This window comes from Danio rerio, chromosome 14, assembly GCF_052040795.2.
Source record: "Danio rerio strain M-AB ecotype USA chromosome 14, GRCz13ab, whole genome shotgun sequence".
Classification (NCBI taxonomy): Eukaryota; Metazoa; Chordata; class Actinopteri; order Cypriniformes; family Danionidae; genus Danio; species Danio rerio.
The window spans coordinates 49,707,203-49,851,381 of NC_141034.1; the positions used below are offsets into that span (position 1 = coordinate 49,707,203).

At 35.5% G+C, this 144,179-nt stretch overlaps 5 protein-coding genes across 16 annotated transcripts in view; 2 read left to right on the plus strand and 3 right to left on the minus strand.

Moving 5' to 3' along the window:
• The first annotated feature begins 1,525 nt into the window (after positions 1–1,525).
• Positions 1,526–34,233, plus strand: map1lc3cl (microtubule-associated protein 1 light chain 3 gamma, like). 2 transcript variants are annotated; one of them, XM_087282106.1, is made up of 5 exons: positions 1,526–1,658; positions 11,184–11,239; positions 11,332–11,438; positions 15,044–15,199; positions 33,670–34,233. In XM_087282106.1, the coding sequence occupies exons 1-5, from the start codon at positions 1,601–1,603 to the stop codon at positions 33,728–33,730; spliced, it is 438 nt and encodes a 145-aa protein (XP_087138232.1). In that variant the 5' UTR covers positions 1,526–1,600; the 3' UTR covers positions 33,731–34,233. The 2 variants fall into 2 exon arrangements, with proteins under 2 accessions (XP_087138232.1, XP_087138233.1); XM_087282107.1 differs by lacking the exon at positions 33,670–34,233 and having other exon boundaries at positions 15,044–17,961.
• ehd1a (EH-domain containing 1a) lies at positions 29,217–64,520 on the minus strand. The gene is given in 6 exon segments (NM_212874.4): positions 29,217–30,649; positions 30,678–31,264; positions 34,260–34,424; positions 39,747–40,159; positions 52,225–52,322; positions 63,820–64,520. Coding segments are annotated over 5 exon segments (1,602 nt in total). The 5' UTR covers positions 64,218–64,520; the 3' UTR covers positions 29,217–30,649; positions 30,678–30,736.
• A 7,433-nt stretch (positions 64,521–71,953) lies between these two features.
• ubxn1 (UBX domain protein 1) lies at positions 71,954–83,264 on the plus strand. 3 transcript variants are annotated; one of them, XM_087280127.1, is made up of 10 exons: positions 71,954–72,148; positions 72,520–72,582; positions 72,656–72,709; positions 75,975–76,087; positions 76,208–76,280; positions 76,367–76,558; positions 80,512–80,563; positions 80,676–80,798; positions 82,626–82,803; positions 82,922–83,264. In XM_087280127.1, the coding sequence occupies exons 2-10, from the start codon at positions 72,524–72,526 to the stop codon at positions 82,960–82,962; spliced, it is 885 nt and encodes a 294-aa protein (XP_087136253.1). In that variant the 5' UTR covers positions 71,954–72,148; positions 72,520–72,523; the 3' UTR covers positions 82,963–83,264.
• Positions 83,265–85,138: 1,874 nt separating this feature from the next.
• si:ch211-114c17.1 lies at positions 85,139–113,234 on the minus strand. 4 transcript variants are annotated; one of them, XR_015507867.1, is made up of 15 exons: positions 113,162–113,234; positions 112,012–112,238; positions 111,594–111,719; positions 109,849–109,967; positions 106,583–106,750; positions 106,053–106,239; positions 103,063–103,167; positions 100,031–100,267; positions 99,835–99,961; positions 96,899–97,170; positions 94,206–94,390; positions 92,035–92,106; positions 91,417–91,585; positions 88,812–88,965; positions 85,139–85,608 (listed from the first exon to the last, which is right to left on the minus strand). XR_015507867.1 is itself a non-coding variant. In XM_087282036.1 (14 exons), exons 1-14 carry the CDS (start codon positions 113,217–113,219, stop codon positions 88,894–88,896), a joined length of 2,124 nt encoding a protein of 707 aa, XP_087138162.1. In that variant the 5' UTR covers positions 113,220–113,234; the 3' UTR covers positions 85,139–88,893. The 4 variants fall into 4 exon arrangements, 2 of the variants coding, with proteins under 2 accessions (XP_087138162.1, XP_087138163.1); XR_015507866.1 differs by having other exon boundaries at positions 85,139–86,676; positions 86,981–88,965; XM_087282036.1 differs by having other exon boundaries at positions 85,139–88,965.
• A 1,770-nt stretch (positions 113,235–115,004) lies between these two features.
• Positions 115,005–144,179, minus strand: part of ganabb (glucosidase II alpha subunit b) — a 37,112-nt gene continuing 7,937 nt past the window's right edge. For 2 of the 6 annotated variants that reach the window (XR_015507854.1, XR_015507855.1), the window contains exons 5-25: positions 143,926–144,105; positions 142,802–142,874; positions 142,503–142,584; positions 140,654–140,750; positions 140,389–140,569; positions 137,552–137,705; positions 134,511–134,746; positions 131,059–131,185; positions 130,221–130,300; positions 128,111–128,251; positions 125,672–125,768; positions 125,499–125,600; positions 121,400–121,643; positions 121,148–121,212; positions 120,872–120,948; positions 120,087–120,161; positions 119,890–120,003; positions 119,155–119,267; positions 118,952–119,052; positions 115,757–116,267; positions 115,005–115,424 (exon numbers count right to left, since the gene is read on the minus strand). Coding sequence is in view for 2 of the 6 variants with exons in the window: in XM_087282011.1 (XP_087138137.1) it covers positions 116,143–116,267; positions 118,952–119,052; positions 119,155–119,267; positions 119,890–120,003; positions 120,087–120,161; positions 120,872–120,948; positions 121,148–121,212; positions 121,400–121,643; positions 125,499–125,600; positions 125,672–125,768; positions 128,111–128,251; positions 130,221–130,300; positions 131,059–131,185; positions 134,511–134,746; positions 137,552–137,705; positions 140,389–140,569; positions 140,654–140,750; positions 142,503–142,584; positions 142,802–142,874; positions 143,926–144,105 (2,464 nt within the window). In the remaining 4 variants the exon portion in view is untranslated. Of the gene's footprint in view, positions 116,268–118,951; positions 119,053–119,154; positions 119,268–119,889; positions 120,004–120,086; positions 120,162–120,871; positions 120,949–121,147; positions 121,213–121,399; positions 121,644–121,746; positions 122,262–124,989; positions 125,601–125,671; positions 125,769–128,110; positions 128,252–128,295; positions 130,301–131,058; positions 131,186–134,510; positions 134,747–137,551; positions 137,706–140,388; positions 140,570–140,653; positions 140,751–142,502; positions 142,585–142,801; positions 142,875–143,925; positions 144,106–144,179 lie in introns of those variants that run through there. The other 4 variants (XM_087282011.1, XM_087282012.1, XR_015507856.1 and 1 more) reach the window with 3 other exon arrangements.

Genomic DNA, 144,179 nt, shown 5'->3' on the forward strand with positions numbered 1-144,179 from the left:
TCTAGGTTTCAACTGTATATCAATAATGGCAGGGAAAGAGTTTTATAGAGGGGATTATTCTACCCCAAAATGAAAATTCTGTTATTAATCACTCGTCCTCATGTCATAGGATATTTTAGATGAAATCCAGGAGCTCTCTGACCCTCAACAAAGTCCAGAGACATTCATTCATTTTTCTTTGACTTTGTCCTTTATTTATTGGCAGTTCCCACAGCGGAATGAACCGCCAACAATTCCAGCATATGTTTTACACAGCAAATGCCCTTCCAGCCACAACCCAGTACTGGGAAAACACCCATACACATTCATACACTCAATTTCATTCATTCATTTTCGGCTTAGTCACTATATTAATCTGGTGTCACCACAGCGGAATGAACCGCCAACTTATCCAGCATATGTTTTATGCAGCGAATGCCCTTCCAGCCACAACCTATCACAGGGAAACATACACACTCATTTACACACAAACAAGTTTAGCTTGACAAATTCACTTATACCACATCTTTGGACTTGTGTGGAAAAACGGAGCACCCAGTGGAAACCCACGCAAACACATGCAAGAACTTGCAAACTCCACCAGAAATGCCTGACTCAGCCAGGACTCGAACCAGCGACCTTCTTGCAGTGAGGCTACCCACTGCGCCACCATGAAGCCCAGTCAAAGGATCAGTCAAACCCCCCCAAGTCAACCCCCCCCCCCTCCCCCCCCCAAAAAAAACCCCACTCATTTCTGCTCTCTGACCCTCAACAAAGTCTTGAGACATTCAAAGTTCTGAAATAAGCCAACAACATTATAAAACAGTTCATGTGTCTTGTGTTTCAACTGTAACCACATGAAGCTCCATGAACTATTTTGTGCACAACATAAACTAAATATTTGTTTGCCAATGTCTTCCATATCATATCGTATCATATCATATCATATCATATCATATCATATCATATCATATCATATCATTCATTCATTCATTCATTCATTCATTCATTTATTCATTTTCCTTCAGCTAAGTCCCTTTATTCATCAGGGGTCGCCACAGTGGAATGAACCGCCAACTTATCCAGCATATGTTGTACACAACTGAATCTAAAATGGTTTATTTTAATTTAATGGCACCTTAAAACTATTTAAAAAAAACTTTTGATAATCAGTGCATCACTCACTCTGTGACATAAATACGCAGCACATATGCTTGTGTTTGTCCCATTAGCCTACTTGAGTTCAGTGAACTCCCAAACCGTTTCACACGTCTGTCACGTCGGTGGCTTTTACACAAACTGAAGCAGCGACTCCTAATTAAGCTGCTGTCAGTGACACTCCCGTTAGAAAATAACGCTTAATGTTATGTTCCTGTACGACAACAGCTTCATTAATGATCACCGAGAGGCTCTGAAGAGCTTATATAACGCCTAACATCCTAATATCGTCGCAAGGTCTTTAATTAAGCGAGAACTTCTCATCTTTTCACACCTCCGCCTTCACACACGCAGGCGGTATAAAGGCCGGGTTTCGCGAGCTGAAGGCAGGCATTTGAGACAACCTTCACCCGCCGGGCTCAGCCTCTTCAGAATCAGGACTCAAGACACACTCACGAAAAAAATGCCTCCCTACGAGAAATCCATGGAAGTAATGCCTTTCAAGCAAAGGAAGTGCCTGGGTAGGTCATGACTTTAAATCTTTTAGTAAGCGATCATTGTTTATTTTATCACATTAATTAAAACGCCACATGGTCGTTATATAATGTAAATGTGATATTCGACTTCCTCCTTGGTGTTTTTATTTGTACACTATTAGGCTTATTATTACTAATTAACATCTTTTTGTTGTCATTGCATTGTGTTGCTTTAATATGTATGAAATTATTATAATTAGTAAAAAAAATATTTCTTTCAACAAACAATATTAGATTTTATTTTAAAAAAATATTTATTAAATTTCAAAAATCTCAAAAATAATATATAAAAGTTTTAATGAATAGCTATTCTTGTTTTTGTGTATTTATTTTATTTATTTTTGAATAAAATATTTGGCTGAAGATATTATTGTTACTGCGGTATGGGGGCTTAGCGGTTTGCACTGTCGCCTCACAGCAAGAAGGTCACTGGTTCAAGACCCAGCTGGCTCAGTTGGCGTTTCTGTTTGGGGTTTGCATGTTCTTGCTGTGTTCGTGTAGGTTTCCTCCACAGTCTAAAGACATGCACTATAGGTGAATTGAATAAACTAAATTGTCTGTAGTGTACTTTATGTGTGTGAATGCCGGAGTGTATGAGTGTTTCACAGTACTGGGTTGCAGCTGTAAGGTCCAGCCAGTTGGTCCAATGACGGTATCCAATGGTGGATGAAGGTTCACTGCATGTTCGGTCTTTCCAGTGCACAATGTTGATTTATATTAAACTTAACTCATATCTGACTCCAATTTTAGTATGAGATGGTTTAGAATATTAATATGTTTATCCTCGTTTTATCTGACTCCAATTATAAAACATTGAGAAGATTATTTTGTTTCCTTTCACATTATTTTAGATTATGATTGAATATTCTTTTGATTTGTTATTATACCTTATTTTCATTTACTCAGATTCCGATAGCATCTCGAGTCTTGCACCGGCCGGGTATACAATCTCTTAATACAAGCTTGTCAGTCTTGGTCATTAAACAGAGGCGATTAACCACTCTCCTAAAAAGGCAGAACCCTACTTACTCAATTTAGGAGATTTTTATGTGGTCCCCATGGATCTGTTATCTACTTAATCAAGACAAAGTATTTTAATAATAATCGCGCAGGATTATACTATTGTAGATGAAGGCCTAAATATCCACATTTAAAGTAGTTTCAACAATATTTTGTTGTTCTAAATAGTTGGCCTTTTACAGTCCAAGTATACATGAAATAATGCCAATTTGCTAGTCGGATCTCTAACAACATTGTTTAGCGTGCCACGCTGCTCCGTCTAACATGTTTTAGTCCGTTACTAACCTGTACAGTGGCTTGTAGTGCTATGGACAACAACATTTATCAGTGATAATAACACGAGGTTTGAATAGTTCAAAACATAACAATTTATTAGTCAGGTAAATGTATTATGCCAATTCAATCAGTCAATTCATAAACGATCAATACAAAACATCAAATTATCAAAGATAAATCCAAGATTAAAAGATGCATTCCTGACTTTTTACATAACGTGTAAATTTTACATAACGTGGAGCCTAAGCTCCACGTTATGGGCTGATCTGGGTAGGCAGAATCGCCTTGAGCTTTTCTTAGCCCTTACCTTAAATAATCCAAGAATTCCCTCAAGGAAGGGGGTGTGAATGTATAACAAAAGGCATTCACACTTAGTGTCACGCCCCTCACAGTGGTTCAAAAGATGCCTGAAGTTATATATTTATTGTTCTGATTATGTCTATTTCTGAGAGAATGAGACCATTGTACCAATCGCACTGAGACATTTCAAATGATATCAAACATGATAGTTAAAGTCAGTTTGGTTAATTCTAGAACATTCAAACATTGAAATGACCATATGTGTGAGTTGGGGGGATGAAGCAGACTCAGATGCAAATGCAGCAGGAACTGGTTTTTCCCGCATTCCCCTTGCTGAGTTGTGAAGTCACCAGTCTCTGTTTTCAGCTCATGTTTTGAATTGTCAAAGATATCAGAATATTTGCAATATTTCAATTCTTACAGATAACCCCCATTTGATCCCGTGGGTCAGATATAAATGTGTCCATGGGGTCACTATGTATCCTTGTTGAGGTCGTTCAGGGGCAATTCAAGACAGTCTCTGCAGCATTATCAGTTGTAAGTCGTGTTCAGCAGGTAGCTAAACAGGTCCAGGCTCGTTTTCACCTCTTTTGATGAGCCTGACCCGAATGCACTGCTCATTCAGTCCATATAGGCCTTCATAGCCTCCACTGTGTCCTTCCCCTGACAAAAGTGTCCACGTCGTGTGGGCTTCTCATAGTCTGCTTCTTCTGATGAATCTGGTCACCTCCAGATATGCAGACATCGGCATGTGGGGGTTTACAGTGTGTATACACTGCCTTCTCCCGGACACCTAAACAGCAACTTGATGGCTCAGCGATTGAACAGTTATGAACTTGTGTCATTCTGCATTGGAGAAAGTCATGAGGTTAAGCATAAAATATATGATCAAAACATAAAAGTCAGCAAGTGCGAGTCGTACAACTGGTCTCAGGTCTCTTTCAATCTGTTTAAATGGTCCAATCAAAAACAGATAAGTCTTTGTCACCACTGAGATGGGGTATAATGATAGGGAGAATATTAAATATTCTTGGTTTGGATTACTCAAGGTAAAGCTATCAAAAGGTCAGTGCAACTTATTAAAACAGTATAACAGGCAGTATGCATCATAAAACATATCATCATGACAATACATTCAAATAAATGACATTCATTTTCAAAATGAAAAACCGTGAAGATATTTGTCATACATGATAGTAATCACATTATTTAACCATAATTATGAAGGTATATCTATAATAATGTGTGTGTTTGTGTGTGTATGTTGTGTGGTGTGTGTGTGTGTGTGTGTTTGTGTGTGTTTATGTGTGTGTGTGTGTGTGTGTGTGTTTGTGTGTGTGTGTGTGTGTGTGTGTGTGTTTATGTGTGTGTGGGGGGGCTTGAACACAATTGATGGTATTTGTCAAATTTAAATGTCCTAGTGATTATTAGAAGTGTCCTCACTTCGGTTTAATTTTAATCACTTTAGCACTTATACCTGTTATTGGTGATAGATTGGAAAACCAGGGGCCCTCTGGTTTGTCAACCATCCCCACACCAGTCAGTGTAACTATTCTTGAATTTATTGGCAAGTTCGCCTCTATTGAAGTTTTATACCATCAATTTGTTGTCAAAGCCATGCAAATGTGTAATTTCTTTTCAGCTGACAGAGGGTGTCAGAGGGTGTTTGTTGTCTCGTCTGTCATCAGATTAATTATTCTGTTCTATGTGTGTGAGGCTAATGTGTTTTGTTCGTATAAACATGGACAAAAGATCTTAACTAAAGAGATTTGACTCCTGGGTCTTTGAAGACTAAGGTGTTATCTATGTGCCTGGGTTTACCTGTGGCTATGTGTCAGTGTAATGCTCCGAACAATGGTAATCAACTTTTATAATTGTGTTGCAAAATTTTAGTCCTGTTTAACAGGGAGCCAGCATAAGAATGTGAACATGAGGTGTGTTCCGGCTCAAATTGATTCCATATAATATCTTTTACGGAGCATTTTAAGGTGCAATGTTCAAAGCTGGATCCTGTAAAAATGCATTTTCATGGTTAATTTAATTATCACACTCTATACTCCTGTTTGTAGTTCAAACTGCAGCTATACAGGGGATAGCAGAGTTTTCTACTTTTGGAGATCAAAGCATGAATTTCAACATAGTTAATTCCATTTTCATACAGGACATGTGGTTTAACATGTGTATAGTATAAAAACAAATTTAAAAATGCCACCAGGATTCGTGACAATAGAGTCTGTTGCTATTGGTCTTTGCAGGAACAATGCAGTAAAGTTCTTTATCGCCTCTAGGTAACCAAGGTTTTAGTCCCATTGCTATTAAGCAATTTGGGAAGATTTTAACTATGAGATCTTTCATGTCTCTGTTTAATTTAACATATAATAATTTACATCTTAGTTGAAGTAAGATGTTTTGTGAAATCACATAGCCTCCTAGAATGCTGAATCCATTGATAAGATCAGCTGTGGATAATTGTTATTCTGATGACTGATCAAAGACTTTTTTCAGAGGACTCACTGCAGGTGAGGTGTTAGCACCACAGGGGTTCTTGCTTTGAGATGCAAGATGGGAGACTTTTGGCCTCGGGTCATGGCCTAACCTTTTGTTGCCCTCATTTGTATTTGTTTGATGTGGACCGGATCTGGAGTGTTCTTTGTTATTGGTCCGCCTAAGATGAGAACAAAAGCAGAGAGAACCATTTTTAGAATTTTCATCAGTTTCAAATTCAATCATGTGGAATTAATGTTAATGCATCATCTTGCAATATTAATTCTGGAAGCCACATGATGTTGCTGGTCAGATCTGAACTGCTGTTGTTGATTTCAGCATATTGTGAGTGTGTAACACCTGTTTATACAGTCTGCTGTATTCTGAGCATTATCTTCCAGTTCCGCTGGGGACATTTTTCTGAATCAATCAATGATTTTTCATTAATTTCAGTTCACAATCTAATGGGCCGATACCCATAGTTCATTTTTTGCTCTCATTAACAGTCAGATCTGTTGGCAGAAATCATTTCACCCTTTTGGTGTTCTCTGCTTAACGGTTGTCATTTTATGGTGTGACTCACAGGTTCTTAGATCTTTTGACCCATAAAAACTTTGGTAACTCTGAATGTTATCATATCCATCCCCCTTTCATTATGTTTTTTCTGGTGAGCTTAACTCTCTGATCAAATTTTAATTGTAGGTGGTGTTTTTCAGCGAGGATTTTATTGGTTTACAATCAGTTATGCTATAGTAGTTCTGTCAGTGTTTTCATTAAGCATAAAGAAAGCAAACCTCCTCAAGGTGAATGTTTCACCCTTGGTCTTTAGTGCCATGATTGGCGATTATAACATAATGTTCATTATTGTTTATTCCTAATGTAATTATATTATATTAAAATAGTAAATATTAAAATTTAATTATATCTGGTCTCTGGAGAGTGTTTTTAGAACAACAGTGCATTTTAGCTTAATGCTTTTATCTTGTGATCAGGGTTGTGTTTGCTTGTAAGTTGCATGGAGAACAAAAGGGTCAGCAAAGGCTTGTGGCCAAATGGAATAATGTTATTGTTTTATGCAAATACAGCAAACACATTCTGAGCATCTTATTATCACTGAGGTGAGATTTCTCTGCTCTCTGTCAGGACATTTGAATATGAAAAGGTTTGAGCCATCAGGAGGTCTAAGGGCTGATTTAAAGTTAAAATCTTAGAATTTCTTTTATATTTAGTCTGTTTTGAGATTAAATTAAAGTATAGTGGATATTTTACACTGTAAACCCTAATGCTGTAACTAATTAATTGAATTGAGCTCTATTAACTTAAATCCTTAAAATTTGTTTATCTTAATTAACCTTAATGAGTATTCAGAACTTTTTCTTATTTTTGAGTTTGAAAAAATGTAATCTTTAAAAAATGCTATCAGCTGGGTGATTTAAGTATTTAAAGTTGAAAGAAATTAAAGCAATTAAGTTAATTGGTATTAAAATGTATGAGCTGGGTGACTAAGTATTTAAAGTTTGGAAAAATTAAAATAATTAAGTTAATTGCAATTAAAATGTATAAGTTGAGTAACTTGGGTATTTTAAGTTAGTTGAAGTGTCTTGCATGAGCATAACAAGCTCAAAACTTAATGTTTCTGTTAACTTAAAATAGATAATTTCATAACTAAAAAAAAATTGACATAACTGATTGCCTCAAATTTTTTTGAGTTTTGTCAACTTATTCGGGATTACAGTGTAGTTGATCAGCATCATATTTGAATTTATCACCATTATATTTAAATGACAAATTTCTGATTTGTAAAAGCAGAGTTTTCATTAGAGCTTATTTGTCTTTTTTGCAATCAAATCATTCTGTTCTGCTCACCTTTATTTTTCACATGCAAATGCCTTTAAACAGACTGTTGTTATTAATCCAATTTAAAAGTTTACAATTGTTTTTAAATCTTAAACCATTTTTTCCTGTTTTCCTTTTTTCCATTTTTCTCTTTTTTATAAAACAGTAGATTTAAAAACAATGGATATTTTTGATTCAAACTTTTAGGATCTAATTTGTGACTCTCCACTGAGTTCCAGAATATAATTTGGATGATGTTATTCCAATTTAAGCTTCAACTCTTGCTGCCTAGCAGACAAAGAGATTTCAGAGCAAGGGATGGCGTTTTTCTATACTGCTGTTATCATGTCCCTGATAATCAAAGTGGTTTTGTCTAATTCTCAACCCCACCGGATAACGCATTCCGGTCTAACATTTTTGAGCATTTCCGACTCATTCTATCAATGTGTTTATATAGGGTGCGTCCAGCTTTCCCTCAACATTTCTAATAGGCCAAGAAGAATTGACTTACCACAGCAGCTGAAGATAGAATAGAAGATCCAAACCTCTTGGTTGATATAAATCCATTTTGTGCTGGAAAGACGTAACTCGCCTGAGTTGGGAGATCACGGAGATGGGTCACCATTTTGTAAGGTCCAGCCAGTTGGTCCAATGACGGTATCCAATGGTGGATGAAGGTTCACTGCATGTTCGGTCTTTCCAGTGCACAATGTTGATTTATATTAAACTTAACTCATATCTGACTCCAATTTTAGTATGAGATGGTTTAGAATATTAATATGTTTATCCTCGTTTTATCTGACTCCAATTATAAAACATTGAGAAGATTATTTTGTTTCCTTTCACATTATTTTAGATTATGATTGAATATTCTTTTGATTTGTTATTATACCTTATTTTCATTTACTCAGATTCCGATAGCATCTCGAGTCTTGCACCGGCCGGGTATACAATCTCTTAATACAAGCTTGTCAGTCTTGGTCATTAAACAGAGGCGATTAACCACTCTCCTAAAAAGGCAGAACCCTACTTACTCAATTTAGGAGATTTTTATGTGGTCCCCATGGATCTGTTATCTACTTAATCAAGACAAAGTATTTTAATAATAATCGCGCAGGATTATACTATTGTAGATGAAGGCCTAAATATCCACATTTAAAGTAGTTTCAACAATATTTTGTTGTTCTAAATAGTTGGCCTTTTACAGTCCAAGTATACATGAAATAATGCCAATTTGCTAGTCGGATCTCTAACAACATTGTTTAGCGTGCCACGCTGCTCCGTCTAACATGTTTTAGTCCGTTACTAACCTGTACAGTGGCTTGTAGTGCTATGGACAACAACATTTATCAGTGATAATAACACGAGGTTTGAATAGTTCAAAACATAACAATTTATTAGTCAGGTAAATGTATTATGCCAATTCAATCAGTCAATTCATAAACGATCAATACAAAACATCAAATTATCAAAGATAAATCCAAGATTAAAAGATGCATTCCTGACTTTTTACATAACGTGTAAATTTTACATAACGTGGAGCCTAAGCTCCACGTTATGGGCTGATCTGGGTAGGCAGAATCGCCTTGAGCTTTTCTTAGCCCTTACCTTAAATAATCCAAGAATTCCCTCAAGGAAGGGGGTGTGAATGTATAACAAAAGGCATTCACACTTAGTGTCACGCCCCTCACAGTGGTTCAAAAGATGCCTGAAGTTATATATTTATTGTTCTGATTATGTCTATTTCTGAGAGAATGAGACCATTGTACCAATCGCACTGAGACATTTCAAATGATATCAAACATGATAGTTAAAGTCAGTTTGGTTAATTCTAGAACATTCAAACATTGAAATGACCATATGTGTGAGTTGGGGGGATGAAGCAGACTCAGATGCAAATGCAGCAGGAACTGGTTTTTCCCGCATTCCCCTTGCTGAGTTGTGAAGTCACCAGTCTCTGTTTTCAGCTCATGTTTTGAATTGTCAAAGATATCAGAATATTTGCAATATTTCAATTCTTACACAGCTGGAAGGGCATCCGCTGTGTAAAACATATGCTGGAGAAATTGGCGGTTCATTCCGCTGTGGCAACTTCTGATAAATAAAGGGACTATGAAGGTAATTGAATAAATATTTATTGTTACTTTTCGGCTTCTTAGCTAACTACTTACCTTCTTATACGCTTTTTATTGTTGTACATTAATTAAGGATTTTTTTTTGCACAGTCTTTGAGTTTTACTTGCCACAGTCAAAATAACTGCAGCAACAAGAATGGATGGAGTCTTCACTCTTCCATAATATATATATATTTTTAAATGTATGTTTGTTTTTTAAATGCAGAAAAGAAAAATAAGACTGCAGTATTTGAGATTAATCTCAAAGAATAGTTGTTGTAATCTCAGAAAAAAAATTCTTCAATGCACCAAAAAGAAAAGTTAAAGTCTGCACTGTTTTATATTATTCTACAAAAAAAAAAGAGTTAACAAAAGGGCTGAACGGTGGCTCAGTGGTTAGCACTGTCTCCTCACAGCAAGAAGGTTGCTGCTTCGAGTCCTGGCTGGGCCAACTGATATTTCTGTGGGGAGTTTGCATGTTCTTCCTGTGTTGGCGTGGGTTTCCTCTGCTCCGATTTCCCCCACAGTCCAAACACATGCGCTATAGGTGAATTGAATGAACTAAATTGGCTGTAATGTATGTGAATGGAAGATTGTTTGGGTGATTCCCAGTAATTGGTTGCTGCCGGAAGGGCATCCACTGTGTAAAACATATGCTGGATAAATTAGTGGTTCATTCCGCTGTGGTGACCCCTGATAAATAAAGGGACTGAGCCGAAAATAAAATGAAAGAATGATAAGTAACAGTAATAATTAATATTAGAGTGATTTCTGAAGCATTATTTGACTCTAAAGACTGGTGTAATGAAGCTGAAAATTCATCTTTAAAATTACTAGAATAAATTATTCAATTAAAAAATAAACAGTTTATGAGCAGTTATTTAATAGTGCAATAGAATTTCACTATTGTACAATTATTACTGTATTTTTTATGAAATAAATGCAGCCTTGGTGAGCGGGAGAAGCTTATTTTAAATCATTTAAAAATCCTACTGACCCCAAACTTTTGTTAAACTGACTTAAAACAGATTATGTAACTTATAAAATTATGTTTTTCCCAGAGATGTGTTGCGGCCGTCAGGACTAATTGATTATTTCTATATTTTTTACAGTGAGGCTGCAGTATTTAAGATTAATCTCAAAGAATAGCTGTTGTAATCTTAGAAAAATAAATTAAAAATAGTTTTTTTTTCTCAGTGCACCAAAAAGGAAAGGTCTGCATTGTTTTATATTATTTAAAAAAAGAAGAGACATGTTATATTGTCAGAAAAACACTAATAAAGGTCTTCCAGGGGAGCTGTTCCTTTTGCTTTCAATGAAAAAGATTTTACTTTTCTTAGAACAACAACAACAAAATAAGGAGGAAGTTTGAATTTATTAATTAATATTTAATTTACTGTAGTTAATTTATGTTAATTTCAACAACAACAACAACAAAAAAATGCATTCTGAGTAAAATGTATTTGTTCTTCCGATGCAGCAACAAGAAAGGATGAAGTGTGCACTATTCGCTCTAAGTTCCCCAACAAATTACCGGTAAGATGCCTTTTTTAATATATCAAAACTATTTTTACAAAGATTTTACCATTATTTTTTAAGTGCATAAATCATATGTTTTTGTGTTGCAGGTAATAGTGGAGCGATACCTTCGAGAGAAGAAGCTTCCCCTATTGGACAAATCCAAATTTCTAGTCCCAAATGAGCTGACATTAGGACAGTTCGTCAGTCTGCTCAGGTGTGTAAACTCTCCTTCTCTCTCCATTATAAAAGACCACAGTTTTTTTGTCTTGTCATTACGCAGCAGGGAATTAGCCTCGTTTCCATCCACCTATTATTATAGGCAACTGCAAATAATTGAGTATATAAGATAATAGGCCACCAGTGGCGTCTCCTAATGCACAAAAATTCCATTTTGACAGTGCAGTTCCAGTCTCACAGTTCTGTATTGACCTTGTTTACTCAGTATGATTATTATAGTCACTTTTGAATGCATTACCTTTAACTAAAAAAGGAAAATTTAATTTTTTTATGTTTTGTTTGGTTTTTATACTACATATCCTTTTATTTTGAATAATTTGTAAATACAGCAAAGTTGTTGTTGTTAAAAAAAATGTATGTAAAGTGTTGTATTTCAATGTGTACGAACTAAAAAGGAAAATAAAAAAATATTATGGCAAAAAAGAAATAAATTTTTTCAGTAGCGCTTTAGATTCGGTCACAATTCTATTAATCACTGCCTATTATTAAGATATTAGCAGCTTTCACACATACAGACCTTTCTGGCAATTTACCAGCACTTTTCTGGAAAGGTCTGTCTGTGTGAACAGGCCCTTTTTGAAAATACCGGTAAATTCGTTCCGAATAAGAGAACTTGTAACATTACCGGTAATTTGCCGGAATGCTGCGCTGTGTGAACGCAGAAGGAAGATTGCCGGAAAGAGCGCGTTCACGATTAGAAAGCACTGACGTGAGACGTCTAATTTAGCCAATCAGAACACTCAGATGCATTCACATCCGCATGCTTTATGAAAATAAAAGCCTGTGAATATTTTCCACATTTAGCTGCTAGATTTTAGTCAGATAACATTTCTATGCTCCTTCCTAATGCCAACTGTGTATATAATTATCGCTAAAATGCTTATAATAAGCTGCTGTTTGTTTACCTTCAAGCTCTGACGCATATGCACATAAAGCAGCGGGCGAGCGCCAGCACACACACATATTATGAACATCTCGACATGTGAAAGTGTTCCTCCATATGTTTTCATCAAAGTTGTTCACAATACTGATCCATCCACTGAGTTTGTAATGTAGTCAAATGTTTACAAATACAAGCACAGCCGTTTAGAGCTCATTTCTGGTTGATGATGTCAAAATTTACCAGTACTCTAAAATGGATGTGTGAACGCTCTTTTCCTTAAAAATTCCGCAACGTCCTCTTCTGTGTGAACAAGGCTTTTTTAAATTTACCGGTAAAGTCTTTTCAGAAATTTTTCGGATATTTACTCGTATCACTGTGTGAAAGGGTCTATTAACTGCACTGTAAAAAAAACAAGTTGACTCAACTTAAAATTGTAAGTCAACTTGCTGCAGAGCTTTCTTGAGTTTCAATCCAAGTACAACACTTGACTCGATTTGAGTCAACTCAAAAAAGGTCTGCGGAAGTTGCCTTACAATTTTGAGTTAAGTCAACTTTTTTAGCATGTTCATTAGTAGTTATTAGGGATGTAAAGGTGTCAGAATTTCACGGTACGGTAATACTTCGGTATGATTGGCACGGTACGGTATTTATTGAATCATTTACAGGAAAAACAAAACTAATGAAAATACTCCAAAAAAGTGCCAAAAGTGTCAATGACATACAAATTAGTCATCTATCTGTAAGCTTTGAAACAAGAACTTCAATTTTTCAATTTTAATAACAAAAAATTATTAAATCATGTAAAAAAATAAAGTTTCAATGTAGTATTGTTGAAAACTCATCACATTCAACATTTAATCACTCACTCACTCACTTAGATAGAGATGGGTTTTAAAGAAAATTATCATATAACTATAATCTGGTAAAAGCTGGTATCTCTGGGTATTTACAATGTCCCCTGCAACAGAAAAAAACCCTCTCATTTGGGACTGAGGATTCTGGGACAGAGATATGACTTGGCCAAGGTTGACAGCAGTGGGTAACGTTGTGCATTGTCTTTCCCCCACTTGAGAGGACAAGCCATGAGTGACATAGAGGTCTCTTTGCGGTACAAGTCAATGTCTGCATCAATCTGAACAGTGTGCTGTGTTTCTGCAGTCCCCATGACTGTTATTAGTCATGTTCCCCAACTTGCAGGCACGCGCACACATAGGGCTCAACCTGTGCAGTGCACATGCCCTTTTTAGTCTTGGATAGAAAGTGCCCATCCAAAATGATCAAAAGTGCCCCCGCGACGCGACACACCCTCAGTCCCGCCCTTCAGTAGGCGCGTGACAACACCGCTCTTGAGTATGCACGCTCAACCCCCCGAAAACCGAAATGCCTCCACACATCCGATTTAAAACCCGCTTTAGGTTTGGATCATTTCCAGCTCTTTTTCATCCCCGCTACTAGAAGCACACTTCATTTCCGCATTACTGGATCTGTAGCGACAACAGACCGCAAAGGATGATGGCCACGCCTGGGCTGATGGGAATTGTAGTTTCCGCTACCTCCCGTTAGCTGCATTCGCCTGAGCAAATTTTCTCAGAAGACCTATAGTTTTACCGAGTCATGCGACTACGGTAATATTGAAAAAAATCGGTATTGTGGTATGACGGTATTTATAATACCGTTACATCCCTAGTAGTTATATTTTATAGCTACTAATGAACATGCTAAAAAATTATATTTAATAATCTTGTTGTACATCCCTAATCCCTCCCAAATCCTAAACCCAACTTCTACTTTACTAACTATTAATAAATGGTTAGTTAAAGGTTTGTTAAAACCGTAAACTGTGACCTAAACTAAAATGTAAACTTTTTTTGCTTTGTTGCCATTTTATCAGAAAGTGACAATTTTGTTAGCACCAATAGTGTAGTGGTCAGTGAGTCGACACATGCACTCTGGTGCTTACGGCGACCCGAGTTCGATTCCTGCCTCGAGGTCCTACGCCGATCCTTCCCCTCTCTCTGCTCCCTATGCTTTCCAGTCAATACTCTCTATTGTCCTGTCCATTAAAGGTGAAAACCCCCAAAAAAATTATAAAAAAAAGAAAGTAATGTAATGTAATATAGTGTAGTGTGTATTTATATAGCGCATTTACCATGTATGGCTATACACCCAAAGCGGGGGACTCTCCACACCACCACCAGTGTGCAGCATCCACTTGGATGATGCGACGCCAGCCACAGGATAATGGCGCCAGTGCGCTCACTACACATCAGCTATTGGTGGAGTAGAGAGACAGTGATAGAGCCAATTTGGTGGAAGGGGATGATTGGGAGGCCATGATTGTATGGGCCGATAGAGGGACTTTGGCCAGGACACCAGGGTTACACCCCTGCTCTTTACGAGAAGTGCTATGGGATTTTTAATTACCAAAGAGAGTCAGGACCTTGGTTTACCGTCTCATCCGAAAGACGACAAATTTTGTTCTCACTTGATGGAAACGGTGCTTTATTCACAAATATTTTATATTTAGTTTTGTACATAAATCCAATTAGCATCTTTGTATTGAAACATAGCTAATGATTCAATGCTTGTTGAATACGTAAACATCGAATCACACATTTCAGAGCTCAGTGGACGTTTGAGTGAACTTTCAGCCACTTTCCAAATGTTATTTTCACCAGTTTCCCCTGTTTCTCTTTCAGAAGTAAGATCGCGCTCGAAGCATCTCAAGCTCTCTACCTGCTTGTCTCAGGAAAGAACATGTCGTGTTTGTCCGCCAGCATGGGAGAAGTTTATTCGCAATTCAGAGACCCCGACGGATTCCTCTACATGACCTACGCGTCCCAGGACATGTTCGGGTGAATTGAGCACACAGACTGACGCCTCTTCGAGATCATAACTCACTATTGCTGCTAAATGAAGATGAAAACAGGTTCTCTTCTGACCTCATTTCTCAACAGCTGAGGTTAATGTCGAGGGAAAATCAGTAGATTTGAGAGAGGTTGAGGAGTGCGGTATGAACTGGCAGTAAAGCTGTTCATACGGCTCCTGATTCAGTTTTCACAAGACGTCACTTCTTTACAGAAACGCCCACCTGGAGGAGGGCAAAATGAGGACTTCCTCCATTGGCTGCCTTATAGTCCTACTAGGCTTGTATTTAGTAGTACGGCGGCGATATTAGAGGTGTGTTCACACACTTCAAATAAGAAATGACCTATTTAGTCCCAAAAATTTCGATTTCTTAATCTGATTTCTGATTTTTTAATATATATATATTTTTTTCTTTTATTGTACACAAAACTATTGTGAAGAATTTTTGCACCCATTGACATTCATAGTATTAACAAAAACAATACAACAGAAGTCAATGGTTGTTTTTTCCCCCAACACTCTCCAGTATATCTTCCTTTGAGTTTGGAACAAATGGAAGACAACTATTATGACTTAATTTTGATTTTGGGTGAACTCTCCCTTTACATTCATTCATTTTCCTTCGGCTTAGTCTCTATTTCAGAGGTTGCAACAACGGAATGAACCAGCAACTATTCGTTTTACACAGCGGAAGCCCTTCCAGCCACAACCAAGTACTAGGACACATCCATACACACTCATTCATACGCACTCATACACTTCAGGCAATTTAGGTTACCCAATTCGCCTGTAGCGCATGTATTTGGACTGTAGGGGAAACCGGAGCACCCGGAGGAAACCCATGCCAATACGGGGAGAACATGCAAATTCCACACAGAAACCTCAACTGGTCCAACAGGGACTCGAACTAGCAACCTTCTTGCCGTGAGGCAACAGTGCTAACCACTGAGCCGCTGTGCTGCCCCCTTTATCATTCCCACTGTAAATTGTTAGACCAAACTTAATGATACCACACAAAGAAAAGCTTGTATGTTGTATATTTTGCAACAGAACTTAATGAAGAAAACAATGCTCAGCGTGTTTGTTTTGTTGTACACACGATTCAACTTTGATCAGTCGAGATGTTGTGAAAAGCATGCATAGAGTTAGAACACCAGCAATTCCTCTGTCAAACACACTAATGAAGATCTGCTGATAGGAGGTCAGTTTCTGACCCCTGTATTGAGCAACATTACAGACATTTTCAGGTTCAGACATATTCAGTTATTTTATGTTGCATCTTATGACTTCCTATCCTGTTTTCGGTTCATTTATCTCTTATTTCAACTGAGCTGTTTAAAACAGTGTGATTAGGTATGGGTCAACCTGATCAGGCTTGCGTACTTGGTATGCGTGGTGTACGACAGAAAGTTGTGTCATTGTTTTATTACAGTGTGCTGTTTTGGCTGTCTTTAGAAAACGTTGTTTTTTGTGTTGTTCTTCTGTCTACGACTGTAAACCAATGGCATTCAGCATTGAGTCTGGCTCCACCCTTTTGTACCGTACTGTTGAGCTAGGTACACTTACAGGCCACTTTATTAGGTACACCAGTCCAACTGCTCGTTACTGTAAATGGGTAAAGAAACTGCTGATCTACTGCGATTTTCACGCATAATCATCTCTAGGGTTTACAGAGAATGTACTGAAAAAGAGAAAATATCCAGCAAGCGGCAGTTCTGTGAGCGCAAATGCCATGTTGATGGCAGAGGAAAATAGCCAGATTGGTTCCAGCTGAAAGAAAGGCAACAGTAACTTAAATAACTACTCGTTACAAACGATGTATCAAGCCAATTTAATTGAGCATCGTATCAATGCCACAACCTACCTGAGTATTGTTGCTGACCATGTCCATCCCTTTATGACCACAGTGTACCCATCTTCTAATGGCTACTTGCAGTAAGATAACGCACCATGTCATAAAGCGCGAATCATCTCAGACTGGTTTCTTGAACATGACAGTGAGTTCACTGTACTCGTATGGCCTCCACAGTCACCAGATCTCAATACGATAGAGCACCTTGGGGATGTGGTGAAACGGGAGATTCACATCACATCATAGCCGACTGCAACTGCGTGATGCTGTCATGTCAATATAGACTGAAATCTCTGAGGAATATTTCCAGTACCTTGTTGAATCTATGTCATGAAGGATTTAGGCAGTTCTGAAGGCAAAAGGGGGTCCAGCCCTGTGCTAGTAAGGTGTACCTAATAAAGTGGCCGATGAGTGTATATGATGCTGGGTTTTTAACACAATTGTTTTGTTTAGAATGGACAAACTCAACAGTTAAAAAAGTGATTCTAAACTGAATTAGAAAAAAAATAACCATCCACATTTGACCCAATGTTGGGTTAAAACAACCAAGCATTTTTTTTACTATATATTTAAACAACCACATTTAAGATCAGATCTAAACATTTGCGGCTTAAAACAAAACAGAAACTTCACAGAACTGCATCCTGTTTACCCTCCAGATCTATTTAAGTCACATGACTGAAAACCACATTCAACTTCGGGACACAAAAAAGCAGCCGGGAGGTTTTCTCTCTGTGAATGTGCATCTGTGATCCTAAAACAAACACAGAGGAGAGCAACAAACAGAAAAGGCTATTTGAGCACCTACTCTGGAATGACAGCACACACAAACAGCACAAAGTCATTATGTACTCAACATCAACTGTGGTTTATCCTCAATAAATCAATTCATTCTTATTTGAATGTGTGATTTTATGGCGAGTGAGTGGTTTGGTTACTGACGAGTACTGAGTGTCCATTTAAATAAACACGCACACAGGGAGAGCTTGCTAGAAATCGCATTGCTTTTTAGTCTCGCACCTCTTCTAGAGATGCATCACTCTTTTACACATGGCTGTTATTAATCTCTAGAGGGGTTTAGGTTACTGTGTCAGTATGAGTCACATGATGAGGCGCTCATCTGCTCTGCTTTGAATGATCACATATTATTTAATACTATGAGTTACACATGGTACAATATATCACACAATTACTGTTATTGTGATAATATTCATTCATTTACCTTCGGTTTTGTCTCTAGTTCAGTGCTCGCCACAGTGGAATGAACCGCCAACTATTCCAGCATATGTTTTACGCAGCGGATGCCCTTTCACACGCACTCATACACTACAGCCTATATAGTTTATTCAATTCACCTACAGCGCATGTGTTTGGACTGTGGGAGAAACCGGAGCTCCTAGAGGAAACCCATGCGAAAATGGGGAGAACATGCAAACTCCACACAAAAAGGCTAACTGACCTAGCAGGGACTCAAACCATCGACCTTCTAGCTGTGAGGCGACAGTGCTTACCACTGAGCTATCGTGCTGCATCATGATAGTACATGCAATCTAAATATCGCAGACTTGCATGATAAATTACAGTTATTTTATGCATTATCTAAATTTGGCCAATTTGATGGGGCCTTCTTTAGTTGCTGTTCTCCTATTGGCTGAAGCAGCCCAAAGGTGAACCCAGAGCTGAAAAATAACATTAATGGTGGAAGTCAATACAAAAAGAGGAAAATGACGACAGCCAATCAGAGTCAGAATATCTGCTGAGGTTTTTAATCATACATAGTGTTGTAAAAACTAAACATTTGCACCTTTACACTGTTTTTGAATTAGAGTTAATTAAAATTGTATTTGACTTGTTTATTTTAATATAATTAAATACATAATTCATAAACATAGCTAATAAAAATCAAATATCATAACAAATAGCGTTATCGTAATACTCGTCAATAATGGCGTAATTTTTTTCTGTTTTATGCAGCTCTATGTATGTTGAATGCTTGATTCTGATTGGCTGAACATTCTTAGCGCAATCTCATGGCAAATGGTAACTTTTTGATTAAGTGGCTAATTCGTAGGAATTCGTACGATTTAATTCGTACAATTTAGTCTGATTTGCTCATCACCCAATGACGGTTGGGGTTAGGGGTGGGGTTGGGTGCCACGCCTCCTTTTTAAAATTGTACATTATCTCGTACGAAGTTGCCGCTAAACTGACGAAACGTAAAATACTTACGTTTCCTCGTGAGATCAGGCTGACATTCTTAGATCTGCAGTTATTTTCATATAAACAAACAGCTAAAGTAGTTCCGGCAAGTTCTGACTGAGTTTCATATCCATATGTTGAATAATTTCATTTATATAACCTACACTGAAAAAAATGGTTCATTGCAAATTGTTTTTGTTTGAGTTTAAACAAAAAAATTAAGTAGAACATTACTAAATTTGTTAGTTTCAATTCAGCCAATATTGCAACCACTTACCTTAAAAGTTTCAGTCTACAATAGCTAAAAATCACATCCAAACAAACAGAAGAATTATGCATAATATAATTATTACTACAGGAGTAGTTTGAGAACAAAATCCTGTCAATTGTCTTGAAACAGCATCTAAACAATGTCTTTAGGCTTGATAACCACACTCACCGGCCACTTTATTAGGTACACCTTACTAGTACCTGGTTGGACCCTCTTTTGCCTTCAGAACTGCCTTAATCCTTCGTGGCATAGATTCAACAAGGTACTGGAAAATTCCTCAGAGATATTGGTCCATATTGACATGATAACATCACGCAGTGGCCGCAGATTTGTCGGCTGCACATCTATGAAGCAAATCTTCCATTTCACCACATCCCAAAGGTGCTCTATTGGATTGAGATCTGGTGACTGTGGAGGCCATTTGAGTACAGTGAACTCCCTGTCATGTACAAGAAATCAGTCTGAGATGATTTGTGCTTTACTGAGTGGTTATTTGAGTTACTGTTGTCCTATCAGCTAGAACCAGTCTGGCCATTCTCCTCTGGCATCAACAAGACATTTGTGCCCACAGAACTGCCGCTCACTGGATATTATATTCTTTTCAGACCATTCTCTGTAAACCCTAAAGATGGTTTTGCATGTAAATCCCAGTAGATCAACAGTTTTTAAAATACTCAGACCAGCTCGTCTGGCACCAACAACCATGCCAGGTTCAAAGCCACTTAAATCACCTTTCTTCTCCATTCTGATGCTCAGTTTGAACTGCAGCAGATCGTCTTGACCATGTCTACATGACTAAATGTATTGAGTTGCTGCCATGTGATTGGCTGATTAGAAATTTGGGTTAACAAGCAGTTGAACAGTTGTACCAAAAAAAGTGGCCGGTGAGTGTATAGTAGTAGCAGAATAATGCACCATAGTCCATTGAATTATTTAAAAACAATGCACCCCAATATTTACTATCGTAAATTTTTAAAAAGGCTGTGAATTGCTTGTTATTGTCCCTCAAAATGCAACATTGTCCTCATATTTTATGTTGGAAAATTGTGCTGTTGTGCTGAATTGTAATAGTTATTAGATATGGACAAGTGGACATCCCAGTTGGTGGAATGAACTCCCTAACTGCATCAGAACAGCAGAGTCACTCGCTATTTTCAAGAAACGACTAAAAACTCAACTATTTAGTCTCCACTTCACTTCCTAATCTGCAATTGCCTCTCAGAATATCACATTAACTGTACCCAAAAAAAAAATACTAATACTACTAATACTTTCCTTCTTAGAGTTTACAGACCTGAAACTTCCCTATAGCACTTATTCATTGTTGCTCTTAGTTGTGTAAATTGCTTCCTTGTCCTCATTTGTAAGTCGCTTTGGATAAAAGCGTCTGCTAAATGACTAAATGTAAATGTAAAGTGTTTACTTGTTGTTTTTGAAACTAAGGTGTGCAGTATGAATGTAATTTTATTATTATTGTTTTATATATATGTAACTTATTTGATCTATTTTTAGTATGGAAAGCTCTGCTGTGACATGTGAATTTCCCTTTGGGATTAACAAAGTCAAACAAACAAACAAAAAGCAAAGCAAAGCAGGGAAGTGCAGCTAATAGGGCAAGTTGTGGGTGGTGATTTCTGCATTCTCTCAGTCATTTAGGACTTTACTGGGAACTTTTGCACCTTCTTGTAAAGTGTGTTGTGAAAGCAAAATGCATTAACTGAGAAACTGCAATGCAAAAGTTCAGACTGAGGTCTTCATGTGTGCTGATATGATGCTAAGGTGATAATGAACTGCATGTCACTGCCAGAAGATGGTAGTTAATTAAAAAGCGACATCATCGAACGCACCTTTAATGTTTTTGAAAGCTGACTGTGTTTAAAAATGTAATAAAAACTTTGGTATGACTTTATTTTGATGGTCACCTTTTCTCGTTTTGTTGACTAAAAATTGCATTGCAACTACATGCCAATTAATTTTCATTTGAGTATTAGTAGACTGTCTGCTTAATATCTGCTGATACTGCTCCTTCAACAGACATTTAACTGACTATAAGAACAACTTACACTAACCCTAACCTCCACCTAAGAGTCTACTTATAAACTAATAAAGAATCAGTTGGCATGTAGATGCAATGTAACTCAAACTCATAAAATGTGTTAAAGGTTCACAAAACCCTGGAGTACTTTTTTGAGATTTTAACAGATTTGTGTGTGTTGAGCATCAGTTAAGACAGTGTTAGCACCCGTCAACTTTAATTGTGGGAAAAACTGGATAATTTTGAGCTTTTGTCAGCTAATTTTAGCTTCCAGGTTTAAAATTATTTTGGGGGCGAATCAGAATCAGTGACGTAGCGCAAAACTGCAAGTGGAGTGATGATGCGTCAGTTTCTTATTATTATTCATAGCGGCCCTGCTGAAAAAAACAGCTTAAACCAGCCTAGGCTGGTTGGCTGGTTTTAGCTGGTCGACCAGGCTGGTTTTAGAGGGGTTTTGGCCATTTCCAGGCTGGTTTCCAACCATTTCCAGCCTGGTCTTAGCTGGTCAGGCTGGGAGATGACCAGCTAAAACCAGCTTGACCAGCTTAGCCAGGCTGGGAGCCCAGCCAAAGCCAGCTATGTCCAGCTTAAACCAGGCTGGTCAAGCTGGTTTTAGCTGGATTTAGCTGGTCATTTTCCAGCCTGACCAGCTAAGACCAGGCTGGAAATGGCTGGAAACCAGCCTGGAAATGGCCAAAACCCCTCTAAAACCAGCCTGGTCAACCAGCCAACCAGCCTAGGCTGGTTTAAGCTGGATTTTTTTGCAGGGGGAGTTTTCTTATCCTTAGAGAAGAGCCGGCTTCTTAATTATTCATGACTGCGCGTGCTTTCCGAAAGCAAGACAGACCTGCCAGTGTCAAGCTGTGAGGTAGAGATCTGCGCGGGATTAAATTTTGAATCCCGCTCCCGCCCGCACTCGCCAGGTTTTAGCTGGAACCCGACCGCTCCCGCTTATATTAAGCACTTGATGTCCTGCTGCCCGACCCGCCCCGTTTTCTATCCGCCGCGCCCAATCCCGCTAAAGAGCAGGGGGAGAACAAAACCGAAAATCACCCAGTTATACAGTCCAGACAGCCTATAACAAGCTGTCTGTATAAACACACACACGCACAGCACCAAGCACACACACACAGACAAAGCTTTCTCTCTCATTCGCGCGCCCTCTAACACACACTCATAAGCACCAAGCACAAACACAGGCAAAGCTCTATCGCACCCACACACCCACACACCCACACACCCACACACACACACACACACACACACACACACACACACACACACACACACACACACACACACACACACACACACACACACACATATATATCTCTCATTCGCGCGTGCGCATACACACACACACTGCAACAAACAAGCTAAACACAGCATTGCGCTATTTCATTTACACACATACATACGCGTGCTCACTCGGGAGTCGGGAGCGATATTGCTAGACAGCCCGCTCTCGTCCCAAATTGAACCCGTTACCGACCGCTCCCGTGATTTATTCGGAAATTTATACCCGCGCCGTAGAAATCTGGTCGGGTCCCATGGCGCCCGCGGGACAGCCGCGGGAATGCAGACCTCTACTGTGAGACACGTTGATGACTGGGTTAGACCGCGTCCACAGACCCACGACACACAGTATTTAGTTGTTTATGAAGGGTTGTGTGTGTTTGTTTTCATGATCCACGGGGTTTGTTGCTTGTTTTTCCCCGCGATCCTGTCAGGGCCGATACAGCAAAGCTGTTTGTGTGCAGCAAGCATTTTTGTCAGGAAAGCAGTAAGAGAATTAGAGAATGGCGAACTTTGTCTTTTATCAGGAGTTCGTTCACATTTAGACATATCGCCGTGCTGCTGTGTTCCTAAATCCTCTAGATTACAAACAGAGCTAATGGTTAAAATAGACAGGGCAGGAGACCTGCTGCATTGAGTCTGCATTCAGACCCGGGGATTGAGGGAGAAGTCCTCATTTATAGTGTTTGAAATTTATAAATATGAACACGATTATCTTTACAATTGTATAAATTGTGGTTGGATGTAAGAAATTACGAATAACAAATGTAGCAGGGCATTAAATGACTGTTTATTTCTTTGCATTTTAACTTTATAAACTATGAAATCATGCATCTTCTCATGGTTTGTCTCATTTCTTGAGCTAACTGACTGACAACAGTCGTTGCTCCCCTCCCTCTCCCCTGCCGGCCACGCCCACTCCTGCCTCTGCTCGCAGAGCTCCACGCTCATTATGATGCATCTTTTGAAAAAATTCTGAGGTAGACCTGAACCGAAAGTGGGGGTGTCATGACCCTTTAAAGGGACCATCAAAATAAAGTTATACCAAAACTTTAATACTGTATTATTTCTTTGAATGCGAAGCAAAGTCTTCAGTGTCCTACTTATATGCTAATATTATATTGAACATTTTTTAAAAGATGTCATTTAGAACCTTTGTTGGACATTTAGTGAATGCAAAAATGTGACTTGATTTAAAGGCAGCCTATTATGCAACAATCACTTTAGTATTTGGTTTAAACTATAGGTGGGCATAGATACATTTTTTAATCTAGATTAATCATACTGTAATCTCGGAATTAATCTAGACTAAAATAGCTCATTTGAATTCTGCCGAAGGAATTCAGAATATATGTGCTACCCAAATAATGATCAAAAGTAAGTCTTTAAGAACGGGTTTCTCAAGCCAGGTGGCGCATTAGACCAGGGCTCATCTCCTGTTTCCAAAGTGCATCACAAACTGCTTGAGAAACTGTTCTACTATGATAATGAAAATTAATTATGTTGAATAAGATGTACTTGTGTTTACAACCTTTTATTTAGTTAAACATGAATTTTATAGGCTTACATAAGCTCCAACAGCAAGATTTTGATCACTTTAATCCGACTAAAGTCATAACTGAACTAAACAGAAATGGAATTAAGACATGTGGAGTATGCAGATATTAGTGGCATTATTGAAGTAAACACTGCGATCAAACTATTACCGTCATATAGGACTTTTCACCATATTTTCCCAAAGGATCCACAAACGTGGCTCTCAGTAAAGGCAAACACACACAAACTTCCCCACAGAGTTTTTTTTTTCCCTTTGGTGTGCGTTATTAAATTCCATAACACACTCACCAGTCCTTACTCCCCATTTGAGTCTATTAAACCCTGCAGGCGCCTGATAGTTAGATGTGGAGCTACCATAATCAGATTCACTCTAGTGAACTGCATCCATGTTAGCATGTCACGTTTGATGTGGTAATTTCACAGCAGGAATATGCACAGGTTCAAAGACTCGTTCTGGCCACCAACAGTGCAATTCGGTCAGGTATACATCCGTGCTAAAATATCAAGATGAAAGTCACCATAGCTTGCGTAGAATTGATTCAGCTCCCAACCTAACTTTGAGAATAGATTAACGGCGATATTTTTTTAAAAATGCCTGATAAAAGTCTCACGTTAACGTCGATAACGGCCCATCACTATTTTAGACACAGTCGTGTGGCACCAGTGTGTAAATATAACCAGCTTCTAATGGTAAAATTGTGTTTATTGTGTTTTATAATCATGCTTCATAAAAACAGTCTGCAGAAACACTGATTGACGTTCTCCCTTTGTACGTGTCATCAGAGGGGGTAAGTCCCGCCCATTAGTGACTGTTGTGGAAAAAAGATTCTGGTCTGCAAAATATTTTAAGTCACCAAGTCAAACTTTGCAAAACATGACAAAGTCTGAGATCTCCAAAGTCTTTTGGCAAAGCAGTTTATTGTTACAGCATCAGTAACAACAGAGACAGGTCGTTCGAGTGTCTGCTGAACATAGGCTTGCACAAAGTTTAAATACATTTCTGTGTCTTAATACTCCAACCAAATTGACACATTACACACCTCCATCAGCTTCTCCGCTAATGGGATCTTAAATCTCTCAGGTGCCCGCCACCAATAGAATCTCAGGGTCTTTCAGGGGTCTTACCCATGTCCAGTTAAGGTCTATCCTTCCTGTTTCAAAAGCGATGACTCAACCAAAAAACAATGCTCAACAATATATCTTGTTCACTGTCCACTGAGCTGTCAACTATAAGTTCAGCTGAAGTTCATAAGTACTCATATTTTTTTAGATGTCAGTACAAATGAGTGTGGGCGCACGTGCAGGTGTGCCTTACCATGAGTTACAGAACAGAACGCAGGTGTCCTTATGGCCTTGCTTCCATAAATCTACCCTCATTGTGACATTAATGCTGCTCTGCTCTTCTCATCTCTGACTGCATTTGACCAGATTGACTTTTTTATTTACCAAAGCACACATACCTAATAATAATGCCACAGGTATGGGTAATAATACAATAGATAATACAATAGATAATAATAATAATAATAATATTACTGAAATCACTCAAATAAGCATATAAATGAGAGTAATACATTCATCAGAAAATCATCAAGACACAATCAATTACCCAACTTGACCATCTCTCACTCATCAGCATAGAACGTTAGTCTTGTTTTTGAATCTGCCACCATGCTTATTATTATTATCATGCTGACACATACACATTTGTAGCTCCACCCTCTTTAAAAAAAGCACAATCTTATTTGCATTTAGCACGACAGCCACCAAAACGGCACAATTAGGATAGAAGTCTTAAAAGGGCAGTTTCAAAGAGTTATAAAACATTATCTGTGAGGGATTTTGAGCTGAAACTTCACACTCTAGGGACATCGGAGACTTATTACATCTTGTAAAAGGGGCATAATAGGTCGCCTTTAAGACCAAAACAAATGTTTAAACTTCAGAAGAGTTAAGAAATATTTATTTTGATTATTTTTAATGCATGTCGAATGAAAGAAATAATACAAAACAATACAGAGAGTAACTCAATGCCAACTAACATGCATTCGTGTCATCTAGAGAGACGGAATCTAAAATAATTCTTGAATAGTAATATTACAAATTAAACATTTGAACACTAATCAGATGAGAGATCATTAAAAAAATATACATGTACTACTGTTGTTATTAATTATTTGTACTATTGTGTTGGAAGATGGTTCACATTACATCAAACTAGTAATATTCAGCTGCATAACAGGGGGAAAAAAAATCAATAATAATTAAGTCTTCCAAAGAAAACACAAGACTCTGCATGAAGCAACTCGACATGCCTCAACAACATCTTGATAAGAGAGAAATATATGAAGCTGTCGCTGCATTACTGCCATTCCAGCACATCTTCAGGGATTCCACTCAGATTGACCGTCTTCTGTCAGCACTCATCAACTCAGATGACAGATTTATATGTGCACAACGTTCAAATCCATCAGTGCTGGCGTTTGGCATCCAAAGACTTTACTGTCTTGGAAAATTTGTTCTAAAAACTGCACAAGTTTAATAGAGGAACAAAAAAACACTCAAAATGCAAATCAGATTTGTTTATTAGTGCTTAATCGCATCCACAATAAAAGTTTGTTCCGCCATATGTGTGTGTATTAAATGTTTATTATGCACATGTGATCCACACATACATAGAAACAAAAATATGCCATAAAATTCTGTCACGTAGATATTTAAATTTGCATATCATTTGTATAATTTATATTTACACTGACTGTCCACTTTATTAGGTACACCTGTCCAACTGCTCGTTACTGAAAATTTCTAATCAGCCAATTACATGGCAGCAACTCAATGCATTTAGGCATGTAGACATGGCCAATACAATCTGCTGCAGTTCAAACCGAGCATCAGAATGGAGAAGGAAGCTGATTTAAGTGACTTTAAACATGGCATGGTTGTTGGTGCCAGACGGGCTGGTCTGAGTATTTCAGAAACTGCTGATCTACTGGGACTTTCAAGCAGAACCATGGTGACAGAGAACAGTCTGAAAAAGAGAAAATATTCAGTAAGCGGGAGTTCTGTGGGCACAAATGCCTTGTTGATGCCAGAGGAGAATGGCCAGACTGATTCCAGCCTATAGAAAGGCAACAGTAACTCAAATAAGCACTCGTTACAACTGAGGTGTGCAGAAGAGCATCTCTGAACGCACAGCACGTCTAACCTTGAGGCAGATGGGCCACAGCAGCAAAAAACCACACCGGTGCCACTCCTGTCAGCTAAGAACAGGAAACTGAGGCTACAATTCACACAGGCTCGCCAAAATTGGACAATAGAAGATCGAAAAACGTTGCCTGATCTGATGAGCCTTGATTTCTGCTGTGACATTCGGATGACATCAACAACATGAAAGCATGTATTGATTCTGCCTTGTATCAACAGTTCAGGCTGGTGGTGGTGGTGTAATGGTGTGGGGGATATTTTCTTGGCACACTTTGGGCCCATTAGCACCAATTGAGCATTGTGTCAATGTCACAGCATACCCGAGTATTGTTGCTGACCATGTCCATCCCTTTATGACCAGTGTACCCATCTACTGATGGCTACTTCCAGCAGGATAACACACCATGTCATAAAATCTGAAAAATGAGTTGTGTGTAATAACAATGGAATAACACAAGTGTTGAAATACTGAAATGTAACTTATTTAAAACTTCATACAAAAGGCTTTTTAATGACGGCAGCTTAAATACATCTCTAATATGGAGAAGGAAGTCACATGCATTGCTCAGGTGTGAGTTTCTCACAGACTTCAACAGAGTGTAAAAATCTTGATGGTTCTGTGGGTCAAGTCTATCAAATCTGATCTTTATTCTGTATTTTCTATTGGATTTAAGTCAGGTGATTGGCTGGGCCATTCTACAGCTTGATTTTATTTCTCTGAACGCAGTTTCCTCGGCTGTCTTTGGATCATTGTCTTGATGAAATGTTCACCCGGGTTTCATCTTCATTATCCTGATAATATAGATGTTAGCCTGAAGCAGCTGATGTTAATATACAGGGCAGAGGGTTGCGGAAAGATTTCAGCTGCTGTCTGGGCTTTCAGTGCCTTTCTACATCTCCCTTTCTTCATGTGTTCAATACATTTTCCCTGTGTCGTTTTATTACACGTAACTTAATTTGTAAACTAATTGGATTTGTTTTCTAGGCATATAGAGATTTCTTTGGTTGTTACCAACATCTGGTGAAAATTTCAAGTAAACGGCACCTTTAGAAATATGTTTTCTGAGAAAAAAAGGTGACGTGTTCAATACTTATTTCCCTGCTGTATATGCAGAAATTATACAATTTAATTAACTCATTACAGTCTTTAATAAGACGTTTATATAATCTGATACAATATAGTTTGAATTATGATTAGGCCCATACGGAATCTGCGCGTGCAGAATTCCGCAGATTTTCCACAGATTTTCCGCAGATTTCCGCAGATTTTTAGCCCATTATTAATTCTGTTTATTTACTTGAGTAAATGTGTAAATCTGATTTTATTCCATTTTTATTCAGAAATGTATTACTTTTATTTAATATATTAAGGTTTTAATTATGATACTCTGCTGGATACTCCCAAAATAATTCCGCAGAAATCTGCAGATTTTTACCAAGATTCTCTGCAGAAATAGCAAAAAACGTCTGCAGATTCCATCTGGATCTGGTTATGACTGTTTTACAATGATAGGAAAGTAATAGAGGTTTCGAATAATAGCGAAATTACAAAAATAAAAAAAGAAATAAAAGTCTTTGAAGCACAGATTACAAATAAACTCTTTTATTGGTGAATGTAATCGCTGCATTCAAGATGAGGATTTAAATCACAAGCTCCCAAAAGAAAGTACAGATACACCCTTAAGAAATTAAATCAAGAGAATACATTCAACATTACATTTTCAAAATTGAAAATACACAACAGATACAATTGTTCTCAAGGAAAAGAATAAGTTAAGGAAGTATTGCCCAAAAAAAGCAATCATTTTTGGAGTCATAGAGCATTTATAGGTCTCAAACTCAATTCCTGGAGGGCCGCAGCTCTGCAGTTTTCCTCCAACCCTAATCAAACACAGCTGATCTAACAAATTAGACTACTAAACACGACAAGATCAGCTGTGTTTGATTAGAGTTGGTGCAAAACTGTGCAGAGCTGCGGCCCTCAAGGAATTGAGTTTGAAACCTAAATGGAATATTTATTTTCACATTATCTTTACTTGTAAATTAAACACCCCCCCCCAACATCCTCAATTTCTCCCCGCTCTCAATGCCTAATAAACAGTACCACAAGTAAGTTCTGCAATCAATCAAATTCATTCAGCGCTCGTATAGTGGTTTCTCCATTTCTAAAACTAAACAAGAGAAGGAAGAAAAGAAGTCTCTCACTGGCACGTTAGTTCATGGTCTCAGTTCAATCATTCGCAGCCAAAGAATATTTCCGTTGCCTACAAATCTACTCGTTTAAGACAGAAAATCCCACTCCTGTTCACCTGTTAGTCAAAAGCAAAGGTCTCAAATTGATTTCTGGAGAGCTGCAGCTCTGCACAGTTTTGCTCCAGCCCTAATCAAACACAGCTGATCCAACTAATCAACGTGTTCAAGATTACTATGGAATATTAAGCAGGTTTGAGTTGGAGGTGGTTGGAGCTAAACTGAGCAGAGCTGCCGCCCTCCAGGAATTGAGTTTGAGACCATTGGTCAAAAGTATGGTCAAAACTAGCTAGTGAGGGAACCCATTTTATCATATTTTTAAAATCTGGAGGAATTGCGCAGCTGTTAAATAATCTCTTTGTATCCGCTTCATGACGTTTTGACTTTAATGTAGTTTGTAGTCCAGTATGTAGTCCTGCAAATTTGATTTTAATATTTTTTTCTTCTTCTTCCCTCTGCTATTTGTTATTATTTTCCATTACATTTATAATATTTGACCCTAATTATTGTATTGAGCCAGTGTTTCCCAACCATGTTACTGAAGGCACGCAAACAGCACATATTTTGGATGTCTCCCTTATCTAACCCATTAACTTCAGTTCAGGTGTGTTTGATTAGGGAAGAGTGGGAAATGTGTAATGTTGGTGTGCCTTCTAGAACATGGTTGGGAAACACTGTATTAAGCTGTCTTGGGTTGTTTAAGTCTTGGGGGTGGCGCTTGGGTTAAAACAGAAGGAAACTTTAATGATTCATGTTGTATCATTTTTAAATTTTCTTTTCCTTCAAAAAAAAAAAAAAAACTAGCTAGCAGATGCGGTTTGGGCACTTTTGGAATGAAGCTAAAGCCACTGAGATCCTCAATTGTGCTCTTGCCGTTTGGACGGAGGCACAAGATGATTGGGAAGTTTAGCCGGGAGCTCGAAGCCCTCAAGCTTTACCTTGATCAGGTGATTGGCCAGAGCAAACTCTTCGTCATCCAGGTATCCATCTTTATCCACATCTGCCAGAGTCCAGATTTTCCCCAGCACTGTGTTCGGCAGCTTGGACTTCGTCATCTCCTTCTTAGCTGTGGCTCCGGAGATCTTCCCGTTGATCGGAGAGAGGGTGTAGAAAATTTCATCGTAGGATGGTTTGTCACGGCCCACGATCCACTCCAGCTCGTCGATGCCTTCGCCGGCGCCTTCTCCGTACCCATGACCGAACGGGCCGTTTGAGATTCCCTCAAAAGCACCGCCCTTCACTGATTGGCTGGGCATGGTGGCCTCCTCTTTACGCACCAGTGCCATTAGCTTAGCGATGTCGTTACCTAGCATGTCTTCCACCGACTCTAGAAGTTTGGGCTTCATGGCAGGGAATTTGGTGAAGTCCTGAACAGATAGCAACTCCTGGGGGAAAAAATTGTGTTTTTATTTTTAAAGAAAAACACAAGATGCAATTTCAACCATTTGAGCAGTATAGACCCACAGGTGAGCTTTATTTAAGTCCAGAACGCGAATTACACATTGCACTCAAAGGGCTCTATTTTAACAATCTGGGCACATAATCTAAAGCACATGGCGCAAAAGCATTAGGGGAATGTCCAAATGCACTTTTGCTTTTTAAGGACGGAAAATAGTGCATGGTCTAACAGGGTTGTGCTTATTCTCTTAAAGAGTTCTGGGTGTGTTTGGAGCATACATTACACCAATCAAAGTCTCGTCTCCCAATACCTTTAAGAGTCAGTTTTGTCACACCATGGTGCATTTGCCATTCACATGGTGACTTTGTAAGTGGAAAAACTGAACACTTCACTAGAGAGAAAACAATTAAACAGAGTATCTGCAGCGCGAGAACAAAGAACGAGCCTCCTCCAATCGGCCTCTCTCTTTACTTTTACTCTTTACTCCTTTACTTTCGTAGATAAGGAAACAGTGTTGTACACACTGTGCTGAAGAAATCCATTAGCCTACATATTTGATTTTGTTTGTTAAGCACAACGATTTGTTTTAAAACTATTACTAAAATCAGTTCTAATTTCCAGCAAACAATCATAAACAATAATAACGAGTTATATCCAAACACACGTCCTATTCTTATGCCCCATATGGTGATGCAGACGTCTCTAAAACCCGACAGGTGAACAAATCTAAACTTGTTTTTATTAAAACAAATATAAATATGCATATAATAAATAATAATACGACTAATAACAATAACCTTATACAAATGCAAATTGTCATGAATAAACTGAAAAAGCCCCCCAAGATGAAGAAGGCACATAGGAATTGGTTTTTATATTTGTGTAGAAAATAATATATTTTGTAACATTTTAATCCTTTGATTGTTTTTATTTGTACAGATATTTGTGTATTGCTTTACATCCTGTGTGTATTAAGCAATGTGTAAGCGTACCTGGACCCGCACTAATGCGATAACTAATGCGCTCTGTGCTTGACTTTACACCAGATATTAGGTGGTCAATGCCGCAGTCTATTTCAGTTCCCCAAAATAGCCACGTGCCAACAATGCTCCTAACAAACCTCCTTTTCAGACCAGCACACACATTAGTCCACAAAGTGGCGCAAATGGATTTGCTATTTTAACAATGTGGTGGGAAATGACAAAATTACTGTTGCACTGGTCTGAAAATAGCAACAAATCCTGCCATACACGTCTTGTGACTTATTGCGCTGGGTGTATGATAGGGCCCAAGAAATGGCGTTTGCTGTTTGTTCAAACAACTTATTTAAAATGAGTTGAAACAACAAAATTCATTAATTTTTGGGTGGACAACTTGTTTTATGTTTGATCCACTTAAATTTGTAAAAACGATTAAGTTAACTTAATTGGTTTTGAGTCAACATTAGGGCTGGGCGATTTGGCCTAAAATCTAAATCTCGATTAATTGAACATTTTAATTTACGTTTTAATTACAATTAATGAACGATTATTTTATTTGTTTATTATATGTTTTTGCTCTCATAGTTCACTGACAGGTTTTGTACAGTGAACATGCTCACATATTACAAGAAGTATAATATCAGAATAATATAATAAGTAAAAATTAGCCGTAACAGAGCCGGGTCACAAGACTCCACACACAGTAGGGAAAGTAATTGAGAAAATTGACCATGACAAATTTGATCGATTAAAGGTTCTTGTTACAGTCATATGTAAATGCCTGTTTGTTTTGCTTGTGTGTGCTCTCTCTCTCTCTCTCTCTCTCTCTCTCTCTCTCTCTCTCTCTCTCTCTCTCTCTCTCTCTCTCTCTCTCTCTCTCTCTCTCTCTCTCTCTCTCTCTCTCTCTCTCTCTCTCTCTCTCTCTCTCTCTCTCTCTCTCTCTCTCTCTCTCTCTCTCTCTCTCTCTCTCTCTCTCTCTCTCTCGTTCAAGTTGCCTTATTGGCATGACATTAAGTACAGTATTGCCAAAGCACTTCAAATATGAAACATATTAAAACCATTGAAAATTAATAGTAATACAGATAAGATTTAATGACACACACACACACAAAAAACAATACATTTGATAAATATAATAATAATAATAATAGTAAAAAGTTTAAATTATTTAAATAAGATACACAAATTTATATTAACCATTTCTTATGGTGTGTAGGGTGTATACATATTTTGCAGCTAGTCTAAATGTCAATTCGTCCTCTCTGAGTATATGGTAAAGTTTTCTGAGTCATTTAAATTAAAAAATGAACTGATCAATGTTTCAAATTGGGGGAAAAACATTCCTCTAGCCATGGTGTATTTAGGGCAAAAATTTAATTCTCTCTCTCTCTCTTTCTCTGTCAATTCTCAGGATCGCCCATTCCAGTATCCCATTCGTCCGTGAAGACGTCAATCTCAATTCCACCCTGTGACGTCATCACATTCGCTACCAATCAGGATAGGAGATCAAAGTTTAAAGGGGGTCAGACCCACGATCATGACACCAGCCTTCTATATAGCTGTTTCTGGAGGACACGAACAGACGTCATCCTGTCATTTGAACTTTTTAACAACGATAAGAACCAATAACGTACTGATTACACAATATCATCCTCTGAATAATGCTGTGTCCAATCATGTAGGACTTCTGAAGTCATTTCCAAAGTAATTCTTGACGGCAAATCTTCTATTTGTTTATTATACATTATTCAGAAGGAGATTTTATAGTAGAGTACATCTGAATAGAGTATATAGGTTCATATATGTTGCAAATATGGCCAACGAGTGAAGGGACGTTTCCTTTCCTTATTCCATGAAAGGGACTTTAATTCTGCGTTAAACTGAAATCTAATAATTTTTTTTCACTTAATCGATATTAAAAACATTACTAAGCATCATATTGACTCTTTACATTTACTCAGTGCTTTTAATAGTCAAAAAAAAAATGAAAATACGTCATACCTGCATTTTCTTAAGGTTTGGAAAGTCTCCTGGTGAAATGTTGTGCTCTTTCTGGATCTTTTCATATATAGCGCCCAAGTTGTTAATAAGCTCTTTCTTCTTTGAGTCTTTGCCAAACACGCTCGGCATCTCTTTCTTCAGAGCACTGATAATGTAAGCATGTACCTGGAAAAAAGAAAGAGCTCAAATTATATACAAATAACATCTGTGCAGTACAGCGTGTTAAAATGAAGCCTCTCACAAGCATTGGGTTACTTCATATAATGAAAATAAGATGTGAAACTTTATCTGAGAGATCAAATCCTGTAAACAGCCTCAGCGGGGAATAAAGTTCATGAAAGAAAAAGACACTTTCATAAACACTGAACACTGAATCCATAAGCAACAGAGGAAAATTAAGTAAATAAATCAAAATTTATATTGTATAAATATAAATTAATAATTTTTATAATAAAAAATTATTATAAATTAATTATAAAGTTTTATTTTATTTTGATATAAAATAGAAAATAGAAAATGAGTAAATCCGATGAATCAGTATAAATTCATACATTTATTTTCTTTTCGGCTTAGTCCCTTTATTAATCTGGGGTTGCAACAGCGGAATAAACCATCAGCTTATCCAACATGTTTTACGCAGCAGATGCCCTCCCAGCAACCCATCACAGGGAAACACCCATACACTCCCATTCACACACATACACTACGGACAATTTAGCCAGGCCAATTCACCTATAGAGCATGTCTTTGGACTGTGGGGAAAATCAGAGCACCCGGAAGAAACGCACGCGAACACAGGGAGAACAGGCAAACTCCACACAGAAATACAAACTGACCCAGCCGAGGCTCGAACCAGCGACCTTCTTGAATTTACTGAACATTAATAATACAAATACATGCTTTATTATGTAAATTAATAAGATCATTATATATACTGTATATACAGTATTTTTATTTTATAAATATTTTTAAAAATAGGGTGAAATTTTACAATTAAATATTTTGAGGATTTTTATTATTTATTTATTTTACAGTAAAAAAAAACATTTTTTATCGACTAAAGCTGAAATTTCAACTTCATTTTCAACATTTATTTTTTTTAATCAATGATGAAACTAATATTAATAATACACGATTAATGTGGAGTGGAGAAGTGGTAGAAATAAACAAGCTTGTGCTGTTTCTTACAAATACAGTAAAAATTTATACTGATGTGACGCAGTGGCTCAGTAGGTAGTGCTGTCGCCTCACAGCAAGAAGGTCGCTGGTCCGAGCCTCAGCTGGGTCAGTTGGCGTTTCTGTTAAGAGTTTGCATGTTCTCCCTGCATTCGCATGGGTTTCCTCCGGGTGCTCTGGTTTCCCCCACAAGTTCAAACACATGCGGTACAGGTGAATTGGGTAGGCAAAATTGGCCGTAGTGTATGAGTGTGAATGAGTGTGTGTGGATGTTTCCCAGAGATGGGTTGCAGCTGGAAGGGCATCCGCTGCGTACAACATGTGCTGGAAAAGTTGGCGGTTTATTCCATTGTGGCGACCCCAGATTAATAAAGGGACAAAGTCGAAAAGAAAATAAATGTATGAATTTATACTGATTCATCGGATTTACTCATTATTTTAATTTTCTATTTAATATCAACAATATTTTACAATTTATGTCAACAATTTATACTGATTCATCGGATTTACTCATTTTCTATTTTTTATTTTGTATCAACAATTTTTTATGTCAACAATTTATATAAATTAATTTGATTTACTCATTTTTCTATTTAATATCAACAATATTTTATATTTTATGTCAACAATTTAGACTGATTAATTAATTCTAATTGAGAAAATTTCAGTCTTTGTTGATTCTTTTTTAAAACCTCGTGTTCAAAGTCTTCCCTCTTTTGTACAGGACTCACAGGATATGATTAAAATATTACAGTCTGTCTCACTTCCACAAAATCCAACATTATTGGTGACCTTAGATGTGGAATCGTTATATACCAACATTCCACATGATGGCGGTATACAAGCTATTGATTTTTTTTCTACGCGAGTTTTTAAGTGATAAGAAACCTACTATCGAATGTCTTAAAGAATGAACTAAATTAGTGCTTACAAAAAACTATTTCATGTACAAAGATGACTATTTTCTACAAATTAAAGGTACTGCAATGGGAAGCACTATGGCTCCTAATTATGCGAATTTGTATATGGGCTTTTTTGAACATGAATATGTGTTTAATCCAACGGTTAATTCATATTTGTCTAATATTCTTCTGTGGCGGCGATATATTGATGATATTTTCATGATTTGGTGTGGCTCAGAAAATGATTTGCTTGTTTTTCAGCAATTTTTAAACCACACTAGTGAACATCTTAAATTTACTATTGAGTTCAACCCCTCACAAGTGAGTTTTTTAGACTTGCTGATAATAAAAGATGGGAGTAAATTGGTGACAGATTTATATAGAAAGCCTACTGATAAAAATACATTTTTACATGGTCTGAGTTTCCATCCCACTAAATTAAAGAAAAGCTTGCCAATTAGTCAGTTTAAAAGAATTCGACGCATCTGTACCAATACGGAAACGTTTGAAAAACAACGTAAGGAATTATGTCAACGTTTTTATGATAGAGGTTATTCTACAAAATGGATTAAGGAAGCTGCGGCCCGTTTCGAAAATATGGATCAAAAAGAAGCCTTGGTTCGAAAAACACTAAAACCTACTAACACACGGATTTCTTGTATTATTCAATATTCGGCTTTAAGTAATGAGTTTGCAAATATAGTACGAAGACATTGGCATATATTAAATTCAGACCCTGTTATGAGACACTGTTGTAAAGATCCTCCACGAATTGTTTTTAAACGAGCTCCTAATGTGCGACAAATGATAGTGAGAGCAGATCAAGGTTCCGATCAGTCGGATAATCCTTTCTCAGTCCCTGAAGGTAACTATAGATGTGGTCAATGCGCACAGTGTAATTTTACAACCAAATGTCAGTTTTTTAGTCATCCACATTCAGGTAAGCAATTAAAGATTAAAGGTGTGATTTCATGCAACACAAAAAATGTGATCTATATGATTAAATGTCCTTGTGGTTTAGCCTATATAGGTAAAACAAGACGGTGTTTAAAAACACGAATTGCTGAACACAGAAGTAATATACGATTAAACGATCAACGAAATCCTATCGCCGTTCATTTTAATGCATTGAAACATAACCTTGCGACTTTGCGATATATTGGCATTGAACAAGTGAAGGTGCCGAGAAGGGGAGGCGATGTTGACAGACTTTTATTACAGAGGGAAGCGTTTTACATTTACACACTAAACACTTTATCCCCGAGAGGTTTGAATTTAGATTTTGATTTAAAATCTTTTTTGTAAGTGTTTTTGCATTTTATACTGTTGTATACTTTTCCCAGAGATGGGTTGCGGCTGGAAGGGCATCCGCTGCGTAGAGACTTGCTGGATTAGTTGGCGGTTCATTCTGTTGTGGCGACCCCGGATTGGTAAAGGGACTAAGCTGACAATAAAATGAATGAATGAATTGTTGTATACTAAATATGTACATAATGTTTTTTGCCCCTTGGTCTACTGGCCTTGTGTTTGAGTGATGTGATTTTGTGCAGGTGTGATGCGCTATATCTATTTAGCCTATAGGATACTGTCTCCGAGGAATTCTATAGTGAGAATTTGTATTTGTATTTTAAATGTCTGTTTGTAATTGTATTCATGTTTTTCACATTGTTGAGATGTATATTATTGTATGCAAATGTTCCTGTTTACCGGCTTGTTAGCTGATTGTGATAATTGACTGCAGGTGCTGTGTAGAGCTGTTTGACTATTTCTGGAGGACTTCCATTTGCAACGCTTTACCTGATGAAGACCATGTCGGTCGAAACGTAGTGTTTTTGTAATTTTGACAAAATAAAATTTTTTTGAGAGCTAAAGTGGCAGTGTGCCGATTTACTTTGAATCTTTTGCTACTTATGTTTGTTTTTTGATCGTGCACCTGCCTTCAAGATTTTTCTAGATGTGCGCACATTTCTGTTTTTTGTGTGTGGATGTTTCCCAGAGATGGGTTGCAGCTGGAAGGGCATCCGCTGCGTACAACATGTGCTGGAAAAGTTGGCGGTTTATTCCATTGTGGCGACCCCAGATTAATAAAGGGACAAAGTCGAAAAGAAAATAAATGTATGAATTTATACTGATTCATCGGATTTACTCATTATTTTAATTTTCTATTTAATATCAACAATATTTTACAATTTATGTCAACAATTTATACTAATTCATCGGATTTACTCATTTTCTATTTTCTATTTTGTATCAACAATTTTTTGTCAACAATTTATATAAATTAATTTGATTTACTCATTTTTCTATTTAATCTCAACAATATTTTATATTTTATGTCAACAATTTAGACTGATTCATTTGATTTACTCATTATTTTATATTTTTATATGAACAGTATTTTATATTTTATGTCAACAATTTATATTGATTCATCGGATTTACTCATTATTTTCTATTTTTCTATCAACAGTATTTTATATTTAATATCAACAACTTATATTGATTTATTGAATTTACTCATGATTTTTTATTTTCTATTTTTCTATTAACAACATTTTATAATTTATGTCAACAATTTAAACTGATTCATCGGATTTACTCAAAAATTTAATTTAATATCAACTATATTTTTTAATTGCATGTCAACAATTTATACTGATTCATTTAATTTCCTAATTATTTTCAATTTTATATTTGAACTATATTATATATTTTTAATGTAAACAATTTATATTGATTCATCGGATTAACTCATTATTTTATATTTTATATCAACAATATTTTATTTTTTATGTCAACCGTTTATATTGATTCATTGGATTTACTCATTTTTTAAGTTAAGTGGTTGCAAACAATTTATATGGGCTGAATTTAAACAAACAAATTAGGTTGAACATAACTATTAGGGCTGCACAATATTGGAAAATTAGACATTGCGATATTGAGTTTTTCTGCAATAAATATTGCAATATATCATATATACAATCTTTACCAGAGGACTAGAAAACTGCTAGTAGGAGATCCTTTATTAAATTAGATTGACTGGGATAATTCTGTAGGGAAGATAATTATGCATAGGTAAATACAAAAGCGCAAAGACAAAAGTGTTTTTAGGGCGGTCAAATAATATTCAGGTGAGGAATTTTTATAATCAATGTAAAATAACACTGCAAAAGTCTTTACTGTCTAAATAATTCAATATAATGATTTTTTATTAGAGGTAAAATTTCTTGTGCCTGAATACTTTGGATTCTGTCAGGCCTTAAAAACATGTGCAAATGATAAACTTTCACTCCATTATGATTAAACTCTGCAGAAACTACACAGTTTGCAACCTCATACCTTAAAAACAAAAGTAAATCCAATGAATCACATTATTTCAGTGTATTAATTGTACAAAAGCTGTCACCTTAGCAAGACGTGCTCTTTTGATCAGATCGTTGAGTTTCCTCAGAGCTGCGTTTCTCGGCAGACTCTGAATATCCTGGAAAAGATCCTGCTCCTCCGCTTCAAACAGCTTCCGGTTATCAGCGATGAGCAGCGGCTGAGCCCAGAAGGAGCCGATATAAACCCGCACCACCTCAGGGGTGTTTATGATCTTGCCCAATGACCACATGAGGGCTCCATAAACCCTCATGAGCTGCTGCGTGCTGATCTGATCTGCTTTATTCAGCACCACGCGCATCTTGTCCTCGTGGTTCTTCAGGGCCTTGATCACCTCTGAAAACTCATCCGAAATGTCCAGCTTGTGGGCGTCGAAGAGCAGGATGATTCGGTCCACGCGCTCCGCAAACCACTCCAGAACGGCAGCAAAGTCATAGCCTGAAATCAGGAGCAGATGGAAAGATTTGATGCTGAATTCAATTGTATGTACAGTCAAGGTCAGAATTATTAGCCCTCCTGTTTATTTTTTATAACCTCCCAATTTATGTTTAACAGAGAGAAGATTTTTTTCAACACATTACTAAGCATTATAGTTTTAATAACTCAATTATAATAACTGATTTATTTTATCTCTGCAATGATGACAGTACATAATATTTGACTGGATATTTTTCAAGATACTAGTATTCAGCTTAAAGTGACATTTAAAGGCTTAACTGGGTTAACTAGGCAAGTTAGAGTAATTACGCAAGTCATTGTATAATGATGAAATGATGGTTTGTTCTGTAGACTATCAAAATAAAATATAGCTTAAGTGGGCTAATAATATTGACCTTAAAATGTTTTTTTTTTTTAAATAAAAATAAACTGCTTTAATTCTAGCCAAAATAAAACAAATAAGACTCTCTCCAGAAGAAAAAATATTATCAGACATACTGTGAAAATTTTCTTGCTCTATTAAACATAATTTGGGAAATATTTGGAATAAATAAATAAATAAATAATTTTTTATTAGTTTTTACTGAGTGAAAAGAACATAAATGTTTAATATGACAGACATAGTGAAAGACTTTCTACTTTTCCCTTTTAACTTTTTATAAGACAAAATAATATAATAACACTAATAATAATAATAAAAAAATTCTAAATAAACATGTTTAAAAATAACAAACAACAACAATATGAATAATAGTAAATAAAAAGTTTTTTATAGCAAATAAAATAATCATAAATAAAAATACATATTAAATAAATAAATATCAGCTACAATAATAATAATAAAATAAAATATAATAAATAAAAATGTAAAAAAATAACAAACAACAACAACAATAATAATTGTAAATAAAATTAATGAATAAAAATGTAAAATGTAAAAAATAAATAAATAAATAAAAAACAATATTAATAATACTAATAATAGTAATAATAATAATAATGATGATAATAATAATAGTAAATAAAACATTTATAAGTAATAATATGTAAAAAATAGTAAATAATAATAGAACATAAAAAAATATAATTATATATATATATATATATATATATATATATATATATATATATATATATATATATATATATATATAAAATAATAAATAACAACAATATTAACAGTAAATAAATTATAAAATAAAAATGTAAAAAATAATAACAACAACAATATAAGTAAATAAAAATTCATAAATAAAAATATAATTAAATTATATAAAAAAACAACAACAACAAGTAAAAAATGTATAAATAAAAATATGTTAAAAATAATAAATAACAACAAAAACAAGAACAATAGTAAATAAAATTAATAAATAAAATATATATTAAATATATAAATAAATAACTACAACAATATTAATAATAGTAAATAAAAATTAGTAAATAAAATATGTTAAAATAAATAAATAATATAATAATAATAATAATAATAATTTAAAAATAATATTAAATTAAAATTTTATTTAAAAAAGATACGGAGGTTGGATGAGGTGATTTCAATTAATTTAATCAGTGGACACCTCAGAAATGAAAACATTTTCACAATTTTTTGTTGTCCCAACTAAAATCGATTGAGTTAACTTTAATTTTTTTTACAATTTTTTGTTGATTAAACATAAAACAATTGATCAAAAATGCAAAAAATGATAGTGTATTATATTGTTTTAACTCATTTTTAATTAGCTTTAATAACATATTTTTAGTGTATGAACAAAAATCATCAGAATAAAGATATAAAAACTGTCAAGTTTACAAAGATGTACATTTTTGGCTCAGAGAAAGAGAAAATGCATAATTTGGCCTTTCTTTTCATTACGCTAAAAATCTAAAAATGTACGGCTCCATAGAAATAAAGATTAAGAATTAAAGATGTGTAAAGCGGAAGACTGCAGGCTTTATTTTCGAAAAAGAGGTCAGGGGTAATAGATCTGATTAGCGAACAGCATCATCTGATTTCTTAATTCAGATCAGTGCAAACAGCAGCTATAAAGACATGCATTTAGAGAAAGCATCTTTATTATCAAGCATGGATGTCATTTTCAATTGTGGTCCTGCCCCATATATAAGATAAACAAGAAAAATAGCTGACTTTTTGCCATAGCATTGAATAAGTGTACTAAACTGTGCATTGCATGGTTAACTGTAAAAATAAATAAAATGATCTGAAATGTAGAAAAACTGAAAATGTATTGCATGCAGTTTAATTACATAAAACTAAAATGAACAAGAAACTATATAGACATACTTTTGTTATTAAAACAATAATAAAAATGAATAAAAATAAAATTAACTAAATGAAAAGGCCCATACACTAAATAAAAAAACTATTTAATGTGATAATAAAACATTAAAACAACATTATATGAGGCTAATAAGAAATAAACACCAATTTACAGAATTATATTATTAAAATCTTACATTAATATCAAATTAAACATTAAATAAATAAATATAATAAATATTGTATTTATTAAAAACTTTTTTTTATTTTACAAAATTCCAAAGTTGCATTAATAAAAATGCACCAAAATGAAAAGTACAACCCTCATTTTAATCTGTAGTGATTTGATATAAATGATTTGTCAAAGCTGCCCTGAACATCCATAGAAAGACAGATTTCAAACTGATTTCAGATTTATCATTAAGAAAGCTAATACAGTTTGTATACTGTATCTCAACAAGAAACAATATAATAGTTATTTCTTAGCCACATATGCATACCTTATTTAGTTTTTTTATAATAAGAATAAGAAGAAGAAGAAGAAGAAGAAGAATTAAATCATTTGTTATGAAAACCTATATTGCACAACAAAAACAACAAATTTAATTACTTTGGTTTACACAGATATAAACTGAGGGGCGTCAGGGTGGCGCAGTGGGTAGCACAATCGCCTCAGAGCAAGAAGGTGACTGGTTTGATCCTCGGCTGGGTCAGTTGGTATTTTTGTGTAGAGTTTGCATGTTCTCCCTGTGTTCGCGTGGGTCTCCCCCACAAGTCCAAGACAAGCGGTACAGGTGAATTGGGTATGCTAAAGTATCCGTAGTGTATGTGTGTGAATGAGAGTGTGTGGATGTTTCCCAGTGATGGGTTGCAGCTAAAAGGGCTTCCGCTGCATAAAACATATGATGGATAAGTTGGCGGTTTATTTCGCTGTAGTGACCCCTGAATAATAAAAAGACTAAGCCGAATGGAGAGAGAGATTAACTGATTTTAGTTCAGTTTTCAAGCTTAAAGTTCAATTTGAGATAGCTGATTTCCAAAGTTCCCCTGAAACGCTTCTTCAGGCCCCCTCAGTATGACTAGTCAGGACACCTTTGACCCATAAAAACCTTGATGAACTTCAGAAAGAAATTTGATCATAAATATGAGTTGAGTGGTCAGCGAGCGGCGCTTCTGGGAAAACAGAAAACTCTCACATGACCCTGTACCACACAGCAACTCAGTTCCACTTTTTATTTCAAAACCATTTCATGACTCTATTTACAGATATTGGACAAAAGCACATCTTCCTACACAGATGAACTCCAGCGGCAATAATAAACACACATATCACTATGATTTCATAACAACCCACAGTGTAAGAGATACAGGGCTCCACACAATTCATTCATGTTGTCCAAACACAAATCAGGTAAATAAGCTAACTGTCTTTACAAATTTAAGTGGACTGAACAAAAAACAATTATTTCATTTATACAGTTTCCTTTGGCTTAGTCCCTTTATTTATCAGGGGTCGCAACAGTAAAATGAACCTCCATTTTATCCAGTATACGTTTTACACAGCGGATGCCCTTCCAGCCACAACCTAGCACTAAACATCCATATACTCTCACATTCACACACTACGGCCAATTTAGCTTATCCAATTCACCTGTACCGCATGTTTTTGGACTGTGGAGGAAAACAGAGCACCTGGAGGAAACCTACACCAACACGGGGAGAACATGCAAACTCCACACAGAAATGCAAACTGATCCAGCCGGGACTCGAACCAGAGACCTTCTTGCTGTGAGGCTGCAATGCTAACCACTAAGCCACTGTGCTGCCCCAAAAACAATTAAGTTATTTCAGCTCAGCTTTTAAAGTGAGAATCAATACGTGATTTTTCCTCAGAATGTGCACATGTTGGATTCATTATTTTGCATGCATTTATTTTCATCCCCTTATTTTTATATATGCACCAGTTTGCATACATTTATAGCACTAAAACCATCTGAACTTTGGATGTAATTAATTGGAAGTAATTGGATGGAAGTAATTGAATCATCATTGGATGAACACAATAGTTTTAATAACTCATTTCTAAAAACTGATTTATTTTGTCTTTGCCATGATGACAGTAAATAATATTTGACTAGATATTTTTCAAGACACTTCTATACAGCTTAAAGTGACATTTAAAGGCTTCACTGGGTTAATTAGGTTAACTAGGCAGGTTAGGGTAATTAGGCAAGTTATTGTATAATGATGGCTGGTTCTGTAGACTATCGGGGTACAAAAATAGAATATAGGGGCTAATAATCTTGTCCTTAAAATGGTGTTTAACAAATTAAAAACTGCTTTTGTTCTAGTCGAATTAAAACAAATAAGACTTTCTCCAGAAGAAAAAATATCATCAGACATGCTGTGAAAACTTCATTGCTCTGTTAAACATCATTTGAGAAATAAATAAAAAAATTCAAAGGGGGCTCATAATTCTGACTTCAACTATACTTTCTATCTGAATTTATGTCTTGAGTTTTTACTGCAAATTCATATACAAATTTATAAAGTGCCATAAAAGAAACACTTAAATGTGTATTTTTGACGTTTCTTTTCTTTACACTGAAAGCTAAAAAGTCCTGTTTTAATGTTTCAATGTTTTCACCTGTTTCAATGTTTACCGGTGTTTGAAATAGTCATGCTTTAAACCCGCTAAAAATCTCCATGGAAAATTGCTTGTAGTGTCTCGCCTTAACTTTTTTTTTTTTTAAAGAATTTTGTTAATAATTCAGAGTTTATGCTTAATGTCATTTTGTGACTCTATTTCCAGCTATTCTTTGTAAACGTACCTTCCCACAAAGATTGAGCTGGAGTTGCAATAGTAAACAGGAATGCCACAATGACATCACAATAGCAACCTGCGGCAACATGTGCAGCACAAAGAGCATTTGGATCTGCAGTCGGACAGAAACGCTTAAACACTTCAGGCTCAATCGCCCACAGACTCAACTGCGGCTCCGGAGCCTCAGGTCTGGAGAGAAACCTTGATCTCAGTGTCTGCTTTCTAGATCCAGCGGCCCCAGAGGACACAAGCAGGTCACGTGACTTGTTTCAAGAAAGATCCTGTAACAATGGCACATTTCTGTGATTGTACAGCTCTCTATTTGTAATGCTGTTCTCTGTAGGCCCCTGTGATTCCCAAGATTGCAGCCATAATTTAACTTGTAAACATAGGATGCCACAGAATTTGGTGGGTTTTGGACAAATATTTCTGTATATTTAATTATGAAGGCAGCACAGTGGCACAGTGGGTAGCACAATCACTTCACAGCATGAAAGTCGCTGGTTCGAGTCCCGGCTTGGTCAGTTGGCGTTTCTGTGTGGAGTTGGCATGTTCTCCCTGTGTTGGCGTGGGTTTCCACCGAATGCTCCCGTTTCCCCCACAAGTCCAAAGACATGCACTATAGGTGAACTGGATCATCACAATTGTCTGTGCGTGAATGGGAGTGTATGGGTGTTTCCCCAGTGATGAGTTGCAGCTGGAGGGGTATCCGTTAGATAAGTTGGTGGTTCATTTTGCTGTGGCGACCCCTGATTAATAAAGGGACAAAGCCGAAAAGAAAATGACTGAGTGGATTTAATTTTAAATGAACTAATGGCACTGCACTGCATGTAACTTTCGCCACTAGAGGGCGCATATATACAACAAACAAAGGCGTAGTTTGATGATGACGTGACTAAGTGTGGAATTTTGAGAGGTGTGGTCAGCCATGAAGATCAGCGGGTCTGTTTATAAGCTGACGTACGAGCAATCGGCTGATGAATCGACTGATCTTTACGGCTTTAAAATGTTCTCCAGTGTCCCTGTATCTGTGGTTACACTCAGGCCCCGTTTACACTAATACGGTTTAGTTTTAAAACGGTGTTTTAGAATGAAAATCATCCACGGCCACACTGCAGTTTCATCTAGCATTTTTAAACAGCTCTCAGTCCTCACTACACCGATGAAAACGCACATCACATGACCATACATGCACTCTGGCACGAGCTGAAAGCAACGGTGAGCCTAATGTTTCATATTTTGCAATGAAAATAAAAGGAGGCCGTTATTAGGCTCTGTTTTGTTTATAAATTTGTACGCGATACAAATTACAGGTTTTATTATATTTGAAAAATTTGCAACAATTTAAGAAAATATTTTTTCACATTGTCATTATGGCATATTGTGTGTAGAATAGTGTTGGGCGATGTCGACTAATTTGGCATCGTACAATGTGTAATGGGTAACATTGCGATTGGGGGGTGGGGGTATGGGGTTGGAGGCAGTGCTTGACAGAGTGCAGGCGACGTGTCTGAAGAGCTAGGATGGACTCGGTGGTGAGTGGTGAGAAGGGTGTGCGACTTATTTGAGGACCAGGAAGGAGATGTGCAATTTCTTGGGAGATTATCCCTCGTTTGCGGGCAACCAGGAGTCTCTATGCATTTGCGGGAGAATTCCGGAACTTCCGGAGACTTGGGATGTCTTAATATCACGTTTAACAACTATAGGTGAGATGCGAATCAGCGGTATATTCTTGATAAACTGTCTGACGTGCACTGCTCTCTGGAGCTCAGACAAGCGCATGGCAGAGTGTGTGGTTGTGTGTGTGTGTGTGTGTGTGTGTATGTGGTCACGTTATGTGTGTTTTCAGCAGACGGATGGCTGTTCAGTAATGCTAGGTAAAACACGGTGGATGTGGATCATTTTCGTTCTAAAATGCTATTTTAACACTAAGACGTATTAGTGTAAACGGAGCCTGAGTGTGTATTTTTCGCAAGCAGGTTTGGGACGGGGGCGGAGGATCGGCGATTCCGGCTCAGCATCGTGTTGTATATCAGCCATCAGCAATGGACAATGGCATCGTCTATCGGCCCAACCCTAGTGTAGAATTTTGAAAAAAAAAAAGTAATTTAATCCATTTTGGAATAAGGCTGCAACATAAAAAATGTGGAAAGAGTAAATCACTATGAATACTTTCCGTATGGACTGTAGCTACATGATGCTGTAACCTTTTTGGTGCCTGTTGTGTTTAAGTTGTTAAGATTACGTTATAGAAGTGCAAGGGAAAAGATGCAAGTCTAAACTTTGTAGAGTCTATAACGTAATATTGAGAAAAAGCCACAATCAGAAAGGCAAATGTCGGCAGCCACGCCTCAGTTTTCTGATGTCTCCGTTTTCCCCCATCCACACTGACATGGAGCAGCAGCGTTTTAAAATCAAAATGGTCCTTCAGCGGGGCTCTGGGCTATTGTGATAATAAAAATTAATAATTCCTTCCATTTATTTAACGCTTTTCTAGACACTCAAAGCACTTTACCCGTTGTGGGGAATCTCCTCATCCACAACCAGTATGCAGCATCCACCTGATGGCAGCCATTTCTCACGCCACACATCAGCTGATTGGTGGAGAGGAGACAGAGGGATGAAGCCAGTTATGATATGGGGAGGGTTAGGAGGCCATGATGGACTGAAGCCAGAGGGCAAATTTGGCAAGGATCCCGGGATTGAACCCCTACTCTTTTTCGAAAGACATCCTGGGATTTTTAACAACCACAGAGAGTCAGGACCTCGGTTTAATGTCTCATCTGAAAGTCTGCGCTCAGTGAGTAGTATAGAGTCCCCTTCACTATACTGGGGAGTTAGGACCCACACAGACTACAGGTTGAGCGCCCCCTGCTGGTCTCACTAACACCACTTCCAGCAGCAACCTAGCTTTCCCATGTGGTCTCCCATCCAGGTACTGACCAACTGCTTAGCTTCAGTGGGTGACCATGTGAGAGTTGCAGAGAGCTAGCTGCCATGCACAGAAGACATAACCTAAAACTAAAATGTATTAGTGTAAACAGGGCCTCAGTAAACGGCGATGAGTTCAGTGAGGTGATGATCTTCACGGCCAGTCACAGTCATTTATGTTGAGCACATGAACACAATGGCAAATCAGCGCTGTTTAAGAGCATACTCAAATGTTAGCAGGAAATAGATATTATTAAAATTTCAGTACAGATTGGTATTGAATTCCAGCATCATAACAACACTAACACTAACACAAACAGGCTGCTCAAGTCATGTCTACTCATGTCATGAGAATTAAAAATAAAACAAAAACTGCAGTTTAGTTTCATGTACATTACAAAAGCAAAATGTCTATCATCTAACTGTATGAGGCCATCAAATTCATCTCCAGTCCTGACCTGAGAGTCACTTCATCAGCATTTATTTGAGAAAAAGCGACGTATAGACTTAAACTCAAGCTTCTTTACAACTCTTTAAAATAAAAGTGCAGTTAACCTTGAGGAAATGTAAGTCTATGATAATTATATGGCAGAATACATTAACAGCATTAATGATAAATAACACATTTCAATTTTAAGTAGTGCATTTAATATAGTTGGCCAAAGTGCTTCACGTCAGAAAAAAATAAATAAATAAAAATAGTTTTCATCTTGATCTCAGAGTCAGATTATCAGCCAAAGAAGGGACAAACAGATCTCATGACTCTTGAGAAATATCCTGTAACAGCGGCACATTTGTTTCTTCACAGCTGGCTCTTTGCTATCTGTATCTACAGTCGGACATGGAGTTGACTCAGCATTTCCTTCTCATTCTTCCTGTTTACAGCTGAATGAGAATAAAGTTCAATCTTACTATCAGACAGTGACCCTGTCAAATATTGGCCGACATTAAAATTAACAGTGTGAGCTACCAGTCATATGATGATAAAGCACTTCTCCACCCACAAAACCTTTCGAGTGGTATTAAAAGAGGGAACTGGGAACAACGTGGCCAAGATTATTTTAGCGCAACAGCCTTTTCCCTACTAGCATTTACATATTAGGCTAGAACTGCCTCTGCTTTCACTTGTGGGATGTGAACAGACTTGCCTGACTTAATGAAGTACAGTATTACTGGAGGAAAGGTAATAAAATAGCTCCTGTATTACGTAGAGTTGTTGCACGGGTTGACACAATGAAGCGTGCATGAACGGAAGACAGACTTGTTTTTCTGCTTTTTCTTCAAATAAACAAACTTGAATTCATGTGAAGCACAAACCTCAAAGATTTGCATGGCAGAACTAGTGTTTACCCAGGGACTAATCAACTGACTAAAATTACAAAACAACCTAAAGCACGGTAAAGAAGTAAAGAATGAATAAGTCAAGATAAGATAACTTGATTTTATCGATTAATTCGAGTGTGATGTTTACATCGATTTGCTTGGATGAAAATCTGTTTTCACTCTAACACATGTGACGCTTTCCTCCTGCAATGAAACGCAACCCACTAGCAGTGTTGCCAGATATAGCTGACTTTTCCCAGCCCAAAAGCCGCCCAAAAACTCGCCTAAACGCACAAAAAAAAAACGTCAAAAATATTAGATTAATATTTTATTTAATTTCAATTTATTTAACTTGAAATTAACCTAGTTCCTTTAACTGTCATATTTTTTTAACCATACAGCAACCAACACCAGCAGTCACAGAACATAACCGGACCACATCGAAACACTGTCTCATACACTGCAGTTAATGTTGTGTGATTAAGGCCGTACTCACACTAGGTACAGTTACCTCTAACCGGGCCAAAGCACGCTTGTCCCCCCTCCCGTCTCCCCCGAAGGCCCGCACTCACACCACAATCAGGCCTGGGCATGCTTACGTCATCGCTGCTGCGCTGTTCAGTGAGAAGCGCTCTCTCACTCAGCAGCACAGTGGAGATTTCTCTAGTTATATCGTGTCAATCGTTTGATATGCAGTGACATGCAGTCAAATATTTCGCCAAACAGTCCTTAGGGATGTGGTGACACGCAGTCAGATATTTCGCCGAACAGATCCGCCACTTTTGGCGCTCATAAACAACCATTAAGCTCTCGTGCTGCAGGAATGAGGAGGTCTGCTGAAGGTGCGCAGCTGTCGTGCAGTGAGGGGTTTGCGTATTTCATAAACTACGGCAGTTTGCGTTCACTGAACAGTAAGAATGATTAATTAATCCATATGAAACATTCCCTTAAAAGTCACGTCTCGCTTTCAGTTTCGGGCTTTCGCGCATTTTGCACTCACACTACAAACATCCCGCGCCAAAGCCTAAGTGAACCGCGCTCAGGCCCACCTCTTCCAACAGGGCCAGGGCCGGCCAAGTGAACCGTACTTGAGCCCGATTCAGCACACTCACACTTCTCAAACTATCCGGGAAATGGGCCTGGGCACGGTACGGATGGCATAGTGCAAGTAGGCCCGTACACTACCTATTAGAGTATCTAATAGAGTATTTACTTTAAAAATGGGGCATAAAATTGTCCCATTTGGCATTTCTTTTGAACATACTTGTGCGCTGTTTGTCAATCAGACAACGCTTCTTTTTTTGTTCTTGCTGTCAATTGCGGAAAAAAAATGTTCGATAAAAGGGTCATGATGACTGCTGTGAGTTTACCTGCAGGCTCTGGGTGATGCGCGTGTACGCGAAGGGGAGTAAGATTTGTCCAGGAGTCAGATTTTGATACAACTTTCCTTGCCATAGTAGGAGCACAGTTATGTTTTGTTAAATAAGTTGCATATAAAATTTACATTTCAAAAACTGCCCAAATTTTGTCAATCGCCAATGACCTTTTTTACCCACACAATCAACTTCAAAACCGCACAATCTGGCAACACTGCCCACTAGCCTAATGTCAGTAACTTACATGAACTGATATAACAAATTAAAAATGAAAACCTCTGAAAGCATGTTCTTTGGAAAAAAAAATAATAATAAAATAAATAGTCTTGAAAAACTTTTCGAAAACCCCTTTTTAACAATTATTATGAGTTTACTTTCACTGTAGTTGCATAACATGGTTTAATAATAATAACAATAATAATAATAATATCGTTATTATTATTATTATTATTATTATTATAAAAGTCTTGTATGCAATTAAAAATAGATCTAGATCTGTTAAATATTTTAATGACAGGTTTTTTTCTTTAGAACTTTTGGTAACACTTTATGTCACAATTCATGGTGATAAAAAACCATTAACTAACACTATTAGCTTAATAAACAACTAATTAGCTGTTTATTAACAGTTAGTAAGGTAGTAGTTGAGTTTAGGGTTTGGGGAGGATTAGGGATGTGGAATAAGATCATACTTTAATACTACTGAACAAACTAATGAACAGTTCATATCTTAATAATAAGCAGGTAATTACGCCGGTAGTTAATAGCATGAATTAAATAAAAGAAATAAAAAAAGAATAAACAAATTTAAAAAGTATTATAATATTTAAAGAAAAATAAATAAAGGAAGAATATAGGAAATAAAGGAAAAATAAAGGAGGTTTTCACAGTATGTCTGATAATATTTTTCTTCTGGAGAAAGTCTTATTTGTTTTATTTTGGCTAGAATAAAAGCTGTTTTTATTTTTTTGAAAACATTTTAAGGTCAAAATTATTAGCCCCTTTTAGCTATATTACCCTAGCCTGCCTAGTTAACCCAATTAACCCAGTTAAGCCTTTAAATGTCACTTTAAGCTGTATAGAAGTGTCTTGAAAATATTTAGTAAAATAATATTTACTGTCTTCATGAAATAAATACAAAATAATACCTTTATTCTGTCCACTTTGAACTCCTTTAATTTCATAAATAAATTAAAACCTACAATAATCGTCCAATTATGCTTTAACATTTCAATGATAATTGCATTTCTTTTTTAAAGTTTAAAGTAAGTTTAGGTTAAATATATATATTTTTTAAATATGCCAAAAAGCCCCCAAGGCTGCTGCTGACCTCTGCTGATCCTCTGTTTCTCCCCTGACAGGATGCCTGGAGTATCGATGATACTGATGCTCTCAAGTACCGGGTTGTTTAACTGTGCACACATAAACCTGCAGAGAAAAAAAAGAAGAAATAAACAAGAGCTTAACAGGTTTGGCGACATTTTATGAACCCAAGATTATAAATTTTTTTAGTCTTTCTGAAGATACGGAGAACAAAAAAAAATTGACAAACAGATATTAATACCATCTAATAATATATCATATTAAGAGAGATTTTTAAAACGTTTGCAATGTTTTAATACAGTCGTGAGGTTCATTAATTTTCCTTCGGATTAGTCCCTTATTTATCAGGGATTGCCACAGCAGAATGAACCGCCAACTATTCCAGCATATGTTGTAGGGAGCTGATGCCCTTCCAGCTGCAACCCAGTACTGGGAAACACCGATAAACTCTGCCTGGAGCACCCAGAAAAAACCCACACAAGCTGGAGGAGAACATACAAACTCCACATTGAAATGTCAACTGACCCAGCCAGGACTCAAACCAACGACCTTCTTACTGTGAGAAGACAGTGCTAACCACTGAGTCACCGTGTCACCACAGCGTAAAAAGTATAATTATTCTGTTTTAAGCTATTTTTGTTTTTAATTTCTTTGTTTCTTGAATTCATGATAGCAAACATGTTTCCGACCCCGTCTCTACCCCACCCCATCAGTGTATGTTAATAAAGACTTAAAGATTGGCAAACTGATGGTACTGTTGAAACCATAAAGAAAATATAAAAGTATGAATCATTTTTAAAAGAAAAAGCAGTTTTAATACAACTTCATAAAATTTTCCATAACCCTGAGACCTCATACTGAAAATGAGTATCAGCCTCATACTGTAATAACAGCACAAGATGAACTTTGGTTAAACAAAGACGTGGATTGTCTCCTATGATTTACAGTCTTTCTCCCTGTCAGCCGACGGCTCCGTCCAAATACACACATGTGAATCTGAGTCACAAGACTGCAGATTACAGCTACTCTTAATAAAGCTCAGAAACCTCAGAGCAAACACACAGGGGATTACGCTTCCCTAAAAACACTGGTAATGCCGTCCAAAGGTTTTGTCATGTTTGAAGCTTGTTTAAGATCAAAACTTTGATGCAGGCTGCGACAAGAGACTGCCATCCTGAACACATCGACGAGAGCTGACACATGATTACATTACAGAAACAGATGATTAAATATTTAATTTGACCATTACTGGCTGACAATAACATTCTGTGTCATCTAATCACAAACTGCAAGACATTAGAATTGGATGAGAGAGAGAGAGAGAGAGAGAGAGAGAGAGAGAGAGAGAGAGAGAGAGAGAGAGAGAGAAAGAAAGAAAGAAAGAAAGAAAGAAAGAAAGAAAGAAAGAAAGAAAGAAAGAAAGAAAGAAAGAAAGAAAGAAAGAAAAGGAAGAAAGAAAGAAAGAATAATAGAAACTAAGTAGAATAGAAAGAGAAAGAAAGAAAGAAAGAAAGAAAGAAAGAAAGAAAGAAAGAAAGAATAATAGAAACTAAGTAGAATAGAAAGAGAAAGAAAGAAAGAAAGAAAGAAAGAAAGAAAGAAAAGAAAGAAAGAATAATAGAAACTAAGTAGAATAGAAAGAAAGATAGAAAGAAAGAAAGAAAGAAAGAAAGAAAGAAAGAAACTGAGTAGAATCAAAAGAGAAAGAAAGAAAGAAAAATAGAAATTAAGTAGAATAGAAAGAGAAAGAAAGAAAGAAAGAAAGAAAGAAAGAATAATAGAAACTAAGTAGAATAGAAAATAAGAGAGAAAGAAAGAAAGAAAGAAAGAAAGAAAGAAAGAAAGAAAGAAAGAAAGAAAGAAAGAAAGAAAGAAAGAAAAAAAAGAAAGAAAGAAAGAAAGAAAGAAAGAAAGAAAGAAAGAAAGAAAGAAAGAAAAAAAGAAAGAAAGAAAGAAAGAAAGAAAGAAAGAAAGAAAGAAAGAAAGAAAGAAAGAAAGAAAGAAAGAAAGAATAATATAAACTAAGTAGAATAGAAAGAAAGAAAGAAAGAAAGAAAGAAAGAAAGAAAGAAAGAAAGAAACTAAGTAGAATAGAGAGAAAGAAAGAAAGAAAGAATAGAAACAAAGTAGAATCGAAAGAAAGAAAGAAAGAAAGAAAGAAAGAATAATAGAAACTAAGTAGAATAGAAAGAAAGAAAGAAAGAAAGAAAGAAAGAAAGAAAGAAAGAAAGAAAGAAAGAAAGAAAGAAAGAAAGAAAGAAAGAAAGAAAGAAAGAAAGAAAGAAAGAAAGAAAAAAAATAAATTACAGGTATATTTTTTTCAGAAGTAAAGGATAAGCAATAAGAAACGTTAACTATTTTTCAAGTATTTATTGTAAATGACCATTTAAGAGAGAATATTTTCAGCACATTTTTTAGTAATACCTATTTTCTAATAATTTTTTTTTGCCGTGATGACCTTACATAATACTTTTATTTAGCAAAATACAGTATTCAGCTTAAAGTGCCATATAAATGCATATAAAAGTCAGAATTATTAGCCCCCTGAATTATTAGCCCCCTTGTTTATTTTTGTCAATGTTTTCTGTTTAACGGAGAGAAGGGTTTTTAACACATTTCTAAACCAATAACTAATCTCTAATAACTGATTTATTTTTTCTTTGCCATGATGAAAGTAAATAATATTTCACTAGATCTTTTTCAAGACTCTTCTATACAGCTTAAAGTGACATTTTAAGGTTGAACTAGGTTAATTAGGTTAACTAAGCAGGTTATTGTATAATGATGGTTTTAAAAACTGCTTTTATTCTATCTGAAATAAAACAAATGAGACTTTCTAAAGAAGAAAAAATATTATCAGACATACTGTGAAAATTTCCTTGCTCTGTTAAACATCATTTAGGGAAATATTTAAAAAAGAAAAAAAAGAAAATCCAATAATTCTGACTTAATTCTGATATTCTTAATTCTAATAATTCTGACTTCAACTGTATATATATTATTCCAACCAAACTAAAAGAAATTAAAAGTACCTAAAAGTAAAAAAACTTTCTTCAAACCAAAAATACAATAGCAAATACTGTGAAAAATGCCCTTCCTCTGTTAAAAAATCACTTGGAAATATTAGAAATGTATTTTTTATACAGGAGGCTGATAATTTTGATTTTAGGTATGTGATGGTATCAGATTTTCTTTTTTATGATTATTGCTTTAATCACACTGTGTTTATTTGATAATAACTGGAAAAATTATAACGTTAAAAGTTATAATAATATAAAAATGTATTGTGCATTGCAAAGTAAATGTTTATGATCAATTTTAAGAATTTTTTCTTAATTTTAAAAACAAATTGTGTCTATTAAGTCTTTATGGGATGATAACCGGTTTCAAAGTTTACCACGGTTTGGAACCGCTAACATTTTCTGGTATACAGTTCCTAAGGTATATGTAAGATTTTTTTATGTTTTTAGCACATAAACTAAATTAAGCTAACACATTTTAAATATTTGTTAAAATAAAATATAATGTGTTCTATTTTTTTTACGTTTTTTTTTTATCCAGACATTTAAAAATAACATATTTTAGAGCAGTAATCACAATAACATGAAATTTTTGTCCAGGTTATCATACCGTTAGAATCTTATATCGGTCCATGCCACTGCTGACACAACATTAAATGTTCCTAAAAGACATTATTATAAAACTTTAAATAAATACTAATTGTTCACAGTGTTTTGAAGTGTCTACTAAAATGGTATCATGCATGTTCCAGATATCTTTTGTTATTGAATATAAGTGCATTTATGTGTCTTTAAACTTTTTAGGCAATTCCTTTGTTTTGCAAAAAATTGAAGAAGCGAGTTTCACTTTTTTAAAATATTGAAAACTCTGAAACAACCAGATTACACTTGCTGAATATCCATTATTACATAACGACCACAAACAATCCCATGACCAACATCGAGAGTGGAAAAAAGGGGAAATATATTCAGAGTGAAATACCATTATTATAATTGTGGGTTGTATGGTTCTCTGTTTTGAGATCGGATATTCAAAGGTCCCGTGAAGTGCTTTGAAATGTGATTTTTTTTTATTTGATATTTGACCTAATCTGAACTGAAACATGAAGAGAAGGCCGGACATAGAGTAGCTCCACCCCTTTTAAAAAACAGCCAATAGTGTTTTGTCAAACCTCTTGCCAGCTTGACTTGAGCATGGGACTTCACAGAGTCAGAATGAGATGGCATTTTAAACGTACACACTCATCATCACACTCATCATCACACTGTACCAGACATGCCCTTATTTAGTTGAAAATACTTCATCAGCTACATTTTACACATTTAAAATGGTCTAGGATCTATCCTACTGTTAGTCTACAATGCAGTAGATTCTCAAATTCACCAGCCACAACCGCCCACCTGCTTTGGTTCTGCCCAAATCTAGGGGGGTTTTGGAACATGAGCGTTGCTAGGTCTATTTTAGGGGGGCTGTAGCCACCCCCCCCCCCCCCCCCCCCCATATTTCTACTTAGCTCCCCTAAAAATTCTGTGATTAGCTCATAAACTGTACACTAAGTTATCGCCTCAGTCCCCTTTAAATTTGATATGAAAACGGCAGCAGAGTTCGACTCCACCCCATCTTTTGTTTTTCATTTGATCAGCATACCACAGCCGTGAACACCGAGAGAACGAGGTGTGTGTTTATCGATGAATTGTTATAATATCTGCTTATTTGCAGTTCTTTGATATAGATAACCTTCTATCCCCTGTATCCCAATGTCACGGAGGAGCAGTTGGGTTTTCTCGGCGTTGACCTCATCAGCACAGCTGTCTCCTCCAGCAAAAAATGTAACTCTTAACGACCATTTCGCCTTTTTTTATTTCAAAATGAACTACCAATATTAAACACTTTACAGTTCGTGTGGAATTAACTATACCATACAGTCTTGCACAGAAAGGATTGAGAGAATGTACTCGTTTAAACTCACTGAGTCACTGACAGAGATAGAAACATCAAGTGTTGTCTAGTATTAAAAAAAAAATACTTATTTATTATCATCATTCAGATAATCAAATATGTGAATTAGCCAGTGCGTTTAAAATATATATATTTATATATGCTATTTAATTAGAAAAGTGGCAGTATTTATTATTATTGAATATCCCTGTCAATGTAATACAGTGGAATACTAGTATACAACCTTACCATATTAAACAAAAATTTTTAAGCGTATTACTAATAAATTACTACTTATAAATGTTATATCAGGCTTTATATATATATATATATATATATATATATATATATATATATATATATATATATATATATATATATATATATATATATATATATATATATATATATACTACATAAAAACACTAAAATGTAAGTCCTAAAATCTCCCGTTTGTTTTGGAAAGATATTTTTCAAACATATAGTTACATGTATGGTTTTCTTATTGAACCTGAACCTCTGTTGGCACTTTTTGGAACCAACCTCCGTAAATATTGTGCTTAAAGAAGAAATATGTAGAGTAATTGCTTTCACTGCACTATTGGCAGGGCATTTGATTCTTCTCTATTGGAAAAAACTGAGCCACATAGATGGATCAATAACGTGATGTATTTTATTCAGCTTGAAAAAAATGTAATTTACCTACTATTTAATTTTTTGAAACATGGTCTCAATTTACTACTTACATTGACAATTTACATTTCTTAGAGAAGGAGGACATTTAATCACATACTATCTCAAAAGGTCCCCCCTTTTACATTTATTTGTTATTACAGTATGGGAGCTGTGTATGCACACTATCCGTACACTTGCTGTGCATTTGTGTAACACTTGAAGACTTTGATGTTTGCAGACTGTTAGCTCTGTGTCTCTTCTGTAAAAGCCACAAAATGGAAATTAGTGTTGGGGATGTCTCTGTTTTTTTATTTATTTATTTATTTTTTTTGTTGACTGTTTTGTGCAAACTTTATTAAAAATTTCTAAAAATGAAGTTAAAATAAGTGTTTTGATTTTACTACAGCCCTGCCAGTGAGAGTGGTTGAGATCAAACGCATCAAATGAAAAGCAAATGAGAAGAGGGCGGGGCATGTCAGATACTAGAGAGCATTTGATTGGTCAGAAGATAAGATGAGAAACTGTCGTATGAGGTCATTTGAAAAAAAAGTTGATCATTTAGTGAATAAATGCAAGCTTTGGATGTTTAAATCAGATTTACATCTTCTAAATGTAAATTTTGTCACTTTTTTAGAGGACACTATTGTGTAGATATCTTTAAAATTAACATATGGATACACCTAAAAAACTTCATTTTAATTTCATGGGAACTTTAATTTTGCTGCGTCAGCCTTGAGCTATTTAAACAGGCATATGGCAGAACTTTGCTAATCCCTGATTCAATCCACTTGAGCAGATTCAACACCCGACACGGCAAAGAAATCTGCCAGTGTTACCGTGTGTGTGTGTGTGTGTGTGTGTTTGTGTGTTAAGTGTCCAGTCCTCATGTACTGTAACAATGAGCCAGTAGGTTATTTTGGAAAAGCCTTTTAGACTTATTCAAGTTCAGGAAGGAGGGTTTGTGCAACACCTGCTCTCAGCACATGCCATAATGACTCAATCCAGCACACGGAAACTATGACACAACTCAAGTGAGTAATGACTGAATAATTATGAGGTCATAAATAAAAACAAATGGATACAGTGAGGCATTTTGTCCATTAAATGACTCAAAAAATGCAAAGAACAAGGTTATTTTAGAATGAGCACTGTTTTTATAATAATATATAAATGATTTCTGAAAGAATGAACAAATGAAGAAGCAAAGGAGTTTTAAAATATTGCTTTTGTTTAAAAAGAAAAAAAAAAACATTCGCAACTTTTCAGTTACCAAAGAAAATGAAGAAAGGAAAATAGCTATTGATTGTAATAATTATTATTAAAAATGACCGGTTTCAAGGTTTCCCGCGGTTTGGAAAAGTCAAGGTTTTAAACCCGCTAAAAGTTTCTGTTATACTGCACCAATGCTAAGGTAATGCTAAACTAACGAAGAGAGCAGAAGTAAATTTATTTGAATTATTTGGCTGGAAAGGTTTACTGTTCCAAATTATTATAAATGTTTCCTAATTTGAAACATGTTGTGTTTAATAGGGGACATTTTTTTTGTTTTTTTACTCAAACATTTAAAAATAAATTATTTTAGAGCAGTAATCACAATACCAGTATACTGTGAAACCATGATCTATTTATCCAAGGATATCATACCATCAGAAACTTATACCGGCTTATTTCTAGTGTGTTATAATTATAAATTATTATTATTATATATCATAATTTGAGAGAAAGGGCAATTAATTATGATATTATTTAGGGATGTCACATAATCGGAAATCTGGCCTGATCACGCAGTTTTTAGACTCTTTCGAAATTGGACGTTACCTCCTGATCAGGACTTGAATATATATATATATATATATAATTTTTTAACACATCTATAGTTATTCGGCGGCACAGAGTTAGACCTCTTTCTTGACCTCAGACACAGCAACACGTGCAGCATGACATCACTTTGTGGCAGAGACCCTATTGGTTAAATGCCGACAAAGTAGAACACAGAAGCAGCGTGAAGCGGGCTGGAGGTATTATAAAGTTGATGACAACAACATTGCCATTGCAAACTGTGAGATATGTAAACGGGATTGCCTGCTGGCTATTTTAAGTTGAGGTGCTATTTGTTTTTATATTAGATTTTTTTTATATTTGTCCAAAAGTGAAGAATTGATGTTATTTATTACTTGATTGTTCAAGCTACCTCACAGAAGTGCTCTGTTTGTTAACAGAATTGTTAAATGTTAAAATAAGGTGAATAAAACAACAAATAAAGAACATTCTGGATTCTTCGCTCTTTTTAAAAAAAAATTTTAATATACTATAGAAGTATCAGATCGGGTTTCGGTATCGGTAGATCCAAAAAATAAAATGGCTCAGATTTGAGGGAAAAAAAAAAACTGATCGGAATACATCCCGAATATTGTTAAATATAATACATACAGGTATGACAGTATTCTACTTCAATTTTTCACTGAAATTTGTCATTTTCATTTTCTTCGTAATCAATTCACATTTATTAACAATTTCTGTACACTTTTTCTACACTAATTTTCAATATAACTTAAGGTTAATATTTGCGATCTATCCATCCATCCATCCATCCATCCATCCATCCATCTATCTATCTATCCATCTATCTAAAAGTCAAGTGTAAAATTGTTAATAATACCCCAGGGGGCATGAGTATATATACTTAAATAAATGTATGTGTATGTATATATGTATGTGTGTATATTCTTATTTTTAATTAAAAAAAATAATAATTTTTTTGTCTAATATAGTCATTTGGTGAAGTTTTGTTCCTCGTCACTGTCGCCTCTGGCTTGCTTGGTTTGGGACTTGTGGAGCTGTGCATCGATGGATTTGCTCTTCAGTGTTTGGACTTTCAGCAGTGAAAATTAACCACACTGAACTACAACTCTGAAAACTGAACTTACACTGTTTCAATGGTCTAGAACAGTGGTTCTCAAACTGTGGTACGCGTACCACTAGTGGTACGCGGGCTTCCTCCTAGTGGTACGCGGAGGAATCGCCAAATAATGAAAGAAACAATTAACACTTTTAATCCTTTGATGCGTAATATAACATCGATGTGATCAGCATTGGCTGTTTTGTGAAGCGTACGATCACAACGCTGTGCTTAGAATGTTTACTTTAGTGCTTTGTGACATAAGCTGCTGAAAATCAGTTTCGGAAGTTTAAGAATTGATTCTGAAGGGTGATTTGACTGACATGAAAAGTAGCCAATCACAGTCCACTTTTTCTAGTCGCGTGAAACGTAAGGGCGGGACAAAGGCTTTCTGTGTTGCAGAGACAGAAAAAACAACTTAAAAACAAAAGTTTTGTTGGAATAGTGCTTCTCGGATGTTTTCACTATAGAGATGTCTAGCTGAGTAATTAAACCGCGGACATATTTCCTGCCTTTTTGATTATCTACATACACGTTTCGCTCTCCGACAGCCAGTCGACTTGCCTCTGACCTGTCACTCCTCTAAATACATTCTGAATGGCGGCGCGGGAATGAAGGTATTGCGCAATAACTCATTTCTGCAAATGTGGCGAGTGCTTTATTTTAACACGAGAGAGCGCATTCATGTACGCAAATCGCTAAAACAGATATGCGAGCTCCTAAATAGGCTTTTTTTTAAATGAACTGCAAGTCCTCTCATGATCGCCTGTGTGCTCAGATTGAATACAATCGCGATCTCTCCACTATTAAAGTAGACATTATTTATCTTTGCTCCTTGACTAAATTTAGTCAAAAGTATTCAAAGTTATCAAGTATTTAGAATTAGATTGATGCATGATCGATGACTATTCAAATTGTCTTCTTATTTGGCTGTATTGTGAAGTGAAACTTACTTTTAGCAAATGTGGAACTTATTTCTTTACGACAAAAGAATAATGCTGGAAATGTTTCTGGATGAGGTATTTGTGTGATTTATACATTTAGCTGTATTCTGATCTGTGTTAAAGCATTACATGTCAAAACAATTCGTTGTTACTTATTGTTTATTTATCAAAATTAACAATAAGGCTCTTAAAACACTGCGTTGATAAATGTAGTGTCATATTTTAAATACCTCAAGTAAAATGAAGTCATTTGTTTTATTTTTTACTGAAAGTGTACTTGTATTTTTTTTTGATATTTTAGATTAAGATCAAGTGTAAAATAAAATCTACATGTGATATACAGCTATTTAAGAAACAATTTTGCCATATTGTAAAGAAAAATAGTGTAAAATATATAAATAAAAGGCTAAATTTAAATATTTTTACCATATACTTTAATTAAACCTTTCAAAGCTTGAAAATATTGTTTAAAAAATGGGCAAAAAGTGTCTCTATGGCCTTAAAGTTTATGTGGTAGTTTTGCCAGTGCTATTGAAAAAAAATTAATTGTCATGAAAGGAAAAATCAACCATACTTCCTTTGTTAGTGAAAATTCCTATACATGTAGCTTTGAGATTTAAGCAATTAAACCATTCAATCAGGTTTACACTTAAAGTGATTTCAAAATGAAAATCTGATAATTTTTTTTCAAAAGTAACCAACTAGTACTTTTTGAAAGAGTAATTTGTACTTTTACCTAATATTAGTATTATTTACTAAAATTTGTGTTATTTTAGCAGTGTAATAGTATTTTTCCTTGAGTACAAAAAGATTTCACAATCATTAAGTGCAGGTTTATTATATTATTAATATATGATTAATAAATATTATTAGTATTATTATTATTAATGGTTTTTATGTGTATCTATTCCTATGCAATGTTTTATGGGTTGCTGAGAATACATTTCAGGTCTTCAATACATAGCATGTCAGTCTTGAAAAAAAAATAGGTGCTGTAATTGATTTTCATTAGGCTGTGCCTGTATGAACCCTGTCATATGTACATTTAACATTTCAAGATTTGTCTAAAAGTGTATGAATATGACATATAGCCTATATTTATGAGGTCCAAGCAGCATTTCCAGCTTTTGATGAATAGGCTATTATGAATACTTTAGATTTAAGTGCAGCAGTTTTCTTTTTACTTTTTAAGAACAGCGCCATTTTTTATAAACCTTTAAAAGCACATTTTAACAAAAACATTTTTTTTTTTACCTGCAAGCACAGTTAATGTTCAGACTATTTAAAATGTTTAAAGTGACTGACAATAATACATATTCTAAATAATAGGAATTAATCTGCATCGTTTTTAAACTGTGCACACCTGTAGCTGCTTAATTAGGCCCACGACGCTATTTTTTAATACTGGTAAAAAAATAGCGTCGTAAGGTGGTACTTGGAGAGACAATTTTTTTCTAAGGTGGTACTTGGTGAAAAAAGTTTGAGAACCACTGGTCTAGAATCTTCTATGTTAAGCTGCTTTGACACAATCTACATTGTAAAAGCGATATAGAAATAAGGATGAATTGAACTGAATCTTAATGTGACTTTCAGACCTAAACACAGACACTGAGAATGTTTTGTTTTTGTAAATAAAACAAATGATTGTTTAACTTCTTCAACTCCAAACCCAAATTTCAAGTCTAATTCAGTGTGTTGCTTGCAATATCTATGCATCTCAGTACTGAACATTTATAATAACATACAGTTTCGTTTTCTTGACCTTTTTAAAGAGAGTAGGCCTACGTGCATACAGTACAATCTATGAATGATTACTGTGTCATCAAGATAAACACAAATATTAGAAAAATCTATCAACTAGCATATCCCCTCAATCTGTCACTGCTAGAGGACAAAATTACTGACATGCCTGAATCTGAAACTGCAGCATTAGTAAATGTCAACGAAAGGTTACACAGTTACACTCACTTTGGCGTAATTTCCTGATTCACAAACACAAATCAAGCCGTAACCTTAGTTAACCTACGCACACACCTGTCATTATCTATACAATCTAATATAAACTCTTACATCTGAGCTTTTCACTGTGGATTCTTTAGTGTGACTGAATAATCTGTTAGATTACCTGTTGAGGAAAGCGTTGCCAAATGCGTTGAGTTTTCGGAAAGGCTTTTTCGGATCCACCACCAGCGCATTACCAGGTATGACGCCTTCTTGCTCACCGTGCATAACCGCAATGAAGGAATCCGTCGTCGGCTCTGGGCCTATCCTCATCCCGGGGAAATCCTGCTCCATTAAATGCCTGATGAAGGTGGTCTTCCCGGTCGAGTACTGTCCCACCAGCAGCACCATGGGCTTGTTGTCAAAATCCGCATCTTCGAGCGCCGGTGAATGGAAGTCGTGGAAATGATAGGTGTCCTCCAGAGGGAAGAGTTTGGTGCGGTAAAGGCGCTTCAGTCCATCGGACACGTTTTGGAAAAGTTCTGGGTCTTTCTTACCATCTCTATTCGACCAGCTGAACATGGTGGACGTTACACGACGACTTTATTTCGAGATTAAAAGACACCGCCACTCTCTTCTCAAAAAACGTCCTGTCGAAACTTTGACTGACTGTCCCACCCCTGTAACTTACTGCCCTGTACTTCCCTCCGGCAAACCCCTGAACTGCAGTGTAACGTAATGTAATGTATTATAACCCAATGCGTGTATATGAGGCGGTTGCGACACGCTTTCTATTACCGCACGTCGTTTAAAGTTGCACTAATGCTAATCTAATCAGATCTCTTCGCAACTTTCAATAAGAAAATCCGACTGTAGTTCGTATGCGGAAACTTGGGGCATCCTTCATAATAAAAGCCTCAGATTTTGCTCAAGCTGTTTGTTGAATTTGGTCGCGTTTAATCAACTACTAAAGCATTAATGTAGATTTGGACAATGAATACTAAATAAATTCGTGAAATTAAATAGTCACGTATCATACGAAACATACGCACTGAAGCGGAGTGGTTACGTGGCTATTATGAATTCTAAATCTTATTAATATGCATGAGGGGGTTCTGTCTTTCTATTGGTCAGGTTTGTTTACATAGACTATTAATTTGACTAATTATTTAGGCATTAAAAAAATGTTTCCTAATGATTTATTTAACGATTATTTAATGTATGTATTAAACAATATTAATTATATTAATAAGTGACAATGTTTTTTTACACTGTAGACATCAAAACAATTGATCAAATATTTTTAGCATCCTAAAGACGTAATAACTATTTTAAAAGGTCATTCATTTGACATGAGGGTTGCTTATCAAATTAAATTAGCTCATTTATATAATATATATTCTGTGTAAGTGAAGTAGCCTATATGATAAGAGAGTTATTTTTGCATAGCATATAAAGTGTCTTTTTTTAATGTTTTAAGGAAAAAAAACTTTCGTCTTTGCCAGATGAAGATTTTAAGCCCAATCAAGAACATTAATAACATGTTCAGTGGATAAATCTATCTGTCCAGCTCTTTGACACGGAGCACTGATTAGACAATAGTGGACTCTTGTGGACATCAGTGACACTTGCACGATAAATGGATGTAAAAGAATCATCATATGTAGAAAAAAATCTGTCAGCATATATCTTATTTTTTTCAAATGACATATATTTATTCATAATTACACATTTTAACTGTTTCATATCCGTGAATTTATAGATGCACTATAATAAATGTATTATATAGTCAATGCAATGCAGATAAGTATGTGTTTGTGAATGTGCTGCTGTACCTACGAACACTGGACAGCAAACAGTACGACTACTAACAGTAAAACTACTACACCAGTGTTTATTATTTATAATAAACTATTATTGCAAATAATAGTTTGCCGAATGAGTCAGTGTGAGTTTCTACCAGGTTTCACAGGTAAAAGAGGTTTAAGAGCCGCCTTTTAGTAAGATATAAAAAAGATATTGATACTAATTGTTCATTTTGTGTGCAGCACCCTGAGTCCCTGATTCACCTGTTTTGGTAATGCAGTTACTCTAGGTTGCTTTGGAAGGATTTTTATCTTTTTATAATTGAGAATGTTGATAAAAAAATTTCTTTACTATGGGAAAATGTTTTGTTTGGTTTTGTTAATTCTAAAACAGAAGCATTACATAAAAAGAAAACATATTTTCTTAATCGTCTTATCCTATTAACACAATTTTATCTACATAAATGTAAATTTTCAAACCAAAAACCTTTTCTTTATATTTTGATCACTGAAATGCAGTATTACTTTGAAACAGTTTTTAACTCTTTTACAAAAAAAGGCTTTAAAAACAACAGAAATTTGTCAATTATATAATCTTTTCCTTTAATGTTTGTTTTTGTTTTTCGTTTGTTTTCTGTTGTTGTTTCTTTTTCCAAAAATGTGTTATTTTTGTCTTTTCATTTTCTTTTTTAATATCCTGTGATTGTGTATTCTCATTTACACATAATAATAAATTTTAAAAAAACACGTTCAAGATCCGCGTCACACTTAAAGGGACAGTTCACCTAAATATGAAAATTGACTCACTGTTTAATCTCCCTCAAGTGATTCCAACCCTTGATGAGTTTCTTTCCTCTGTTGAACACAAAAGAAGATATTTTCAAGAAAGCTGAAAACAATTTACTTCAATAGTAGGAAAAACAAATACTATAGAGCAGAGGTTCTCAAACGTTTTTCATCAAGTACCACCTGAGAAAAAAGTTGTCTTTGCAAGTACCACCATAATGAGTAGTATTGAAATACAGTAGTGTATTAGGTCCAGTAAAGCAGCTAAAGCTCTTTACAGTTCAAAAATGAGGCATATTAGTTCCTAATATTAAGAACATTTAAATTAAAATGTGCTTTTAAAAGTTAAAAATGGTAGTTTACAAAAAAAGAAAACACTCCATGTTTATCAGCACCTGCAAATGTTGCCTGGACCTCATAAATATATGTCATCATATTCATATATAAATCATTTTTGATAATTTATTTGAATATATGTAGCATGTACATATGACATATTTGATTCATCCACGCACCACTAGAAGGAAGCCCACGTACCACTAGTGGTACATGTCCCACAGTTTGAGAACCACTGCTATAGAGTAATTCTGCAGCATTTCAACAGAAGAAACTTAAATGGGTTTGAAACAAGTTAAGGGAAAATAAATGATGACAGAATTTGTATTTGTTTTCGTGTGAACTGTCCCTTTAAAATTAAAGTAAGGTTATATATTAACATATATTTTAATAATACAGAGGGGGACATGGTGGCTCAGTGGTTATCACTGTCGCCTCGCAGCAAGAATGTTGCTAGTTTGAGTCCCGGCATTTCTGTGTGAAGTTTGCATGTTCTCCCTGTGTTGGCGTGGGTTTCCTCTGGGTGGTCCGGTTTCACCCACAGTCCAAAGACATGCGCCATAGGTGAACTGAATAAACTAAACTGGCCGTAGTGTATGTGTGTGAAATAGTGTGTATGGATGTTTCCTAGTACTGGGTTGCAGCTGTGTAAAACACATGCTGGATAAGTTGATGGTTCATTCTGCTGTGGCGACCCCTGATGAATAAAGGGACTATACCAAAGAAAAATGAATGCATGAATGAATAATACAATACATCACAGGTGTAAAAGTCAGTTCCTGGAGGGCCGCAGCTCTGTACACTTTAGTTCCAACCCTATTTAAACACATCTGATCAAACTAAAGGAGTCCTTCAGGCTTGTTTGAAACCTACAGGTAAGTGTGTTAAAGCAGGGTTGGAACTAAACTGTGCAGAGCTGCGGCCCTCCAGGATCTGAATTTGACACCCTGTTATACATCTATGAGTAGCCTACTATATATCCAGTATTCTCCAATAGTATCTGGTTGCAGACGTCCACATGCAGTCTCATGCACTCAATAGAGTTAGTGACGTCACTGTGAGGGGTAGGGTTAGGGGCGGGCTTAGGTGTACACATTAAAAGCATTGCATGCGGTCTCTAACTGAATGCATTTTTAAATATTAATAGGTTCACTGCTTTTTTTTTTAAGAATAAACTTTATGCAATTACCCTTAGAGACATGCAAAACATTTATTCAGGAAAAGCTGAGACACCCGGAAAGTATTTAAATTAACAATTTTTTTATTATTATTATTGTCAAATGAAATTTTTTATATAATATAATAAAATAATAACACCTAATAACAAGTATTTAAATTAAATATATGAATAATAATAATGTATGGATGTTTCCCAGTAAGGGTGACACAGTGGTTAGCACTGTCGCCTCACAGCAAGAAGGTCGCTGATTCAAGTCCCAGCTGGGTCAGTTGGAATTTCTGAGTGGAGTTTGCATGTTCTCCCTGTGTTGGCATGGGTTTCCTCTGGGTGCTCTGGTTTCCCTCACAGTCCAAACACATACAGGGGAATTGAGATTAAAATAAATTGACCGTAGTGTAAGAGTGTAATTGAGAGTGTATGGATGTTTCTTAGTACTGGAATGAGGTTGGAAGGGCATCCGCTGTGTAAAACATGCTGGATAAGTTGGCGGTTCATTCCACTGTGGCAACCCCTGATAAATAAAGGGACCAAGCCGAAGAAAAATGAATGAATGAATGTTTCGTAGTACTAAGAAGGGCATCTTCTGCATAAAACATATGCCAGAGTAGTTGTCGGTTCATTCCGCTGGTGTGACCGCATGAAAAATCAGGGACTAAGCCGAAGGAAAATTAATGTATGAATTATTTAATATTAATAATTATTATTATTATAAATAATAGTAATAATAATAACTAAACTAATTAAATAACATTTCAATTAAATAAATCAATTATTATTAATACCTTTACTAAACTCTATATTTAAATTCAAATGCCAAAAATATATAAAATACATTTGTTAAAACAACATAATATAATAAATAATAAAAATATATTTGTCCTATCAAAGACAAACGTTTTTGCATTTGAACTGTTTAACAATGAGAAGGAAAAAAATTTATTCATACAAAATAAATGTAAATATTCATGCAATTTAATAATCCAATTTAATAAAAATGCATTGATTAATAATATTTAACATTGCTTTAATTAAAAATTAAAAATCTAGTTAAATCTGAAACCTCTGATGCACCAAATGAATAATTATTTATATATTATAAATACATTATTATTAATTACAAATGATCAAACTCGCTGTCTAAATTAAAATGACAACAAAACGATAAAACATACCAAATGCAGTTGTTATAACAACATAATATAATAAATAATAAACTATTGTTCTCCTATTAAAGACAACAAAACTATTAAATTATAAAATTAATTATAAAATTAATCCACAATAAATGTAAATATTATTGGAATTTAATGACTCAGTTGAAAAAAATGCATTGATTAAAAATATTCAACATTAAATAAAAAAACAAAGAATCTAGTTAAATCTGATTCACCATGAATAATTAATATAAACACAATAAATCTGTTTAAAGCAACGATGGCATCCGGTTTCCGTCACATGTGACTCTCTGCAGGTAACAGCTTCTCCATGGGCACTTGAATGCATTTTCCACATGGAGCGGCTGTTACACCCAGCGAGCACCAACAATGTCCAACGTCCAGCCACATTTCTTCTGTTAATAAAGATAAGACATCAAGAGTTACTAGAAAGATCATTAGCAATAAAAACATCCAGCTATTCACACCATTCTGATGACAGTCATATGATATGAAGGACAGAAGTTTTAGAGTTGCTAGTTTTCTGATATTATTACTTTTTTGTTTATTCTCTTATAAGGCAACGACTTTGACATAAAGCCATTGAACTTACACCTTAAATGCTGAAACTTATAATCAGTTCTAAAGGTAATGTTAATTACTTAATCTTTTCAGTCTGTTCTGCCTAACAAACAACTGTATAAAACACTGGGTTCCACTCAGTTTCTTCATGTTGTCCTAAATCAAATCGATTAAGTTAACTTGACTGTATTTTTACAAATTTAAGTGAATTGAACGTAAAACATTTAAATTATCCCAAAAAAAACTTAAGAATTGTGTTGTTTCAACTCATTTTAGTTCGAACAATCAGCAAAAGCCATTTTAGTGTTGATTATCATCACGTTTATAGATGTTTACACAATGTAATTTGGTGTCGAAATCTACACAGCCTGCAATTTAAAGTCACATAAATACTAAAACAAGCACTAATAACTAAATATAACTCACCCTTTCCTTTGTGTATTAAAAAGCAGAAGTGATGATAGATACTGAAGCACACAAATAGAAACGTGTCAGAGAAAAAGAAGGAAAGAGTAACAGCAGAATAGGAGCATGTGTAAACTTCTGTCATTCAGATGAAGAATGCCAAAGGGTAAGTTGTTGGCAGATTAATTATTATACATTCATCCAATAAGTAACAAGAAAACAAGAGGCCCATCCCATATACAACACTGTTTACTCATGTGTGAGTTGAACTGGACATTGGACACAATGGATGGGTTTATTTGTCCTGCACTGAACAAGTTATGCTGATATTGTTCTTGGACAAAATTAAAATTGACTGTAATTCAAATATGACTGTATCTCCTATATAGGGGAAATTTGCTAAAAAGTCATGGAAGATTGAACATATTTGTTAATATTATTAATTTAATTAATAATAATTTATTTAAGAATAACCCATATGCAATTTCCCTGAGCAACATGCAAAATATTCTCATGAAAAGCCGAGATTTGCAGAAAGTATTTAAATGAATACTGTCTTATAAATAATGTCAACTGAAATTGATTCACTAATTAAATATTCAAAATCCACCTAATACCAGGGTGACACATTGGCTCAGTGTTTAGCACTGTCGCCTCACAGCAAGAAGGTCTCTGGTTCGAGTCCCGGCTGGGCCTGTTGGCATTTCTGTGTGGAGTTTGGGTAAACTAAATTGGCTGTAGTGTATTAGAGTGTGTGTAAATGTGAGAGTGTATGGAAGTTTCCCAGTACTGGGTTGCAGTTGGAGTTCATTCCGCTGTTGCAACCCCTGATGAATAAAGAGACTAAGCCGAAGGAAAATGAAATGAACACCTAATAACAAGTGTTTAAACGAAATATTATAATTATATAATAATTATTATTATCCTAAATAGTAATGAAATAAGAATTAAATAATATTTAAATTACGTAAATTAATAATTATTATTACCTTTACAAATGATCAAACTCTATTTCTAAAGTAAAATGCCAACAAAGGACAACATAATATAATAATAAATAAAAAATAAATAAAAATTGTTTTTCCATCAAAGTTGTTTTAGCGTTATTGCTGTTTTAAAATCAGGGAAAAACCTATACAATTAATACACAGTAAATGTAAATATTATTTTGGAATGTAATAAATCAATTCAATAAAAATGCATTATGATTAATATTATTTAACATTGTTTTAAATAAATAACAAATTATCAAATTAAATCTGAAACCTCTGATGAATGAACAATTAAATAATGAGAAATTCATAATTATTTATAAAATAACAAAAAAACAAACAAGTTCTGCTAATAATTTCTTAAATAAGAAAATAAATTAATACAATTACGGCAGAATATATATTTATCTTTGTACTGAATATTATCATCATTATAACACACATATCTATCTATCTATGTATATATTTATATAAGGGCGAGGCAGTGGCGCAGTAGGTAGTGCTGTCGCCTCACTGCAAGAAGGTCGCTAGGTCGAACCTCGGCTCAGTTGGCGTTTCTGTATGAGTGTGTGTGTGTGTGTGGATGTTTCCCAGGGATGGGTTGGGGCTGGAAGGGCATCCGCTGCGTAAAAACTTGTTGGATAAATTGGCGGTTCATTCTGCTGTGGCGACCCCAGATTAATAAAGGGACTATATATATATATATATATATATATATATATATATATATATATATATATATATATAAAATCATTATATTACATTACATACAAGTACAATCACACTTGCACACACACGTAAAGTCAGAATTATTCGCCTAATATATTTAAGCATTACAATCACAACACCTGTATATAGAATCATTACATTACACAAGTATGATCATAATATTTAATCATTACCATCACAACACTTTTATAATAACAAATGTATTAAAACAAATAACTGCATTTATTTATTTATTTATTATTATACCATTTCCTCCTTTAGCTAATCATGTGATGGACTCGACTAGAGCTCGGCTGAGCGAAGAGACACGCGCGTTTTCCCCAATTGTCCGTCGTGGCTTCCCGTAGATGTGTGTGGACGCGACCCAGTGCCGATAACAAATGTAAGTAGCTATGGGACGCGGTACAGTGCTAATTAAGGATGAAATCAAGTAAAAAATGTCCTATCTTATATAACGAAACGCTACTCTTTTATCAAGGAATCTCTGAACGGCTTTCTAGAACATGCAAGTAATTTAAAGAATAATTAGCTGCTGCTGGAGGCTGTAAGTGTTAGCCTGCCAGCTAGCTGAATTTGAACATGTTTTTAGTCAGGATAAATATATGCTGCTGCCACACTTAATTCACCCACTTTCATTGTAAAGTAGTGATAGTAAGATCACGTGACAGCAAGGAGTGTATTATTAATAGTCTCTTATTTCGAGCTACAATCACTCTAAAATCAACTCAAATGTGCAACTTTATTAATATGGTGTTTATAAAATAGTCATTTCAAGCTTTTCTGAAGACTATAGTGAAACATTTATAACTAACTATACTAAAGCTTTTAAATCAGGAAGAGTTTTATATTAATTTTGCTTTTATTTGTGATCTTTATCATCATATTGTAATAATTGTCTGTTATATTTCCTTTCAGCACAATGGCTGATTGCACTACTTTAGACAGTTTGCTGGAAATGGGCTTCGGCAGAAACAGAGCGTAAGTGAATGCTCTGCAGTGATGTTTACTCTCTGATCCAGTGTTTTGGACTCACCCAGTGGTTGTTTTGTAGGGAGAAGGCAGTAGCACATACTGGAAACCAGGGCATTGAGAGAGCGATGGACTGGTGAGTCATCATGGGTCAATGTGGTCAGATGAAACCCTGAGATTAGACATGGATAAATGTCTTTCTGTCTGTCTATCTATCTGTCTGTAGTTTGCTGGTATCTGTCTGTCTGTCTGTCTGTCTGTAGTTTTTGCTGGTACCATTTAACGTCAGGATATAATATGCATGTAAAAGACAAAAATGCTTTTCAACCATTAAAAAGTGTAATGTGTCCTTACATTGATTCGTCCACACAGATAAGAAGTGTTAGTTTAATTAAATTAGTTTAATAGTCAATATTTTTTTCATTATTTATTTTAGACAGCCCCTACAAATATTTCCTCCAGTCTAATGATACTTTATATATACCTACAAATCTCTGTCATGCATATTTAGAGCAAGAGTCTTTGATGACATTTTAATTTAATTCAATTTAATTTAAAGAACAAACGCCAAATTCCTCCATAAGAGATTAAACCATTTATTAATGTTTACGTTTTAATTAAGTGACAAGAGGAGTGGGATGCATTGAAAATAAATTGTATGAAATACAATCTGAAATCTCAGAGTCAAGACATTTTAGGACTGGAGTGATTTTTGCAGCATTTAACAGTTTAAAAATCAGAGAAAAACGAAATTATAATATTAATACACAATAAATGCAATCATTATTTTAGACTTTAATAACCCAATTCAGTAGAAATGCATTATGATTAATATTATTTTACATGAAACCTGAAAACTCTGATGCAGGAAATGAATTATATATATATATATATATATATATATATATATATATATATATATATATATATATATATATATATATATATATATATATATATATACACACAACAGTTCTGTCTGGTTCTTAAATCTGATTGGCTGATAGCAGTGTGATATTCTGCAATATCAGAACTCCTACAGCCCCTTTGTGTATTACTCCGCCCACATACAGCCAGCAAAAAGCAGACACTACAGATCTAAAGTTTAAAAGATGCACGCTCAACTGTTTAACTGTCAGCTTATGATTTGAATCAGGAAGAAAGTAGTTCCTCATACAAAAGGGTTTTTGAGACTCTCCATGTTTGATTTTGTTTTTATATTCACAATTATGCCATCAAACAGTTGTATAAACGCAATATCACACTCGTAGCAGTGCGATATGGCTGTATATCGGCACTGGTGGGGGCACTAAGGTACTCGGCCAGCAGCCTCCCACCAGCCATATCGCACTGCTACGAGTGTGATATTGCGTTTATATATATATATATATATATATATATATATATATATATATATATATATATATATATATATATATATATATACACACACACACACTAATACTTTTTTGTTAATCATTTCTGTAATAAGAAAAGGTTAAAAAAAAAAAAAATTACTGCAGAATATATATTTATCTTTGTAATGAGTTATCATTTTAACACTTATAAATAATAATTATATTACATAAAACACATAACTGTGTTTGTTAATTATTGTGGCATTTTCTCATGTGATAGTGGCGTTCTCTGAAATCAGAGTTTTAAGACATTTTAAGTATAGAGTGATTTTACCAGATGTCGTATTGGACATACAAGATTAACCCTTTTTTTTTGCTTAAAGCTGAAGACCCCACTCAGTGTTTTTACTGCACAATTCCTCTTACAGTAAAACACATTCTACGGGACTGTCCTGCTTTTAATGACAGCAGAAGGCTTTTTTATGAACTCTCTAAAGCAGAGGTTCTCAAAGTGGGGGTCGGGGGACAAAGAAGACAAAGAAGTGGGGGGGGGGGGGGGGGGGTCGCCTGGTGATTTTCAAAAATCAATTCATTTTTATTAAACCTTAAGACTTACTGTATTTTATCAATAACCTACTTAAGATAAAAAAATAGTCGTTTATAGTTACTATAAACTATATAGTTACTATAGTAGCTTATAGTTACTAGTTCTATTGGATTGCGACTTCTCGGGTAATTACATTATACTAAAGACACAGCAATACTGTCAGATGCAGCAGAACACCAGGTTAAACTTTCTAGCCCATTTGCAGCACTGACATACATAAAAAACAAAAAAAAACAAAGAATAGACTTGGGTCTATTGGTGTGTTTGTGCGCATCATTGCATACAAGGTTTCTGTATTTATAACCACCACCTCAGAGAATATTGGGGGTCACGAGTCACTGGCATTGTCGTTTTGGGGGTCGCCGGCTGAAAGGTTTGGGAAACCCTGCTCTAAAGGACATATTTAGCAAAGTATCAACAATAACAAAAATGTTTTAATTTTGATGATGTATAAAAAAATATTATTTATGTTTTTTAATTGTATATTTATTACATTTCTTAATGTTAAAATATTCTTGCCATGAAAATAGCCTTGGTAATAAAAAAAAAAATCATCATCCTCGATTCAATTTTAAGGCATAGTTCACCCAAAAATGAAATTTTCCTCACCATTTCCTTACACTCGAGTGGTTTTAAACTTTCATCATTATTATTTGGTTTCTTCTGTTTAACACAAAACAAGGTATTCTGGAAAATGTTGGGGGAAAGCAGCCATTAACATCTATAGTAAAAACAGAAAGTACCATGGAAGTCATTGTGTGTTTTTTTTTTCAACATTCTTCAGTAAATCTTCCTTTGTGTTTAACAAGAAAGAAACTCAAACAGGTTTGGCACAGGTGGAGGATGGGTATGTGATGACAGAGTTACAATTTTTGGGGAATTATGCCTGTATAGGATCACTGTGGAGCCTCAAAACACCAATAAATTATTATAAATCTTTATACTATACTTAAAATATAATTACATTTACAGACCGCAATTAGCATCTTTTTTATTTGTTGCATAAATATGTCATCTTGGTTACATCATGTTGGATTATTACACTGAATGTATAAAGATAAAATGAGATAATATTGGTATTGCAATGTTTTTAAAATTGTAATTTGTATAATTAGTTTAAGTAATGTTCCTAATATATATTTTTAAATGCAGTAAACATATTTAATTTAACATATTCATATTTAAATCAGAATTTTTACATTTTTCAGAGCCAAATTTGGGCCTTTTTCAAGCATTTTCAGCTCTTTTAAATTATATATTTATATACAAATACTTATTTTATCACATTATATCAGAAGCTATTTGTTATATTCTTACAGACATTAATAATCGCCATGCATTTTTTATGCAAAAGATCAGCAATTGTGCAGATTATTTAATATCAATTAGTAAAAAAGGTTATTTAGAAGTTGCATTTACATTGTGTAACCGTACAGGTTAATGGAGCACGAGAATGATCCGGATATAGACGAGCCTTATGTTCCACCTGCCGGCAATACTCTAGGTCCAGCAGAAGAACAGAGCCAGTCTCCTACAGAAATCCCTGAATGTACGTTGCTTTTCTTGCTTAACACTCACATTTCATGAAAACATCTTTGTCATCATTTCGTCACAACACAACCTGTAACTTTCTCTTTCGTTTTTCACCTCTAATCAAAACAAAAACCAGCCATTGAAGACACCGAAGAAGGCAATGCCAGGCAACCTATGACAGAAGAAGAAAGGAAGGAGCAAGTAAAACGGTTTGTGTTTTTGAAGAGCGGACTTTAAAAAGGACAAAATTAAAAGCTGATGGAAGTGTTGATTTCATTTTTCTTTCTTTCACCAGACTGGAGGATCTGATGAAGGCGAGACAGGAGGAGAGGAGAGAGAGAGAGCGACAGGAGGGGATAGAAAGAGAAAAGCAGAGGAGGAAACAAGGCCAAGAGCTGCTGCAGGTCCGACAGAAGCTTCAAGACGACGAAATGAAGAAACTGGCAGATCAGCGCAGGAAAGAGAAGATGGAGGACAGGCTTGCCAAGTAAGAGGAGCGCGATTGCAGTGCCAGTTTCACTTTGAGCAAACACTTTCAGTGCTGCATATAAGTAATCATAGTAAAAAAATAAAAAGGACCTCTGTTTTTAGATTTGTGACCCTGGGGACATGGGTGTACATGGAAATTTTGGAATCATTTGGAAATTGTGATTTATGCATCTAAAGATAGAAGAATAGGACAATATAGTTGAAGTCAGAATTATTAGCCCTCCTGTGAATTTATTTTATTTTATAAATATTTCCCAAATGATGTTTAACAGGGCAAGGATATTTTCATCAGTATTTCCTACAATGCTTTTTCTTCAGGAGAAAGTCTTATTTGTTTTATTTTGGGTAGAATAAAAACAGTTATTCATTTTTAAAAACCATGTTAAGGTCAAAATTATTAGCCCTTTTAAGCTGGATATTTTTAGATTGTCTACAGCAGGGGTTCTCAACCTTTTGCAAGCTAGGCCCCCCCCAAAGCTGGTTGATTGCAGTCAGCAACATACATCACACGACCTGACGACCAAAAGAGCTGACAATTGACCATCCCTTAATTTACCATCACCTCACGATTAAAAATGTGACACTGATTTCATACAGGGTTCAAACAGGCACAGCCTAATGAAAATCAAGGATTTTTAAGCACTTTTTCCAGCACCTACTTTTATTTTCCAAACTGACACGCAACATATTGAACACCTGAAATGTATTCTCAGCAACCCATAAAAACACTGCATAGGAACTATCTATTGATTTATACAAAAAACTTGAATAAAACATAATAATTAATTAATAATATATTAATAATAAATAATATAATAAACCAAGATTTACACCCAATGTATTGAACACCTGAAATGTCTTCTCAGTAATTTATAAAAATACTGTCAATTCATCTATCAATTCATACAAATTAAAACCATTAATAATAATAATAATAATAATAATAATAATAATATAATTAACCTGCAGTAAATGTGCTTTTGCATTTTCTTTTATTTTATTGGTTGATGTTCTCACAGATAGAAAGAGAACAGAATAATTGTACTCAAGTTATAATACAATTACACTGCTAAATAAAAAAAAAAGTTTTAGTAAATAATACTAATACTTCACAAATTACTCTTTTTAAAGAACTACTCTGAGTACTAGTTAATTAATTGTTAATAAATTATTCTCAGCAATGCTAGGGGTGTAACGGATCACAACCCTCAGTTTGGAACACACGTGACCTGCGGATTAATACTTTCTAATCCTAAATTTGTAACGATCGCAGAAAGATCACCTCTCGCATCATTCAAATAACATGTATTAAAGCATTTAGGCTTTCCTGTAAAATACTATGATGACAGAAGTAGTTTAGGATGTGGTGGTGGTTTTGTTAGGTTAAAGGTGTTTTCTGTCACTACTTGTTTAGCCTGCATTAATGCATTCAGTGTAAGCTGCACTATTAGTCATTAAAAGATCAGGATCTCAACACCCACGCAACAAATTATAAATGATCAAATCTGTGTTTGAAAAACGCAAAAATCAAGAAAGAAATTCAGTCTTTAGTCTTTTGAGTTTATGAAGTTACAATCAAATAACACAGAAGTACTGGGACTACAGTTTATATTTTAGATATAACCACTGATGTTTATTGTAAAGGCTGATTTATACTTCTGCGTCAAACGCCGGCGTATGCTACGGCGCTGAGCACAGCCCTTCGCCGTGGCCTTGGCCGTCACTGACGTGCACCTCTCAAAAATTGTAACTACACGTCGCAACGACGCGTAGCGTAAGCTCTGTGATTGGTCGGCTTGGTAGCACTGACGAGTCTGGGCGGGACCGAGAGGCGCGCGAATGGCGCGAGCGATTGTTTACAAGTGTGGAGTACCGTGAAGGAGCTCCGGATGGAAAGTTTTGTTTTGTGTTTACCTCATAGTTAAAGTTGTTGCACGTCCACCAGTTCCTGCCTCAAAATGAGCGAGTTTGAGCCACTTGTACATCCTGGAAGTGTTCAGGAAAAGCAATAAAGCAGCGAAGAAACTCGACACAGAGGAACATTTACACCTCACTGCCAACTAGCGTTTCGGAAGTGTTAATGCAGACCGACAGAGACAGCACGCAGAAGTATAAATGCACACCCACGCGCGTTGCATGCGCCGTGGGTTACGCCGGTCACCTGACGCAGAAGTATAAACCAGGCTTGAAGATTAAAATCACCTTTATATGCTCGAAAATGAAAGTTTTAGGCAGCAATTACTTTATTTAACCAGTAGGACAACCAGCCGTCAAAAATATGCCACTGAATAATTCTTCAAAAATGATCCTCTAGCAATGAAACATGAAACATTTTATGAGGTGATTAACTGAATCCATTGTTGAAAATGAGGCTAAAAATAAATATGAGCTGTATAAATTATAATGTTAAATTTCTACATTTAGTGTTATCAGCAACATTAGTAAAAACAGGTAATTTTTCACAGTGCTGAATATTTTACTATTTATTTTTATTGAGCTGATTATTTCTTCATTGTATTTTTTAATAATATTACAGGTTCTAAGTTCTGTTTGTTAAAACCAAACGTGTCTTGCAGTGCTGTTTTTGTAATAAATGGAAAGCAAATTACATTTGTCTCCTCCACTCTTTGGCTGATACAAAAATGGTCCAATCCGTGACTAAAAAAAACATATTGTGACCCTAACCATGAGATTTGGGATCCGTTACACCACTACATATTACTAATTCGAGTTTTGATTTATTTACAGTAGTAAATTGACAAAATATAATTGATTTAACTTTTGGCATTAAAGAAAAATCTATCATTTTGACCCTGTTACAAAACTTTTATGCCTGAAAAAACTTAAAACAGAGCTGAAAGATCTGAAAAATGTAAATGAAAAAGTGAAAGTTTTTAAATGAAAAAGTTTTAATAAACAGTGTTAATGTGTATGGGGTTTAGAGATTGTTGAACAAGACGATTCAGGCATTGCGAGAAAAGCTGATGCTGCAATGTAGAAAATTGATGGGCTTGGATGGAAATAAACTAGGGTTGGGCTGATAGACGATGCTATCGTCCATCGCCGATGGCCGACAGACATCGCGATCCTCTGCCCTGCCCCCGTTGCAAATCCGCTTGGGAAAAATACACACTCAGGCCCTGTTTACACTTATAGGTTTTAGTTTTTAAATGGCATTTTAGAACGAAAACGATCCACATCCACTCTGGCGTTTAGCATTTCTGAGCAGCCCTCTTTCCACACAACCGCTGAAAACGAACATCACGTGACCACACACACAGACGCACACACACTGTCATGTGGTTTTTTACCAACCAAGTTTGTCGATGCCATTACAACGACACAGATCAGTCTGCCTATTCACGAGTACCATGGTAAAAGTGATTGACAGGTGGTAATTATGTGTATTATGTTACTTATCTTTATTAATTTATGATTTGGTTATGGGTAAAAAAAAAGACCATGCGGTCAGGTAGTTAAAACGGTAGGCTACAAACAATTCGGTAATGAATTAATTCATTATTCATAAGTAATTCACCGCCTTTGAGGATGATGCCATCGTCCATCGCGATGTTTCATATTAGACATTGTACGATGCCAAATTGGTCGACATCGCCCAACCCTAATATAAACCTATTTGTTGAAGACATCCAACTTTTAAAGGGATAGTTCACCAAAAATGAAAATGGTCACCATTTTCCAAACTTTTCTCAATTTCTTTCTTGTGTTAAACACAACAACAAGATTTTCGAAAGATTGCTAATAAAAGCTGCCTGAGACTATAGAAGTCAATAGCTTCCTTTAATGTTTCACAAAAGAAGGAAACTCAAACAGTCATGGAACAAATATAGGATGAGTAAAAAAATTACATTTTTTTATTTGTTTTGGGTGAACTATACCTTTAATATATTATAATATTGGCACTTAAAATAACCTGTAATCCTTTTCCAGGCAGCGTGTGAAAGATAAGATTGCTCGAGACCGAGAGGAAAGGGCACAGAAGGTATGAAATTACTACTATTATTGTTGTTGTTATTATTATTATCATCATCATCAGCCATGCCTTATACAGTACATCCCAGCAGTATATGAGAAAAACCTGTGTTTGTTGTCAGTTTGGAGGTGGATCATCCAGCACAGGATTGTCGTCTCCTCCTGCTGAAGCTCCAGCACTGTCTCCACCTGAGAACCAAGGAGCTCCTCCTGCCAAAAAAGACTACGATGACTGTCGGATACAGGTACTGACACAAGACCATCACCTTTAACTTATACTGGATGTTAATATGGTTTTAGCTTGAATATAATCTCTCAGGACTTTAATTGCCACTATGAAAACAACAATCTATAATTTTTTTCTCAGATTTTAAAAAACATTCAAAGTACTTGCTGTTTGTTTGGCTGGGAAGTATTCCCTGTGCCATATTTGATCACTCAGTAGTAGTTTTACAATTTTGTAAATGTTTCTGTCTTCTAATTTTTAACACAGTCTTTGAAGTGGCCATTTTGAAGCCAAAGATTTTAATATATATTATTTATACCGAGATATTTGGCTTATTTAACAGGTTCACTAAGATTCAATTCAGTTCAGTTATGATTCTAAAATTTAAGTTCTGTATAATTCAAAAACTGATTCAGTTCAGATCAATATGTTTCAAACTGATTCAATTTAGTTTAGTTATGATTCAAAAAGTTTTGTTCAGTACATTGCAAAAACAGATTCAGTTCAGATCAATATGATTCAAACTGATACAATTCAGCTCAGTTGTGATTCAAAAAGTTCAGTTCAGTACAATTAAAAAATTTATTCAGTTAAGACCAGTATGATTCAAAACTGATTCAATACCATTCAGTTATGATTATTAAACTTCAGTCGTGTACAATTTAGAAACTGATTCAGTTCAGATCAGTTTGAGTCAAAATGATTCAATTAACTTCAGTTATGATTCTAAAATTTCAATTCTGTACAATTAATTAACTGATTCAGTTCAGATCATTATGAATAAAACAATTCAATTCACTTCAGTTGTGAAAAATTTCAGTTCAGTGCAAATCAAAACTGATTCAGTTCAGATCATTATGATTTAAAAAGATTAAATTCAGTTGAGTTATGATTCTAAAATTTAAGTTCTGTACTATTCAAAAAATGATTCAGTTCAGATCAATATGTTTCAAACTGATTCAATTTAGTTCAGTTATGATTCTAAAAGTTTAGTTCAGTACAATGCAAAAACTGATTCAGTTCAGATCAATATGATTCAAACTGATACAATTCAGCTCAGTTGTGATTCAAAAAGTTCAGTTCAGTACAATTAAAAAATTGATTCAGTTAAGACCAGTATGATTCAAAACTGATTCAATACCATTCAGTTATGATTATTAAACTTCAGTCGTGTACAATTTAGAAACTGATTCAGTTCAGATCAGTTTGAGTCAAAATGATTCAATTAACTTTAGTTATAATTCTAAAATTTCAATTCTGTACAATTAATTAACTGATTCAGTTCAGATCATTATGAATAAAACAATTCAATTCACTTCAGTTGTGAAAAATTTCAGTTCAGTGCAAATCAAAACTGATTCAGTTCAGATCATTATGATTTAAAAAGATTAAATTCAGTTGAGTTATGATTCTAAAATTTAAGTTCTGTACTATTTAAAAAATGATTCAGTTCAGATCAATATGTTTCAAACGGATTCAATTTAGTTCAGTTATGATTCTAAAATTTCCGTTCAGTACAATTGAAAAACTGATTCAGTTCAGATCAGTATGATTCAAACTGATTTAATCCCATTCAGTTATGATTCTAATATTTCGGTTCTGTACAATTGAAAAACTGATTCAGGTCAGTTCAGTATGATTTAAAAGTGATTCAGTTCAGTTTAGTAGGACACTAAAATTTCAATTTAGTACATCCAATTTTAAAAATGGAATGCACCTTTTAAACTTCCTTGACCTGTGGGAACCTTGCCAATAGTCAGTAAATAATTTTAGAACGAGTATTTTGACACACTGATGCTCGAGTCTATAAGTAAGAAAGTGTCTCTTACCCTCGTTTGTTCATCAGGTGCGTCTTCTAGACGGGACCACCCTGAGCACTGTCTTCAAGGCTCAGGAACCGCTGGCTGCTGTGAGAGTCTATGTCCAGATGAACGGGGCGAACGGACAGGACTTCAACCTCATCACCCCGTATCCCAGACGCGTGTACACAGATCTGGACATGGAGAAACCCCTGCGTGAGCTGGGTAAGACCACTGTTGTTCGGATTGGTGCAGACGACACAAAAATAAATGAAATGATGGCAGTCCTTCTCTCCAAGGAATCACCTTCAGTCATTTCTGAATCATCTGTTGTTCTCGACAGGTCTGGTGCCTTCTGCCGTCCTTGTGGTTACAAAGAAATGAAGTAAAATGATCATAAAAGCAAGCTGTTCTTCCAGACATCAATACGAGAGCAAACAGATTTTGCCGTGGAGACGATGAATCAGTGGACCCGCTGCTGCTGCTGCAAAGAACACACTCAACAATACGCCAAACATACAATGCAACGAGCCGATCAATAAATTCATTAAACGTAAACCTGTCAGTTCTGCTTAATAATGGGTTGAGAGAGTTTTCACAGAGACATTGACTGTGGTTGTTACTGTTTTTGTTTTGCCACACTAAATAAAACATTTTCAACAATAAAATCAATCAAACTCGTTCAAGTTGTGTGATTTTATATTTGACATTGGCTTTAGAAACGAAGGTAACGTCTGAAAAGCAGAAGAAGTTTCTGAACATTGAATATACCACGACTTTTGAAGAAGATTTTTATTTTCTAAAGCTATATAGACGCATTTAATTGGATTAGTCAAGGGCTATATGAATTTGCCATTATACAGTGCATCTGGAAAATATTAACAGTGCTTCACTTTTTCCACATTCCATGAAAAAGAAAATCACATGTACATCAGTATTCACAGCCTTTGCCGTGAAGCTCTAAATTGAGCTCAGGTACATTCTGTTTCCACTGATCATTCCTGGGATGTTTCAGCAGCTTCATTTGAGTTCACCTGTGGTAAAATAAGTTGATTGGACATGATTTGAAAAGGCTACACCAGTCTATATAAGGTCCCAGGGTTGACAGTGCATGTCAAAGCACAAACCAAGCATGAAGACAAAGGAATTGTCTGTAGACCTCCAAAACAGGATTGTCTCGAGGCTGGGGAAGGTTACAAAAAAAATTCTGCTGCTCTAAAAGTTCCAATAAGCACAGCGGCCTCCATCATCCGTAAGTTGAAGATGTTTGGAACCACCAGGACTCTTCCTAGAGCTGGCTGGCCATCTAAGCTGAGTGATCAGGGGAGAAGGGCCTTAGTCAGGGAGGTGATCAATAACCCGATAATCATTCTGTCTGAGCTTCAGCGCTCTTCTGTGGAGAGAGGAAAAGCATCTGTACAGCAATCCATCAATCAGGCCTGGATGGTGGAGAGGCCAGACGGAAGCTGCTCCCTGCCTGGAATTTGCCAAAAGGCACCTGAAGGACTCTCAGACTAAAAGGAAACAAATTTCTCTAGTCAGATGTGACTAAACTCTTAAAAGAGTGAACTGGCATTTACTCTTTGAAATGAATACCAGGTGGAGAAAAGGAGGTACCGCTCATCACCAGGCTTATACCATCCCTACAGTGGAGCATGGTGGTGGCAGCATCATGCTGTGGGGATGTTTTTCAGGAACTGGAAGACTAGTCAGGATAGAGGGAAAGATGAATGCAGCATTGCACAGAGACATTCTGAATGAAAACCTGCTTCAGAGTGCTCTGGACCTCAGATGGGCTGATGGTTCATCTTACAGCAGGACAACGACCCAAAGCACACCACCAAAATATCAATGGATTGGCTTCACAACAACTCGGAAGAATGTCCTTGAGTGGCCCAGCCAGAGCCCAGAACTAAATCCTATCATCATTCGTTTAAAGCCACTGATGTAAAGGATTAAGAAAGAAATTACAAACTACAATAGGTCATTTACATAACAGATTTAAATAAAACAGTTGTAAGCTATTTAGTTCATTCATTTACACCAGCGATTTGAAGCCTGAAAATTGTTTTTAAAAGAGGTTTTAAAACAATTCCATTATTCTGATGCAAATAACGACACATCGACACACGTTTCTTCTGTTACATGTTTAGTTTACGGCATGGCGTGTCCAAACTCAGTCCTGGAGGGCCAGTGTCCTGCTGAGTTTAGCTCCAACTTGCTTCAACACACCTGCCAGGAGGTTAGTTTATATAGTAAGAGCTTGATTATCTGGTTCAGGTGTGTTTGATCAGGGTTGGAGCTCAACTCCCCAGAACAACGGCCCTCCAGGACCGAAGTTGGACACCCCTGGTCTACGGTAATCAACATTTGTAGTGGAGCAAACATTTTATCAAAGTGGTCCAAAAACTATTGAATGAGACCCATTCTTGTCTTAGGACATTTTTGATCTACTACAAATGTTGACTACTGTATATGGATTGTACATGTATTTGACAGCAAACAAGGCAATGCAAGACAGCAACAGGTGTTTCTTTACAAAGTGACAAAACTACAGGTATGAATGTTGACACAATTTAATGAGCAAAAACATGTTTTCCTTCGCTATATTATCATATAAACATTCCCTGAGATGACAATGAAACTCACTTTTTGAAATCTGTGATTTCAGTCAATTGGGATAAAATTTCATTACATATGTTAACATTTTTTTGAGTTTCATCTTTTATTAAGATGCACATAACAAAGTAACTAAAACATTTTAAAATAACTTACAAAATGGCAAAAAAATGTTCACAATACAATTTAAGAAACGAGTAAACAAAACTTAATTCACAGATAAATTATTTCAAACCAAGCATAAACCAGTTACACACTACCTGACTAAAGTCTTGTCGTTGATTCCAGTTGTCAGAGCAACAAATAATAACTGGATCAATTGGGAAGTGGCAGAAGGTCGATTTTTTGATGAATCATCTGTTGAACTGCATCCCCATCATCACAAATACTGCAGAAGACCTATTGGAAAGTCTGGTGAATGAAAAATCATGGTTTGGGGTTACATTCAGTATGGGGGCGTGCGAGAGATCAGCAGAGTGGATGTCAACATCAACAGCCTGAGGTATCAAGACATTTGTGCTGCCCATTACATTACAAACCACAAAAGAGGGCAAATTCTTCAGCAGGATACTTCTTCTCATACTTCAGCCTCCACATCAAAGCTCCTGAAAGCAAAGAAGGTCAAGGTGCTGCAGGATTGGCCAGTCCAGTCACCAGATAAGAACACTATTGAGCATATCTGGGGTAAGATGAAGAAGGAGGCATTAAAGATGAATACAAAGGATCTTGATGAACTCTGGGAGTCCTGCAAAAGTGCTTTCTTTGCCTCCAGATGACTTTATTAATAATTGATTTGAGTCATGTAGATGACTGTATGGATGCAGTCCTCCAAGCTCATGGGAGTCATATACTATATTCATTCTTTTTCCACTGCACCATGACTTTATATTCTATACTGGACATTATTTCTGTTAAGTCAGACCTTACTGTACTCATTAAATTATTAAAAATCAAGGCATGATCATTTTATTTGGGTCCATATCCTGGACCAGGCCGTATCCAAAGCAGCTGCTGTAGTGGTCATGGAGGAGGGGAGAGCAGTGACGCTCCAGGGACAGACGAGTCTTCGCTGAGGTCCAGCTTCTGAGCCACCGCCGCTGAGACTGCAGCTCTGCACAAGACGTTTGGCTAGCGGAGAAATTAAAATGGTCGTGCCCAACTGAGTCTGGTTTCTCTCAAGGTTTTTTTTTTCTTCACTTTCGCCAATCGGTGAAGGTTTTTCCCCCTCTTCTCTGTCGCCTCTAGCTTGCATGGTTTGGGATCGATAAACCACACTGAACTGAGCTAAACTGAACTGAACTTAAACACTAAAAAACTGAACTACACTGTTCCAATTTACTATGACCATTTATGTGAAGCTGCTTCGACACAATCTACATGGTAAAAGCGCTATACAAATAAAGCTGAATGGAATTGAAACAAGCGTAATCTAGAGGCCTTTGCCTTTCATATAAGCCACTTTCAATACCAAATGATCAACTATAAGTTATTATTTCTTGTTCCTAAAACTTGAATAGGCAACAAGACTTTTGTCAGGAAGTATATATTAGGAGTCAATTTAATGCTCTGCCATGAAGCTCTTTGATAGATGTCGACACCTTTGGGCTGATTTACACAGAATGCATTTTTCTATTCCAATGTGCAACTTTTCCATTGTTTTTCAATGTAAATGCTCTAAACGGACGTTTATGAATATGCACTGCTCATCAAGGTCAGTCCCAAAGCAGTTTACCAATCACAAGAACTCTGAGGCGGGGCAAGTGTTGCCAGCATATAAGTTTACAGTAGCAAGTTGGCATGCTAAAGTGCTTTTTAAAACCATTCCTGACTGCTACGTCTCATATTGTCAAAAGCAAAGATGCATTCTGTGTGAATGACCTTTTATGCTACGTTCCATGCTGAGTCAAAGGTGGGAAATTCAGCAGTGAAATGTCCCACTTCTGACCTCAATGCTTTCCAGTCAATCGCGGTACATGAGATGTGAAGATTACATAATGTTATTGTGTCAAATGGGCTAAAACAAAAAGAAAAGAAAATGCAAACTGTCCTTCTCTGACAGTATTAGTATATATTATATCCTGCAAATAAATAGCAAATTGTGGCATGGTGCAAAACATTTGCATCTTGTGTTTGAATGTCATCACAAGCGGCTAGTCGACATCCACAAATAAAAGTTGACTTCAAACAATCTAGTCATTCAGTCCCTTATATATTATATATAGTTGAAGTCCGAATTATAAGCCCTCCTGAATTTTTTTTTCCAAATTTCGGTTTTCAACACATTTCGAAACATAAACGTTTTAATACTCATTACTGATTTCTTTTATCTTTGCCATGATGACAGTAAATAATATTTGACTATATATTTTTCAAGATACTAGTATTTAGTGACATTTAAAGACTTAAGTAGGTTCATTAGGCAGGTTAGGGTAATTAGGCAAGTCATTAGCCCCTTTCACACAGTGACAAAATATAAATATCTGGAAAATATCTAAATATCTGGAAAATTTCCCAAACGACTTTACCAGTAAATTAAAAAAAACAAAAAAACGCTGTTCACACAGGCTAGGATGTTACGGATTTTTTCCAGGAAAAGACCATTTACACATCCTATCCAAAATACCGGTAAATTCTGACATCATCAACCAGAAATGAGATCTAAACGGTTGGGCTTGTATTTTTAAACATTTGACTACATTTCAAACTCTGTGGATGGATCAGTATTGTAAACTTAGATGAAAACATAAGGAGGAACACTTTCACATGTTCAGATGTACATGATATGCGTGTGTGTGCTGGCGCTCAAGGGCACACGCGACATGTCAAGCAATTGAAGGAAGCAGAGCTTGAAGGTAAACAAACAACGGCTTCTCATAAGCATCTTATCGATAATTATTTACACAGTTGGAATGAAGATGAACATATAAACATTATCAGACTAACTTCTATCAGCTAAATGTGTCTGGAAAAATATTCAAAGGTTTTTATTCTCATAAACCAAGCAGATGTGAATGTGACTGAGTTGTGATGTCTCACGTCAGCACTTTCTAGACGTGCACGCGCTCTTTCTGGCAATCGTCCTTTTGCGTTCACACAGCGCAGCATTCCGGCAAATTACCGGTAATGTTACAACTTCTCTTTCTGGAAAATAGCCAGAACGAATTTACCTTTACCGGTATTTTCAAAAAGGGCCTGTTCAAACATACAGACCTTTCCGGAAAGGTTTGTATGTGTGAAAGGGGCTATTGTATAATGATGGTTTGTTCTGTAAACAATTGAAATAAATATAGCTTAAGGTGGCTAATAATATTGATCTTAAAATGGTTTTAAAAAAATAAAAAACTGCTTTTATTCTAGCCGAATTAAAACAAACAAGACTTTCTCCAGAAGAAAAAATATTATCAGACATACTGTGAAAATTTCCTTGCTCTGTTAAACATCATTTAGTAAATATTTGTAAAAGAAAGACAAATTCACAGGAGAGCTAATCATTTTGACTTCAACTGAATACACACGCGCACACAGTACTTTGGCATGAAGTACAAAAGATTTGCGATAAAGAGAGTATACAGCATTTAAAATGCATAATAAGGTTTGTGCATTTCATCCCTCACTCTTTTGACGCTGGCTCAGGTCACGCACTGCTGTGCTTCTGGAGGATCCAGAGCGGATCCAGATCTCCGTCTCTGAAGGGTTTTAGCTTGGAGGATAGTACTGACTGTACTGGCTCCATGGGTTTTGGTAGCTGCCATAAGCTCCATACTGCAGCTGTTAGGGCACAGGACAATATTTGGATTTAAAGCAAATTCAAAACCACTATATCAGGGGTGCTCAACCCTGCTCCTGGAGATCGACCATCCTAAAGAGTTCAGCTCAAACCCTGATCAAACACACCTGAATCAATTAATTAGGACCTGAACAGCACTTGATAATTACAGGCAGGTGTGTTTAATATGGGTTGCAACTGAAATCTGCAGGAAGGTCGATCTCCAGGAACAGGGCTGGTCACCCCTGCACTAACGTAGACTAACCATGTTCCGTACACTTTTCGCTATTCAGCGCACTCAAACGACCACTCCTCCGTCATTGAAAGCCAGATAAGCATGCTTGTGTGTTCATTCTCTGGGGGAATACCTATTGCACAATCCAAATCTTGATTTATGTCTTTTGGACCAGTAGTTTTTGAGAAAAGATGGGATAAGTACCGCCTTCGCATGTGTACGGAAGATGATATGTATTAACGGTGTTCCGTACACGACTAAAATAGTGTTCCGTACAGGGCGCATAACTTTAATTTACTGGCAAAAATGGGCATTGTTTGAAGTCTTATTAAATTCTTATGTCAGAATATACTATTATTGTGTTTAACTTGAAGTTAATGATATATTAAATAACTCTTTTATGAAAGTTTTAAATGAAATAGCTTCAAAATCATTTACTTTTTATATCATGTTTATTTTATTACAGCATGACAATTTAAAATATAAAAACATTAAATTCATGCACATTGAAGCTAACTTGACTGACCTTTTATGAATATAAACATCATTACAGCAAAAGGAGGATCCAAACAGCGTTTGCAGCCTGTCTCTCAGGCGGAGAGTTGCGACATGCGGTATTTACCCACAATTGATGTTTAAACATCCCCATTTCAAAGCATTTATTTAACAAAAGATAATTTATTTAACAATTTGTAATAACATAATATTCACTTCATAAAGACTGTAATACCGTGTGATGCATAAATTAAATGCAAAAGCATATTGTCGGGGCTTTTAATGTCTCCCCTCGCACTTTAAGCTTTAAGCTTGACACTCGCACTTTAAGCTTGCCCACTTTCTGTTTTCAAGCGCATTAGGTGGACGTAGCAAACTTACTGATTTTACTTGGAAACATATAGTAGGAATGTCTCTGTTGTGGTTGGGGCTGAAAGAGTGAGAATTAAAGATTACACAGATATATAGCTTGCCTACGACCCATAAGTATTTATTCAGAGATTAACGTTAAAAGGTCATCTGTACGGAACATCGTTGTGTACGGAATATGGTTAGTCTACGTTATATGTTTATCACTGGAAAGTTTCCTTTAAAGGTGCTGTGTGTAAGTTTATGACTCTTCTAAAGCATAAAAATACCCTAATATGTTTGCAGATATTTAAGAAACATGCTTAGTGAACATTCTTGTGTATCTGAAAAACAATGCTGAAGTCAGATATTCTGCTTTGAAAATGTGTGTTATGTGCTGGAACAGTTGTCTTTGTTTTGGTCCCTTTAACCCGCCCACTGCCACTTTAGCCAATTATATTTCAGCCCACGGGTTGCCTTGGTGGAAAACTGCATATTTGATTCATTTAGTCATGAAGGCTCTCAAAGCATGCGTCCATGACCGGAATGCGATCTCTGATGGACAGTAGCAGACTCCGAAATGAGATGCAGATTCAGAGTTCCACATGAGGTTATTAATTAACAAGTAATATAAATATTACGAATGTAAACATTAGGTGAGCAGGTTACACTGTAACCCCGTGAACGAACAACAACCTACATGACAAGATTTGCAGTGATGAGTAATTTGGCTGCTCCAGACAGAACACAACAGAATTGTAAATTCAGCCATTCAGATGCACAGAATATGCACTCACTCACAAAATGGTAAGGTTTATAATTTAATTAATGCATATTAAACCTCTTTAACCTTATTAAATGTAGATGCTGAATCACTGATATGTTGGTTTGCTGAGTCGCAGTTCTAAAGTTCAATATTAAACAGTTTATTTTATTGTGAAGATCTGAGGTGAACTATCTGCTGCTGCTTTCAGTAGTATGGCAATAAATGTCATGTAAAATGGCCTTCAAACTCACAATATTAGCATTTAACACTGAATAACGCACATGAGGTGTACCTGAGGTGATCATTGTCAGTTTATCCTGCTGTTAAGCTGCATTTGAGATGTTAGTTAGAACAAAAACTCCTTTTAATATGGAGAATATTCCTTCTATCGCGTGCCGTTGCTTTTATTTTGAACAGTTTAAATCAATGTTTAGGTTCGATAGTTAGGCACACTTCTGTTTGTGTCATCAATCTGGTATCCTGCGCTTGCATGTGTTTTAAACCAGGAACGTAACACCTAGTTCAACCACTGGGTTTCAAATGTACATACCGCACCTTTAATGTGACTATTATGCTATTTTAAACATTTGCACAAACTCCGTCATCTACCTGGTACCAGCTGCTGTAGTTTCCATATGACCCACTCATGTCTCCGCCCATCAAAGAGGGAGGCGGTGTCGTCATGGGAACCTGAGGCATTGTGGGCGGAGCTGTCTGTGGCACCGTCATGGCAGATATATAGTCCATTTTGCTCATCTTTTCTGGGTCATCATCATCACTGAAGGAATACAGAAAAACATTTAAAGGTCTGGCAAATCTAAGTGTTGCGATGAGATTCCTGGCGGCACGGTGGCTCAGTGGTTCGCACTGGCCTCACAGCAAGAAGGTCATTGGTTTGAGTCTCATCTGGGTCAGTTGGCATTTCTGTGTGGAGTTTGCATGTTCTCCCTGTGTTGGCGTGGGTTTCCTCCGGGTGCTCTGGTTTCCCCCTTAGTCCAAAGACATGCTCTATAGGTGAATTTGGTAAACTAAATTGGCCGTAGTGTATGTATGTGAATGCGAGAGTGTGTATGGATGTTTCTCAGTACTGGGCATCCGCTGCATGAAACATATGCTGGAATAGATGGCGGTTCATTTCACTGTGGCAACCTCTGATAAATAAAGGGACTAAGCCGAAGGAAAATGAATGAATGAATGAGATTTCTGGGATAGTTCATTTGAGCTCACCTGTTGTCCGCTGCTCTCTTTGCATCATGTTCTCTCAGTAGCTTCTGGTGCTCCTCATGCAAACTCAAGACGCTGAAAAAATAAGACAATGATCTAAGTAACATTTAATTCAACAAATGAATAAAGAACAGATTTCACACGAGTCAAAAAGTAAACAGTGAGAAGATAAACAGTTTAAGAAAAAATTATTAGCCCTCCTGTTACATTTTAATTTTTTCAAAAAATATTTCCCAAGTGCCGTTTAACAACGGGAAGGTTTAATCACATTTTAAACAATAGTTTTGAGAACTAACTTCTAATTTTCTCTTTGCCATGAGGACAGTTCATAACATTTACTGGTTTTATAGTATTATTTAGCTTGGAGTACAATTTAAAGGCTTAACTAGGCGAGTTTGCTTTATTAGGCATGTCATTGGACAACAGTGGTTTGTTCTGTAGCCAACTGGATAAAATAATCTTAAAGGAGCTAATAATGATACAAAATTATTACAATTTTCTCCAGAAGAAACAAAATATAATTGGAAATACTGTAAAAAGTCCCCATTTAAATATAATTTTTGAAAAAGAATTAAAATTGCACAAGAGGCTTAGAAATATACATACACACAATAAAAATAAAAATATCCTCATTCATAGCAAGGTTTCTCAACCTATTTCACTTTGGAGTCCACTTCTTTCTCAAATCAATTTTTAAAGGCCCACCTGTCTGACATTTTCTCTAAAATGTTTGTATGAAATATTAATTATTTAATATAATAATTATATAATAATTATATAATAATTTAATATTAACAAATATTATGTTATATTATACTATATTATATTATTATAACAAATATATATTATACATTTGTTGTGCCTTCTATATATATATATATATATATATATATATATATATATATATATATATATATATATATATATATATATATATATATATATATATATATATATATATATATATATATTCAATTTAAATATATTTTTATATATTAATATATTTGCTAATATTATATTTGTTAATATAATTTTATATAAAATTTTATATATACACACACATACACACACACACACACACATATATACACACACACACACACACACACACACACACACACACACACACACACACACACACACACACACACACACACACACACACACACACACACACACACACACACACACACACACACACACACACACACACACACACACACACACACACACACACACACACACACACACACACACACACACACACACACACACACATATATATCAAAGAAAACCACAGGTCAACATGGATATTACAAAAGACCAGCTTCTGCTTTAGTGGACTGACTGAGTATCTTCTATTAAATATCTACTATACAGACTCATGTAATATACAGTAAACACCCTAAATCTGTTGAAACGCGTCAATCTGATGGCGTTCGAGTTTGCAAATGGATAATATTGGGAGATCGCTGACAGGAACAGTGAACAGCTCTGCCAGAGCGCGTCATAAGCTCATATGCAAGTTTAATTTACATTCAACAGCAGAAACACGAACAAACCTCGCTAGATCCTCCTGTAGGGTACGCGTCTGCTGTAAAACACTTACTTCACGCACAGTTTGTGAATGAACAGACTGACCTGTACTAGTTGCAGACGTGATCATGAGGCTGTTTTTGTGCTGAGTTTGAAGTGATCAATCAGAGAACAGGATAAGGCCCATATCTTTCATTATTTTAATATAGCATATTATAATGAAATATTATAGTATAATATTGAGAGTTAATTTTAATCTCGTGGTCCACCTGTAGAGTAGCTGAGGCCCACTGGTTGAGAATCCCTGATTTGGAGCATTTTGTTTTCAGAAAACTGTATTTTAGGTAACTGAAATACAGGGTAATTTGATTTATAAAATATGGCATGCTATTTTTTATTTCATGAAAAATAAAAAAGTTATATTATTACATAAAAACTTAAATCCCTAAATTGTAAGTCCAGAGAAACTTTAAGCACATCTTAAGTAGTGTCATTGTTGCAAGAAATAAAAACATATTAAATTGCTGATTTATATATCTCACATCATTATTTTTAATATACTATGTTAACTTTAGCAAACATAAAACATAACTAATATTCTAGAAACTCCATCTAAAATGTGCCAAATGAATTGTAACCTTTGTACTGTGGTGCCAAAGTCCTCAGCAAACTGCAGGCCGCGCTGGGAGAAACGGATTTTGGTTTTCGGGGAGAGAGGAGCAGCCAGAGCTTTAGCCACACACTGCTGAACCCCAGCGCCATTAACTCGCAGGTCACCACACAACTCCAGCTCCAGAAGATTCTGATACAGTCGAGCATTATCCTGAAGATGCGAGAATAAGCCATTCCATATCAAAATAAAATTGAGTGCGCAATCTTGAATGAAAAGCATATCTCAATATTTCTGGGATTAATGAAAATGAATGATTCGTTGATTCAAGATTCATTTAGAACTGGAGCAAGCGACAGTCCCCTATTATGAGAAATCATATGTTTACTCCTTCGATTGCAGATGCTACATTTAATTGCTGGATAGAGAAAGGACTAACCACACCAATATCAATATCAAAACACGATTCCAATATCATGTCCTTCGACCAAATAAGAACAAAATACAATATCCCCGAAACAGATTTCTTTAGATATTTACCGCTCCGCAGTTTTATGATTTCTAATACAGTACTTTCCAACTTTACCTACAGAAACATTACTTGACACCATTTTAAAAACCAACCCAGATCTCAAAGGTAATATAGGTGTGATTTACTCTTATCTCCTCACAAAATCTAACTTCAGTAACAAAGTCGAAACAACAATGGGAAAATGAACTTCAGTTGATGCTCTCAGAGGAAATTTGGCAAGACATTAAGATTCACTCAACTTCAATTTGTTTGCAACATACAATTATTCAGTTTAAAGTGGTCCATCGCCTTCATTGGACAAAAGCAAAATTAGCAAAACTTTTAGCAAAACTATAAATCCCTTATGTAATAGATGTGAAGTAGAGATAGCTAATCACACACAAGTTTTGGTCATGTTCTAAAATTACCACGTTCTGGCAATTATTATTTAATTTCTTTCAAATGTTTTACATGCATCAATTGTCCCTTGCCCTATTATAGGAATATTTGGTAAATTCACAGATCCCAGTTTAGACAATAATACTAAAAGCATGATTTCTTTTTCAACATTAGTTGCTAGACGTCTTATACTGCTTAAATCAGGGGTCACCAACCTTTATGAAACTGAGAGCTACTTCTTAGGTACGGATTAATGTGGAGGGCTACCAGTTTGATAAACACTTCTCAAATAACAAATTTGCCCATTTTACTTTTAATTATACTCTATGTTTTGGTAATAGTTAATAATATTCATCTATGTGAAGACACTGATCATGTTAATGATTCTCACAAAAGTTATCAACAATGATTTAACAGGGTAGGAAATACCCTGTATTTAATGCATCAATGTGCAACACTTTATTTTTATATATCTCTGCAAATATTTACATTTTTAAATGATTACTTCTATATTAGATGAAGCTTACTGGTAAGTGGCACTATGGTGAGCTATTTTTAGAACAGGCAACACACTTCGCAGGCCATGTTGATGACCCCTGGCTTAAATGGAAGGACAAATTTCCTCAAACTTTTAATCATTGGATTAGGGACCTTATGTACTGTAAGAGCCAGTGATGCATAAATCATTAGTGATAATAATTTAGTTAAAAAGGTTAAAACATGATAAAAATTGATATTTAAATATAATAAGAATTCATTGTGATTGTAATATCTAAAATGCATAATTTAATAATTGATACAATTTAATAACATTTACTTTGGTATTTTGGCTTCCGACAGCAAAGCGTCATGAGTTCATTAGTACATATGTTTAAGTCAGACTGCAGTTATGGATGTTGGCAGCAACAGTTTTTTGACTGAGCTGATCGAGCCTATTGTAACTTTGTATTTTTGTTTGCATTTCTTCAGTAAACCTTTTTTAAAAGAATATTCGGTCTTATTCGTGTTTTTGCAAATACTGGTAGTTGGAATAGAAGCTGCAAAAGGTGGTATATAAGGATTTGCACAAAAGGTGTGCCACTACAAGTACCACCTTACAATGGAGAAGATTCCACTCCACCAAAGGTTGCAGTCAAAAATTGTACCTTATTTGGCAGCCAATTCTGACATATAAAACAAATGGATCCAAGCTTAATATTTTCAGTTTGACCGTTGTTTATTTATATCTCATGTTTTTTTTCCTTCCCTCCTATTTATTTTATTTTAATTTCTATCTAAATTAATTTATTTCTTTAGTTTACATTTGCTAAGCCTATTGTGACTCATTGTGTGTGTCTGTATGTACAATAGTTGAGTGTACATGTAATGAAACTTTTATCTACTTGTATATATCATGACATGATGTAAAACAGATACAAAAATGGGCATAACATATTGTATAGAAATGGTGCAGTGGGGCGGGGGGCTCTGTTGGAGCAAAGATAATTTGTCTTTGTTTTTCAAATACTTTTAAAATTGATGTTTTATTGACCAAGATCAATAAAAAAAAAAAAGAAATGGAGCAAGCGACTATGTTTCTGATTGGATCAATGAATCATTCATAATTTTTGTTTAACGACAGATTAATACAGGAATGAAACACTGAAGTGGACTTTTTTCATTGGCAAACAACAACAAAAAACAACAATATTGCATTTAAAATGTAATTTAAGCCCATTTCAGACTACACAACTCTTTCCCCCAATTTCGACACGGTTTGCTTGGCGTTCATCGTGAAACTACCATGACAGAATAAAAAAAAGATGTTTTACCGGACTCAGCTCAATGGCCTCCTGCAGGACAGCGCGGGCTTTTCCAGGACTCTTGCACAGCTTGTGAAGGAATCGAGCCAGTTTAATAGAGTAGAAGGCATGAAGTGAGGGCTGGTGTTTACTCTGATCCACTGTCTCCTTTAGAAGTGACTCTGCCACATCCAGGCGGCCCGCTCTTCTCTCCAGACCGACCCTCCCCAAACGCACTGCTGCCAGACCAGGCATTGACAACTCAAGAGACTCTAGGATGCGCTGCGCCTCGAAAATATTACCTGCGAGACAGAAAAGAAGCTGAGTGGGAACGTAAAACAGAAATTATGCTACAACTGAAGAAAAAAAAAAAAACAGGAAAACGGCTGTAACTGGGGGAAAATATGAATACACTACCGATTTAAAGTATTGGATTAGTACGATTTTTAAATTTTTCTCTACTTTTTTGGACAAAAATACAATAAAAACTGTACAATCACAATGTTGTTACACTTTATTTTTCAATTGAGTTTTCCTAATGAATTTAGCTTAAATTTAAATTTATTTCAGTGATTGAAGGCTGAATTTACAGACTCATTACTCTTAAATAAATACAAACTGTAAAACAGTTATTACTGGGAGGGGAAAATATGTATACACTACAGATTAAAAGAATTAGATTAGTAAGATTTGTATATATACTTTTAAAAGTAACCTATTCTGTACTTGTTTGACCAAAAACATAAAAAAGACATAAAATCGCAAAATATTGTCACAATTTAAACGTTTTTCTTTTTTGAATTTAGTTAACATTTCAATTTCTTCCAGTAATTCAAAGCTAAATTTACAGCATTGTTACTCCAGTTTTCTGAAAAACAGCTATAATTGGGAGGAAACAAAAATATACACTACTGAACAAAAGTATTAGATTAGTAAAACTCTAAAATATTTAAGTAGCTCATTCTGTACTTGTATGACTAAAAATACAATAAAAACAGTATAATCGCTAAATATTCTTACAATTTAAACAGTTTTCTTATTGAATGAAGTTTAAAATTCAGTGTTTCAAAGCTGAATTGACATCGTTACTACTCCAGTTTTCAGAAGAAATTTTTTTTTTGAAAAACAGCTAAAACTGGGAGGGAAAATATGTTTACACTACAGATTAAAAGCATTAAATTAGTAAGATTAGTAAATATTTTTAAAAGGAGCTTATTTTGTACTTATTTGTCCAAACAATATGATACCAATAGCAAAATTGAATTTAGGTTTTTTTTTTTTAAAGAGTGAAATAAACAGCTATAACTGGGAGGGAACAAAATTATACACCACTGATCACAATTATTGGATTAGTAAGATTTGTAAATATTTTTAAAAAGCTTATTCTGTACTTTTTTTTGACCAAAAACACAAAAACAGTATAAATCACAAAATATTGTCACAATTTAAACAGCTTTTTTATTCATTTATATATTCGAAGCTGAATTTACAGCATCGTTACTCCAGTTTTCTGAAGTACAAAAAACCTACTATCAAAACTGAGGGAAAATATGTATACACTACAGATCAAAAGCATTGAATTAGTAAGATTTGTAAATATTTTTAAAAGGAGCTTATAAATAAATAAATGTAATTTATTTCAGTGTTTCAAAGCTGAATTTACAACATCGGTACTCCAAGTTTTCTGGAAAATTTATTAAAAAAACTTTAAAAAACATGACTTGCATTACAGGAAATATGGCAGATTGTTCTGTTCTTGTTAAATTATATTTCAAATAAACTTGGTTCTTTTGTACTTTAATCAGAAACAAATCATATCTTCATACTTTTATCATAATCATGTTACATTATATTTTATATGTGCTGTATATCATACTGAGCAGCTTTAGAAAGCATTAAAATATGATGATCTGCAGTTAACTCTTATTATTACTCAGTCATTAATAATGATTCTTCTAATTAACAATGCTGAAAAAACCTTCCTCTATAATTTTTTGTAAAATGCTGCATTTTACTCAACATATTACTTAAAATTAACAGCATTAGTATGAAATATATTTTTTACATTATAAATGTCTTTTCATTCACTTTTAAAGTATTTAATGTGGACTAGAATGATAAAAAAATCAACACATTTTAATGGTAGTTCTGAATAGTGGTGTATCACAATTTCCACAAAAAAAAAAAACAACTATTTTAAACAGTTTAACAGTTTTAATTTCTGAAGGATTGTGTGACACTGAAAACTAGGAGTAATGATGCAAAAAATTAATTAATTTTAATTTATATTCGATAGGAAAACAGTTATTGAAACAACAATATTTTACAGTTATTTATCAAATAACTGCAGCCTTGGTGAGCAAAATAGGCACCTTATATAACTGATCCCAAACTTTTGATCAGCAGTGTATATACAGTTGAAGTCAGAATTATTAGCCCTCCTGTATATTTCTTTCCCCAATTTCTGTTTAAAGGAAACAAGATATTTTTCAACACATTTCTAAACATAATAGTTTTAATAACTCATTTCCAATAACTGATTTATTTTATCTTTGCCATGATGACAGTAAATAATATTTGACAATATTTTCAGGATACTACTATTCAGCTTAAAGTGACATTTAAAGACTTAATTAGGTAAGTTAGGGTAATTAGGCAGGTCATTGCATAATGATAGTTTGTTCTGTAGACAATCGAAAAAATATATTGCTTAAGGGGCTAATAATACTGACCGCACAATGTTTTTTTAATATTATTATTATTAAAAACTGCTTTTATTCTAGCAGAAATAAGACTTTCTCTAGAAGAAAAAAATACTATAGGAAATCCTGTGAAAAATTCTTTGCTCTGTTAAACATCATTTGTGAAACGTTTGAAAAAATTCAAAGGTAGGGCTAATCATCCAACTGTATTTAAAAAAGCGTTTTATTTTATGCTACATTTTCCAAGCTAAACTGATTTCTCACCGTGTTTTTCCTCAAACAAGGCCCACTGTAAATGGATGCTGTGCTTGTATGGAAGATGGATTTGGCAAGCTCTGCGGTAGACGTTACGCACCTCCTCCAGACCCCGTGGTGCCAGGTAACACACATACTGAAACACACAACAACAGATTACAAATCCGTCACACAAACCAGCCCGTGAGATATAATTTCCTCTTACTTTATTCCAGAATTCCTCATAGAGTGCACAAGCGACGAGACAGCGCTCGAACAAGATTGTTACTCTGTCGTGTCCAGCTACACATGCTTGTTGTGAGCCTTCATCTCCCTCCACAGCTTCATTATTATTATTTCCTGCAGCAGTTTCAGCTTCTCCTATCTCCCAGTCCAGATAACTGTGCCAGGCTTTCAGCTGGGCTCTATCCAGAGGCTTCACGTGGAAGTACGGCCTTTTAATCTGGAAACAGGAAAGAAATTATTTATTTCTATTTTATAAATTATAAATTATTTATTTCAATGTTTTACGCTTACAAAGGCTGCATTTATTTGATGAAAAATATATAATTAAAACTATGAAATCGGAAAAAATTTTGCCAGTTTAAAATAATTATTTATATATATATATATATATATATATATATATATATATATATATATATATATATATATATATATATATATATATATATATATATATATATATATATATATATATATTTTTTTTTTTTTTTTAAATGTTTTTAATTTATGATCAGGGTTATTACTCCAGTCTAATATTCTAAAGAGCTCATTTACTGCTCAAGAAACATTTTAGCTGCTCGATATGATATACTGAATCACATGACATTATATGAAAATATGATATACTGCACATAAAATATAATACATATGGTTTATACAAATATAATTAAACAATCTGCCATATTGCGGCTTCACAGTGGCTCAGCGGTTAGCACTGTCGCCTCACAGCAGGAAGGTCGCTGGTTCGAGTCCCGGCTGGGCAAGTTGGCATTTCTGTGTGGAGTTTGCATGTACTCGGATGGTGTGGGTTTCCTCCAAGTGCTCCAGTTTCCCCCACAGTTTAAAGACATGCTGTTACGGTCCGTGGGAGTTTTTTTGTGCCTTCTCCCTCTCTGTATTGCTTGTCTCCCTTCGCACCTCCTTGTCTGTCATTTGCTCTTTGTCTCGCCCTATCACCTTTTGTTCCGCTATTTTCTCTACCAGGTACCTGCTGATTGGATCCCGAACCTGTCACTCCTCATTAGGGCGTTTCCTCGTGGACCAATTGGACTTCGTTCCACAGACTTTAAATTCGACCGGCACGCCTTGTTTTTCAGAGTGCTGTGCGTGTGTGTGTTGGTTTGGTTCGCTTGCTGCTGATCATACTGTATGCTTTGTTCTGTGTTTCTGAATAACTACACCGATGTAAATTAAGTCAATATGGTTAAAGAGTTTATCATTCCTTTTTGGGGACAAGGGAATAGTCTAACAAGTCGCGCGACATACATTTTGCCCGTAGGTAACTTCAATGTTCAGAAACACTAGGTAAGAGGGTAGGCGCCGCATTTTGTATTTTTGCTTATTATTTCAGGGAGTTTAGGTGTGGCGTCGCAAACGCTGAAGATTTCGGTGTCTTTTTCACATTTTGATTTTTATTAGTAAGTTTAGAGGGGGATCTTGTGTTCTAGTTTAGGTGGCTTTTGGTTTTGTTTAGTTCTTTGCTTTGGCGCCACTCTAGTTCCTTTTTCCCTGAAACTTTTTGATTGTATTTTTTTGTAAGCCTCTCTTTTGTTGGCTTCATCTTTCTTCTCCTCGTAAGAGGAATAAACGAATAGATTGTAAAGTTTGTGTCCTCGTGTATTTTCCATCCATCTACTCAGTAATAATTTAATATTATAAGTGTTACGTTTATTCTCCCTAGACAACTTATTTAAATCGTAACACATGCGCTACAGGTGAATTGGGTAAACAAAACTGGTCGAGGTGTAGATTTATTTATTTATTGCCACATCAGCAACTTATGGCTATTTCATGGCAAGATGGCTATACATAAAAATATTACATGATAAAAACAAATTTGTATTACAATAAAAAGCTACTTAGATAAATATATCAAATATAAATAAATAAAAATTCACACAAAAATACATTCAAGATTAAATATGATTTTTCTGTTTAATTGTTGATAAATAATTTAAGATTCTTCCTGGTAGTAGCTTTATAAAAATGTCTATCAAAGTACTCTCCTTATAAAAATTGTCAAATGGTATTCAAACTTTCACATTCCAACAAAATGTTTGATAGTAAGAGCAGCCTGGCAGTAACTACATTTAGGTGGGTCTTTGTTATTGAGTAGATACGAATGAGTCCACCTAGAATGTCCAATTCGACATCTAGTATAGATAGTTTGATCATGCCTGGTTGGCCATAGTGTACGAGTGTTTTTGTGAATATGAGAGTATATGGGTGTTTCCCAGTACTGGGTTGCGGCTGGAACCCACTTCGTAAAACATATGCTGGAATAGTTGGCGGTTCATTCCACTGTGGTGACCTCTGATAAATAAGGGACTAAGCCGAAGGAAAATGAATGAATCTGTCATAATATCAGCAACGCAAGTCATGTATTTTAACATCATTTTAATTGTGTCTTTTTAGAATCTAGGATTTAAAAAATATCTTTATTTTTGATCATTTTAAATTAACTTGATTTTTTTTTTTAATTTTTAACTATTGATTTTTTTGATTGATTGAATATATTTTAAAATGACAATTTATTCCTGTATCTCAAAGCTGTATTTTCAGCATTACTACTCCAGTCTAATATTTTATTATGGCGATTATAGATTTTGTTTCTGGTGAAAAAAGTTCAAAAGAACTGCATTTATTTGAAATCTAATTAATTAGGAATAGAACTCTCTGCTGTATTTTCTGTAATGCTAATTATTTTTTTATACAAGTAGTTTTATTTGTGTCTTTTTAGCAATCTATAAAATGCAATGCTGAATGACAGACAAGTCAGTCTTTTAGTTTCGCTTTAAAAAAAATTATTAGGGTTTACTGCAAATGTTTATGAATTCCACTATTTTCTGCATTTTATTATTTTTTCCTGTTAAATTTAATGAGTTTGTTGTAAAGGGATGGGGATTCAAATGCACATTTCTAATGTGTGTAAACTTTTTGTTGTGTAATAGTAAACATATTACACTCTTTCTGGAAAAAAATTAATGCAAAAAAGCAAAAGCCAAGTCTTACAGCTTCCTCAAAGTTCCACCTTTTCCTGACTTCTGCCTCATTCTGTTGGTACACTTGCTCTCTGCTGACCAACAGGAGCTCCTGCATCTTTTGCACTGCTTCTTCCTGTATAACAGATTAAAATGATCATATCAACAGTCTAAAATTCTCACGAAGAAAGCTATAGAGTGGGTAAAATAAGTATTGAACACATGATTTTTCCTGGTAAATATATTTCTTAAGAAGCTGCTGACATGAAATTGACCCAGATTTTGGTAACAATGCAAAGATACAAATAAAACAAAGCAAACTAATTACAGAAAAGTGTGTAATAACAATGGAATGCCACAAGGAGAAGGTACTGAACTTCTGAAATGCATTTAATTCTTTGTGTAAATTACTTTTTTGATAGCGACAGCTTCAAGGAGCCTCCCATATGAAGAATGTAGTTGCATGTATTGCTCAGCTGTGATTTTTTCCCAGATTTCAACAAAGTGAAAATCTTGATGGTTCTTTAAATCTCATCGATCAACTCTGACCTTTAGTTCATATTTTCTATTGGATTCGGGTCAGGATATTGGCTGGGCCATTCTCGCAGCTTTATTTTCTTTTCTGAAAGCAGTTGAAAGTATTCTTAGCTATGTTTAAGATCACTGTGTTGCTGAAATGTCCACTCTGGTTTCATTTGGTAGTGCAAATGTTGGACTGAAGGAGCTAATATGAATTTACACTGACGAAGGACAGGGTTGCTTTCTAAAAACTGAGAGATTTCAGCTGCTGTCTGGGCTTTCCATGCACTTTTATGTATCCCTCTCTTCATGTGTTCAATACTCTTTCCAGAAGTTATTTCATTTTGTTACACATAACCTAGTTTCTAAACTACTTAGCTTTGTTTTCTTTTTATGTATGGACTACTTGCCCAATCCCAATTTTACCCCTTAGCCATCGTTTTGCGCATTCACATGAAGGCGCCCCAATTGTCTTCAGCTTTAAGGCGTTGGGCTAAGGAGAAGGGCTAGATAGCGCTTGAAACTGAGATTTTAGAGGACCACACTAGCAACCAAGGGGTATGAAAGTTGTAACACGGCTGCATACACAAGTAATAATTCCTGTATAGTATTCCCACAACATATTTTCAAGTCTGTCACTTGATGACACTTAAATACCCTGTCCAAAAAGTCTAGTGGCTGGGAATTACTTTTTACAGTGGTGGTATAACATTAATGTTTTTTTTTTGTGCTTGCATTATGTATAAATACACTACACAGTTACAAGCTAATTGTCATGTGATATTGTTATGATAATATGTTATTGTTGTCTTTGTTGATTTCCTGAAGATAAATACTAACAAATAACTAAGCCACATTAAAGTTGCGACAACATATGATAACGTATGATTTGGTTTGATGACATATGATTTCAAAGGCCAAAAGATTTGGAATTGGGTCTTAGTTGTTGACATGTTGACAAAACGGTGACATGTTCAATACTTGTAATTTACTAAGTAGTTTTAAAAATGTGTACTTTTAATTCCCCTTAAGTACATTTTTTGTGCTGTATCTGTACTTTTACTCCACTATTTTCCTTTAACAGACTGCATGTCACAGAGGAGAAAATGAAGGATGTCGACTGTATGATGACTGAAATCACCAAACAGCCTTACACAAATCGCTAAATGGAAAGAATGAAAAATAGAAGGAAGGGCAGAATGAGGGAAATGCCGAACAAAGAATAGAAGGAAGGACCGAACTAATGAAGGAAGGAAGAATTAAATGAATAAAGGAAGGATTCAAGAAAGGACTGAAAAAACGAAGGAAGTAAGGAAGGAAAAAAGTAGCGAAGGAAGAAAACACTAAGTAACAAACGAAAGAAGTAATGAACGAAGTAACGAACCAACAAATTAACGATTGAACAAAGTAACGAACGAACAAAGTAAAAAACGAAATAACAAATGAAGTAACAAACAACTGAAGTAACAAATGAATAAACAAAGTTACAAACGAATGAACGAAGTCATAAATGATTGAACGGAGTAACGAATTAAGTAACGAATGAAGTAACGAATGAACAAAGTAAGAAATGAACAAAGTAAAGAACAAAGTAAGGAACGAACAAAGTAACAAACGAACGAAAAAATAAAAGAACAAAGTAACGAACGAACAAAGTAAAAAACAAAATAACAAATGAAGTAACAAACAGCTGAAGTAACAAATGAATAAACAAAGTAACAAACGAATGAACGAAGTCACAAATGATTGAACGGAGTAACGAATTAAGTAACGAATTAAGTAACGAATGAACAAAGTAAGAAACGAACAAAGTAAAGAACAAAGTAAGGAACGAACAAAGTAACAAACGAACGAAAAAATGAAAGAACAAAGTAATAAACAAAGAAACGAACAAATGAACAACCGAAGTAACTAATGAGGTAACAAATGAAGTTAACAAACAAACAAAGTAATGAACGAACGAAGTAACAAAAGAATGAAGTAACGAATGAACGAGGTAACAAAGTAATGAACAATGTAATGAACTAACGGGAAAAAAATGAAGTAACAAACTAACAAGCGAAGTAACAAAGGAACGAATTAACGAACAAATAAATTAAAAAATGAACAAAGTAACTAAGGAACAAAGTAACTAACGAATGAAGTAACTAATGAACGAAGTAACTAACGAACAAACAAAGTAATGAAGTAACGACCGAACAAACAAAGTAATGAAGTAAAGGAATTAAGTAACAAATTACGTTTACAGGTCCCTGCATAAACTGCATGTAAACGCATCAACTTTTCACTGTGTAATACTAACTACACACTACTCTTTGAGTACTTTTAAAAGGGCTACTTTTTTCCCATAATTTGAGTCATATTTACAACAGATACTTTTACTCTACTTGCACTACATTTTTGGGCAAGTAAGGGTTCTTGAGTATGATTTTTCAGTACCCTTTCCACCACTGCTCATTTTACTGCTTATTTTACCCGCTACAAAAGAGTGAAGTGAGTTACCGAGTCCGTGCCATCATCTACATGCTCTTCATCGCCTGGCGGTCTCTCCTCTTCATCAGGACTGATTTCACTTGACCTCTCTTTTTTGGCTTGGATCTGGCTCTGTTTGTACTCAGCCCTCACCTTACTGAACTCCTCAGGAGAGACCGTGTCCTGAGGTGGCCAAGAGATCAGGTGAGTTTTCAGTCTGAGAGGAGGAGACAGAAATAAATCAACATCAACCTTGCTCAAGGGTCACGCTACTTTTTATGGACCATGAAAGCAAAAATGATATTGTGTTGATCTAGATTTGATGTGTTTAACTGCAGGTGCTTGACTGTTTACCAATTAGGCTTTTGTTGATGCAATTCAGCTGCATCTAAATATAAAGGGGGAAACAGATCACAAAATACGAGCGTGAGGAGAAACGGTAACAAACTCTCACAAATCCATGCGTGTGTGATGTGTTGTGCGTCTCATATCTGAGGAGTTGTGCAAGGAAGATAATGTTCACATATATAAGATATAGTCGCAGCACAAGCATAGCGTACTTCTCGTAGTGTGTGTTGTAGTGGCGTGTGGGGACGCTCAGGACTCTGTCGTATATCCTGGTCATGAAGGTCAGGTTGTTCTGCTCTTTCTCCCACTCGGAGTACAGATCCCACAGTCTGTCCGAATGGAAGTCCCAGCCAGCAACTGAAACCGCCTCCTCAAACACACTGAGAAGAGGACAGAGATTGGACTGCATGTTATGGCTTATAATAGCTTTAATGTAAAAAGTAACATGAAAATAAAAAATATAAAAACATTGAAATATTTCCCAAACAATGTTTAACTGAGCAAGGAATTTTTTCCTATAGTATTTTGTCTTCTGGAGAAAGTCTTATTGTTTTATTTTGGCTAGAATAAAAGCAGTTTTTAATTTTTAAAAAAACATTTTAAAGTCAATATTATTAGCCCCTTTAAAGGTTCAGGACACCCTGGAGAACTTTTTTTTATATTAACAGATTTGTTTGTGTTGAGCATCAGTTAAGACAATGTTAGCACCTGTCAGCTTTAATTATGGGGGAAAACTGGATAATTTTGAGCTTTTGTCAGCTAATTTCAGCTTCCAGGTTTAAAATGATTTTTGGTGCGGACCAAAATCGGCGCCGTAGCGAAGTACCGCAAGTGCAATGATGACGCGTCGGTTTCTCATAATTATTCCTATCGGAGTTTTCTTATCCTATGAGAAGAGCCGGCTGCTTAATTATTCATGAGACCTGCCAGACCTGCCAGTGTCAAGCCCGAGCTGTGAGACACGGACCCACGGCACACAGTATTTAGCCGTTCATGAAGGCCCATATGCGTTTGTTTCCATGATCCACGGGGTTTGTTGCATGTTTTCCCCCGCGATCTTGTCAGGGCCGATCATACGATATAGCTGTGTGTGTGCTGTTACGTCCCAGGACGTATTTGTTTCTGTTTTGTTTTTTTCTCTCTCTTTCTCTGCTACACCCTAATAGCTGATGAACGTCACCTGCTGCCACTAATGACCCATTCAGTGATTGGAGGACGAGTAAAGTCGTGGGCATTTAAGCAGCTTGTCTCCAATGGAACAGTGTGTTTTTGTGTGTGTGTGGAGGCTCTTTTTGTGAGACTTTAAAAATGTGCTTTGTTTAATCCTTTAAGCATTATTTGTTGATTAGGAGCTTTAATTTGTTTAAGTTCTGTTGATTCTGTTGACCACCTCATACAGCCTTTGTTTCGACCTCTTTTTGATTGTAAGTTTATGTTTTCAATACTAATTTGTTAAACACTCTTTACTCTTTGTTAATCAGGGATTGGGTTAGTAGAGAGAGGGGGTGCCGTTTTCCTTTTTGTAACAGTTTTCTCCTGTTTATGTCAGTAAGGGAGTGAGAGTATTTTTTATGTATTTTTCTTTTCTTTTATAGATTATTTAGTTCTTCCCTTTCTCTCAGTTAGAGAATTTTTGTTTGTTGTTTTGGCTTGAACCCCCTTTTGAAGTTTTTTTTGGAACCCTCCATTAATCCTTTAATATATATTATTAATCTTCATTCAGGTTGTATTATTTCTTTTGTTTAGTCCTTTGAGAAGCGTCTCATAGGACCTCAGTGCTGACACACACACACAAAACTCCATTAACATTCTGTTGCGTACCCGTGTCCCCCTAGACAGAGTTGAAGGGAACGTAACAGTGCTGCTAGCATTTTTGTCGGGAGAGCAGCACGAGAATTAGAGAATGGCGGACGCTGTCTTTTATCAGGAGTTCGTTCACATTCAGACACATCACTGTGCTGCTGTGTTTGCCTAAATCCTCCAGATTACCAGCAGGGCTAACGGTTAAAATAGACAGGGCAGGAGACCTGCTGCACTGAGTCTGCTGGATACGGGGATTGAGGGAGAAGTCCTCATTTATAGGGTTTACATGAACACACTTATCTTTATAATGATATAAATTGTGGTTATGTGTATATGAAATTACGAATAACAAATGTAGCAGGGCATTAAATCACTGTTCATTTCCTTGCATTTTGACTTTGTAAACTATAAACTCATGCGTCTCCTCACGGTTTGTCTCATTTTATGAGCTAACTGACAACAATAGTTGTCCGCTCACGTTCTCCCCTTCTGGCCACGCCCACTCCTGCCCGACGCTCGCGGAGCTCCACGCCCATTAATCATGCATCTTTTGAAAAAATTCTGAAGTAGACTTTGACCGAAAGTGGGGGGTGTCATGGCCCTTTAAGCAATATTTTTTGATGGTCTACAGCAGTGGTCACCAAACTTGTTCCTGGAGGGCCGGTGTCCTGCAGATTTTAGCTCCAACCCTAATCAAACACACCTGAACAAGCTAATCAAGGTCATACTAGGTATACTTGAAACATAAGGGTGGGTTGAGGCAAGTTGGAGCTAAACCCTGCAGGGACACCGGCCCTCCAGGACCGAGATTGGTGACCCCTGTACTACAGTATAAATTATTGTTATACAATGACTTGCCTAATTACCTTAACTTGCCTAGTTCAGCCTTTAAATGTCACTTTAAGCTAAATACTAGGATATTGAAAAATATCTAGTAAAATATTATGTGCTGTCATCATGGCAAAGATAAAATAAATAAATTATTAGAAATGAGTTATTCAGGCCCAATCCCAATTCTGGCCCTTAGCCCTTCCCCTTAGGCATGTCCCAATTCTCTTTATTTGAAGGCGTAGGACTAAAGCAGGGGTGTCCCAAGTCGGTGCTGGAAGGCTAGTGTCCTGCTGACTTTAGCTCCAACTTGCTTCAACACACCTGCCTAGAGATCTTGTAGTATACCTAGTAAGAGCTTGATTAGTTGGTTCAAGTGTGTTTGATTAGGGTTGGAGCTAAACTCTCTAGGACACTGGCCCTCCAGGACCGAGTGTGGACACCCCTGGGCTAAGGGGAAGCCCTTTCACATTCTGTTTCATGGGCCAAGGGGTATGGGAAGGGGTACAAAAATAGAATTGGGATTGAGCCTAAAACTATTATGTTTAGAAATGTGTTGAAAAGAAATCTTCTTTCCGTTAATCAGAAATTAGGGAAAAAATATATATACAGGTGGGCTAATAATTCTGACTTCAACTGTTTGTCTGAATTCAAAGTACTCATCAGAGTACTATAGTCAAAAAGTACGTACGTTATAGTTTAACAAACCCACACAGGCAGATTTTTTGCTTTCATAACATCTTTTAGCGAATCGTTCTTCCGGGATTCTATTAGGCTTCATAACACAGTTAATCCTTTTGCAAGTGAAAAAAAGTGTACCAGGACAGCATAGTTTGGTCAGCAGTACCTGCGGATGCGCCGTGTTGATTCAGGCAGGTTCATGTTGAGTGTTCCCAGCAGCAGGTTGATGTAATGGATCCAGAGATCAACACTGAGAGGGATTGACTTCAAACCTTGTTCACACACCTGTCACAGCAACCAAACAAAGCTTTCATTATTCTGCATATGTGTTTTACATATGGAAAAAAAACTGCATATTAAATGATTTAATCCCCAACTGGCCTATCCTAACCAACCATACATTTAAGAAAAGCCTATTCATCCAACTTTCAGATGATGTATAAATCCCAGCTTTCCTAAATTGATTTTGATGACTGGTTTTGTGAACTACGGTCACACTTAAAACTACGGACTAATGTTTAAAGGGTCACGAAACACCAAAACACATTTTCTGAGCTGTTGACAGTCGTATATGTGTCCCACACTGCTAAAAACACTATTAGGACACCTATGTTTCACTAAAAAGTGTAAATTGGTTGTTTTTGCGTTATTTCAAGCAAATTCGTACTTCTGGTTTGAAACAAATTTTTGAAGCTGCGTCACGGTCATGACATAATAGTGTGTATTTCAGCGTGCAGACTGGGCGTCTGTGCCAGAGTGTGTCTTCTTACGTCTTACAGTGTGATGCATTAATGCATGAGTAAGGCTTGATTCAAACCAATCAGCGCGCTCTATTGTGCAACTTCATTAATATTCATTACTGTCACAGTGTTTAGACGACAGAGACGCCACGTTGTGTTGGCAAAACAAGCGTGAAGTGTTGCTTTTATAGTTTGCTGCCGTTAAGTTTTGTTTTCATTTTCTCTCTGTGAGAGCTCATCTGGATGACGTGTGGATTAACAGTGTATGCGACGCTCGACAACAATAACTTACGTGTCTAAGGAGGAACATTGTTTACCTGAGAGCTGTTCTCATCTGCAAACGCTGAGATCCGGATTCGCTTTAGTCTCCTCTTAATAAAGACGCGGCTCTAGTTGCTGGTGATTGTCCTGTCTCTACAGATTTGGTAAGTGAGCGACCAGCGGTTTTTGTTTATTCAGTTTGTTCGTATCGAACTAAGTTAACTATTGCACGGAGTGTAAACATTTTAGCACCACAACCAAACTTTAACCTCGTGTATGATTTTTCACCGCATTTTGTGACCGGAATAACACACGCGGCTTTCTGACGCTACCTGCCGTGTGCATCTAAGTTTTCGGGAAATGCGGAGGGTTTTTTTCTCTCATTCGCCGTGCGGTATCAAACACTGCATGAAAAATACACGCTAAGAGCAGTTCCTCGAATCAAATATCTCGTTTGTCGCAAGGGACATGAATGAATTCCCTGAATGAAAGTGCCAAACTGCAGTTAAAGTCCCCCATTTAATAATTTGGCAAATAATTCGACTACAGATGTCCATGTAAACACAGTCACTTTGTCCCCTGTGTGTGTGTGTGTGTGTTTTGACTCTGAAGTCAGCGCGGCCAAATAGACACTCCCACAACATCCCTCTTTTCTTCCTCCGACACTCCCCCCTAAACAAAGCTGGACACGCCCACTTTTCTGACTTTTTCCGAAGTAGAGATGTGAAAACAACCAGCTGAAACGAGGGGGGTCATGGCCCTTTAAATATTCATTTTATTTTTAAAGTTGAATTAAACATTACATTTTAAAGTAATAATATCCTACTTGCCATTTCTTAGTAATTAACTGTGAAATTGACTAACTAAATCAGCATTTTTTTTCTATTGTTTTGGCTATGCATGTTCTGACCTCTTCAGCTTTCTCATTATGTCCAGCTCGTCTCTCAAGATCTGCAAACTTTTTCCAGTAACCGTAACACAGAGGATACCTCAGCAGAAACGCATTCAGGGCTTGACGGGAAGCTCTCATGTGGCCCTGCAGTCAAACAAATACAAAAAAAACTGTTGAACGTTTATGAATATGCTCTCAATTTTATTTGTGTGTATTTTTGTTCGTATTTTTCATGACTGCCAATCATGTCATATGGTTTAATCAGTCAATGCAAGTGCTTCGGCTTAAACAAAATGCTGTGTTGTGACTTCAGTAAGAAAAAACCAAGTGCAATGTCACGTGTGTCATTCTACATATAAATAATGCTGAGCTAAAAGAACAGCAACAAAAATAAAACTATTATTTTGGTGCCACCTCAAAAACAACACACATGTACCTCTTGTTCGCAGTACTGCAGAAGGTCAGTCCAGCTGTTGAAATTTTGAGGATTGTCACTGGTAATTTTCCAAAGTCTTTCGAAGTCTGCAGGCATTTCTCCCTCTTCCTCCTCCTCTGTAGTGATGGACGCCGTTGGGATGCCTGGATCTCCTCCATCTTGTCCTCTGCTCTCCTCATTATCAGGTTTGGGAAGGTCTGCATCTTCAGGCTCATCATGTTCTGCCACTGAAACACATGCATTACACTAAATACCCCTCAGTTCATTTATTGTCTCAAAAAAATATGAAAGGGACTCATACTAGTAAACTTGAGAAATATTACACATTTTAAGAAGCGATAATGCAGGCAGGCAAAGCAGTTTACAGATGCTTCTTGAAACTTAATTGAGATTTGGGGTTTTTTGACTTGTCATAAAGTGTTTTTTCAGTATAATGTAAAGAAAACCGCAGCAATTACATAAACAACCTTTACTGTTTTATTTACATTTGTATTATGAAAGACTAAAATATATATAAAAGACTATATATATATATATATATATATATATATATATATATATATATATATATATATTTTTTTTTTTTTTTTTTTTAAACATATGTTTTTCCTGGTTATTTATTCCCCCAAAAAACAACAGTTTTTCTTACTTGCAAATATAAAAAATAGGTAATATCCTGATATCTTTAACTATAATATGAAAAAATAAGTCAGAAATGTGAAATTAGAAACGTGGGGAAATAAAACTGCATATTGAATTAATATGAATAATTAGCATTTAAACAAATGAAAAAACGTACGCAATTCGTAATATTAAAACAAATGAACTGGGAAAGTGTAACGTTAGTGATAAATGTTAATTAACTGTCACTCTGAATACTGTGTTGGGGACGGAAGTTTTTCCCAAATAAAGGATATATTTAGATAAAAATTTTACTTATAATATTACAAAGATTACCGTGTCAAACATCACATAGAGGATCAAAATATTCAATTTCGAATCAACAAATCACTGGTTTGTTAGGTAGCTAGTGTACAAGACGCGCCTCTGTACCAACAAATGCACAAAAGCGTTTAAGATGTTAATACGACAAAGCATTCACACATGCATACAAAATTAGTGTTTTAAAAGATCTGTTTTAAAGAAAAACCTGGACAGTTTGCAAGATCTCTGTTGTTACTCAGTTCCTCTGCGCCTTCCGCCGCCATTACTGCCCACAAAACAAATGACGTGTATAAAGTGCGACACCTAAGCTTTCGTTTTGGTTTTGGTTTTGACAGGAAGTTCATTGTTGACCGACCTAGAAAGATGAAACTAAATGTAGTCTTACAACTGGATTGAAATATAAAATACACACGAACCACATTGAATATACGATTAATCTTATAAGGACGTATATTTAAATTAATTAAATGTATTGTGCTTTGAGTGATGATTGCACAAAACAGTCCAAAACCGTTTATTTCTAAACAAATTCAATTATTATTTAAAATATATTTTTTACATTAATATAATAATAAATCAATTAACTAAGACATTACACACCTGTTAATATCAATATATCTGGGTCCAAAATCACGTTTTCTTCCCTAATCTTTTTAAACAATTTATATCGTTATTAAAATAATAACAATAATAATAATAATACACAGGATCTCTAAGCACTTTTTTACCTTCTTTCATATATATATATATATATATATATATATATATATATATATATATATATATATGTGTGTGTGTGTGTGTGTGTGTGTGTGTGTGTGTGTGTGTCATTTTAAAAAATACAAAATAAAATGTGCATATTTATTTACACTTTGTATATTACACTGTATATATTTATTTACAATATTTATAAAAAAGGTCAAATAATGGTGTATTTTGAGGGTCTCCAAGCACTTTTAAAAACAATGTGCCTTCTCTACAAATAAACATATCCATCCATCCATCCATTCTTTCTGCCTGTCATCTATAAAATTTTCAGCAATTTAAGTCATGCCATTAAAGGGTTAGGAATTAGTAACCATCATATAACAGCATACCACAAAGTATGACTAGCAAAATTAAAATATAACATCACCCGTAAGTTACTGTCTCCATTCATCCATCTATCGATGGTTAGTAAATAGCTAACTATTGGGATAGGTCTGTCTGTCATTATTCTTTCTTTCCATCCACTTTCGTTTTAATCTATCCATCCATCCATCCATCCATCTATCTATGCATCCATCCATCTATATATCAACTGTTTTTATCTATCTATCTATATATCTATCCATCCATCCATCCATCGTTTTGCTTAGCATTGAAAATTTGCAACACTAAAGGTTTGGGAAAGCCATTTTCGATTCTAGGCTAAAATAAGTGTGACAGATCATTAAAGGGGAAGGAATTCGCAACCATCCCATAATGGTATAAGTAAGACAGGTAAAATTAAAATGTAACTATCCATAAGTATGTGCAGCATGGTGGCGCAGTGGTTAGCACGCTCACCTCACAGCAAGAAAGTCGCGCTTGGACCGTTGGCATTTCTGTGTGGAGATTTCATGTTGTGTTGGTGTGGGTTTCCTCCAGGTGCTTCAGTTTCCCCCACAGTCCAAACACATGTGGTACAGGTGAATTGAATGAACTAAAATTGGCCATAGTGTATGTCAGGGGTCACCAACCCTGTTCCTGGAGAGCCTTCCTGCAGATTTCTGTTGCAACCCTGACCAAGCACACCTGTTTGTAATTATCAAGTGCTGCTTTAGGTACTATCAACAGGTGTGTTTGATCAGGGTTGGGACTGAATTCTGCAGGAAGGCTCTCCAGGAACAGGGTTGGTGGTATATGTGAATGCAGGAGTGTACAGGTGTAAAACCTAAGCTGGATAAGTTGGCAGTTCATTCCACTGTGTGGACGCCTGATAAATTAAGGACCGAAGGAAAAATGAAAATAAATGATCCATAAGTGAATACTCTGCCAAAGATATGAGCAAAAACAAACAAAAGCTGTCAGGAATGTACACTTAATCTTTATTTCCATCCCATTTGAACTCCCATTCCTCAAAAGCCAAAGACGTTACATTTACTTGAGCGTTTCAGAGCTTTCAGGGTCACACTCAAACAAAAAAAAAAATGAATGAAACAAGTTGGAAAATCAGCAATACGAAGCATTTGATGATAAACGATGATGATCAAGCAGGAATGTTCTTCATCAGAGGCCTTGCCTTAAACACACATTTACTTCAGTCATTCTGACAAGATATCAAATTAACAGTGGATGGCATTAACATTAACTTCCCCATTACAGTAGATTAGGCTCAAATACTTCTAAATGCCTGCCTGTTTCGTTCTGCTTTGCCGTTTCTAAACATACAACACCCAACCCACCCTAAACCCAACAAATGTAAGTGCTGTTTCCCAACCATGTTCCTGAAGGCACACCAACAGTACACATTTTCAACCTCTCCCTAATTAAACACACCACAATCAACTCATGAGAACATCAGAAGTAACTCTATAACCTCAAATGAATGGCTCAGATAAGGGACACATCTAAAATATGTACTGTTAGTGTGCCTCCAGGAACAGAATTGGAAAACATTGCTCTAGAAAAGAAAAAAAGAGAGGTAAAAATCAAAGTTGAAAATCACAGATTTAACAGGCGAATTCCCCAGTAAAGCAAAATCCAAACCCAAGACCCCCCGTCAAATGAACTAACTAGGCCACCATAAGCAATAAAGCTCATTAGTGGTTTCTAAAACCCCTGAAGTGCAAATGTCTCCATTTCTAGAGCTTTTAAAATGACATAACTAACAACAAACAAAGCTTTCTGATCCTGATGCGTCCTTGTTCATTATTAACATTGGTCTCATTTGCCATCCTGAAATGATTTAAATCCAATGCATTATTCGGTTAATCACTACTTCATCACCACATGACATTAAAAACACAAACTCTTGACTTGTGAATGAGGTTACTACATTAAAAAATAAAGCATTTACTGTCTGACCCTGCCAAAAATCTCTCTGACCCGTCGCACCTCTAGCCTGCTTCTGAGTTGTCATGAAGGTTTTGTAAGTGCTGGATGTGTTTATGAATTAAGAGTGAAACTTTTGATTGTTTAGTTTTTTTGGAGGGTGATTTTGTTTTATAGATCATTTCGCTGTGACTGAAGCAGGATTGTCCAGTCCATGCCTGCGTTTATCCCAGGTTTGCGGAGGGTCAGCACCGACATGGAGGCGTCAAACTCAAACTCCACAGGTGTTTCTTTTCCTGTTTGAGAAAGCGTGTGGAAGATTAGCAGGCAATATCACCTCAAATAAACTGTAATAATATAAATAAACTGATAATGTCCAGGCAGAAAATGACCAGTACATATTTTGCATGTGTACATATTATATAAAACATAATTTTGTATGTTTTTTGTTGTTTCAAATAGAAAGTATTAAAAAAATTATAAATGTATAAATATATAAAGAAAGTTTATAAGATCGATTAAGTTGAATTATTAAAAAAGAAATAATATAATAAAAGAAATCAATTAGAATTAAAGGTGCAGTAAGTTTGACACCCAGTGGTTGAACTAGGTATTGCATTCCTGGATGAAAACAAACAAGTGCAGGTTGCCAGATTGAGGACCAACAGGAGTGAATCTAACGAGCAAGCCTAAAGGATGATTTAAACTGGGTTCTATATAAAAGCATCGGCACACGACAGAAGGAATATTTTCATATTAAAAGCAGTTTTTGTCCTAACCAACACCTCAAATTAATATATTAGAAACGGCTTCTGTATCTTGCAGCTGAACAACAGAAAACTGACAATGATCTTCTCAGGAAGACCTCATGTGCGTTATTCAGTGTTAAATGCTAGCAATGTGAGTTTAAATGCCATTTTACATGACATTTATTGCCATATACTGAACGCACCAGCAGATAGTTCACCTCAGATCTTAAAAATAAAGTGTGAAATTGAACTTCAGAGATGTGACTCAAAACCAACATATCAGTGATTCCGCATCTACATTTAATAATGGTAAAGAGGCTTAATATGTATTAATTTAATTATAAACCTTAATATTTTGTGAGTGAGTGCATATTCTGTGCTTCTGAATGGCTGTATTTACATTTCTGTCGTGTTCTGTCTGCTGCAAACAGCCCAATACAGCCTTATCACTGCAAATCTTGTCATGTAGCGTGTTGTTCGTTCACGGGGTTACAGTGTAACCTGCTCACCTAAAGTTTACATTTGTAATATTTATATTCTTTGCTAATTAATAACCTCATGTGGAACTCTGAATCTGCGTCTCATTTCGCAGTCTGCTACTGTCCACAGGAGGTCGCGGTTTGGTCATGGAGGCACACTTTGAGAGCCTTCATGACTGAATGAATGAAATATAGTTTTCCACCAGGGCAAGGGAAATATAATTGGCTAAACTTACAGTAACGCACATTTTCAAAGCAGAATATCTGACCTCAGCATTGTTTTTCAGATAAACAAGAACTTTCATTAAATTCTTTTTTTTAATTATCTGCAAACATATTATGGTATTTTTATGCTTTAGAAAAATCAAAAACTTACATACAGCAACTTTAAGAATTAAAAAGAAATCAATTAATTTATAAAAAAAAAAAAGAAATTATATAATGAAAGAAAGTTGATCAGATCAATTAAGTTAAATTATATATTAAAAAAAAAAATATATATATATATATATATATATATATATATATATATAAATGAGCAAAAGAAAGAAAGATTTATAAGCAATTTTTATAAAAGAAATTATATAATAAAAGAAAGAATAAAAGAAAAATAAATAAAATAAAATCCCATTTGTTAACATCAAGACAAATTATATATAAAGGCTTATTTTTAGCAGCCAGAATATTAGATATTATCCGCTTTTTGACATTTTATTTTATCATCTGGAATAAATACTACAGTAATTTATAGTGTTTTTGAACCATTAATTCATTCATCCATTTTCTTTTCAGCTTAGTCCTTTTATTAATCTGCCACAGCGGAATGAATCACCAACTTATCCAGCATATGTTTTACGCAGCAGGTGCCCTTTCAGCTGCAACCCATCACTGGGAAACATCCGTACACACTCATTCACACTCATACACTACACACAATTTAGCTTACCCTTACACTTAATTCACCTGTACCACGTCTTTGGACTTGTGGGGGAAACCAAAGCACCTGGTGGAAACCCACACAAACATGGAAAGAACATGCAAACTCCACACAGAAACGCCAACTGACCCAGCAGAAAATTAGCAGTACATTTTCTCTGTGTACAGTGTGTATTTTTTTGTGTGTGTATTTTTTGTAAGTTTATTTGTCGTTTCGAATAGAAAGAAAGAATGAAAAAGAAATAAAGAAAAACAGAAGAGAAAGAAAGAAAAATAAATAAATAAAATCTCATTTGTTAATTAAATCAAGACAAATTATTTGTAAAGGATCAATTTTTGCAGAAATTGTTCTGGTAATTTTCTATTAGGACATGATCTGCTTTTGTGACTGATTTAATTTTCACAGATAAAATAAATACTACACACCGTAGTAAAATTTATTATACTTTATATATTAAAGCATGTTTGAGTCTTTTAAATGAAAGGTGCTGCAAATTGTAGTATTAAAAGTAGTGAACTGTATAAACGGTAGTATTTTAGTTTTTACTACAGTAAACTGCGGTGCATTTTTGAATAATACACCCTATAATTGTAGAAAATTATAAAATTGGGTAGTTTGTTTATATTACTATAGTTATGTTACCATAGAAACTCTAAAATCACCACAACAGATAAATTCAAGTACTCTATTACAGTACGGTTCAAAAACACTATAGTGTTTACTATAAATTACTTTAGTATTTTTTTAATGTTGGTTATTATTTTATTTTGTATTTTTCTACAGTTTAAGTCATTCTGCTAATTACAAGTTCTTACCATCCACTTTAAGAAGAACCTTTCTGGGCTTGCTGGCACCCAAAATGACAACTTTCTCAACCCATGACGAAGTTGAGAACTTGCAGTCTGGGCACAGGTTACTGTAATGAGGAAGGACATGATTTCTGAGTCAAAGCTGCTTACAGTAAATAATGGACTGATTTAAAAAATATGTTTTGAAAATGACAGATTAATGTAAATACCGTGAAGTGAGAGAATTATTGGCAAAAGTGAGTTTCCGGTGAATAAATTCTGACTTGGTATCATAGTTAAAACTATGACCATCATCAATGTAGAGCTCGCCTTCAGCAAATTTCTAGAGTGAGAGAAAGAGAGGGTAAATGAGATAAACGAGTTCATTTTCATGACTATAAAGGCCTGTTCACACCAATAACAGTTACTGTTAAATATTAGTTTTAATAATCATTTTAATAACAAAAATAGCAGACAAAACAAAATAAAGATGCATAATGTATTTACTAACATGAACTAATTATGAACAATACTTGAACAGCATTTGTTAATCACAGTTCAACATTCACTAATACCCAAATTCATGCTTATTAAAATTAGCAGTGCGAGTTAACATGAACAACTGTCTTTTCATTAAGTAACGTTAACATGAGCAAAAACTGTAGTAAATGTACTGTTCATTGTTTGTTCATGTTAGTAAATGCATTAACTAATACAACCTTTTTGTAAAGTGTTACCAAAGTAATAATATGGTATATAGTAGCAAGATTACACTCAATTCATCATGCAAATTTTTATATTAGTTTAACCAGACATTAAACTTGCATTTTTGGGGGTGAACTACACTTTTAATTGTATTAAATTAAATTATGCTGAATATAAGTTGGAGCACACTGTAGATAATAAAAACAAATGAATTATAGTCAAGAAAATATGGTAATCAACAGAAAGATCAAGCACTTTACCTTAGGACTAAGAGCCACATATAAGGTGTAGGGGTCATTTTCCATGCAGGCTGATGAGCGGCGAATTCGGTCCTTCCTAGGAATGATGGAGCCGCCACGCTGGAAAACTGGGATCTAAATACATACAAAGATGATTTTAATAAATATAAAACTGAAACATATATATTAAGAAAACAAAAACAAGGTAAAGCTCTTACAGAGCTAAGAGTGACTGGGATGTAGAGATTCTGGGCACCATTGTGTTTCTGAAAGGTGTGGACGTCATACCAAACCTGGAAATGAGAAGAAAAAAACAATGCATCAGTCAGTTCATTCATTTTAACATTGGTCATAATTACAGTTTTGAGATGGACATAATGATGGTTAATCCTTTCATAAACACACTTTACATACAGTAGATAGTAAGATTTATAAATAATAATAAACATACAGGTCATGAACATACAGGACCCTTACTGTAACCAATAAAGCCACTTAATAGTAAATATTTTAATATATATTTATTTCTTATTTGTACAGTTAAGAAAAGATCGTTTTACTTGCATATAAACCCTCTAGATGCATATAACTTCATGATTTTTATTGTTTACTTTATTTTCCACTCATTTAAATGTCCTTCTGTCTTCTTATACATATGTACGCACGCTGATTTGGTGAATCAACCTCATTTTAATTCTAATTCTAAAATAATAATAATAATAATAATAATAATAATAATAATAATAATAATAATACTGCAATTTATTTATACGCCTTATTTCTTACACCAAAAAAAAGCTACATAAAGCATAGAATAAAAATTATATATATAGAATAAAATTATTTTCTGCATCAGTAAACCATGAATTGCTATATGGCAGTAGATGGTATAATTGAAAGAAATATATTATTTCTAAATAGCTTTTTATTAAAAATTGACATTTGCATGTGGACCAGACTGCAATTTTATTTATTTCATCGCGTCTTTAAGTGGACATTTTACCTCTCCGGCTCCAGGCAGATAAGCTGTGACTCCACGAGACCCTTCCTCAGTGACCGGATGAACCAACAGATCCCTTCCTGAACATCAGCAACACAAACAGACTTTATTAGGGAACGCATTATAATGATTTACTTGTTGACTGATACTAGGCGTGATTCAAAGGTTAAATATACTTGGCTCTTAACCCTGTTATTATTCATGCATTACTATAAAAACAGGAGCTACAGACTTATACACCTTTAGCTAAAAAAAAAAAAAAAAGATAGCATATCTCACCAATTAGGAATTCATCATCAATGGTGAAAGTTGCCGTTTCCTTAGGATAATCAACCCAGAGAGGTCTGAGACGAAACAGAAAAGAAAAAGATGTACCACTAATGACTACACAAACAATATATATATATATATATATATATATATATATATATATATATATATATATATATATATATATATATATATATATATATATATACATATACATTTTATTTAATATCCTAAACAAGTGTTCATAGGGGTCTTGCTCACCTCATGACTGGCATCCCGGTGGTGTGTGCTTGGTAGATCAGCTGGTACCAGTAGGGCAGGAGGGCGTAACGCTGGCGGATGGCTTCCCGGATGAGTGCTGTGTTTTCTGGGCCAAAGAGCCAGGGCTCCCTGCGTGTGGTGTCCAGATGAGCATGAGCACGGAAGAACGGCTGATACGCACCAGTCTGATACCAGCGAACCAGAAGCTCAGTGCTGGGATTGTTAAAAAAGCCACCAACATCAGCTGCGTAAAACAAGAGAGAGAAATAATTAACATGACTGCAACATTTAGTTAACACAACTTTTAAAGTGCAGACAGTATGGAAACGTCTTTTTTTTTTTTTTTTAAGTACAAATGAAATCAAAACTAAACATATTGATTTTGTTAGCTCACATTGTTAGTTTTGTGGTGAACAGTTCATCTGTGCAAAAAAAAAGCACTGGGGATTTGTGTCTTAAAGGCAGTTTTTACTGTCAAAAGGTACCAAAAAGCGAACTGTACTGAACCACTTTTTTGGTAGCCTTTACAAATGGTACGTAGCATGGCAACAGGGTACCAAAAGGCAGAACTATACGTGTAGCTGAACGCTATTGGTTTACAGAAAAACATCACTCTCACATTCACAAGCAGGAGAATGAAAACAAAGGAACTGCCATTTTTAAATACACAGCCGAGACATTACATTGTAATACTAACCGCATATAACAACGAGCCATGGTCAACTCGAGCTTAAAGAAGCCTTGTCATTGTCTTGATGAACAGCTACAAATGGCTCGTTTCCACTGAGTGGTACAGTACGGTATGGTTCGGGTCGGTACGGGTCACATTTATCAGGCTTGCGTTTCCACTACCAAGGGTACCCTTTTGGTGGGCGTAGTGTACGACAGAGTATCAGTCTCATCAATCTAGCTCGAGGAAATGTCTAAAATAAAGCTGTACGGGTCGCTCACATATCATATGAAAATCACTCTTCACAAAACAGACGCTTTACACACATAAATACTTGTGTATAAATGCTTATTACTAACCTTTCTATAAACATGATTTGATTATAACTGCAGATCAATGACAGTGCAAAATAGCCTACTGTAACAACTGCAATCATATAAAAAACAAATAAATGCAACATATGAGCACATACAGCCTCTTACAGTCTCCGATATGTTACCAACTACAGAAAAAGTACACACAGCAGACATTTCGTCCCTATTTAGGGTTCAAAACAACACAAAGTATAGCCTACAGTCAGTGAAACCCTCTCATCTGTGTCTGTAATCTTCAGCACATGTAGCCTCTGTTAGAGAGTCATTCCATCATTCTAAGTTCAGATTAGTCCAAAAGGTGATGATAAAAATTAAAACAAGGCAGTTTGTTCTCGTTTGCTGAGGAAATAATGTGCTCCGGCTTCTCCTTTGTTTTTTCGCACTTCACTCTCGCGTTTGTCAGTATCTGACAGGATCGGGTTTTAAAAGCACACGTCAATAATCAAGCGCACGTTATTATCATTAGCTCAAGAAGTTTGATATTTCAGATATTGACGCGCGTCAAGCAAAAGCAAGCAAGAAAGCGAAAACGCTCGCGCTTCAGACTGGCTCGTAAAAAACTACGAGGCAAAGGGTAAATCTGCTCTACTCCATGGCTTTGTGGCTGTTTATCAAGACAATGACAAGGTTTGTTTGAGCCCGGGGGTCAAATCAAGTCAAATCAAATTAGCAGTAAACGTCTTGTTAAATATGACGCGCAATAACCTTCCACATTTGTTGTGAGCTGCAGGCTTTACACTTTCATGCGTCAAGTGTATTCATCATGTATTTCAATGCAAATCAATGTATTTAGTTCTACATTTAGAAAAGTTTTTCTTTATTATAGTAGCTGGTTTTTTTAATCGGTGTAAAGAATAACTGGTTGTTTACAAAAGCATTTTGATATTGGAAAAGACGTGTGAAACTTTTGTGAAGCATCAAATCACTGGCGCATTAACAGTCAAAACATGTTTATGACTGCATAAATGTATTATTGCTTTAAAAAAAGTCACATATTGTGCATTTCTATTATACACAATTTGTACTAAAGCGATCTAAAAAGTTCAAATCAATACGTTTTCTCTTTACACCACCAGGTGGCAGTCTTTGTACTTTCATTTCGAGGGGTGTAGATAGCACAAGTTTTATCAATATGTATATTTATTTCATTAATAAATATAACTTTATATATATATAGTTAAAAATATTTACCATTTTCCCAAGTGTATATAACTACTACTGTAAGAAAATATCAGAATTTGGTTCATACTTTCTGTATTATTTTTGCTTGAACTAAGCCGATCTAATCCTGTTTATATGAATTGAACCTGCTCCCGATCAGGTTTGACCTAGCAGAACTGTTGCTATGACAACAACTCTCGGATCAGCTTTGAAGAACGAAACGATCCTGGATCATGTCAAATCGTCAATATCCAAATCCAGCTAACTGAGTAATCCACGTACGAAGAACGGACCCCGGGTCGACCATGGCTCGTTATTATATGTATATACAATTCTGCTGTAATCTCTCGACTGTGTGTGCATTTTAAACATGGCAGGTTTTTTGTTTTCATTCTGGCTTGTTGCGTAAGTGAATGATGTATCTCTGTAAACCAATAGCGCTCAACTGTGCGTCTAGCTCCGCTCCGCCTTTTGGTACACCTTCTTATGTTTGGTACCCTTTTGAAAGGGTGCCAAAAAAGTGGTACGGTACGGTTTGGTACGCTTTTGACAGTGGAAACGGCCATAAGAGCGTACCAAACCATACCACTCTGTGGAAACAGGCCAAAAGCCAAGAAAAACAAAATCTACCGTGTCCCGTTTCTGTTTTACGAAGCCATCTAAAAGTGTGGGCGGCTTCACTTTCTCCAGAGAGCTCGGCGCACGTCTATATTTGAAATAACGAACTTTTTGAGCTGATGATAATAACGTCTGCGTGATTACTGAAGTGCTTCTGACATCCGATCCTTTCAGAAACAGACAAACGCGAGAGTGATGAGCGAAAAAACAAAGGATTAGCTAGAAAAAAGCAAATGATTCTTTTAGCAATCTAAAACAAGAACAAACTGCCATGTTTAACGATTATCATCACCTTTTGGACTATTATGACCTGGCAATGACAGAAATACTCTTTAACAGAGGTCACATGTGCTGGTGAAGATTAAAGACAGATGAGAGGTTTGCACTGACTGGGCGATAAGCTGTGTGTCGTTTTTGAACCCAAATAAGGCCTAAATGTATGCCATGTGTAGTTTTACAGTAATTGGTAACATATAAGAAACTGTAAGGGGCTGTATATGTTTATGTATGTTGCATTTATTTTGTTTATTTAATATAATTGCAGACGTTACAGTAGGCTTTTTCGCACTGTCATTAATCTGCAGTTATAATCAAATCATGTTCAGAGAAAGATTAATGAACATTTATACACAAGTATTTATGTGTATAAAGCATCTGGGTTGTGAGAATGATATGATATGTAACGACCCGTACAGCTTTACTTTGACATTTCCTCGAGCGAGAATGACATCGATCGGCTTAAACTTTCTGACGTACACTATGCCCACCATTGGCAGTGGAAAAGCAAGCCTGATAAAAGTAACCTGTACTGACCCGTACCAACCATACTGTAGCAGTCAGTGGAAACGGGCCATTATACTTGTTGTATGGAACTGAAATTAAAATAAATTGATTTTATTTTAAATAAATTCACAAACTGATTTTGTTATATGATTGATTGACAATTTGCTATACAACTGATTTTAATTATTCAAGTGGTAATCAATGTGCCATACTTTTACTATAATAACACCATGGGTAAAGGAGCAAATTGCCTGGTTACCATTAACTTTCATATCATTATTTTTTCCCTACTAAGGAAGTCAACAGTCACCCTTAATCGTGTTCGGATACCAACATTTCTCAAAATATCTTGTTTTGTGTTTAGCAGAATAAATAAGCTCATACAGGTTTGTATTGAGGGAAGGGTGAGTAAATTACAACAATATTTTTATTCTGGAAGCAGGAGGAGCTGGAAGAGTGTTTTTCATAACTGAAAATACAGATAATTACTGACCTCCACAAAATGAGATGCCCACAAGCCCCAGACTGAGACACATGGGAATAGAAATCTTGAGATGACCCCAATCAGCTGCATTATCACCAGTCCAGACGGCACCTGATGAAAACACACAGACTTAGCACATGTACAATGAAATCCCCACACGTCCCACAAACACACAAACTCACCGTATCTCTGAGAGCCAGCAAAAAATGCTCTGGTTAACACAAAGGGCCTTTCAACTCCACCAGATCGCTGAATCTGACCTTCAGCAGTGGCCTTTTGCTGGAAAACAAAAAAAAAAGAGGAACTTAAGCAAAACATGAAAATAAGGCATGTCTACATTAATCCAAAGTGTAAAACCCATTTCTGAAGATTACATTAAGTGTCTTGCTTTTTCTTTTTTCTCAGAAAACAAATCACCATTTATACTATGATTTATAGAAAAACCCCACTAAAATGACAATCGTTGACACAGAAGTTGATATAGCAATATGTTTTCGATTAAATTAAAATATTCTTATTTTAAAGACTATAGGGCAGTCCTAAACTACTAACCATTTTAAGCTTTTATACTTTGCTACTGTCCAACAAACCATTAGGTTTTACCCATTTGTCAGCAAGACGTTTTAATTTAATTAATTAATTTAAAGGGCACATAGGTTATCTCTTTTTTCATATTTATTATAAGCCTTTTGTGTCCCCAGAGTGTGAAGTTTCAGCTCAAAACACCCATCAGAGTATTTATTATAGCTGTTTGAAGTGTCTGTATTATAGCTGGGAAAAGATTGTTGCTGTTTTTTTGCACTGGGTCTTTAAGGTGAGTCATCCCCGCCCACCGATCCCACGTGCCTGTCAGCAACATGCCTCAATCGCCGCACTCGGCTGCCTCAGGAAGCAGATCTCACGTAAAGTTTGTGAGAAATACTACAGTAAGAACTTTACCAATCAGTATTTGATGCATTTTTTTGTGGAGTTGCAACAATGAGTTCACGCACACACAGCACAGACAGTGAAAGAGACACGCGGCTGTGCTGATGAAGCGAATCTGAAGTGAATCGCTGTTCTTCATTACACACGTGCACATGTTTTAAAACATGTTAAACTTGTAAAACTCACTCTTGATCACGTCTGATGATGACTGATGATCCTAGCAAACTGAACAGACCTTTTATTCCCGGTTGCTTTGTGCTCGTCCTGTCTTGTCGATATGAGTATATGCATTACTACGGAGACATGTTAATGCGCGCAGCTGTCAATCAATATTGGTGGGCGGGGGGACCGCATTCCTATGTAAAGTTGCGGTCGGTCTGAAACCGCTCCAATTGGTCCACCGTTTATATGTTGTTAAATTTAAAAAAGAAGGAGTAGGTGTGTTTATACCACCCCAATATGACAGTATATACACCAGGGGTCACCAACCTTTTGGAAACTGAGAGCTACTTCTTGGGTACTGATTAGTATGAAGGGCTACCAGCTATTAAATAACACATTTTTCTTAATTTACTTTTAATTATATGTTATTATTAATAATTAATAATATTCATCCATGTGAAGACATTGATCATGTTAATGATTTCTCACAGTAGTTGTCAACAATGATTTAACAAGTTAGATAAATATCAATATGCAACACTTAATTTGTCTGAAATTGTTTATAAAGTTTTTTTTATTATATAACTTAAAGTCATTTACAAATTTACACCAATGCAAGTTTGATTAAAAAAAGAATACCTATAAAAATATTAGATGCAGCTTACTCATATGTGGTGCTATGGTGCGCTATTTTTAGAACAGGCCCGCGGGCAACTCATGTGAAGCTGGCGGGCTACCTGGTGCCCATGGGCACCATGTTGGTGACCCCTGATATACACTATACTTACACACATGTATGTCCAAACAGCTTGAAAAGTACACTTTTCACCATAGGTGCCCTTTAAATATTATTCATGCTAGAAACATGCTAATTCATGTTAACAACAGGCTAATTTATGTTAGACTTATGCTAATTCATGCTAGAATCATGTTAACAACATGCTAATCCATGCTAGAATCATGCATATTAATGCTAGAATATTGTTATCAACAAAAAAATGATTTTTTTTTAAAGGCCTTTGATGCGTCTTTTCAATTTTATTACACTGTAAAACCGAAAAGTTAAGGTAACTTAAACCGTTTGAGGAAACTGATTGCAACAAACTATTTAAGTTCAAAAACTAATACCAATGAGTACTGTGAACTTAATCCATTTGAGTAAATGAAGCAATTTGAGCACAGTGAAACCCAATAAATGAAGAGAACTCAAACTAACCGAGTACTGTAAAACCCAATAGGTTAAGGTAACTCAAACCATGAGGAAACCGACTGCTACAAACCATTTAAGTAAAAAAAACTAATCTATACGAGTACTGTGAACTTACTCCACTTAAGTTGAAGTAATGAGGTATTTAATGAACTCATTACCTTCAACACTGACTTCAAAACTCTTTTCAAATGAGTAGTATAAAATGACTCAATTTCAGTCAATTGAGTTAACTACACTCATTTCATTTGATAAAGTTGACTGTCAGGTTTTACAGTGTGGTTATGAAACACTCTGTATTTAGTGTTCTAATATAATTCCTCACCACATAAAGTCCATAGATATTGTGTACGTCTCTGTGTTCCCATTTTCCATGTATAGCATCTTTATGCATCGTGATTTCAGGGCCATTAAACACGGACGGCTCGTTCATGTCATTCCAGGTGAAAAGGTTCTCCATTGAGCCCTGAAAAACAACAGGGAAAGTTGTGATGTTGGATATGTTTCCACGTGTCCTAAACTGATGTGAAGATTTTTAATAAGTAAAATCAATTGCTTGCTTACACTGAGCATAAAGCTGCTGAAGATGTAAATTTAAAATGTTAAATAATTAAGATATTATGTTGCATAAAGCAAGATAAACAAGTGAGGTTGCCAAGAAAGTTTCAGGTACCTAAAGTACAAATGAAATCAAAAGTAGCCATTTTGTAAGCTCACATTGCTAGTTTGTGGTGAACAATTCATCTGTGCATGTCATTAAGCTAAGAAAAAGAAAAAAATGTTTGCCCCTGTAATCTTTAATTAAAATCTGAAAATGCACTTCCTGTTTGTATTCAGTTAAATTCTCAGATTACATCTGTTTTGGGGTAATGGGCGTGGCTAACATACTTAACCACGCCCCTCCAACTGTCAATTTTGACAGTTTTAACAGAAATAGTGACGAGGAGGAGGTGTCTCATAGGTTGTAACTCTCCCCAAACCCTTACCCCAATCTTTTTGAGTAAAACGCCTACTTTACTACATCCAATCAGCTCACAGTAGAAAAAACAAACCACGCCCACTGTTTTGTCATTTAATATTTTGCTTCTCTAGGAATAGCGCCACAATATGAACAACAACAAAAAAAAAAAGTCACAGCTTCCGGTTCATGTCGACTTCACATTCAAAGTCAGGTTAGGTTGTTACACAATGATACCTCCGAACAAACATTATCATTCAAGATGTGAAAACACTAAATATAGATTTGCTTTTAGATCCAATCTTGATTTTTTATTATACTGAATTAGTTTCTTCTTTATTAAGCAAGAATATATGACAATGTGATCTATGGGTTTACTTGCTTTATCACAGGTTGTAGTAAATTTATTGCCAATAAAATTAGAAGCAACAAATATGAAGAAAAACATAATGGTTTAACTTTGTGAATAAAACACCTGCTGAAATCAGGTACTAGACTGAAAGAAATTACTAATTCATTCTCTGCCAGTAGGTAGAACTAAACGTTCTCTGTTAAAGGGATAGTTCACCCAAAAATGAAAATTTACATTTCATTTCAAGTGGTTCCAAACCTTTATGAGATTATTTATTCTGCTGAATGCCAAAAAAAAAGGATCATGGAGAAAAAAATTATATCTGTACTAGGGATGTAACGGTATTGTAAATACCGTCATACCGCAATAGCAATTTTTTCCGGTATTACCGTAGTCGCATGACTCTGTAAAACTATAGGTCTTCTGAGAAAATTTGCTTAGGCAAATGAAGCAAACGGGAAGTAGCGGAAACTACAATTCCCATCAGCCCAGGCATGGCCATCATCTTTTGCGGTCTGTTGTCGCTACAGATCCAGTAATGCGGAAATGGAGTGTGCTGCTAGTAGCAGGGATGAAAAAGAGCTGGAAATAATCGAAACCTAAAGCGGGTGTTGTCGCGCGCGTTCTGATCAGCTATGTTGTCGCGCGCGTACTGTAAAGGGGGGAGGGCGGTGTTGTCGCGCGACTACTGAAGGGCGGGATGGAGGGTGTTTGGAGGTTTTTGGAGTATTTTCATAAGTTTTGCTTTTCCTGTAAATGATTCAATAAATACCGTACGGTGACATTCATACAGAGGTATTACCGTACCGTGAAATTCTGATACCGTTACATCCCTAATCTGTACGCTTTACATTTCAGAAGTTTGAACACAATCTTCTGTCACTCCTGAAAATCCTTTAACCAGAATATTTCATGACAGACTTTGGCTCAGGCATTTCTCAGCTAAAACACAGTTTAGTGCAGTTATCACGAGTGATAGTCACATGAGTTTGATGCTCTTCTGGAACAGTCGAATGCTAAAGGGAAACAAAGCATCACCACATCCTGTCTAGAATGAGAAACAAGGGGAAACAAACACATAGATTTACACTTGCAATAACTAGACAAGACTAGAACTAGCCTCACCTCGTATTGATCGTAAGAGAACATACTGGCCCACCAGGCCCGCATTTCTGGATTGGTAAAGTCTGGATAGCCAGAGTTTCCTGTGAGAACGAGAAAGTCATGTAAACTACAATAAATGTAATAGTAGGAATCTTGTGACAACTACCAAACATCTTCATATGAACAACAATTATATTACCATTTAAAAGTATAATCCATAATTTTTTAAAACTAATATGTATACTGTTAATTAGCAAAGATGCATTAATCAAATATGATTGCAAAATATGATGGTTTAACAGTAGAAAAACACTATCTTTCCTCTCTTTACGCATAAGACACTTTTTTTAAAACACTCCATGTTAAATGGGACAACAAAAATAAATAAATAAATAAAATTTTATTAAATTAAAAACACAATAGATTTCACCTCTTTAAAAAAAAACATGTTGTATAACCGTTTTTTATTTTGATTTTAATGTAATAAGACGCAGCTTTTATAAAGCTGCTGTGGAATAATAATGTAAAAAGTACTGTATAAATAACCATAAATAGAATGTTTAAAAAGTTTCTCTTCACCAAACATCCTTGAAAAACTATATGAAGCAGCACAACCATTTTCATCATCAACAATAATAATAAAAAAATGTTTCTTGAGCACCGTCAGCATAATAAAATGATTCCTGAAAGATCACGTAACACTAAAGCCTGGGGTAATGATCCTAAAAATGCAACATTGCATCAAGAGATTAAAACTACATATTAAAATACATTAATTATATTAAATTTTAAAGCGCATGAGTACATTTAAAAACATAACATAAAACGGTAGCGTATAAGTACATTTAAAAGCACTCACCTGGCCAGCACCAGCCTTCATAATTTCTACCATCACTGTTCTTAACGTAGAAGTCTTTATTGGTGATCTCATTGTGGATCTTGTAGTCACTGTCCACCTTGATATGGGGATCAACTATAGCCACCATCTATAAACAAGATCATCATAACAAAATTATTTTCAGAATCTGCTAAGTATACAATAATTATATCAATAGGCAAAACTAAAACAACAATATAGAGAATTTACATTTTATAAATTATGTCAAATTTATGAATGGCAAACAAAAATCCCTGATATTCCAGGACTTAAAGGGGACCTATTATGCCTCTTTTCACAAGATATTAGAATAAGTCTTTGATGTCCCTAGAGTGTGTATGTGAAGTTACAGCTCAAAATACCAAACAAATACTTTATATTTCTCTAAAACTGACCCTTTTAGGCTTTGCTGCCGTTTGGTGGCTGTCCTTTTAAATTCAATTCAATTCATCTTTATTTGTATAGCTCTTTCACAATGTAGATTGTGTCAAAGCAGCTTCACATAAAAGATCATAGCAAACTGAAACAGTGTAGTTCAGTATTTAGGGTTTAAGTTCAGCTCAGTTTAGTGTGGCTTATTAGTCACTATTGAGGGCCTAAATGCAAATGAGAGTGTGCTCCCAGCCCTCTTTTCAAAAGAGGGTGGAGCTACAAACACCTCTGCGACAGATTCAAAACAGGTGTTATCTCCGTAATCTCAGAAGAAGGCAGTCTATGGACACTAAAGACACTCCACTACACATTTATGATCCTCTTAATGCTGATTTAAACTTCTGCGTATGGTCCGCTGCAGACTTCGCCGTGGCCCACGCTGGAGTGCACCAGAAAATTTAACTACACGTTACAACAACGCGTAGCGCAAGCTCTGTGATTGGTTGGCTTGGTGGCACTGACGAGTGCTGAGAGCCGCAAGCGCGATGGAGCGATTGTTTACAAGTGTTGAGTCCTGTGAAGGAGCTCTAGATGGAAACTTTTAATTTGTGGTTACCTCATGATTAAAGTTGTTGCACATCTGCTGGTTCCCACTCTTAACGAGCGAGTTTGAGCTACTTGTACATCAAGAAACAAAAAACAAAACTCCCACGAAGAAACTTGACACCGAGGGATCATAAAAACCAACTGCAACCAGCAGAAGTGTTATTGCAGAGCAACACAAACAGCATGTAGAAGTATAAATGCACGGCTACGCACAAGGCATGCGCAGTGGGTTATGCTGATCACTCGATTGAGACTATATTAAGCTTTTCCTTTTTATGCCGGTTCTCACTTGCCGTTAGAGACAAAAATCGCCTTCAAAGCTTAGTCAAGACATGCTCTAAGATTATTTGTTTGCCTCTGCTGAGTCTAGAAGAGTTACATGAACAGCAAATGATAAGGAAAATTCAAAGAGTAATAGGAGATAATTTCCATCCTCTGAAGCCTCTGTTGCCCACTGGAAGAAGGTTCAGAAGCATTAAATGCTCCTCTAATAGATAAAAATTCACCTTTTTCCTGAGGCCATAAGGCTTTATAACCTTACATTTTAGCAAGTCTTTGAAGGATTTGGATTTCTGCATTCCAGTCCATCTCATCATTGACCAACGTTTATCCTCTTTATCATCCTGTTTCTCAGTATTTACCTGTGAATTGATTTTTATTAATGAATAAGTTAACACACTGCTTAATATAAGAAAGTTCAGTGCATTTGCCTGTCTCTTTATAACTATTTTCAGAAGCCAGCAAACTAAGTCAGAGGTTACAGAGAACTTGAGTGGAACTGAGGGCTGAGGACTGGAAGCAGCTGTTTCTATTCTTATTTCTACGAGTTAATACTGTCTAAAATGTCTAAAGTGATTTTGCTATTTTTACGGTTAAATCTTTTAAAGTGATTCTACTTTTTATTCAAAATAGACTTTGTGTAGTAAGGATATTATAAATGCCTGAATGTAGATTATACTGGTTTTTAACCAGTAAAAGACGGCTGAGAATACACTCAGCCTTGAATAAGAAACAGATTATACTTTATGTGTGTGTGTTGTATTTGATTGTTGATCCATTTCACAGGTCTGGAGTCAGCTCTAATCAGTCTAAGGGATGTCTGACGTTTATGCTTAAGATAATGTTCAGAATTGTACGCACAAACCCCACGTGAAAATTTTCCTAGTCTAGCTGTGTTTTAACCAATCAGGTTAGAGCACCTTTATGTATGACGCAGTTAATGACGTTATGTGAGAGTATAATTGTTATTGATTGGTGATTGTGAGCAGAGCGGCCTACGAACTCATTGCGAGTGTTGAAGCTGGCTTCTGCTGATGTAACTGCAAACTATCTTCAGTAAACTAGATTTATTTATTTAAATCTCTGACTCCGGCTCTTCTTCATCTACCAGACTGGTCATTCTTTGGGTCAATCTGTAAACTATCCCTACATCTTAAATTATTGCTGGTATTGCTGTTTTTTTGTAGTATTATTATATTCATAAAGTTATTATGTAGCATGTTGCATTGGTTTTTTAATCTCGTCTCTTCATGTGCTTGTTGTATCATTATGCTTCTGCCCTAATTTAATTGCTCCTGTTGGGATTCATAAAGTTGTTGAACTTAAATCAGCCTTTAGTCGCTGACATTACCCAGGATATATGCAGGAATCCTAACGATAATTTCAATACCTTTTTTAAGACTTTAAAGATCTTCTCAGAAAATTTGAAGACCTCATCGCCACTAAGTTCTAATCAGTATCAAACCTTTAACGTAATAAACAGTTGTTAATAAACACTAGTAGTTAAATAAATCAATGGAGCAGAACCATGCAACAGAACTTCGATAAGCTCGGGAGAAACAAAGCTTCCCATTTTGCCGTCTGTTTCGCTGTATGGTTTTGATACATATGGAGAGCTTCACATCACCTTCCTATATTTGTCACAAATTAAGTGACATTACCCGGACGTAGGAGCTTGGCCAGATGCGCCCCTGCCTTTTTTTTTTTTTTGGAGTTAAACACTTTGGACAACGCTTGAACAAAATTTAGGACCTTGTAAAAAACGCAATTAAGACTTTTTTATACCTTTTAAGGGCCTTCATTTTCTCATAATTGATTTATCAACTTTGAATCTTTTTTTAAACCCTGTGAACACCCTGTTACCTTTGTCAAGTGTAAAAATTCCAATGGCAGACAGCTGATTCTCATTCAGGACTGTTTATGCTAATGAGGGAGAGATATCCACAAATGAAAAGGACTTTCCCCCTCTGATGACATGCATAAAAGGAGAATGTCAATCAAAGCGTTTCTACAGACAGTTTTAAAACGCCTTATAAAAGTGATTTTTGCAAAATAGGTTTATTTAATTCCTTTATTTAATTCCCAAAACTTTTAAAACTCCATGATAGAACTTCCATGACCCTGTCAAGCAAAAAACAAGAAAACATTGTGTATTTTTACAAGCAACAGTGTCTGACCTTGCGTCTCTTTTCCATCAGGCCCTGCAGCATCTCTTTCGGCTCAGGGAACTTGTGTGGATCCCAGGTGAAGTAGCGCTTGCCGTCTGCATGCTCGATGTCCAGCCAGATGAAGTCATAAGGGATGTCATGCTGGTCAAAGCCCTCATCCACAGACTTCACATCGTCCTGGTCATTGTAATTCCAGCGGCACTGGTGATACGCCAGACTGGCGAGGGGAGGGAAAGACTGCGTGCCTAGGGAAGAAAAACGCATGCGCACACACTAGTGTTAATCACAATACATACTTAAATAGTTTATGCCAATATACAGTCTGGTCCATAACTATTTGGATGACATAATTCTAACGTTTTTGGTTCTATACACCAACATGCAAATGAAACAAACAAGATGTGCTATAAGTGCAGACTGTCAGCTTTAATTTGAGGGTATTTTACATCCAAATCAGGTGAATGGTGTAGGAATTCCAACAGTTTGCGTGTGCCTCCCACTTGTTAAGGGTCCAAAAGTAATTGGACAGAATAATAATCATAAATAACTTTAATACTTGGGTGAAAATAAACACCAAATAAATGAAACTAGCTACTTATTAACATTAATAAAAATGACAAGTGAATAATACAATAAAGTCTGAAAACATACACGATGTATAGCTTTAACATAATTGTAATAAGTACATGACTTCATGCAGAAATCGGTCTTATCACATCAGTCTGCTGCTGTGCTTTCATAGTTAAACTCTGCAATTTCTGGTTTAGTTATGCATTTGAATAAATCTCACTCTCTAAACTTAATCGTAATATGTTCTTGATTAGCATTTAAATGAATGATGAGTGGATTATATATACAAAAAGACAGCAATCTCTATGTATAATCTATTCTATGCCATGGATTACACTTCAGTTCAATTTTACAGACTGAGTGAAAACTACTATAATATACTTTGTCTAGAATGCGAAATCAAATCTCTTATTTACACTGCGTTACACTACTCAATGCCAGCAGTTCCGTAATACCACAAATACTGGCAGGGGCGTGTAATATTACACACACACACGCGCACACACACGCACACAAGCACACACACACACACACACACACACACACACACACACACAAAATTAACAATATTTTTTGTTGAATGTGTCTCATGCTGAATTCAGGCTGGATGATTTTAGCCCCGATTTTGACTTGCGACAGGTTTTGAGAAATCGTTGACAAATGGCTGAAATCACAGGCAAATCGGTGCTCGTTCATCGCACAGTGTGAACTATCAAAGACGTGATCTGAGAGAGTCGCCGACCCACATGAAATATTTGCCATTATACATCTGGAGCTGTCTGCGATTCAAATCATGCCGTGTGAAACAAGTTTTGACTGAAAAATAACATCAGCAATGACTACAGCTAATGAGAGAGCAGCATCCACTAGCATAGGGACCTGCAGACCAGCAGGAGGCTGGGGAGTAGTTAAAAGCGCTCATTTTCAGTTTATTTGGACTCAAGAAATGGAGGAAAAACTAGCAGAAATTTGGCAGGCGCACTGTGTCTGTTTGTCATGACATCTAAGCAAAACCACAACCGGGTCGAAAAAAAAGTGAAGCAGAAATTACTAATTCCCTTCAAACCCAGGTGAGCAAATATGCACATTTTCTACCCCATAAAAGGCTTCTTTCTCATTATGTAGTTAATATCAAAATATATACTACGTGTTTTTGGTTGTGAGGCGTAGTTTGGACTGCGTTTCTTGTCTGCGATTCTTCCCATTTTAAAGTCATACAGCGTGAAACCCCGACGTCGATCCATCTTGTAGTGTAAACAAAGCAGCAACAAAACACCAGCCCAGATAGTCATGCAGTGTGAAAACATCTGACACGACGACTTTGAAAATCATGAACTCGGCATTAGACCCAACAATGATTGATAAATATGAAAACTGCCAGTAGGTGGCAGCAAATCCCTGTCTTAATGCGTTAAGGCTGATTTACACTTTTGCGTCAAATGCCGGCGTATGCTACGGCGCTGACGCATAGCCCTTCGCCGTGGCCGTCAGCGTGGCTGACGTGCACCTTTCAAAAATTGTAACTACACGTCGCAACGACGCTTAGCGCAAGCTCTGTGATTGGTCGGCTTGGTAGCGCTGACGACTCTGGGCAGGACCGAGAGCCGCGCGAATGGCGCGAACGATTGTTTACAAGTGTGGAGTCCCGTGAAGGAGCTCCGGATGGAAAGTTTTGTTTTGTGTTTACCTCATAGTTAAAGTTGTTGCACGTCTGCCGGTTCCTGCCTCAAAATGAGCGAGTTTGAGTCACTTGTACAACCAGGAAGTGTTTAGGAAACGCAAAACAGAAGCGAAGAAACTCGACACAGAGGAACATTTACACCTCACTGCCCACTAGCGTTTCGGAAGTGTTAATGCAGACCAACAGAGACAGCGTGCAGAAGTATAAATGCACACCCACGCGCGTTGCATGCGCCGTGGGTTACGCCGGTCACTTGACGCAGAAGTATAAACCAGGCTTTAGTCATTGACATTTACTCAAACTAATCAAACAGCTGGCATATTTAGGAAGCATGTGGCTCTATCAAACAATCTCACACTTCTATACTAATAAGAAAGTTAAAAACATTATGACAAAATTGTCTTAAATCAAAAAGGCAAGCAATAAAAAAAGTGAGAAGACAACATGGTGAATGTAGTACATGCATAATCCATTTATACTATGCACTATTTTAGAGATGGTGAACTAACTATCTATTCTAAATAAGAAAGTACTCAAGAGAATCTTTATGAATGACTCACTGACTCATTCAAAAAGATATTAATTCAGGAATTAAACACTAGTTTGGGCAAACAGCTTGTTCTTCTTTGTTAAGAAACTTTTTGGGACAAAGAAAAAAAAGGGCAATATTGTGTCTCAATCTTAAATGTCAGCTTGTGCATCATTAAAACACTGACCATATTATGGTAGATGATAAATATAACCCTACTAGTCACATGTATTGTTGATGTGTTTTAGAGCTCATCTGTTGCTCATTTACCTGTGAGAGAGGCGTACTGAGAGAAAACATCTGATGGTTTGGGCCCGAGCATGATAAAAACATCAATGATGCCACTCTCAGAGATCCAGCGGACGTCTGTCTGTGGCGTCTCACTGGAGCCTTGAACAAAGTCCAGCATCTTACCAAACACAGTCTGAAAGGAAAAGAGGAAATTAACTGTGACACGTTGTAAAATACACTAAAATAAGAGATTATCATCTAGAGATTCTAACTTTTGAACAGTATTTTATGTATATGTATGTCTATATATGGGCCACAGACAAGACGTCACGTTTAGTTTGAGAAATAAATGAGGAGATTTTATATTTATATTTATTTTATATTGACGCTGAACAGGGCTTTTAACAGCAAACGACACTCTGGGCTAGTTTTTTTTTTTTTTTAACAGCAGATGTGCTCCAGGCTAGGTTTTAAATCAGAAAATGGCACTCAAGGCTAGTTTTTAACAGTAAGAATTGATTTTAACATCAGCAGATGATGCTCTAGGCTAGTTTTTAACAGCAGATTGTGGTCTAGGCTAGTTTTTAACAGCATATGGCGCTCAAGGCTAGTTTTTAACAGTGTATGGCGTTTAAGGATTGATTTTAACATCAGCAGATGATGCTCTAGGCTAGTTTTTAACAGCAGATTGTGGTCTAGGCTAGTTTTTAACAGCATATGGCGCTCAAAGATAGATTTTAACATCAGCAGATGATGCTCTAGGCTAGTTTTTAACAGCAGATGCGGTCTAGACTAGTTTTTAACAGCATATGGCGCTCAAGGCTAGTTTTTAAATCAGCAGATGGCGCTCAAGGCTAGTTTTTAACAGTGTATGGCGTTTAAGGATTGATTTTAACATCAGCAGATGATGCTCTAGGCTAGTTTTTAACAGCAGATTGTGGTCTAGACTAGTTTCTAACAGCATATGGCGCTCAAGGCTAGTTTTTAAATCAGCAGATGGCGCTCAAGGTTAATTTTTAACGGCAGATTGCGGTCTAGACTAGCTTTTAAACAGCAAATGCACTCAAAGCTATTTTTTAACAGCAGAAGGTTCTCAAGACTAGGTTTTAATCAACAGATGGCGCTCTGGGCTAGTTTTCAGCAGCAGACGGAGCTCTAGGCTAGTTTTTTTAAAAGCAGATGGTGCTCCAGGCTAGGTTTTAAATCAGCAAATGGCACTAAAGGCTAGATCTTAACAACGTGTGGCACTCAAGGCTAGATTTTAACATCAGCAGATGGCGCTCAAGGCTAGTTTTTAACCGCAGATTGCTGTCTAGACTACTTTTTAACAGCAGATTGCGCTCAAGGCTAATTTTTAATAAGAAAAACTGCGCTCAAGGCTAGATTAACCAGCAGATGGCACTCAAGGTTAGGTTTTAAATCAATCAGCAAATAACACTCAAGGCTAGATTTTAACATCAGCAGATGGCGCTCTAGGCTAGTTTTTACCAGCAGATTGCTGTCTAGACTACTTTTTAACAGCAGATTGCGCTCAAGGCTAGATTTTAACATCAGGTGATGGCGGTCAAGGCTAGTTTTTAACAGCAGATGACACTCTAGGTAGGGTGTAAACAAGGGTGTAAACAGCTAAATGGCTCTCTAGGCTACATATTAACAGCAGACTGTGCTCTAGGCTAGTTTTAAAATCAGCAAATGGCACTCTAGGCTAGATTTTGATCAGCAAATGGTACTCTAGGCTAGATTTTGATCAGCAAATGACACTCTAGGCTAGATTTTGATCAGCAAATGGCACTCTAGGCTAGATTTTGATCAGCAAATGACACTCTAGGCTAGATTTTGATCAGCAAATGGCACTCTAGGCTAGATTTTGATCAGCAAATGACACTCTAGGCTAGATTTTGATCAGCAAATGGCACTCTAGGCTAGATTTTGATCAGCAAATGGTTCTCTAGGCTAGATTTTGATCAGCAAATGGCACTCTAGGCTAGATTTTGATCAGCAAATGGCACTCTAGGCTAGATTTTGATCAGCAAATGGCACTCTAGGCTAGATTTTGATCAGCAAATGGCACTCTAGGCTAGATTTTGATCAGCAAATGACACTCTAGGCTAGATTTTGATCAGCAAATGGCACTCTAGGCTAGATTTTGATCAGCAAATGGTTCTCTAGGCTAGATTTTGATCAGCAAATGGCACTCTAGGCTAGATTTTGATCAGCAAATGGCACTCTAGGCTAGATTTTGATCAGCAAATGGCACTCTTGGCTAGATTTTGATCAGAAAATGGTTCTCTAGGCTAGATTGATCAGCAAATAGAGCTCCAGGCTAGTTTTTAATAAGCAAAAGACGCTCTACGAGGATGTAGTAATACTCATGACAAAAACCGCTTGTACATTCGGATAAGTCAGTTAAATTGGCTGTTATGTCAAGTGATTACTGTAATTTCACTATGAACATTTGTAATTCACTTCACTTATGCAAGCAGAGCATGGTTCTTTGTAAAGCAGACAGCGCCACATGCTGTTAAAAACTAATCTCAAAATCCATTTAAGAGAGAACATTGATGCGTTTAAAAAATCTCTGATTCAATATATTAAATTGTTTTCATTCTTTATAAATAAATGTCATACATTTTCATAAATGTCAATCTTAATCTAAATAATGCTACATCACATTTTATGTACAAAATTAAAAATCATTCCAATCCTGCCCTCTACATGCTGATCACATCCTAATTTATTATATTATAAATGATTTAAAACTTTTTGCTGGCAAATAAGTAGAACCTGGTGGTTTGAACTAAAGTGACAGATAATACAGATATAAAATGACAAGTGATTAGTATTTTGCGTCTGCACCATAAAAGTTATTTCCTTACCTTTCCAGCTGTATTAGAACTGATGTCCACCCAGGTCTCAGCCGCATTAAGCCAGAAAATACCCATGGTTCTCTGCGTGTTATGGGCAATCATGACAGGTACGGATCCATATAAGGCCATAGGGTTATAGAGCTCATACTGAAACACATCTAGGTTATACAACCTGTATGGATCACCACCACTAGAGAAAAAGGAAAATCATTATTGGATTCTAGCCTCACAGATGGGTTTAAAGTGATTTGTGTGTGTGAAGAAGTGAACTCACTCTGTAGTTTTGAGCTTTAGGTTGTCTGCATGCTCTGGTATACCGTATACATGTTCAACACCCGGCAAAGAGAAGTCTAAACTTATTGATGTCGGGCCTGTGGAAATATTGAAAAAAAGAAAAGGAAAAGAAATCAGCATAGATTATGTTCATTCGTAATATTAATAACAATAATACTGCTGCTACTGCTAATACTAATAATACTATTAATACTACTACTACTACCACTACTACTACTACTAATAATAATAATATTACTAATAATAAAGTGAAACTTTTAAAGGTCCAGTGAAATGCTTTGAAATGTGCATTTTTATTCGATGTTTGACGTAATCAACCGAAACACAAACTGAACACTTTTAAAAAACAGCCAATAGCATTTTGTTTTATCACAGCCCTGCCAGTAAGAGAGGTTGAGCTCAAGTGCATCAAATAAAAAGCAAATGAAAAGCATCTAGAAAGGGGCGGGGCATGTCAGATACGAGAGAGCATTTGATTGGTTATGATTTAAAGCTGTAATATGAGGTGACATGAATAAAACCATTGATCCATTTGGGCAAAAGTGACAAACCACAAGCCTTACATGTTTATATCAATCAATATCTTCAAAATGCAATTTTTGTCCCCGTTTTGGAGCACACTAGATTATAGATATCCTAAAAATTAATAATACTGATACCAACTAAAAAGGTTTATTTTAATTACATGGGAACTTTAAGTTTAAATATTAACATTCCATTACTGTGAGAATTAAGACCACGTGATGAAAATGTTTGCTTTAGTTATGCTTTAACTAGTTAGTTATGCTTAAGTAAAACTATATATATATTAAATGTTGAGACAATGAAATATAAATATATATATATATATATATATATACAAAGAAATATTTCTCATATGTCTTTAGTTTAACTGGATGTACTAAAGTAAACTTAATAAATTGACCAAAAACAACTAAATGTTTAGCCAAAAGTAAAATAATTGCTTAACTAAAAACAAAAAATGTAATTTCCATTACAGAAAGAAACATTCTAGGGTAAGATTGAGGGTAAGACTTCATTTAATAGGTAACAATATAGTTAGCATTAGAACTGATAAAAAAAATTATAAATTAGATCCAGTCATCTAATTATGCTTAACTAAAACTTCAAATATCTTTGAAAGAAGGTCAAGGGGCTCCAGGATTGGCCAGCCCAGTCACCAGACATGAACGTTATTGAGCATGTCTGGGATAAGACGAAGGAGGCATTAAAGATGAATCCAAAGAATCTTGATGATCTCTGGGAGTCCTGCAAGAACGCTTTGTTTGCCATTCCAGATGACTTTATTAATAAGTGATTTGAGTCACTGCAGAGATGAATAGATGCAGTCCTCCAAGCTCATGGGAGTCATTCACAATATTCATTCTTTCTCCACTGCCCCACGACTTTATATTCTATACTGGACATTATTTCTGTTAAGTGACGACTTTTGTCTAAGTCAGACCTTACTGTCCTAATGAAATAATTAAAAATGAAGGCATGATCATATTTTATTTTGGTAAAATAAGCGTAACCTAGAGGCTTTTGCCTTTCATATAAGCCACTTCTGTCACCAAATGATCAATTAGAAGTCAAGATATTATTTGTTGTTTCTAAAACTTGGATGGGTGACAAGACTTTTGTCAGGTAGTGTATACACTCAAACATACAATTTGCATTCTCTTTGCTAGGACAATCAGAACTAACTTCTCGTAATTAACAAGTTAACAGGCAACTTAATAAAAGGAACAAAATAAAAACTTTGTTTCAGTAGGATGCACAAATAAGACAGTGGTTTTATGAGACTTTTAAGTGACATGAGTTTATACCGTTTGGTTTGGTATCCGCATGAGCTTTAAATGACTCATCCCACAGACCGTCTTCGTCTTTATCATTCTCTCCATCTTCATCCTATTGTACGGAGACACAAATAAAGCTGGTTTTACTTCAGGTTTTATTTCTCAGAGTCAGGCTGATGACGATGGAGTCATGTTCTATTTAGTTATGTTACTTTATCACACGTCAATGTTGCATAACTACTCCATACAGCTGCTAAACCGGTCGGGTGCATTTTAACTGGAGATGTGGCGAGACGTCACTGTTTAGGACTGAACTGTTTTTTACTGACCTTCTCTCCTTCAGCTTGCTGTTGATCTGCTTCTGTGCTTTCTTTAACTTCAGCACCGTCTGGTTGAGCTTGCCTTTTATTGCATGCATGCACACACACACACACACACACACACACACACACACGCGCGCCACACACACCACACAGGAAAATAAGCCAGGCTTGAAAAATACATGGTTTGCATTTGTCCCAATGTAGACTCGTTTACAAAATGAATAAAAATTCTGAAAATCAATACAAAAATACAACTTAATAAAATTAATAAATGATTAAAATAAATAAATATAAAAAATAAATACATGAATAAAAAATAATAATTTGTAAATAATTTGTAAAATAAAATATAAAAAATATATATGAGAATAAATAAAATAAATAATTAATAAACAAACAAAGAAATAAAAATAATATAAACAAATAAATATAAATACATAAATAAAAATAAATGTATAAATTAATAAATACATAAATAAAAATAAATAAATATATAAATAAATAAATAAAAATAAAAACATAAATAAAAAATATTAAAAATAAACAAATAAATGCATAATAAAAAGTATAAAAATACATAAATAAAAACAATAATTAATAAATAAAATAAATAAATAAAAATAAACAAATAAAAATATTTACATGAAAATAAATATTTTAAAATAAAAACAATTAAAAAAATTAATAAATAAATAAAAACAATAATTAATAAATAAAAATGAACAAATAAAATATACATGAAAATACATAAAAATAAATACAATAAAAATTAAAAAATTAAAAATACAAATACATAAATAAAAACAATTATTAATAAATAAAAATAAATAAATAAAAATAAAACATAAATAAAAATGTATACATGAAAATAAATATAAAAATTAATACATAAATAAAAACAATAATTAAAAAATAAAAATAAACATAAATAAAAATATACATGAAAAGGAATATATAAAAAAATAGATAAATAAAAAATAAAAAAGTAAAAAAATACAAATACATAAATAAAAACAATTATAAACAAATAAAAATATATACATGAAAATAAATATATAAAAATAAATACATAAATAAAAAAAATAAATAAAAATTATATTAAATAAATAAATCAAATCGTCAGCACTCACGTGTCCTTGCGTAGCCGCAGATGCTCAAAGGCTAGCAGGCCGCGAGAGTTGAGGGACAGCAGCACCTCCGGCCCCTCCATGATGTCCAGCCGAAATGGACGAGCGCTCACAATCAGCCTCTGACTCTCGGCTCCCAGAGATAACACAAGGCCATTATCATCCTGAGACAGCACAGAGAGACTGGAGGAAGAGAAGAGAGAAGGCAAGGTTATTTAGGGGTGCACAATAAATCATGCATATGTTTAGCTGAAGAT

Coding starts and splice junctions, on each gene's coding strand:
- map1lc3cl (XM_087282106.1), top strand. CDS start 1,601: ATGCCTCCCTACGAGAAATCCATGGAAGTAATGCCTTTCAAGCAAAGG. Junction 1,659..11,183: donor CAAGCAAAGGAAGTGCCTGG/GTAGGTCATGAC, acceptor CTTCCGATGCAG/CAACAAGAAAGGATGAAGTG. Junction 11,240..11,331: donor AGTTCCCCAACAAATTACCG/GTAAGATGCCTT, acceptor TTTGTGTTGCAG/GTAATAGTGGAGCGATACCT.
- ubxn1 (XM_087280126.1), top strand. CDS start 71,997: ATGGGACGCGGTACAGTGCTAATTAAGGATGAAATCAA. Junction 76,559..80,511: donor ATGGAGGACAGGCTTGCCAA/GTAAGAGGAGCG, acceptor ATCCTTTTCCAG/GCAGCGTGTGAAAGATAAGA. Junction 80,564..80,675: donor GAGAGGAAAGGGCACAGAAG/GTATGAAATTAC, acceptor GTTTGTTGTCAG/TTTGGAGGTGGATCATCCAG.
- si:ch211-114c17.1 (XM_087282036.1), bottom strand. CDS start 113,219: ATGGCGGCGGAAGGCGCAGAGGAACTGAGTAACAACAGAGATCTTGCA. Junction 111,720..112,011: donor TGCAGTACTGCGAACAAGAG/GTACATGTGTGT, acceptor GTTTGACTGCAG/GGCCACATGAGAGCTTCCCG. Junction 91,586..92,034: donor AAGAGAGCAGCGGACAACAG/GTGAGCTCAAAT, acceptor GTATTCCTTCAG/TGATGATGATGACCCAGAAA.